Raw genomic sequence first — 144,179 nt, forward strand, 5'->3', positions numbered from 1 at the left:
ATAAATTTCCCTTTAAGAAATGCTTTAGCTGATCTTATAAAATTTAGTTTGTTGGGTTCCATGTGTTCTTGAAAAGAATTGGCATTCTGCTTTTGTTAGGTGGAATGTTATTTATATCAATTAGGTCCAGTTGGTTGACAGTGTTGTTCAAATCTTCTATATCTTTACTAACTTTCTTTCTTCTACAAGTGATTGTGAGTGAGATATTGAAGTCTTCCACAATAGTTGTTGAATGATCTATTTATTATTGAACTTTGTTAGTTTTTCCTTCACATATTTTGGAACTTCATTATCATACATGTATACATTTATCATTGTTATATGTTCCTAATGTATTGACCTTTTTATCATAATGAAATGTCCTTCTTTGTCTCTAGTAATAGTTCTTGTCATAAAGTTTATTTTGTCTGATATTTACATAGCCACTCTGGTTTCCTTATATTTTTTTCCATTTTCTGAGGCACATATTTTTCCATTCTTTTACTTTGAAACTGTTTGTGATTTTAATCTAAAATGTGTCGCTTGTAGACAAAATACAGCAGGATCTTCTTTTTAAAATTCAGTCTGACAATTTCTGGCCTTTGATTAATATTTTTAGTCAATTCCCATTAATGTGATTTTGATATGATTGGATTTCCATCTGCCATTTTGCTGTTCATTTTCTGTGTATCTCATGTCCATTTTTGTTTTTCTTTCCATCCTTTATTGCTTTTTTTGTGTTAAATATTTGCAGCATATGATTTTAATCCCTCTGTTGATTTTTTATCTACATATTTTAAGTTGTTTTCTAAGAGATTGCTCTAGGAATTACTACAACAAGCACATTCTTCTCCAGTTAATACTGACTTAATACCAATAAAATATAACAACTTTGCTCAAATATAGTTCTATTTCCTCCCCTCCTTTTTCCAATATATTACTGGAAAAATGTATTGACACTATATTATTACTATATTATTATCACATATATTACATCTATATGTGTTATAAACTCAACAATATATTATAGTTATTGATTGATATAATTTCATGTTTTTAAAAGAAATTAAGAGTAGAAAATTAAAGAAATCTACTTATGCAGTCTTTTATAGTTACCCACAAATTGATCATCTCCAGAGCTCCTCATATCCTTTCCAGTTACATCTGGTATTATTTCCTTTTAGGCAAAAAGACTTCTTTTAGTAGTTCTTGTGAGGCAGGTCTGCTAGCACCGAATTATCCCAGTCTTTGTTTAATGGGATTTTTCTTTTATGCCTTTATTTTTGAAGAATAATTTTGCTAGATATAGCCATCTCAAATCTATTGTTGAGTCTAGTAAGTTTTTCACTTTGGTTATTGTTCTTTTCAACTACAGAAGTTCCACTTGGTTCTTTTTTGTAGTTTCAATCTCTTTGTTGTTATTTTCCTATTTATTAGGTCACTATCCACGTAGTTTCCTTTAATTCTCTAAACAAGGTTTCCTTTAATTCTTTGGACACAATTATAACAGCTGCAAAGTATTTTTCTACAAACTCCAGTATCTAGGCCCATTCAGAGTTGGTTTGTATTGACTGTGTTCTCTGGAGTATAAGGTCACACTTTCCTGTTTCTTCACCTGTCTCATAATTTTTGTTGAAAATTGGACATTTTAGATAATGTGCTACAATTGGGCACTGTAGCAACTCGGAATCCTAGTTTTTATCCTGAGTCCATATATCATTTCTACTTTTCTGGAATTGTCTGTTATGTATATTGTTAGATATATAGATATAGATGATGTAGATAAAATTTATTGCCACATACTTGGAGAACCCAAAATTTCTTTTGGAATATTAAAATTCAAAAGAGCATAAGAGAGTAAAAATTCTCATATTTTGAAATAAAGTGTTTCCTTATTTTTTAAAAGGCACTTTTAAAAAGAAGATTGTAAGATAACATGATATAGCTATACAAAAGAAACAATCAACAGCATAAAAAAAAGAATTATGAATCTTCTGTGTGTACTGATTTGGAAAGACATATAAGATAAACTTTTAATTTTAAAAAACCAAGGTATAGAATGGTGTGTATGGTATGCTACCATTTGTATATGTGCTGCCATTTGCTTGTATGTACCTAAATTGCCTCTGGAAGACAATTTGATTATTGGAAGGAGAAATGGATGGCTAAGGAAAGGGAGTGGGAAGAAGAATTTTTACTCTCTTATACTCTTTAGAATTCTAATATTTGAAAAGAAATTTTGGATAGCCTTCTAACTTACAATAATGAACATTTAATAAGTACTCATCATGTGCAGGCACGTAGTAACTCGTTGAGTCCTCACAGTAATTCTAAGACGTAAGTACTATTTTAAGCACCATTTTACAAATGAGGAAACTGAGACAGAGACCCCCACAAAACTGGATGCCCAAGATCCCAAAGCCCATAAGTGGTAGAAATGGTTTCTGGAGCCAAGACTCTTAAGATCCCATGTGATATGTGGCACCGTCCACAGCTTCCTCTCCTTCCTGTGCCACTCTGAACACAGAAAAGTCACTCATTAGTGTACATAGCCTGTCTCACAAGACTGTAAATTCTGTGAGAGAAGGGCTTTTCATTTTTCATATGACTCATATAATAGATGGTCATTAAATATTTTTGAGCAAAAGGATTGATCCTCCTTGGGGTATTTTTTTTTTCACTGTGGTGTAAACATCTGTATTTCCTCATCACCCTAAAAAAGGTATAAAACACATTTCAAAAGATTTGAGACATTGTAGAATGATTTAAGAGTCAAGAAGTTTCAGACAAAAATGTTCTGATCTCTTTATTAATCTCCAGAAGTTGTCTGACAACCTCTTGCTTCTGTCTCTGAGCACACAGCCTTCTCAAAGGTGTGTCACTGGAAAACAGAGCTTGTGTGTTAGTAGCTTATGTGTATGCAACTTGTGCTCAGGCACATTTGTGCACAATGTAGGGTTAAAAACCATGCAGTCCTCTGGCTCCCACCCTCTTGCCCTCGCTGTACTCTCAAGGCTTCTCAACCACCTGCGCCCGTCTCCCTTCCCTGCTGCCTGCCCTAGTTAGAGTCTAAAAGTCAGAGAGATTATTCACTGAAACACAGTGAACCCTTAGTCACTGATTCTAAGAGATGCATTTTCCCATGTAAACATCTCTGAAATCAAATGCCTTATGTAGCCAGTCATAAGAAAGCTTTGTGTCATTGTTTAATTGTAGTTTTTTTTACCTTGATGATCCATGCAGCTTCTTGCAATAGTTGGTATGTTAGATTTGGTAAAATACAGTTGGCAAAAGGACAGGCATTAAAATGTTCAAGAACTGAGAACTGATGCTCAATTCAATTTAGATTCTACACTTGGGTTTCTGGATATTCCAGTCACTTAACTAATAATAATGATTAAAAACAGTACCCGTATAGCTCTTGTTATATGCCACACACTGAACAGACTACCTCTCCTAGTTACAAAAACCAGGAAAGATAATTTTCTCTGTTTACAGAAAGGAGAAACTGAGGGTTACGGAGATCAAGTAATCAGGCATTGCTTATGTGCTTCTTCTCCAGCCGGATATGTGGTCCATCTGCCCTTCTCCTTATTTGAAAACACTTTCCTGGAGCTAAAGGGTATACATGGATTTCTCCCAAAGTCCTCCCACCAGTGGCCTTCCTTCCTCAACTGGAGTCACATATTATTACAACAAACAGTGATTAGTTAACCAGCTGTCTTGAGGTTACCAGCATGAGAGCTGAATCTGAGGACACACATAACTACAGCTGTGTGCTTTGCACAAATCATTATAAAATACGGTGTGGGCAGCATCTTCAGGGGAAGTGGAAGGCAGCTGGCTGGTGCAAAATCATGTCAGAGCATGAGAAGGAATAAGGAAGAAGCAGACAGATAGCTGCAGAGCCGCACCTGGCTGAAGAAGGATTCTAACTTAAGTGAGTGGGTGAACCATTGGCCAGTTGCCTATAAAATGCTGCACAGGCAGTTCCCCTCAGCAGGTGCCCATATCTTGGAAACAGGTCGTCTAAAATAATGACATTAAATATTCTTCTTATGTTTATGAAATTTATTTTTCATGTTCAATACATTTGGCTTGTTACTTTCATACACTGTAGAGAAAAGTATAATATTTCTGGAAAGCAATTTGGCAATGTATTTAAAGAGAGCCTAAAATTGTTTTCATTCCCTGTGACCAAGAAATTTCGATTTCTAGGAATTTATACTGGGGAAATCATGGGAGAGACATACAACTAATTCAGTACTAGAATGTTTATTGCAGTATTGTTAAAATAGTCCCAAATAAGAAACCAATGGAAAGGCCCAAATAAAAAAGAAAAACTTAAGTTACTTATGGTACTCACTTAAAATGAAATACTTGCAGCCATTAAAAAAGTAATTTTAAGGTGACTTAGTCTTACATGGAAAAATGTTCAGGACATAAGATTGGGTGAAAATAGAAAGTTGTAAACATGCATGACATGATCCAATATTGTTGAGTTTATTAATTTATGTGTAAAGAAAAAGTCTGCAAAGAAGTACAATAAAATATTAATATTAGCTATATCCAGATTTGTTTCTATATACTTTTCAGAACTTTCCAACAAATTTTATAGTGAAAATGTATTACTTTTACATTCAGAGGAGAAAAAAAGATGTCTAAAAAAATTGTCCACTTGATTTTGTTGATAATGTGGCAGTAACTTTCTTATCTTCGGGGAGGATGTTAGCGCTTCTCGTTTAGTAGGTTTAGAGAAACCATTTCTATGATTAAAAAGAGAATTTCCCAGTGCATTTACTGCAGAAAGCAAACATTACTTACTAAACAGACTGGGGTCGTGAGGGTTAAAGCATATCTAATCTCTGCAGATCCACTCTGTTCTCCCTGACGGTAGCGTACTAGGATCTTAGGACACAGTCTCCTAGACAATGAGAAATGAGCATTATTTGGTCTGTTTTACAGATAAGAAAAACTTCCGTACAGAGAATTACTTTTTTCCCCTGCTCTGGACTTATTAGCTCAATAAAATCAGTAAACTTACTTAGTTTCTGGTCCACTGTGTTGACCTTGTTGCTTGTAGGCTATTCAGAGAGTAGAATCCCCAAAATAATACAAGACTTTAATGTTTGTTCCAGAAAACATTATTTTCAGAGATTAGTAACACAATAAGTTAACGGAAGCTGTTTTTCTTGTCTGGTCACAGACTCTCACATTGAAAGGGAATGTATGCTTTATGGTTTCATATTGTCCTTATGGAAGCGATACAGTTTATCTTGCTCATAGAATATTTTTCAGGGAATATTGTCCTATGAACCCTACAGGAACTATGAATGAATGAAATGTATTTACCAAAAGATACCTAGGAAATTACAGCAAAGGGACCAGTGATGAGCACTGAATATGTTTAAAAATAAAATTGAGACTAAAACAATTGTGAGAAAAAAGTAACAGGTCAGAATGTAAATGTTTTGAGTCTTGAGAAGCTAGAAAGGATACAACTCATTGGGGAGAGATTAACAGGGGTGGAGAATAGAAAAGATTTGTTGATTGCCTCATCTACACTAGCTGGGAGTCAAAAATATCCCTTAAAGCTGACAAATCAAGTAACAGAAGTATAAGCATATATATATCCATACAAACGTGTAAACACCAAGAAAGAGCACACTCTTAAATTGGGTGGTCAAGAAGAAAGGTATACAAGAGGAAGAGAAACATTTTAATGTTATTTAATGTTATTTAATGTAGGGAACACTGGATAATATCTAAAGTAATAGATCATTAAAGGTATTACATAAAATTATAATTATAAATGACCATCTGTGCAAAAATACAAATCTTCCTCCCTAAATATCAGGAAAAACTAAGCCCCCCAAAATGCAAAGAACTAAAATTCATCGAGCTGTATACTTAGAGCCGCAAAATTTATGTTATGTACATTGTGTCTCTACGAAGCTATTAAAAATACAAAGAAAAGTGCCACATAATAAAAAGCCTTTTTTAACTGTGAAACATAAAATAATATGGCAGAACTAAAATCAAACATCTGTAAATTAGATTAATTCACCTATTAAATAAAAGAGTTTCAGATTGGCTCACAAAACAAATCCCAACTGTTTGCTACTTGTAAGAGACACATCTAAAACAAAGTGATTTAGAAAGATTGATAACAAAAGAATGAGCGAAGTTTTTTTCTTAATTCCAGCTTCTTTTAAATGACCCTCATCTATCACAACTCAGCACTAAGGAGGTCTGCTAGAATAGTAACTAATGTTTGATGGTAATTTGCAGAGCACTTTCATATATACCGTGTTTCCCCGAAAATAAGACCTAGCTGGACCATCAGCTCTAATGTGTCTTTTGGAGCAAAAATTAATATAAGACCCAGTCGTATTTTACAGTAATACAAGACCCGGTCTTATCTAACATAAGACCGGGTCTTATATTAATTTTTGCTCCAAAAGACGCATTAGAGCTGATGGTCCAGCTAGGATCGGGGAAACAGGGTACTATCTCAATTAAACCTCTGTCACTTGATGAGACAAGGTATTTTATTGCTCTTTTACAGATAGTGAACCCATCCCAAAAAAACTGAAGGTGACTTACTCAAGCTCACGTAACTGGATTAAGCTGGAATCAGCCCTAGGATTTCAGGTCTACTCACCTTGTGCCATTCCTTTGACACTGTGTTATACTAATGCAAATAATTATTTCTCTTTATAATAAAAATTGCTTCCATTTTTTGAGCGCTTCCTTGTTCTATGGGACTCCTAGGACTGGATATTTTATATATTATGCCCTTAATCCCCACAATGCCACCACGAGTTAAGTATCATTATCTGCATTTTTCCATTTGTGGCTAGAAAGGTTAAGTAACCTGCCGAGTTATACACAAAATAAGCAACTAAATTGAGATCTCAAATCAAGTATCCCTGATTCCAGAGTTTGAGGGCTTTTTAGTGTGTAACTAATAGTAATGTTAGAAAAGGTTGGGAGTGGGAGGATATAAAAGAACTTAAACTGAACCATCAATCCTTAAACCTTTTTTATACTCTGTGAAGGCAAATTAAACCTGAGCTGGCTTTATGGGCATACGACCTGTGCAGTCACCCAGGGTTATGAGCTCGGAATGACCCTGTACTTCATTTAATGCTCTGCTGTCACCATCTTGAAATTTTTAATAATTTTATCTTTGCATTTGTGTTTTGCTAGTGGACACAGGAGAATGAGCACTAGCAGTGCAGATATAGTCACGTGCTTCAATTGCTGCCATTCCATGCTGCCCCATTGGCATATAAGTATAGCTTTCACGATGGCCCGTGAGATTCCAGTGGACCTATGATGTGTGGAAGTTCAGCAAGATCCAGAGTGAGTACAAGGTAAAGAGTTATGTTTGTGACTAAATAAGCAGGGGCACTGACAGCCCGGAGAGGCCACACTTTCCGTTCCAACCAGAATTTGCTTCCAATGCAGAGAGAAGGCAGATGTTCTAAGAAACACAACCAAGGAACTCTCCTATCCTTTCTGATATTTGTATTCTTATTCCCTGTGTTAACCATGACTTATACTGAAAATGATGACATAGGAGGAAAAAGGAAGATAGGACAACTCATAATTCCTTTTCCTTTCAGACCGTCTTACTCATCAGTAAGCCCAAGTCTGCGTGTGTTGGTAGAATGTGTGGGTAGCAAGAAGTGAAATAAAAACAGTAAGTTAGTTTCATGTGGTGTTTCCACTGTTCTAATGAAAACAAAGTACATATGCGTGTATGAGCTATGAAGTATGAATGAGGTAATTTTTTTGATTTTGCATATGAGTTAAATGTCCTTATACTTGCATTTGAAACTGGCATCACATAATAAGAAGATAAAGAGTAAAATTTCATGCTAATAATTTAATTTTTTTCTTTATTTAAAATGACATTAAACAGCTAATAAAGAGTATGACAAGTCAAAAGAGAAACTGTGGAGGAAAGAAAAAGCTATATGTTCCAGTACCTTTAATGGCTTTTTTTCCTGCTTTTTGAACACAGAGCACCAGACACAAATCCACAAATTATGTAGCTGGCATTGAATAAACACACACACACACACACACACACACACACACACACAAACATGAGTTTTTGACGAACAACTGTCCAGTTTATATTTACATTGTAAATATTCATGGATCTGAAACTTGCAGTGACATCTCCAACTTCAAAGAAAGACTAATCCCCAGTGCTCAGCAATTCAATTCAATTTCACAATCATAGAATTTTGCGCCTAATTTTTTTTTCCTTGCCACTGATTGATTCTGAGACCATATCCGTGATGCCAAATGTGGCAACCTCTGGCCTGTTTCACTAAGGTAGAACATACATCTCAGTTGCTGTATGTTCTACCAATGACCTTGCCCAAAGGAAGTGAGGGTCGCAGAGGCTGCCCAGCAACAGTAAAAAAAATAGATGAGTACGTGTGGTAGGTTGACTAATGACCTCCCAATGATAAGTCCTAATCCCTGGACCTTGTAAATGTTAATTATATGGGAAAAGGGTCCTTGCGGGTGTGATTAAGTTAAAATGGGCCTGGTTTACCAGGGTAAGCCCTAAATGCAATCACATGTAGTCTTATAAAAAGGAGGCAGAGGGAGATTTGAGCACACACAGAAGAGGAGAAGAGGCAGAGATTGGATTGATATGGTCACAGGCCTAGGGATGCTGGCAGCCACCAGAGTTAGAAGAAGGAAGGAAAGATTCTGCCCTAGGATATCCAGGAGTGTGGGCCTGCTGACACTTTGACTTTAGACTTCTGGTCTCCAGAACTGTGAGAGAATACATTTCAGTTGTTTTAAGCCACCAAGTTTTGGCAATTAACTTATCCTTAACAAAGAAAAACAAACAAAAGGAAGAAGGAGAGGAAAGAAGGAAGGAAGAGGGGAGGAAAGGAGGAAGGAAGGGAGGGAGGAAGGAAAAACAAAGCCTTGCTGTTAAGGTAGAAAATTTAGTTTGTAATAATAGTTTCTCACATACAGAAGAGTTAAAGGAAATTATTTAAAGGCCTAAGGAGACTGAGAAAGTCAATTCGCGATAATCTTGTCTACGCTCTTCCTGCCCACAAAGTCCATGACCATGTGTACTTTGCAAACCAAAACGCAACTTTAGGTAGTCATATTACGCTATCCTTGATAACTTGTTGTGACAAAGAAAAGCTTCAAGTCATTCATTCAAGCACGTTATTTCGGAAGCATGGTATTTTGAAAGGACATAGTTTTCATAAAGAACATGTTTTCATAAATGTATTTTTAAAATAATTTTGTGATTATGGGACTTATATATTCATTACAGAGAAAGGTGTGTCCTGACCCTTGTAACAAAATAACACCACCACTCACATTACTCATTTACAACCTTGTTTCTGTGAAACTTGCTTTCTTCTATGTATGCAGTTTCCTCCCTGCCTAGTCCGTAGATTTGTACCTTTGGGAAGTTGATTCATCCTGCAATTGTGAGTGCTTTGTACCCTTGTTAGGTTCATACCATTCTCCCTGTGTTTTCTTCTTTCAAGAAATGAATGTACATAATACAGTCTGAGCAGATATTAGAAAACAATACTGAGGATAGCAGTCTTTATAGGTCCTTGTAGAATTTACTATGAATAATTGATTTTTTATCATTTAAAACATTAAGAAAACAAAAAAACCTACAGTCTTAAGATAATCTGATTATATAAAAGTTATGTTGGTATTTAGAATGATATGCTTGCCAGTTAGTTCTCTCTTCCCTCCTTTCCCCCTACCTCCTACCTCCCCTCCACAGGAAGATATGCAAATGGCTATTAGGCACATGTAAACGTGCTCAATATTATTAGTCATTAGAAAAATGCAAACTAAGTGATGTGGTATAAAAATACCTGAATTTTCCCAATCTATGCTATCCATGGCATTTGGAGAGATGATATGTCTTTGTTAATTCTAGAAAATAAAATTGAACATTTGTATCTGAGTAAACCAGATGCAAAAAGTATATATTTATTCACAGTAAATTCCCAAGACTCCATCTCCCATGTTAATTTAAATGTATAATAGTGGACTAGCGCAGGTCATTAGATAGATGCACTTTGACAAATTCTGGTTTTCTGTAATCAAACCTGAAGTGAATAAATGGGGCATTTGGGTCTATATGTCTTATCTCAGGTGATAAGTAAGCGGTAATGTTATTGGCATGTAAACAAATCATGCACGAGATATTACCAATTTCATGCCTGGCGGTTTGGGGTAATTCCTGAAAGCAACAACTAATGAGTTTAAATACAAAAAAACAAAACAAAATAAACCAAAAAAACGGAGAGAAAGAGAGAAAGCAGTGAGCGAGCACTGGGGAAATTAAAAAGATCTCTGCTTCCTTTTTTAGTTTTGATATGTCCTAGGGATTTTATGTTGATTAATTGGAATAAGTTTTCCCAAAATACATATTTCTAACATTTTCTGAAGCAGTGACATTCCAGAAAAGCTACTAGAATCTACTGCTAGTCTAGATCAACATACACAGTTCCTCATATTGCTATTGTATGGTCCTCTTTTTAGTTCCTTCCAAGTGCCTAAGGAAGGTAAACTTTATTTGAGAATGACAACTATGTTATTTGGTCTCTCAACATATGGAGGTGAAGAATTATTTGATGGACTTTATTTTCCCTCATAAAAGGTGATATGTTTTTGGGGTGGACGATTAGCAAAGTTGGTTAGAGCGCGGTGCTCATAACACCAAGGTTGCTGGTTCGATCCCCACATGGGCCACTGTGAGCTGCGCCCTCCTTAAAAAAAAAAAAAAAAAAAAAAAAAAAAGTGATATGTTTTTATAATAAAAAATAATTTGATTTTTTTTCTTTCTTAATTTGAAGGAAGATAGTGGTGTGCCCCTCAGGTGATGACAGAGATTAGACTACACAGCCCCCCCAGATCAGTTCCCACCCCATTTCCTGCCTTTGTTGGTCTACCTGAAAAGCCTCAGGTTTGGGTTATATGACTTCGTCTCCTCCCTGTGTTTCTATAACTTTTCGTTCAGAGGCTGGTAAACCAGGCCATGTTGCAAGGATGAAAGAGGAAGCCACGGAGAAACTCTGACTTGGGCTACACCTCAGCCACTCCACCCAATGTCATGGGCAAGCCAGTCTGGTGTGTAGGAATTGGCTCATGTGGTATAATTTTCTAAATGCTGGGAAGAAACTTGCTTCTAAAAATGTCTTCCCTTCTTTCAGTTTCACAGCTAAAGTTTCCTTTGTTTCCTTTAAATAGGTGGCTTTTCCCCCCTCTGTTAAAATGCAGATATTCCATGAAAAAGTAACACTTTGAGGCTTATTAGGCATTTATTTCTTAGCGTAGGTAAGTTACCAGTTTTCTTTCTGAGAGTAGATTTTGATGGAAAGAAAAAACATGAAGACCTTGATAGCTACAGAACTGGAGACATCTGTGGAAGGAAATAATTCAGAAAAAGCAGGTTATTCACAGGGAATCAACATTTCATAGATTATCCTAAAATAGACCTTTTGTTCAAAGTATAATGATCTATCCATTCTCTATCCCTTTTCATCTGTAAATCTAGGACACTGCCTTTTCCACCCCCACAGCCACCTTCTCCCTACACCTTCCACTCCTCTAACTGTCCCCGCCCCTCATCCACCTGGTAAGGACATGACCTCGCAGTAAATCTGCCCACACTGATGACCACACTCTCATTACAACTTAGGAAAGCTGGAGGTGCCCACTTGGCTCTAAAGAACACAGGTTGAAGAAATATTTCAAATGCTTCCACTAACATTAAAATATATTCAACGTATTTAAATTTTATGTAAATACATTAAAACATATGTAAAGATATGTGAAAATACAAAAATAAGTAACATCACTTCATACCCCCTAGGATAACTATGATCAGAAAGATAGATAATAACAAATGCTGATGAGGATGTGGAGAAATTAGAACCCTCATACACTGGTGGTAGGGATGTAAAATGGTGCAGCTATTTTGGAAAACAGTCTGGCAATTCCTCAAATGATTGAATATAGAGTTACCATATGACCCAGCAATTTTGCTGCAAGGTATATACAAAAAACAAATAAGAATATATGTCTACACAAAAATTTGTGCACAAATTTTCATAGCAGCAAAAAATTCATAATTGCAAAGAAAGTGGACAAAACCTAAATGTCTGTCAGATGATGAGTGGATAAACAAAATGCAGCATCCCAATACAGTACAATGTGATACTAGTCAGCAATAAAAAGGCAGGACATTCTGACGCATGCTACAAAATGGACGAATCTTGAGGACATTATGTGCAGTGAAAGAAGCCACCCACAAAGGACCACATATTGTATGGTTCTATTTATATGAAATGTCAAGAATCGACAAATCTATGGAGACAAAAGGCAGAGGAGCGGTTGCCTAGGACTGTGGGAAGAGAATGACTGCTAATGGGCATGGGGTGTCTTTACAATCATGATGAAATTGTTCTGAAGTTGATTGTGGTGATGGCTACACAACTTTGAAAACTATTGAATTGTACACTTTAAATGGATGAATTGTATGGTATGTAAATTATATCTCAATAAAGCTTATTACAAAAAGAGAAGAGTAACATGACCACAGAGGCCGGAATCTCTCCATACACAATATTGAGGCATTCGCAAACTATTTAATTCTCTGAGTTCAGTCAACTCAGAGATGATGGATCCTGACCCCATCTTCTCCCCCACGATACCCGAGGATTCCAGAGAATCTCACCAATCCAGGTGGCATCTAACCCACGGGCCTGTGAACCACCCCCACTCCAACCTACTTCCAAATACCATGGATTGCTGATTTTATGATTGTTGTTGAAGTTCAACTTGCAAGATTTTTATTAAAGAAAACAATATCTTATTGAGAGTGAGTACATCTTATAAACTATATACACATATATGTTTTTATTGTGGTAAGAGATTGCTCCAGGTCATTATAAGAATTAGTCTGTAGGATACACAACAAATAACTATTGATCATTTTACTAAGTGCTGTACTTAGTTGCCGGGACAGATGGGAAACAGACAACATCAACACATGTAATAATGATTCAGATCATAAACAACTACCTTCCAACAATGACAATACTCTCTCTCCCCCACAATCAACCTAATACCACAGCCAGCTTTTACTGTGTAACCTGTGTGAAGAAAATAAGCCCAGTTTTAGAGGGCAAATCTCTCTTTGACAAGAAAGGAAAAGAAACGCCAGTGAGGGAAGGTCAGTTGCCCCGAGGTCACAGGGGGTGACGCGATTGAGCCAGTAACTCTCTCGAATCGACCACTGTGAGGCTCTTGAAATCATGTGCTTGTATCACTCCCTGTCCAATGGAAGAGGCTCAGGAAACATTCTGTGTTGTTGTCGTTGGCTTTTCCTTCTAATTAACATCACGCATCGTAAGTCCCCCTCCTAACCCTGCACTAGGACGTTGCTGAAAGCTGGCGTTTCCCATGCTCCTCTCCACCCCCTCTCCAGGCTCTGCCCTCACCACCAAGGCACCACACCCTGAATTGTGGGTCTGTCATTCCCTTACTTCAATTAAGAGTTTGTTCAGATATAAATATACACAGCTAATGTCATTTGGGGATGTCCTAAAGAGAGGCGTGGTAAAGAAGAGGAAATTGTCTTTTGTATTCCTGTGCAGTCGCCATATCACTCAACAAGCAGCTTCTGTAGAGGAATTCTCAGGAGCCATGTGTAAGTCCCTCGAGTCCAGCAGAAGTGGCATGGGCTGTGAAACCAGACCAGTATCTTTGAATGAATTTGAGCTGGTTGCTGATTCTCTTCTGGAACCCGTTTTCCAAATGACCTTTAGTACATCTTTATACTTCAAATTCTTCCTTCCCCCATTCCAGGTCATCCTGTAGAATCTCTCACTCTTCTCAAATAGAGGGGTATGGGACCCACTTTTGTTGTTTATTGCCAACATCCACCCCTTAACCATCAGCATCTCCACTGCGGTTCTAGTTGCTTTATAGAAAAACATCTGCTTAATTTTCCTCTGAGACCCGCAGGTCTTTATAACCAAGCAATCTGAGAGAGAGAGCTGGAGAAAATGATACTCTACTATTACACAAGTTCACAAGCCACCTTTCAAGGTAGCATTCTTACTGAAATAAACTACTATGAAACCTCTGCACGATCACTGTGGGAAAGAGAAAATAATGACGGGTCTGGGTTGGAATGACTAGATGCAATCGTTTTGTGCTGATCTCATCGTTACCACTAGCATTCACTTCTCCCCCAGTCGTATCTATGAGGACAGTCCCCTGAGGCCAACCAACAGTTCCATTTATCCAGGACCAGCTTGCGAGTTCTGCACATTCAAGTTCCACACATCGTGGCACTTTGGGGAAGTGTAGTAGGGTTCACTGGTGCCCCCCCATATGTACCCCTGGAACCTGTGAATATGACCTTATTTGGAAAAGGGGTCTTTGCAGATGGAATTAAGTTTAGGATCTTGAGATGAGATCCTCCTGGATTAAGGTGGGCCTAAAGCCAATGACAAGCACATTCTAAGAGAAGAAAAGGACAGAAGACACAGAGGAGAAGGCGACATGAAGGGACAGAGGAGAAGGGACAGAAGACAGAAAGAAATTGGGGTGATGTTACCACAAGCCAAGAACTCTTGGCCACCAGAAGCTGGAAGAGGCAGGAAGGATTTTCCCTGGAGCCTTCCGAGGGAGCATGGCTCTGCCAACACCTTGATTTCAGATTTCTGGCCTCTAGAACTGTGAGAGAAAACATTTCTGTAGAGTGTTCCAGCCGCTTCAGGAAGCCAACACATGGAGGGCTGAGGAGAAGGGGAAGTTAAATAGAGACTGACTCAGTGTTACTCTCTCGCTCTTTTTTTTTTTTTTTTGAGACTAGTTTTTTATTTTTTTACTGAGGAGGGGGAAAAAGTTTAATGTTTTTGTTGTACAAGGAATAGTGTTAGGTCTCTCTTGAGACAGGGTGGAGGATTTGAAAGCCCCCAAGTCCAAGTTATTTTCTTATATACGCCGCATGCCAAGGAGCATCTGCTGAGAAATGTGTGGGCTCCAAGTCCAGACCATCCTGAGAATTCTAGTGTCTCCTAGGTATTGGCTGATGCACTCGGATCAGCAGAGCTCGTCTCTTCTACTCCCTCGGGTTTTGTTCTTCATTTTTGCTCCTCCATCTCGAGTAACTGGCCCTTTCCTATTATGCTTAAAAGATGACAAAGAACATGAGTGTAGGGCTATTTGCCCAATACCTGTCCCTAGCACAGTAGTTTACTCTTGGACGTGATAAATAAATAATGGCTGAATGAAGAATTAAATAAACATGTGGAAGAAATAGCTTTTGCCTTACGACTACTGAAAGTGGGCTGCAGCCCCCTGGAGAGTTTCTGATTCTTTACATCTGGGATGGGGGCCTGAGAATTTTCTTTGACACAAGTTCCCAGGTGATACTGATTTGCTGTTCTGGGGACCCCACTTGGAGAACCACTGGCTGTAAAAAAATACTAACAATATAAACAGAACCACTTTAAAATGGAGCGGGAGCTGCCATCCCAGAGGAACTGCCTTCCTTACACATCTTGTGCCTCAAACTTTTGGAATGTCAAAACAGGGCAAAATAACCTTTGGACTGGGCCTAAAGCAACGTTGTGTCCCAAAGAACTGTTTGCAAAGATAACAAGAAAGTAGTTATTATAACTACTGGACTGCAAATTAAAAACATTGTTTGGCATTAGCATTGCTGTGTTAGCTCACAGCACCAATAGAAATGCCTTCCTTCTATTGATGTAATGATCCCCTTCCCTTTCCCATCAATACACCTTGCCTTTGTCTCCTAATCAGAACACTATTTGGGCTTCTCCCTCAATCAGTACTTCCCCAATAGCTATTCTTTGATGTCAAATAAATGCTGTTGCCCCTTACTTTGAAAGGCCTCTTATTTTCAGGTTAACATGGCCCAGAACAAGAGTGCCCAGGATTCCAAGCTTCATGAGCTCAACAACAGAAATACTACCCTATAGAGAGAACTTTGATCAAAAGGAACCACCACAAGCTTCTCCTTTCTACTCCTGGCTTATCTGAGGGCAGGATAACAACTAAGAAGCATGCTTTCAATCCTTCTGGAGCAAGTTTTCTTTCCTTCAGTCAATGCTGCATTTTTCTTGATGCATGTATATATATATAATATATATATTATATATATATAATGCATGCAGCCTTTTTACTTGCAGCCCCCATGCTTTTACGTAACATCACTTGCTCCCCTGTGTGTATCAACTGAGCCATTACCTGAAGAAAGCCAGAGGAGGGCAGAGCACACCACAGTCTTCCAGTCAGGCTAGGGGAATTGCTAAGACTCAAAAGTTAATAGAGACAGATGAATAGACACCCCAAATGTGGGGTGTGCATACAGTGAGCTATCATTCAGCCTTTAAAAGGAACGAAATTCTGACACCTGCTACAACATGGATGGACCTTGAAGACATTATGCAAAGTGAAAGAAGCCAGACACAAAAGGACAAATGCTTTTTGATTCCAGCTATATAAGGTACCTAGAGTAATCAAATTCACAGAGACAGAGAGTGGAAGAGTAGTGGTCAGGGGCCAGGGTAAGGGGAATGGAGAGCTAGTGTTTAATAGGTTCAGAGTGTGTTTGGAAGGATGAAAAGGTTCTGGTCGTGGACGGTGGTGGTGGTTGTATAACACCATGAATGTACTTATGGCACTTAATGTTAATGTGGTAACTTTTCTGTATATTTTACCACGGTTTTGTTTTGTTTTGTTTTTAAGGCAATAGAAACTCACATTCATTTCCCTTTTTAATGTTCCTCTCAGTGTTTGCAGAACCCAAACCCCTTCTCAAGTCAGACAAGGAAACAGAAAAAACGATCTGGAGATAATCGCTGTTATTATTATTGTTGTTGTTGTTGTTGTTAATTTTAAAGGAAGGATGGGTAGAATCCTCCAGAAATGCTGTAGTGTGGGTCCACACTCCAGGTGAAACTACACACACACGGACAGGCGCACACCCGTGAAACTGCGCAATGCCCTTCCCACTTTGGCCTCCCCACGCAGACGTGCTTTTGTCAGCGCAGTGGTTTCCCAAGTGGGGTCCCTGGAGCAGCAGCAGCAACACCCCCTTAGAACTTGTTAGAAATGAAATTCTCAGGCCCCACCCTCGACCTACCAAGTCAGCAAACCCGGGGCAGGCCAGGCACCTGCGTTTTAACAAGCCCTCCCCCGTGGCTCAGGTGCGCGCTCACGTTGGGTCATCCGTGACCCCCGCGTCACGCTGCCACCTGCGGCTGTGCGTCTTGCCCCGCGCTAAGGGCCTGGGGCGGAACAGCGGAGCCCCGGGGCTGGCCACGCACAGGTGTCCCTCTGCAGGGCTCAAGGGGCGCTAACCTCTGCTCCCCGCGGTCCCACCGCCTCCCAGGGTGGGGCCGGGCCGCCCCGCCTGCACACCTCCAGCTGCACAGGTGGCTGGGCAGGGCCGGCAAACAAAAGCATAGGAGCAACAACACCTTGAAAGAAAAAAGTCCTCCCGCCTGGGCTCCTAGCTCTCCAGTCGCAGGCAGCCCTCGAAGCCGCCGACATGGGTAGGCTCGCGTAGCTGGGCTGGGGCGGAGTTTCCGCGGAGCTGGGACGCCGCAAAGGGAGCTCGAGGGATCCCGCCGGGGGCGACGCAGGTCCCCGCTGTGGCCGGCGGCTCGCGGGCCCGCGCTCAGAGCCGGGAGGGCTGGCACCGCGGGCGGGGGCCTGGGCGCGCGGCAGGGACACGTCGCCGCGGCGGGAAGCTACGGGGGGGTCAGTGGAGCCGGGGCTCGCTGGTCTCTGCGCTCCCTGGACGCCGAGGTGGACGGTCCTGAAGCGCCGCGACTCAGCGGTTGCAAGAATGAAGGCGATAACTGTGGCCGGCCCACTTGTTGGCAGCCCTCGGTCCTCGGGTTCCCAGCCTGTGGAGTGGGAGTGGGCTGGAGGCTGGCATGGGTCGTCGCGTGATGGCAGGGGCCAGCGGGACCTGCGTGGTCTGTGGGCGCTGAGCGGCTGCCTTTGCACTTCCCTGGCGGCGGGCTGGTGACGTGACCCCAGAGCTCCGGAGGGAGCCCCGCCTGGCCCAAGAGGAGCTGGGGCTAGCCGGTGGTGGCCTTTCTTGTCGTTCCATCTCAAGAGTGGCTGATTCTCTGTAGGCATGGGGTGTCCGCAGAACATCTAGAAAACGACTGAATCCTGCCTGCTTCAGAATAACTCGGCAGGGAATGCACTGGACGAGACCAGAGATCCGCCCAGCCTTCTCCCTTAGAGATGGGGAGGCGGGTCAAGTGCTTCCCCCTAAGTTACGCCATGGAGGGGCCCAGGCAGGCGCGGTGTGGCCGCATGATTGAGAGAACCGGGTCTGACTTGGGCTTATCTGCACTTACGTTCTTGTTCTTACCACTTGCTACTTCCTCAGCTGTTAGACTGAAATGTCAGTGCAGACCTCAGTGGTTGTGTTAGGTGTGTAAGAGCACAACAGCTGGTGTGCCGCCCTCCAGTTAGCTCCCACGGCCTCCGTGTTATGGTTCTGAAGGAGCACTGGGACTTCTAGTGGGGGCTGGCTGTGCTTGTTCCAGAAGGATGCTATATGATTTTAATGTGTCACAAAATAGTCTTTTTTAATTGTTTTATTTTTCATCATTTGAAAATGTAGAAACCACTCTTAACTTGAGAGCTATACAAAAATAGGTGCTGGGCAGGAGTTAGCCTATGCTCCAATTTGCCGACTCCCGCTTTTAAAGTACAAGTGTGCTGATCAGAGTTGGGAATGGAGAGAAGGCCGGTTTCCCAAGGGCTGCCTTCTGTAGTTAGGTCTCAGAAAGGCTGAGAACCTCTCAAGTGACCCAGGCCTTTGTGGAGCTAAGGATGGTTTGACTGAAGATTTTGAATATTCCATCTCTTTCCTCTCACCCCTCCCTACTCCCTTACCCAGAGCTTAGCAAAAGTCTACGCTAAAGTAGTTGCTCTCACAAATTACTTTGGTCTTGAAAAACTATAGGTCCTGCTTTGTCATTTGCCACATACATGACTTCAAAAATTAAGTGTGAAGAGGCTTCAGGTTCTTCAAGTCAGCCTCCTGCCTGAGCATAGAATGATGGACTTAGCCTTAAAGGTGTGGCAAGCAGGGGCATTTAGAAGTCCTTCTGCATTCCCTCCCCTTTCTCAGAGCTCTGGGGAAACCCCGGGAAGTCCCAGGGAAACTGGTACTCCTGCTACAGGCTGTTAAGTATACAGCTAGAAGCTGAAGTTGCTCCACACCAAAGAAGGCCTTGGGCTTCTGACCCTTGGGAGAACCTTCTTCGACAGCAAGAAGAGAAAACCTCTGACATTGGGTTCTTTCAGGCTGACAGTAATCGAAGTATGTGGGTTTTCAGCCTTTCGCGTGCCCCAGGATTACCTGCGTGAGGGCTTATTCTAACTGGTTGCCGGTTGCTGGGCCCTATCCTTACAGTCTCTGCTTCAGTAAGTCTGGGGCAGGCCTCAAGGATTAGCATTTACACAAGTTCCCAGGTTGAGCTGCTGCTGCTGCCACTTCTGGTCGCAGGATCACACTGGGAGAACCACTGCTTAAATGACTCTAAATGCAAGGCTCTCTCTTTCTTAACGCTTGCCCTGTCCAAATGTGCCCCCAAATGAGATCATGGCTAGAATCTGGTCATGGCTTGTCCATAACGATCACGTTTTGGGTAAATTTGTAGCTAAAATTTGAAAGTTATGTTCCGCTCTACAGCTAAGAAATAAAAGCGGAACATAACAGAAGCAATGAATCGTTGTGATCAGCTAAGGATGATGGGGCAAGCCTAAATCACTCATTTATGCAGGTATTTACCTACCACATGAGAGTATAAAATAGTCCCTGCCTTAAAGAAACTCATATCGTCAGGGACAGGAACACAAGTCCATAAACAGCAGTTTTCTACACTGAGTTACAGTTGAGGTGAAGAAAGTTCTATGAGACCAGTGAAAGCAGCAGCTAATACTGGCCTGTCAAAGTTGGAGGCCATCTTAATGTGAAATTTTTGTCTAGTCCTTCATACCTCTAGAAAATATCCTGAATGGAATTATTCTGTTTTTCATTTACTTGGCTTTTTTGATTAATAAGTTTCCTGCTGCCCTTTGAGTGACTAAAGAACAGCAAACAGATTGAGGGATTAGTCAATTGGCTAGTTGAGCTACCAGGAAAGTTCACTAGTGAGAGGGACAGCTGTCTGTTCTCCAGAGTGGAGCTGCTAATGACAGTGGGGTTGAATGGAAGCATGGGACTGGTTGCTACCTCTCAGGATAGCTCTCAGACACAACTGCATCTTGATTTCATTCCTGGCAGGAGACCAAGTGGGTAGGTGTCCCAGGTGAGCTGATAGTAAAAACAAGGGAGGAATCTAAGGAACATTCCATGTTCCTCTGTGATGATGATGAAAGAATGAGAGTAGCATTATCAGCAGATGAGTGAGAACCATTGACTCACAGACTGGTGTTGCAGCATGAAGAACCAGGGAATCACTGTTTTGTAACTTTGTCCCTTGGTTTCAGAGGCCAGAAATATATTACTGAGAAACTAGATGACAAAGTTGTCTTATGGGGTTCATGGAACAGAGCTGTGTCAGATGGGCCAGATCATGCTTCTGTTTGCTGCCGCGATTGGGTCCCAGTGTAGCTGTCAGCCATAGACAGTAAAGAGCTAAAGGGCAATCTCAGTAGTTGGAAAGTACCATGGCCAAGGGGAAGGGATAGGATCTTCCACAGATACCCCTAAAATAGGAGGAAGATTTAGTTCCTCCAGATGGGAAACTAGCCAAGGCCTCCCGCTGGGAAAGGAGCTTCTCATTGGGTTAGGGTTTAGAGTCATCAGTTACTGTGATCAGTAACTGTCATCAGTTAATGTGAAACTGAGCACATGCCCATAAGAAAATTTGGTTTAAGGATCAGACTTAAGACTGGAAAATTCACAAAATGTACTCACCAAGAGGACTTATTGAATCCTCTCAAGCTAAGCATTTAAAACTTCTACAATCTGCCTCAAGTGGCAAGATTTGATTATAAAATCTATTAGGACATATCACGAGGTACATTTGAGATGTTCTTGGAGGAATAAACCTTTTCTCCATTTAGTCAAAGCACATAAGCTTGCATGGTATACTTGTCTCCTGTGGCTGATGTAACGGAAGTACCACGAATTGAGTGGTTTAAAATAACAGCAATGTAACAGCAATGTCTCCCAGTTCTGAGGTTGGTAGTCCAAAATCCAGGTATTGGCAGGGCCATGCTCTCTCTGAAGGCTCCAGGGGAGAATCTGTTCCATGCCCTTAGCTTCTAGTGATGCCACCAATCCTTGGCATTCCTTGGCTCATAGACATATCACTCTAATCTCTGTCTCCATGGTCACATAGCTGTCTTCTCGCTTCGCATCGTCTCCCCTCTGTGCATGTCTTATCTTCACATGCTGTCTTCCTATAAGGACACCAGGCATATTGGATTAAGGACTCACCCTCCTCCAGTATGACCTCCTCTTAACTCATGGCTGCAATGACCCCATTTCAAATAAGGCTACCTTCTGATAGTCTGAAAAGGAAATGAGGCTTTGGGGGGACACACTCTTCAACCCAGCATACAATAGCAATAGAAAATGTTCTTTCTGAATTATGTACATCACTTATATTTGACTTTAGGTAGAAAATATTCTTAGTGTGTACACGTGATTACATGGTGGCCTACTTCCTCACCTGAGGTGCCACCTTTCATGACTAGTGTCTCCCCCCAGCAAGGCAATTCTAAACACCAATCCATTTAATAAAAGAAATGGTATATAGAAAATGCCCACCCACCCCCGTATAAAAGTAGGTGAATTAGAAATGCTCACGGTGATGTCACAGACTCAGGTAACTTACCTCAAATTAATTCTAAAATGATGTCCATATTCCATTGATATTGTACTATGGATCTGTGGATACAGTTTCCAGGCAACATTTAGCTATGAATAATATTTAACTTTTCTTTTTTTAATAGCTGTTTCTTCTATGCATGCTCATTTTAAAATTACAAGACTGGAAGAAATAAATCAGTCACCTAACACCTCTAGGGAGAGTTGTTAGGCAATATCTAATAAAATTTAAAATATGCATAATATTTTACGAGCATTCTACTTTTAGAAATTCTTTAGAGATAGTGTCATGATAGGAATGAGGCATGAGCAATCTAAACATCAACTAGGAGAGAAATGTGCATTGTGTACATAGCTTTGCTGCCTGATTTCACACTTACCACGATCATAAAGCAAATTTTCTAGTCATAATTTAACTTCTAAGAGTAAAAAATTGTTGTGTGTAAAATTTAGGGTCTCTAACTTGATTTCCTTCAAAACAAACTTCCCAAAGGGCCAGGAAACTGGTTCATTTTGATTTAACGAAACTTGCATGTTTTGGCATTGTTTTCGCCTATGACAATGTGTGACATTGCAAGGGCTGATGTCAGTAGGCTTGTTAGTGTTGCCTGTTGGATGTGTGCAATTCACTGTGATGGGAGGGTGTTGTCCAGGAGGCTGACAGCTGCTTCTCTTCGGGTCCTTTCTTCTTATTTCCTTTTTTGGAGCCTGCTCTGAGGATGGGTCTGTCTTCTCTTTAAGCTGAGACTATAGTGGGTTATTCATTGTCAGCAGTAATAGCATTTAAGGTAAGCCTAAATCAAAGTTCAGAATAAAGGGTGTTCATCTAGAATAAAAGAATGTCCAGGTATAGATAAAGGACATGTCCTGGAAAGCAAGCGTTGTCTTCCTAACAGCCAGTAAGATCATCTCGCCTGAGCGACTGCTCCCTTCCTACACACGAGGCAGACCTTAGGCCTGTGCCTGGATCTGTTTTGCATAACATCTTGCTCCATATTAACTGGGGTGCACCTTCTTGCCTGGCTGTCCTTTCCCTGCAATTAAGGAATACACGATCTTGGAGCATGTCCAAAGGTGGTTGCACCCTGTTGCCCGTAGAGATCATTTCTTTCTGAAGGAGAACAGGCATGGCGGTCAGTGATGAAGAGCGCTAGTTACGGAAACGATGATAAAAGTCAGAGGTTATTTATAAAACCATCAGAGGTGGCTAATATGGGCCTCTTAAGCCTATAATTGTAGACAATTGTGTAGAAGTCTTTTTAAAAGGTAAGAGAATATCTGTAACCTACAGCAACAGGTTATGTATTACAATGCTCTCAAACTGCTATGGGTTTAATTGTGTCCCCTTCAAATTCATATGCTGAAGTCCTAACCCTGGTACCTGAGAATGTGACCTTGTTTGGAAATACAGTCATTGTAGATGTAACTAGCTCAGATGAGGTCATACGGGAGTAGATGGGCCCCTAATCCGATATGACTGGTGCCCTTACGAAAAGGGGAAATTTGGACACGGACATGCACAGGGAGAAGACTGTGTGAAGACGAAGGCAGAGATCAGGGCAATGCTCCTACAAGTCAAAGAACACCAAAGATGGCCAGTAAAACCACCAGAAGTTAGGGAAGAGGCCTGGAATATATTCCCCCTCGCAGCCCGCAGAAGGAACCAGTTCTGCCCACATCTTGACCTAGGATTTCCAGCCCCTAGAACTGTGAGGCAATAGATTTTCATTGTCTGAAGCCACTCCATTTGTGGTGCCTTGTAGGGCAGCCCCAGCAGACTAGTGCACTGACCAAGGGCTGGCTCCCTCAGTCCTGACCAGTGGACGCCCCCGCTGAGGGAGGAGGTGATTTAAAGAAAGGTGGTGGCGTGGCTATTAGACACACACCAGACCAGGCAAGGACGAGGCCTGGCTGGTGGATGGCTAACGATACGAGGCAATTTATTACTCACACACACGGCGAAGAAAGACTAGCCAGAGGTGCCAGCTTCCTGTGGTCCCTGTTCCCAAACAAAAAGGGCAACACCGAAACAGCAGGGGCTGATGACAGCAACATGCGCTGTGAGAGACCCCACTGCTGAGGAGCCAATGCCAGACTGTAGCTCAGTGGTTTCATATCCTGTATCTCTCTTCTCAGGGGCCTGGACAGAAGGCCCCATTGATCCGTGGGGCTCACACCTTTGCCCGCATGGCCGGTGTGGATAGGAACAAGTGCTCCAGGGCTGAGCGGTTCCCTGCAATGGCATCATACCCAAGTCACTGAATAAAACTGGTTTTATGAACCAGATATACTGGGTTCCCTGTATTTCTAAAGTAGCCTCATGCTATTAGAATTTAGTTGATGTTCTGAGTTCTCAACGGACTGGTAAGTCATTTACTTTCAGCAGTGATGCAGGAAGACTACCAGTGCCTTGATTATGAAGCGGCGTTATGAAGACCACACCCTAGTGTGTTCTGTGTTTATGTAGCTATTTGTCAACGTGTCAAAGGAAAAATAGGTTCTCTTAGCGGGGAAGACGGTGGTTGTGGAAAAACAGACTTTTTTTTTTTTAATTAAAGGTGTGCAGGGCCACTGCTCAGGTGCGCTGGCTGGACCCTGCATGAAGTCCTCAGCAGGAGGCCCCTGGGGGCTGGAATGCAGCCCATGCTCCACAGCCAAGCAATGCATCCACCCAGGGACACCTTTTCTTATTGGCGCCAATCCACTCTCCCTTCATCAAGCCATTGCCTCCTGAGGCAGCGTCCGGTCTGAAAGAGACCCAATTTTCTAATGCCTAAAAAAGCGCCATATGGACTAGCAGGGACCCTGAGGGTGGGAAATGCGGCAAAACATTCACGTAAGGAAAGAAACAAGTCAGGCAAGAAACAGCCTCAAACAGAACTACTCCAGAAGCAAGGGCTTAGGATTACAGGCATAGAATTTGCTCTAAAGCTAATCTGACTAGTATAATCACTACTGCAGTAAAAGAAAAGCACTTTTCACTTCTTGATCAAAGTTGATCAATTTTGGGGGGGAAATAATCAAACCAAGTGTGCAACACCGGGTGCTCGAGTCCTTCCTCTTCCCCCACGCATCCCGTTCCCTCGCCTCAGATCAACTGGCTATGCCCGATGTATATCCCACTAGGTCCTTTTTGAAGTGGCGCACACCATTCATTGTCTCGATAAACAGAAAAATGATGTGTGAGGCCCTGTAACATTTTTCAGAGGTCAGAACAACCTGCTCTGTCAGGGGCAGTTGTAAAGAAGCTAAAGAGACCTAAGTGGGGAAGAGAGTATTTGGGAGGCCGAGGGGGGAGGTGAGGTGCTAAATGCCCCAGTGGTGCAGGGAGCTACGAAGAGCCTGGCATGTCATGTGCCCACACTCCACGTGGAGTGGAGGAGGATGGGAATACGATCCCGAAGGGCTTTGAACGCTATGCTGAGCCGCAGGTCTGACCTTACAGGTTGCAGAGAGCCAGCAAAGATTGAGAGCAATCCTGAAATGTTCTATGTGGGAAACTCAGGTTGATAGGACGGACAGGGGGCGGGGAAGGTAAGACAAGGCATCTGCTTGTCACAGTCATCCTGGTGAACAATAGACAGAGCTCAGAACAGGAAGGAAGAGCAGAGGCCAGAATCACATCAGAGGAGCTGGTCGCCTGGATGGAGCTGCCACTTAGCATGCACACCTTTGCACAGGCCTTTCCTTGATGCTCCCTAGCGTCACTCTGGAGCAGTGAGTCGCTCTCAAACTGTAGCATGTCAGCATTGCCCGGAGGACGTGGTCACATGCAGACAGCCAGGCTCCACCTTCAGAATTTCTGATTCGGTCGTTCTGGGCTAGACCTGAGAGTTTGCATTTCTGATATGTTTCCAGGTGCTGCTGCTGGTGGTGCAGGGACCACATCTCAAGAACCACTGCCCGGAGAGATTAAAAATGATCCTTAAACCCCTATAGCTACCCACATGTCACACACGGTAGTGCTACCCACTGGAAAAGCAGCTTGATTGAAAGTCAGTGCTTGCCACGGTGGCTTGTTTTGAGAAGACGGACTTTTCTCTTTCCTGATTTCCGTGGCCTAAGTTCCCAGCGTGGCATCATAAGGACCTTCTGCTTTTGGTCAGTGTGAGCAGCCCTGGAGGGACGCCTCTTTCTGTGAGAGCCAGCTTCTCACTCCTGCCAGGGCTCGTCACAGCAGATTCTTGTCCATATTTTCATTTTAAGTCAGGCCATTCCAAACATCCATCCGTACTACCCAGCTGTCTTCATGGGGTGCAGTGAATAACAAACCTCTTTTTACGGATGTGGATTCATTCTTACCAGTTGCAAAGAAGGTGTTAGCCTCTCTAGATGAAGGAATGGAGGTCTAGTGGTGAAATACTTTGAACAAAGCCACATGGCTAGGAATAATGTCTCCAAGCTGTGGTTCGGCCTCCTCGTTCCAAGTCCCATGTCCTTCCCCATACTAGATGCAGGGGCAGTATTGAGAGAGTTCTCCCCTTGACTCAGAAACCACTTCGGCTAAGAATGAGGCTGAGGGGGTTCTAGCAGAGGCCATTGCGTTCCCTGGGGTCTCACGTGACCTACCTGTGAGGCATGTGCACGGACTAAAAGAACCACGATCAACTTAACACGTTTTAATTCTGGCATAGGAAGCCATTTTCAGACCACCTCCGGCCCTGTAGCAACCCCGGAAGGTAGCATCCCCAATGGGTGGAGATGGGCAGTGAAGGCTCAGTAGCCTGCAGAAGGGAACAGGGCAAATACAGATTCTGCCAAATTGCATCAAAAAAGCAAGTACCAGGTATGGACTTAGGAGTCCTCAGGTAGAAAATGTAGCTTAGAAAAAATTATAAAACGGGTGTTTTGCTGTCAAATAAAATATGCTAGGAAATTTTATCTATGTAAATAATGATAAAAATCTATGTTTACATAGCTTGAGGCAAACCCATATACTAGTTCCTACTGCTTCTGTAACAAATTACCACAAACTTAGTGACTTAAAATGTCACAAATTTATTCTCTTTAGTTCTGGAGGTCAGAAATGAAATGGGTGTCCCTGGGCTAATATCAAGGTGTCAGCAAGGCTGGGTTCCTTCCAGAGGCTCTAAGGGAGAATCCATTTCCTTGTCTTTTTAGCTTCCAGAAGCCACCACATTCTTTGGCTCACGGTGGCCTTCCAGCAATTGCCACCAAGCCAATCTCCTCCTTTGACTCTTTTAAGGACTATCGTGATTACACTGGGGCCACCCAGATAATCCAGCGTGAGCATCCCATCTCAAGGTCGTTACCTGAATCACACCTGCCAAGTCCCTATGCCTTGGAAGGTAACATAGCCTCGAGTTCCGGGGATTCGGACATGGACCTCATCTTTGGGGGACCCTGTTCTGCTACCACACCATACAACTTCAGCAATATCATCTCTAACACATCACGCAACACATAAATTATTCGCTCAATTTCATTCTTGATGAAGATAGGGAACAATTTTCTCTCTGCCTGAAGGTGAGAGCTCCTCTCTCAGACTTCAGCCAAATGCCCCATTCCTTCCCTTTCCAAGTCCAAATTTTAGAAATGCACTCTTTACACCCATCATGTTGCTGAGGGAGTTCTTCATTTCTAGGTGACAAAACATTCAAGGTAGGGTTTCCATCCCTAAATGTTTCAAAATATGGAATGTGCTTTGTTAACATTCACCTTCATGGAGAGATTACGTAAAGTAATGGGAAGTAATAGTGCCTTTTGTTTTTCTGCTGTCCCCCCAAGTCAGTAATCATGGACGTTTATAATGTATACTTACCAAATTCTTTAGCCAAAAGAAAACAAAAGCACTGCTAGGCTTAGGATAATGAGAAGAACCAGCATTGATTCAGCGATTGCTACGTGCTTCGTACTAACTAAGCTAAGTTCCTGGCAAGGCTCATTCTAAGATGTTTTACTCCGATCAGTAGTTAAATCCAAGCGACCCATGAATGGTGCTAGAAAAATCAGACCAGTCCCGTGTGCTGATGAGATTTACCAAGGATGGACATAGTGTGCCAAAGGAAACAGACTCTTGTGGCAGTTGAAATCTGAGTTCAGACTTAAGGCTCAACATAAACACTACTTCTGCATTTGAGCTTTCTAAGATAGCAATCCTGTTGACAAAGGTGTATTAAGATAAGAAATGCTGACTGCAATATTACATCCAGTAAATAGCTCTGAATTCTGTAGTGGAAGAGTTTAGCAACCTCTGCCCTGCAACAATAAAAGTCGTTCTTTGGAATGCACACCTGTCAGAAAATAAAAAGCTTCCTGACTGATGACTGGGTACGAAATCTCAGATTTTCTCTTCATTGCGCTTAGAAATTTCATTTTCCATAATGTAGTTCTGGGTGTGATGGTTATTGTAACAAGACCTAAGTTCTCTGAGTGTTTTGGTCATCTTTTTGTAACCCTATTTATGTTTAAAGTAAGCAAAACCTTTGCCATTATTATTTATCAAATAATTGGTATTAAATAATATTTAGCAAAAAGAATTACAGGTGCTACCCTGGCCAGGCAAAGTGTTTCCCTGCAAACCAAAATTCTGAGAAACGTGAAAGGTATGATTGCAGTGAAGTTCCAGGCTATCTCTGTTGAATTTGTGTGTTTGTGCCTCCCTCCTGCTTTTTTATAGAAGGTCCATTGCAAAGACCACTGAGCCCTTGTGTGGGTGTCACTCCTTGTTTTGTCCGGTCTTTGGGAAACAATGGCAAAACCACATTATCTGAAGTCTAGGTAGGCAGAAAATTGTAAGGTCCTGCCATGTCCTCAAGATGATGGAACACCACTACAATGAAAAGGGGCTTTGAATGCTGCCAACAGGTTTTTAAAAAGCACATATCCTTTTATATCCCTAGAAAGTGGTACTATTCCCAATCTGGTGATGAAACATGGCAGCGTGTAGAGTCTGGTGATGAAGCCTGGCTTATGGGGTATATCAGTCCTGATCTCATCAGGAAACAGATGGCATATTCAAAATAGAAGCATTTCTTCACAAAAAGACCAATTAGAAAAGGGTGGGAGACTAGGAACCATAAATGATAGATCAGGTACCCAGAATCATGGCCTTCCAGGTACCACCTGTAGCAAGTGGTACAAAACAGTGTTCAAAACCTGGAAGGAGAGAGTCACGTGGAAAGCGCCATCTTCAGAGAAGCAGTGTCTGTCTCTTGAGGACAAAGCAGTCTGAAGTGACCTTTGAGAAGGAGCCAGGAAAAGGTATCCCTGACCCTCTGATCTCTTGGTAGGGCTCCCCATTGGCCAAATCATGTGGGGAACTGGGTAGATATGGGGACACTGATGAAATCTGTGTAGGTCGGCCTCAGAAGGGGGTTGGTGGGCCTGGAGTGGCAGAGCCAGTATCTGGACATGGTACTTGGAGACTGATACGACTGGTTCTTTGAATACATAGTCACTCAACAAAAATTTCATTTTTACTCTGTGAAAAGCTTCATGCGAGGTGCTGAGGATTCTGAGGTCGCAGCATTTCCCATTGAATGATGCGTCAGGCCCTGGGCTCGGGCTTCTCCCTTGAAACTCTTACAGCAATCCTGTAAGGTGGGTGGAGTTATCTTCATCTGATAGGCAGGCAGTCCTAAGGGAAGATGGACTTGCCCAAGGTCACATGTCTGATCCCATGTCTACATTCTTCACGTGTTCTGCCCTAAAGCAGCCCATTCCCACAAGGAAGTTTACCTGGGGAGAAAACCAGTCTTTCCGTGTTGAGGAATCTCCTTTCGGAACTTCAATAGGCAGGAAGAGTTGGGAATCAAAGCCTTGTGAGACCAGGATAGTTTATTTCCCACCTTAGGACAAGGACAAATAGCATCGCTCTCCTGAAGTGAGCAAAAGACCAGCCGGTGGGAGGTGGTGGGTCCATGCTGAGCTAGGAAAGTGCAGGTCCCCACCCCCAGCACAGCACACCCAGAATCAGGAAGTGAGGCCGCCCAGGACCAGCCCATCAAAGCCTGGAAGACCACGTGGGTCTGGGCCAAGAACAGAGCTCCTCAGGCAGAGTTGCAGTTTTGTTTATTGTGGGATGATGGCCCTAGACTTGCACATAATGAAAATACAAGGTGGTAGATTCGAGAGGAAGGGCCCCAAATGAGGAAGCGTGTGAGAGTTCGAGGTGGGGTGTGGTGGTGAAGATTTCAGCATGTCTGGCTTCTGTCCTCAGTTCCTGGTCTGGACTGGCACAGAAGGGCCTCTCTGGGGTTTGGGGTCAAGGAAGTGATAAAACTGACTTATGCAGACCAGTCAGGCAACTCCACGGAAGGACCTACCTGGGGTTCTCAAAGTGTGGCCCCTGGACAAGCAGCGTTAACATAACACTGTGGAACTTGTTAGAAATGCAAACTCCAGCCCCCCCCACCCCCACCCAAGACCTACTGAGTTGGCATCTCTTGGTGTGGAGTCCAGCAATCTGTTCTCATAAGTCCTCGGAGTGACGCTGAGAACCAGTTAGAGAACCACTGCTGTGGGGCCACTAATGTATCACAGATGCAGAGGCTGCTCGGGGACCCTGACAACAAAGACACCTCTAAGATGTGGTCCTAGGGGGCTGCTCAGGGGAGGGAGTTGATTCTCCATGGAAAGGGGCCTCGCATGTGACAGATGCTGATACATCCTGGACAATCTGTTGGTGTAGGAAGCAGGACAAGGACGTGTTAAGACTTGAGACAAGACAATGGGTCAACTGTTGTCAAAATTCAAGGGGGATAGAAGAGCCCGGGCTGAGCAGCAGGCACTAAGATTTAGTCAGTGGCGCCTGGTTTGTACCAACTCACTTGGAATCTCACCCTTTTTCTTCTTGCTCTTCTAATTTGTTCTTCTGGCAATAGGCCCTGCTGTGTGGTAAGTGGAAAAGACGTTGGAAATGCGGAGATGGGCAGTACGAGATTCTTCCACCAAAATGGAGGCAAAACTATAAACTTGTATTGCACTGTGGTAACATAGGAGGTCAGAGAAGGCTTCATGACGGGCAGGAGCCTTGAATCCTTGCTGGCAAAGGATTTGCTGCCTTATGCAGGAAGGGCTTTGGGTAGGCACACACTCAGGGAACAGATGGTTGGGTATCATGGGAGCCCTGCTATGCATGGGGAAGAGGTAAAAAGGAGGGCCCAGGGAAAGGAATGGGGGCTGAATCCTCACTGTGTGTTAGGTACCCTTAAGCGTTTTAGATGTCCATTATTTAATCCTCACCAAATCCCTGACTTTGTGAGATAGTAAAGAACATGTTAAAAGTTCGGCTTTTATTGTTTTGGGTTTATATACCACATATCAGTGAAATCATAGGGTTCTCTGCTTTTTCTGTCTGACTTATTTCACTTAGCATTATACTCTCAAGATCCATCCATGTTGTCACAAATGCTCCTATATCATCTTTCCTTAACGCCGAATACTATTCCATTGTGTATATATATAGCACAACTTCTTTATCCATTCATCTATCGAAGGACATTTTGGTTGGTTCCATGTCTTGGCCACCGTAAACAAAGCTGCAATGAACATTGGAGTACACGTGTCTCTATAGAGAAATGCTTTCAGATTTTTTGGGTAGATACCCAGGAGAGCGATTGCTGGGTCATATGGTAATTCTATTCGTAATTTCTTGAGGAACCTCCACACTGCCTTCCATAAAAACAACAAAAGAACAAGACAAACAAATGAGAAAGAAAAACTCATAGACACAGACAATAATTAGTGGTTACCAGAGGGTAAGGGGGTGGGGGGTGGGTGATGAGGGTAAGGGGGATCAAATATATGGTGATGGAAGGAGAACTGACTCTGGGTGGTGAACACACAATGGGATTTATAGATGATGTAATACAGAATTGTACACCTGAAATCTATGTAAATTTACTAACAATTGTCACCCCAATAAATTTAATTAAAAAAAAAAAAAGTTCGGCTTTTAACCGGTGGGCGATGGTTAGCTTTTGAAGTGTTTTAAGGAGGAAAGGGTTTTGGCACCTTTCCCTGAGCCTCTGGTTCTCAATTCTGATGCATGTGAGAATTGGCCAGAGCTAATTTAAAGAAAATGCAGCCTCAGGCCCCACTCTAGATAAGAGGCATGGGCCTGGGGCTGGGATTGTGAGAGGGCTGGAGCTGTCTGGACACTATATCTGACTGCCAGGCAAAGTGAGAGGGGCTGAGTTCAGACTCAGGAAAAAGTATTTTAATTGCCTGACTTTAATTGTGGCATTTTGTTTTTCTTTCAGGGATGTCCCAAACACGGGTGAGTGCTGTTTTCTCTTCTCCACATTGCTTCCTCTTACAAACGTTACGGTCCGTTGTGCTCTGAAATGTTCACAGTTGTGCTTCATTCACGTCACAAACGTGTGTCATGCAGCTAACATGAACGAGGGGACAATCCTGAGTTTCTGCGTGACACCCCTTGCCTTTAGGAAATGCGGTGTATAGTCCTTCTCGGACGAACAATAAAACTAGATGCTGTGTTTCATTGTTGTCTCTCTGTGGAGTATGAGGGAATAAAAGTTTTTAAATTCTGGTGTCCACTTCTGGATAGTCACTGAGAAGCTGCTAAATGGGTGGGGGCTGCTTCATGCGGGTCGCGCTCGCTTGTGCACATGGCCCATGAGTAGCTTGTCTCACCCCGGCTGTTTCTCTCTGTCAGAGTTGCTTTGGTTACCCCCTAAGCATCTTCTTCATCGTGGTCAACGAGTTCTGCGAAAGATTCTCCTACTATGGAATGAGAGGTAACGATTTTCGACACCCCTCCGCCTTGCGTGAAGAGCATGACTTCCGCAGACACTCCTAACTGTGTGTCCTCTCTCCTTCCCCCTGCCCTCTGTGGACAGCACTGCTGATTCTGTACTTCACACAGTTCTTCAAATGGGACGACAATCTGTCTACTGCCATCTACCACACGTTTATTGCTCTGTGCTACCTGACACCAATTCTCGGCGCTCTCATTGCCGACTCCTGGCTGGGAAAGTTCAAGTGAGTAGTCGCAACGTTCTGGTTCACAATCAAGCCGAAAAGCAATTCTTAGCTTTGTGGTTTGGCGTGGTGGACTCTGGGAACCAAGAATCAGGAACATCAAACTCTGAGGAGAGCATGCTACACCCTGTTTCTGCTCCTCCTTGGATCCCCAGAGCCTGGCACAGTGCCTGGCATTTAGCAGTGAATGACAGCAGCACTGGTAGGTTTTTCTCCCCGCCTCCAAACAGTGATACCATCTTTGTTTCATCTTGAAGTGGTAGCAGGGATACTGTGGATCATTAATGACGTTAAGGCTGGGAGAACAGAGAAGCTCCCACTGCTTGATGGGCGGAGAGGACACGTGGCTCTCAGCCAGTCAGTCCTTCAGGAAGAGCTCCACATGTGCACTCAGTAGGGGGTTATCAGGAAGTTCCTAGGACTTACTAAGCAAGAAAGTGGAGGCTCTTCCAGGCCCAAGGCATGATGTAGGCAAAAGCAGGAAAATTGAGTATCTCAAAATAATTCAAAACAATACAAAAATAACCAATGGTACACTCCTGGCTAAATGTTACCAGGCACAAGATAAGTAGCTCTCATTTTTTATAGATATGAGTACTGATTTCGGGAGTGAGATAAAATAAAACATTGCGTCTTTCAAATTGTTCAAAGATAAAATGGACCTTCCCCCTTCCCCTGGCTGCTCCAGCCAAAACTTTGTTCCGCGTTTGCAAGCTGGGCAACAAATTCTTCAGCTGGTTGCCTTTCTAAGAGTTACTTGTTTGACTCAAGTTTAAGAAGCAAGTATATTCATGACTGGGCTCTTGAAAGTTTGAAGCAGAGGGCTTTTTTTTTGTGATGGTGTAGGAAGTAGATTATAGAATTAACTTGGATTTTCTTCAAACACAGGACAATTGTGTCACTATCCATTGTCTACACAATTGGACAGGCAATCACTGCAGTAAGCTCAATTAAGGAACTGTCAGAAGTCAACCACAATGAGCTCTCAGACTCCGACAACAGTGGAACCCCTAACAACGTTGCTGTACATGTGTGAGTTAATGTTAACTGCTGCCCTTCCCCTATCCTCCCACTGCGTGCTTATTTGGTCCTCTAATTTTTGATGTTTCCCTGAACTTCTCTGTAAGTGTAAGGAGGCCTTTCCTCCCTCATCAGCAGTATAGAGAAAGCCATTTCATTGACTAAGAGTTGGGTCTTCAGTATGGCATCATCCTAACAGTGTCTGAAGCCATTGCTCACTTGTCCGGGGTGCATCTCACACTGAGGCATGGTCAGCACATGGAAGACCTGTGTGAATCTTGAGCTTCTCTCGAGGCACATAACTCCCCTAGACCTTGATCCTTAACTGTGCTCTGTTTCCTGAAAACTCTGTACCTTTAGTCTTCTGTCTTGTACTGGACTCTTACTGATTTTTCAGTAATCCAGTTTCATAAATATTTGTTCAAGCTCTATGTTCTGAGTCCTTGATGGAAAGTGTTATTGACGAATGCTCCTCTGTGAGATTAATTTCCCTTTACTGCAGTCTGGTCTACTAGACAAGTTACAAAGATTTGCTGTTTCCTGTTTTGTGCTTCAGTTCCTTGATCTCTGAGTCAGCCTCTAATGGATTAAGAAAACATCATTGAAATTCAAATTGGTATCTGCAGTCCCTGCTATGCGTTTCTGATTTGTTCATCAATCAGATTGCTGTTCAGACAAGGTTCCTTGAGGAAACACCCTTGGTGCCCACAGGGAATCGTGTTGATGGAGCGGAGTGGTTATAAGCACGGTTTGGCAGTTGAGACTTTCATTATCTGATTCCCAGCTCTCCCAGAGGGTAGCTGTGAGACCTGGGGCAACAAATCTTCTCTGTGCCTCAGTTTTCTAATCTACACTGTCAGTTAAGAAGGATGTGGACTTTGAAGCCAGGCTGTGTGGGTTCACATTCTGGCTGTGCCCCTTACTAGTTGTGTGATCTTAAGCAAGTTTCTTAACCTCTGTGCCTATGTTTCCTCATTTGTAATAGTACCTACCTCACATAGGACTGTTTTACATCCAGATAGAACACCTAGAATGTTGCCTGGAACGTGATAAATACTCAAGAAAGCTTAGTTACTCACTTTATTTCATGGAGTTAGCGTTAGAATATACCTACAATTCTCACAAGAGTGCATGTCATATAACATACAATTAGCCATGGGTTTTTTGTCGTTTGGTTGGTTTTTTGTTTTGTTTGACAGCACTTAATACAAATTAAGAAGCAAACAATGAAAGAGGTGCTTCCGCCAGCAAATCCAGGAAGATGACCGTGATTTTTTAAAGAATTCTTTCTATGTGCAGTATCTTCCTTGACTTTATCTGTTTCATAAAATATGTTTTAGCATTTTAAAGCAATGTTAGCAACCAAGAAGACATGGAATAAATATTTAGAAAACCTAAAATTTGTAGTACCTACTATAAATCAACAAAACTACCAAACAAGGGTAAATTCTGTGAATGATTTTTTTTTTTCAATTAGGAAGCAAAACACTTATAAATAACTTGGAAAATACAAAAGTCAATAAAAATAAATGACCTTTAATGCCTTCTAATTATTATAAATAATCTTTTTACTATTGTAAAAGATTATAATAATAAATAGTTTGCGATACTTCTGTCCAGTCTTCTGTACTTTGTAAACAAGTTAAAATCATACTAAATAACCTGAGATCCCACTTTGCAATTAAATCATTAGTGTTTTCTAATGTATTTTAATGATGATTATGTGTCTATTATGATTGTACCAAAGACAATGCTTAAACATTTTCCTTACCCATTCTTTTGCTGAAAATGATAAGGCTGCAAAAGAACTTCATGTAAAAACCCCTGTTCAGTATTCAAGCTAGTGCTTTAAATTTTCTAGCTTGTAAATTATTAGATCATGGTATAAACTTGAAGGTCCATGCGATCAAGTTTCATTCACCTGTCAAGTCCATTCACCTGCATTGCTCTGCATTATTTCCTCATGTAGCTTGAGTTCCTTCCCTGTGTTTATCACTGCGCCTGGTTCTCTGAGGGAAATTAGGAAAAATGAGGTTCCTGCTTTATTATCATTATTATTAGTTTCAGGTGTACAAAACAATGTGATAGTTAGACATTTACACCCCTCACACAGTGATAACCCCCTCCCCTCTGACATCGGTGTTACAACAAATAGCTGTTACAATTCCATTCACTCTGTTTCCTATGCTGTACTCCCCATCCTGTGACCATATACATATTAGATTATAGCTGACGTTCAATATTATTCCGCTTCAGGTGTCCGCTTTTAAGGATACCACATTTCGGCAATAACCCCCCATCTTTCCCTAGGGCGCTGTGCATGATCGGCCTGCTCCTGATAGCACTGGGTACTGGAGGAATCAAGCCCTGTGTGTCTGCATTTGGTGGAGATCAGTTTGAGGAGAACCAGGTAAGAGCAGGTGTCTTCACAGAAATCACATAAATGAACTATAAACCTCCAGGAATCAAATTCCACTGACACAAAGTCTGTTCTCCACTGGATTCTTTTCAGTAGACTTGAAAGTGAGGTTCTGACCAAAACTAAGTTAGAAATAAGGTCAGATCATCAGCTACGTTTGATCAGTTGATATGTAACCAAAGTCATCGTACTTTAACTTTATCCTTTTTATTATAGGAAGCACAAAGAAACCGATTTTTTTCCATCTTTTATTTGGCCATTAATGCTGGAAGTTTGCTTTCTACTGTCATCACTCCCATTCTCAGAGGTAAAAAAAAAAATAAAATAAAATAAAATAAATAAATAAATAAATAAATAAAATAAAAAATACCTGAAGGGGACTTTATTTTTATTTTCTTTATTGTGGAGAGAAAGTCAGGTGAAAAATTTAAGTCCTTGTTTTGTTTGTTTTGTCCCTCTAGTCTCTCATTATATAATGCTTCAGCTACTGGATACACACTAGAGCACAGATTGAAATCCAGAATATGAGCTTCTTTTCTGCAAGTTTTATCTCCTTTTCTAATCTTACTTGAATCCTTTATCCCAATGACCACCGAAGAATCTATAACATCCTTAGTATAACGATCAATTTTTCTGAATTATTACCAATGCAAAGTCCTTATTCATGGTAAGAGATAAGACAAGAGAGGCTGTGGAAACCACACATTTTTGCCTTCGAGCTTTGCTCCTCGGTGATGTTCAGTGAATTAGGAAGAATTTAATGGGCAAGGTTTTATTCTTTGCTTTCTAATCATTTCAGCTATTTCTAAAAGAACTGCCTAAGAAAAAGGATGAGGCAGCAACTATCAACAGCACTCAGATTTTTGTGCTTGCTAATGAGCCATTGAGAGTTTGTGAATTTCCCACGTGGAAGGGAATATTTGGGGGCAAATTAGACCAAAACAAGACCAGGATGTGCACACTGAATCAGATTAAATTATGAAATAAAACATTTTGTGGGGATTTATGTATTTCCGCATTGACTAGTAGTTTGAAGATGACACTTAAACTGCATTCCAACTTGTGTAAAAATTTAATAGCTTTTATTCTTACCTTATGTTCCCTCACCTCCCCACTGACTAGAATGTCTACTGTGCTTGTTTGAATTCGAGAATGTGTTAAAGTATAGCTTTTTTTAAGGTAAAAAATCATGACTCTCATACAAATATGAAATGAGCATGTGAAAAGATTTTATGTAACTATTAATTAATGAGGGAACTGGAAAGCTACTACAGTTAGTTCAGATAAGGATTTGACTAACAAAGATTTACTTATATTCTTTACACGGTGGGGAATTTATTTTGCATTGCCGTGAACAGGGATCATTTGTATGGCTATGAACTGAAAACATGGCATGACTATCAGTGAACTCCTTTCTCTACAGAATTGTGAAATAGCTAGTCAAAGACAAAGTCAAAATCCCTTTAGGATCAGATTCCTGCAATCTCCATCATTCCATTGAAAGGATTTCCAGAATTCCCTACTGCCCCTTCCAAAGTCTTAATTTTTTTTCCACACCAATCCTAGGATGTCAGAGCTACTACACATCCTCAGACAGAGGTCGGCAAACTGTGACCTATGGCCCACATCCAGAAATGTGGACAAGACCACCGTACATGTATTGCCTATGGCTGCTTTCACCCTACAAAAGCAGGATTGAGTGTTGGGACAGAGACTGAATCGTCTACAAAGCCTAAAATATTTACTAGCTACCTCTTCACAGAATCTAATTGTTTTCTAATTGGCATGAATTCTTGATTTTCCAAGGCACTTTTGATTTTATTTACTGAGTATCCAGGTTGTTTTTATCTCCCCAACTAAGAAAATCCACAGAACATAAGAACTGATATTGGCTCGGCCAGTAGCAGACAGATATGTAAAGGCTAAGATTGTAATCTGTCTCCATCTCCTGCTCTTTCTATTCCAAAGCTGCTTTGCTCAGCGAACAATGACATCACTAAGGCAAATGGATAAATCTAAAACATTAAGTGAAAACAATGTGTAAGAACCAGCTAAGGATTTTTTAAAACGGGAACTATTTGAGCGTTACGAATGCCATAATGAATTTTAATCTTGCCATTTCTCCCCAGTTCAAGAATGTGGAATTCATGGTAAACAAGCTTGTTACCCACTGGCCTTTGGAGTTCCAGCTGTTCTTATGGCTGTAGCTCTAAGTAAGTAGAAATCAATTGAATTAATACAATCCTATGATCAGATCAGGCCCTCCCTTTAATTATTGAGATTAACTTTTACAAGTTTATGTCACAAATTGTAATAATAAGTAGTATGAAGATTGTCATCCCATGTTAAACATGCTCTGAGAATTCAAAGAAAGTGTATTTGGCATATTGTTGCAGATGGAATAGGATCAACAAAGGGTTTACAGGAAAAGGAATCAACTGAGCTGGACATTTCAATATTTGATACTACTTAGGCAGATTAAGGTGAAGGTCACAGGTTTTGCTAGACAATGTGAACCTGTGCCTAAAAGCTTTCTTCTTATCAACATGCGCTCATCTACAACTTGAAGACATGGCAACCTGGTCCAATTGTTGTTTAAATACTTCCAATGAACATCTAGATTTCCATCGTGTATCATCTCAAAATGTTTCTGCTAGAATATCTTCCCTCTAGGATGAGTATGTGTGTATAGCAGATGCATTCATTGGCACATTAGTTCTTGGCACTGGCTTTTTAGGAAGTGTGAAGAGATTGCTCCACGGGATAGCCTAGCTTGAAAGATGGTAGGTGTCCTCATTTCCTAGGACTGCCATAACACAACACCACGGACTGAGTGGCTTAATCAACAGAAAATTATATATTGTCTCACAGTTCTGGAGGCTGGAAGTCCAAGATTAGCGTGTCAGAAGGACCATGCTTCCACGAGAGCACTGGGAAGAGTCTCTTCTGTGCCTCTCTCCTTCCTTCTTCCTGGGTTTGTGGCAGCATAATGCCAATTTGACCTTGCAGGGCATTTCCTCTGTGTATACTTCTGTGTCCAAATGTCCCCTTTTTATAAGGACACCAGTCATATTGGAGTGGGGCCACCCTAATGACCTTATCTTACCTTGACAGTCTGCTAGGATGGCATTTCCCAAGAAGTCACATTCTGAGGTATGGGGATAAGGAATTCAGCATCTTTGGGGCAGGGAGTGGGCAGCATCATTCAGCTTATATCAGTAGCCCAATTACCATCCCAAGCCTTCATTGCCGCTTCTCTTGCTCCAATGAGGTACCAGTCGGCACTGTACCTTTTACCGTCTTTTGCTCATGTTGGAGCAATTTAGCTTTTTCCTTATGTTTATGCAAGAGCTCAGCATTCTCCCCTTTGTGTATACACATTTTCTTCCATAATTGTTTAACTACTGCCACACACTCCCTTAAAAGGCTCATACATGCCTTCTCCTCTCTAATCCTGGGTAAGGAGATGGAGATAGAGAGGATTTTAGAAACCGGTGTTTTAGGCTGGACACTGTTAAGTTGGCATTAGGTAAGGTGTCATTTAGTCTGTACAAGTCATGCTTACATCAAAGATGATGATTTCTCTTATGGAGGAATTCAGAACAGGCCAAATCCTGTGCATCGACACCATCTCTAGAAATTTCTGTCTACAACAATCTTATGCTTGAATTAGGTTTCAATTAATCTGAGGCTTAAAGATTAAAATATTAAAATATTATGGCAAAAATATGTAAACTTAATCAATTGGGCCCTCTACCATCCATGTCTGGATTGAAAAAGATTGGCGTTGGGTGAGGATACAAGGAAACTTCTCTTTCTTCGACTATAAAGAGCATCTATAATATAGGTGCAGACTTAGAGATATACTTGAGAATTGGTACCTGTCAAAATCTCAGGCCCTCTTAATTGAGAGGAAAAAGTAGAATTCAAACAATCCATTGGTATTTTAAAATTATTGAATTCTAGTGCTGGATAATCAGAAATCTTAGTATAGGGATTGTGTTTTTAGAGCATCTTCCAGAAATACTTTATTTCCTAAGTTATTTTCACAAGGTATCTTTTCTAAGAAGGTTCATCGAAGAAGAATTGCCTCATTGTAAAAGTGCTTTTACTTTTGTATCACTGTAGCTGCAGATGCAAATAATTGTAACTGTGTTTCTGTACCATGACCACAGAATAAATTGTCACATGATTAAGTAAAAGTCTCAACAAATTAGCTCCTGTGTTTTTCTGAAAATTCAAAAAAGAAGAACTTTCTCTTGTCGGTGCAACTAGAAAAATAAAGCCAGTTTTTGTCTTTATAGAGTAACACATTAATCTATTATATGAAAGCACTTACTCCTTTCTTCTCCCTTTATATAGGGATAGAACTAGTGCTTAAATAGCTACCCTGTCTTTGTGCTACGTTCTGGGAAGTAGATAGCATTAGGCTTCATTTTTTTAACATGCGAGAACACAAACGTAACATTACTCAGAAGCTTCTGTGATCATTAGAATCAAAAGATCTTTCTAAACTGGGAAGTAGGTAGGTAAACCCATTCTGTGAGTGATTCCAGTATTTCTGAAACAAGGTTGTAACTCAGATAAAAGCACATCACGTAGGTCACAGGTAGTTCTGACAACGCCTTGTCAACACATCTTTTTTTTGCCCTATCCAGTTGTATTTGTCATTGGCAGTAGAATGTACAAGAAGGTCCAGCCCCAGGGTAACGTCATGGCTAAAGTCGTCAAGTGCATTGGTGTAAGTATTTCAGTAACTCTCTCCGATTGACATTTAGTCACCCCAGAACCTTCCAGCTCCTTCAAATTAAAATCCAATGAAATGTTGACTTTCCTTTAAGCATTTTAATTGGCGTTCTTTACTATTTTGATAAATTGAAGTTTCTTAGAAAACTCACCTAATGGAAAAAGACACAAACAGAACTCAAAAAGGGAGGGATGGAAATGGCTCTTGCACTTACTAAAGAAGATCAATGGTTAAAGAAAATCAAATCAAAGTGATTCTTCACCTATCAAAATGGCAGACAGTGTCTGATGTTTGTCAGGTAGCAGTGAGACAAACATGAAGAAGTGAGGTACTGCACATCAAGAGTCTGAAGTGTACAAAGTGTCAGTAATCCTACTTTCAGGAATCAACGCTAAAAAACTAACTTTTAAAAATGGACACAAATTTGCATTCATACGTTATCAATGTAATACTTACAACAGCAAATATTTAAGTCTACCAAGTTGCTGAAAATAGGACAGTGCCCACCTTTCAGTAGTGTATCTACGCCATATTATGTAGCCATCATAAGTCTTGTTTTCAAAGACTATTTGACGATAGGAAGATGCAGAATATGGTTTATTCCATGCACATCGACATGACATATGTACCTACAGGCACATTTTAAAGTCAGGAGATAAATGTCACATGTAGGAATCTTTAAATAATGGAGTCAAATAACTTTATTCCCCTATTCACTCCCCATTTTTTTAGTGAATATATACATTGTATAATGTATATAGTATACAATATACAGGGGGAAATGTGTCACTTATTTATAAAAAAATAATAATGTGTGTGGATAATCTTTTGGATGTAACGGCAGCCTTAAGATAACTTTAGTTCACTTACTTTCCCTTTGCCTGTCTTTATTGCATTAAATTATATATGTGCACTTTACCTTGTGAAATAAACATGCTCTCTCAGGATCAAAAAAGTTATCTTCCCTTGCAGCTGTTTTCTTTTCCTCCTGCACTTTCCTCTAACATTAATTAGACCGATTCCCACCACAAAATTTTTTCCAAGCTAGGTAAGGATCTTACCAATGATCCCTCCAAGTCCTTCCTTCCCAAGTGATTGACAACTTTTGGAGTACAAATACCAAAAGAACTACTTTAAGTAATTCAGAGTCATGAGAATTGTATCTCCCAGTATCCTAAAATCAGCCCGTAGCTTTGAGTTATTCCTTTTCAGCAGAGGCATGGCCCCACCAGCAACACCATTGCCTTCCTCTCTGTTACATCATTACAAATGCACTTTGCTTTTCCTGAAGGCCTCTTACTAACAAGGACTCTTACAAGTACCTAATTTTATGATGGGTGGGCCAGTAAACTTTTCTAATCAGTGCTACCATATTTGAAAATATGCTTATATAACCTTTGTTTTCTTATAGAACCATTTCTGCATAGTGGGTTCTCACTCTCCTTTTGTGGCGATAATACATTTATTATAGACCTTTGCTATCTAATATGGTAACCACTAGCCACGTGTGGCTGTTTAACATTTGAAATGTGGCAAGTGCAACTGGGGAACAGAATTTTAAATTAGAGTTCACTTCAATTAGTTAAATTATATAATATCTTGTACATGTAGTTCTATGTAGTAGGTTCTCTTAAATATAAAAACCAATACTCCACTGAGTTATTGGAAAACTTTAAAGTATGTTTGGAACAACTTCAGGTCTGTAAACCTAGTTTTCAAACATAAATTTTATGAAATGTAAATGCAGATCAAATATACCTGATAAAAATGTAGTAAATTGACATGTGCTGTAAGTGTAAAATATACCCTGGATTTCAAAGACTTGGTATGAAAAAAGAATGTAAATTTTTGAGATTACTTTTTTAAATATTGATTACATATTAAGATCAGATTTGGGGTTTGTTGGGTTAAATAAAATATATTTTAAACAAATTGCACCTGTTTTCCTTTTGGTTTTTAATACGGTGACCAGAAAACGGAAATTGCAAATGTGTCCCCTGTTATGTCTATTGAATGCTCCACTCTGGAAGATCTGGAGAGTAAAGCAGTAATAATGTGATTTTGTTTACCCCAACTCGCACACTCCTAGTTACTAAGAGATTAGAAATAAGTGTACGTTATGCCTTTTAGCATCATCATTATACTACTAGTGTATACTATTTTATATTTTGCTTCCCTCACAAGTTTTCCATTAAAAGGAGTTTAATTGAAATGTGTTTCCCTGATGAAGTAATCAGTTGTTTTGACATTTGCTTTTTCTTTCTCCCTTCAGTTTGCCATCAAAAACAGGTTTAGGCATCGGAGTAAAGAATATCCCAAAAGGGAGCATTGGCTGGACTGGGCCAAGGAGAAGTATGATGTAAGTGGTCATCATTGCTGCAATGGCCCCAGGGTCTCCTCTAGAAAGGAACGTCCACGGCTGCAATTCATTATTAAGGCTTCATGGACAAGATTATCAGTTTAAGATTATCCTTAACCTTTATTGGCATGTTAACTAAGACTCTGGCAGAATGCTTTTTGATATGGAGAAGAACTTGATAAACAATGGATATCCTTTATATGAAAACAATATTACCTTTTCATAGATTTTTCATTTGGTATAGCCTGCCAATTATTGTATATAATTGTGATCACATAACTTTAGTTTGCATATAGAAGACTTAAGTGGTGGTGGTGATGGAATTTGCATTTAGTGGAATTTACACTTAAATTCGGATAATTTACCTCTTAAACAGACGTTTTCACTCTTGTCTTAAATAGCTTTGGAAATTTTGGTTTTCTTAAGAAACGTGGGGTAGAGTTCTTTGGAACCCTTAATCACCACCCAGCTTCTTCAGATGCAAATATATTTACACTTAAACTAACATTGTAATAGCTGTGAGTGACACAAGTCATGTCTGATTTGTGCCTCCCCCCACCCCCCAACTACAGGAGCGGCTTATCTCTCAAATTAAGATGGTTACCAGGGTGATGTTCCTGTACATTCCACTGCCAATGTTCTGGGCCTTGTTTGATCAGCAGGTAATGGGAAACTATGTTTTTGTACATCTTCATTTAGCAAACATTTGGGGGGCACTACCATGTACCAAGCCACAGTTAGTATCTAGCTCCTCAAAGTGTTCTCTTCCAGTTTCTTTTTTATTCATTTATATGATCATTGTTAGATTACATTAACTTTCTTTTAAAAAAAACAAAAACCAACAACCCTAGATAGTTCTATCCACATTTCTGTTGCAAAACAATGAAGAAATTAGGTGTGGTCAAGTAAAGGAGACAGGAAAGATTTGATCAAAATGTCCAGGACTCTTGCGGATCAAAAGTGGTAATGAAGAGATTTTCTACTGATACCTCATGGTAAAAAGATGTGTTGTCTTTTATGGGATCCACAGAATATTTAAACCGAGAGGAACTTGATATCTTCCAATCTAAAATGGAATTTTTGGTCTAGAAGTACCATCCAGGGATGGTGAATGACTCCCCTGAAGTCATTCTTAGAGCAGGGAACGAGAACCCCAATCATTGCCATGTCACCCTGTGCTCTTTCTTTTTCCCACAGCTATAAGATGTATGCCCAGGAATTTTTCAATACAGGTTTAGACAACTCAATGCAAGATGCTCAGTAGCCAAAGAAATAAGATACTGTTTCTTTTAGAAACTGGAGTTTTAAAAACATTTATAAACGTCCATGATTTTGTTGTGCAGGAAGGATTATTATAAGGGTAAACCTTTTTTTGGAAAAAAGTTGCATGTACATGCATTAATCTCCCTATAAGTAAGTATGTAATTTAGACCAGCATCTTAAGGACCAGAGAGGCAGTTTTGCATGTGGAATAGGAACCTTAACATTGGAGTTGGATTTGCACTAGAAATATCCTCATCACCTTTTAACTGTATGACTTCTGACATGGTAATAACCCACGGCAAGGCTGTGAGGATCAAAAATAGAGAACATATATAAAGTAATCAGGTACTGGTATATATTAAGAACTCAAACAACAGCATATTTCCTGACTTTCTATAGTGTCCTCCTGGTGAAGTTGATAGATTATGTTGAAACATTTACATCTTTAGTCCTCCATCGAAGTAATCATATGTACTTGTACAGTCCTGAGTCATCTTTTCCTATAAAATAGGTTGAATGTAACAAGGCTGTCCAGGCTTAAATCCTCACCTCTCTTCATGGAATCACATTTTAGGACAGTCTAGGCTGTCAAAAATGGCTCTTAGCAATACTAATGTTCTTGAAACTATGATACTAGTAACTACTGACTATTCTCAGTGTGAAACTGCTTTGCACCTTGCAGGTGATGTCATTCTTCCCAACAAGCCTCAGAAATGCCTTTTTGTCTTTCTTAAGGATAGTTTTATCTAAGAGCCATGCTTCGTAGATTCTTTGGGAGGGATGGGAGTACCACATATTGTGTTAACTTAGAGAGCAGAAGTGCAGGTTGTTTCTTCTTACCCAGTATTACAATGGAGATGGGAGACGAACTTGATGTTGAAAAAAAATGTTAAATCCTGTAACATTTCAGACCTCATTCCTAATTTGAAAAAAACACTCAACTTGTAAAACTCAACTTGACTTGTTAAATGTTTAAAACCCATGTTCCCGAATGATGCAATGAACTTACTCATTTTGTAAGGGCTCAAGATGGACACTGCAAGCAACAACGATGAATGGGAAAATTGTAAGTTTGAGACATTAAGATATTTTACCTCCCTTGGTTACTATTCCTTTGTTTTAGTCCCTTTGCCCCTTTTCTTCTTCCCTGTCATGACATCCCCCCCAAACCCCAGTATGTCTTCTCTGGGAACTTACCAATGAGACTTTTGTCCCCCTGTTTGTTTTAGGGAATTATTGAAATTCAGCCGGATCAGATGCAGGTAAGAGAAAATATTTAAGTTGCTTTTAGAGATCAAAGTCACCTTTGAGACAATAACAGTTCATCTCCACTCCATCTGCAGACTGTGAACGCCATCTTGATCGTCATCATGGTCCCTATCGTTGATGCTGTGGTGTATCCTCTGATTGCAAAATGTGGTTTCAATTTCACGTAGGTGACCCGCGGGTTGGGGTTGGGGTTGGGGTGAGGTTCCAACAGGTCTAGGGCTTTGCAAGTGCGCTGCCCTCCCTCAGCTTCCAGGCCTCGTGAAAACAATGTCTGTCTCCCCTCCCACGACACCACCTATATAGATGGGGCTTTTAAAGAACTGTATTTGAATTAAATGTCTGAGTGCCGATGTTTCTGAAAACTTGCCTTTAAAGAAGTGCTATTAATGGCAGCCTGAAAATGCGTCTAATTAAGGCTCTCTGATAGATGTTGAAGGTTGTTCGGAACAGGCTCTCATAAGATATGTCCCTTTGGCATGTAGAGTATTTTGAGCTGAAGGCCAACAAGACCCTGCGGACTCACGAGAAATGTCTGTCCCTCCTTTAACTACCTAAAAGAATCTAAATTGGGCCTTGAGCTGAAGGCAATTCAGATCCTGTGGGCTCAGGAGAAACTTCTGCCCTTTCCTTAACTATCTAGAAGAATCCAAATTGGGGGCCTTGAGCTGAAGGCAGTTGAGCTCACGAGACAAAAGCTCACGAGACACTTTTACCTCTCCCTCAAAGAATTGAAATTTGGGGCCTGGCCCATAATAAGTTATCACCAGAAATAACTTTTTATGACCTATCCATATGGCAAAGCAAACATCTAAATTACTGAACAGCTGCTCTTATCATTCTGCGAACTGCCCTCCTCCCTGTTAAGCCCCCAGGCATCTTACCTCATTGGTTGGCTCAGGATACCATATATCCCCCACTTTCCCTTTCTGTCTCTGAACCTCTAATGATTGTGGGGATCCTATACATATTTATGTAATTAAATTTGGTTACTTTCTCTTGTTAATCTATCTCATGTCAATTTAATAGACCAGCAAAAAGAACCTAGAAGGGTAGAGGAACATACCGTTCTCTCCCATAATGTAGATGACTGAAATGTTAGCTAGAATCCAAAGTATCGCTCAAAGTATAGTTTCTAGAAATTAAATGTAAACATGCAAATAAGAAGCTGTATTACATTTATCCTCCCCAGCCTTGGTCATGAATAAGAGATGAAGAGATGCTTTCAATCTCATGTGTCTTGGGGGTGGGGGAAGTTAGTTTTGTTTGGGGGGAGCAGGGAGAGGAGTGCTTCCTTTGGAGGCTTATTATTAGCTTGTTTGTATGAGGCTGAGAGTCTCTTGCTTGTCTCATCAGCTCCTTGAAGAAGATGACAGTTGGAATGTTCCTGGCTTCCATGGCTTTTGTGGTGGCTGCAGTCGTGCAGGTGGAAATTGATGTGAGTTGCACTCTGATTCTCCAGTGGCCATTCCTGGTGGCTCAGGTGGGGTGTTCGGAAGTCTTCTTTCTCTAGGACCAAGAAGATTAGGGCAGGACAGGGTCTTTGCTGATAAACTAAGGCCTGAAGCTATGGACAATGTACCATAGGAGCAAAACAGTCCCTTTCTGACAACGTGCACTGTGGGGTCTTACCACTGCAAAGGACGCAGCCAGGAATAGGATCAAAAGAGTGCACTTAATTAGGAGAAAAACCAGATGGCAGTTACATCAGGAGCTTCCATTTATAATGCAGTTTTTATAATGGGAGAGAAATTTATGAAACTTGTTCTTTTGCATAAACTCCTAAAAGATCTAGTTAAAAGAAGTTCAGCACTCACAAATTATTTCAAAAATGTGTAAATTGTCTTTTTGATGACAGTCTTCCCTTTTGTATTCTAATGTTTCTAATAATGGTTAATTCCTATGCTAATTCACATGTCTATTGGACCCAAAATTGGGCTAAACTAGACTCCTAAAGTCCTTATTCTGAGATCAGGTCCTAGAAACAGGGCATTATGTAGTATGTAAGATAAGAGGTAAAAGGTCTCTGTCTCTCTTTGTCTCTCTCTCTCTCTCTCTCCCTTCTTCCCACCTTCTCTTTTTTAATTTCCATTTTTTAATTTTGAAGTAAAAATTTTTGGTAAAATATACATAGTATGAAATGTACCGTCTGCACTATTTCTAAGCGCACAGTTTAGTCGTGTTAAGTACATTCACATTGTTGTGCACTCAGTCTTCAGAATGCTTTTCATCTTCCCAAATTGAAACCCTATGTCCATTCAACAACTCCCCATTCCTCCTTCCTCCAGCCCCTGCTAACCGCCATCCTACTTTCTGTCTTTATGCATTTGACTGCTCTAGATACCACATTAAGTGGAATCATACTGTGTGTGTCCTTTTGTGACTGACTTATTTCACTTACTATAGTGTCCTCAAGGGTCGTCCATGTTGTAGCATGTGTCAGAATTCCCTTTCTTTTTAAGGCTGAATAATATTCCGTTGTTATGAGTATAGCACATTTTGTTTATCCATTCATCTGTTGACGTACACTTGGGTCATCTCACCTCTTGGCTTTTGTGAATAATGCTACAATGAGCGTGGGTGTACTCACTTTCTCTTGAGCATAGCTAGTTTTGTGGAAAACGAATTGTGGAGCTAAAATAGAAATAGATTGCTTGCGTGACACTGGGATTTGAGAGAGGGCCTTGTAAAGGGAAAAGGCAGAAACCCTGAGCAAAGATGTAGAGGCGGGAGGGCATGCAGCATTTGGGAAAGGATATTTGGAGCACCCTCTCCAGGGCTAAGGTCTGGGCTTCCAGATTTACAGGGGAGACATCCTGGGAGAGTCGATCTCAGGTGCCACGGTAAAATAAGCATTCATTTAGGCTATGGTTACTCTGACCCCCTTTGGGTGTTAGACTTTATAATCTGGCATCCCTTGACCTGGAGGTAGGTAGATCCAAGGTAAGACCAAGAGCAGCCTCTTTCTGGTTACTTCTATGTTCTGCACAAACATCCTTTTCTGTGGGTGCCATGAAGTAAGTGATTGGAGGCTTTGTGGGAGGTGTTTGGTATGACTCAGCCAGCACAACTTTCCATGGCTGTGGGGAAAATGACTCTCATGCCATGGCTGGATTATCTTCAATGCAAACTGAAGACCTCACTGCCAATTATCTTTTATTTTTCTCAGAAAACTCTTCCAGTCTTCCCCAAAGGAAACGAAGTCCAAATTAAAGTACTGAATATAGGAAATGATAGAATGACTATATCTTTTCCCGAAAAGATGGTGACACTTGACCAAATATCTGGAGTAAGTAGGAGATGCAATTTTTTTTTCATCTTCTGACCTGAGTTGTAATAGGATTTATAGAAGCTGATAGTTTTGGTCCTTGTATGAATTCCAAGATAACCCAGTGATAAAATGTCTCAGTATCTTGATCTCCTTTTGGCTTCACTCTAGACCAGTGCACATCAAACTTTAATGTGCACATGAATTGCCTGGGTAGTTTATTAAAGTGAAGACTCTTGATCAGTAGGTCTGAAACGCTGCGTTTTTAACACGCTCTTGGGTGATGATACTGCTGGTGCATTGAACCACACTTTAAATAGCAAGATCTGGGTCAGCGGTTCTCTCCTTGGGGCAGTTTTGCCCCACTAAGAGACATTGGGACAATCTCTGGAGATGTTTTTCATTGTGACAACTGGGAGTGTGCTATTGGCATCTCCTATGTAGAAGCCAGGGATGCTGACAAACAACTCCCCACAACAAAGAATTATCTGACCCCAAATGTCAATAGAGGTGAGGTTGGAAAAACCCTAATGTGGATAGTCATTGGTCTGGATTAGAGATTCTCAACCTTGAGTCCATATTGGAATCACCTGGAGAACTTTGAAAATCCTGATACCTGGGTCCCAACCCCACAGATTTTTTTTTCAATTAATTACCAATTTATTTTATTTTTTTTTATTTAGTTAGTTTCAGGTGCACAAAACAATGTAATAGTTAGACATTTACACCCCTCACAAAGTGATAACCTCCCTCCATCTGACATCATATACAGTTGTCAATTCCATTGACTCTGTTCCCTATGCTGTACTCCACATTCTGTGTGTGTATATATATATTAAATTATAGTTGACATTCAATATCAACCACACAGATTTTGATTGAACTGGTCTCTTTCCTGTTTAGACACTGTTGAGAACCACTACCTTAGATCTTGCCAAACTAATAACCTTGAAAAACAAGAAAGTTTGACTCTTGATGCTTGGGACAGCCCAGTATTGATTATCTCCAGGGCTGTTGCTTTTCCCCGAAACTGTTCTTTGCCCAGTGATAGAAATTATTTCCATAGCATTCATCTTCATAAAACAAAACAGAAGTAAAATGCTGGGTGGAAAGTATAATTCCTATGGTAATACTAAACAACTTCATGAGAGAGTCCACAGGGCGGGTGGAGAGCTGAGATAAACCAGTGCCAGCTCCCCAAGGCATTTTTTGATGTGTATGAACTTGCACTGGGAATGTCAAATAACATGCCACGACAGTGTTTAATTACAGAGTTCAGAAGAAGACTCCATGGTATTAACATGACTCCTTTTCCCCCATTATAGACAGATGAATTTTTCAGTTTTGACGTGGACAAACTGACAAGTATAAACATTTCTTCTACTGGATCCCCGTTAGTCAATCCAGTAACGCATAAGTTTGAGCCGGGCCATCGCCATACCCTTCTAGTGTGGGCTCCCAACAATTACCGAGTGGTAAGTAACTATACACCGATAGCTGTTTGTGATGATGGAGACATGGTGTTTTAGTGGTGTAACTTTGTTTTACCCCTATGTCGTATTACTTTAGATGATCCTTGATTTCTTCCTTCTTCAAGGACACAAGTCATTTGACTTCCAATAAAAATTTGATGGGTGGATTAATTTTATTTTTACTCTTACTTAAGTATTTAATATTAGGGTTAATATTAAAAAGAACTTTTGAGCATAGGGTGTGTGTGTGTGTGTGTGTGTGTGTGTGTGTACACAACTGACACAGAATGCATATGTGCATTCTCAGTGACTTTTTGAGATAAATTTTAGACTATATCTTTAATTGTATTTTTAAATGTTTTCACTTAGTAATTGGAAAATGAGAGTGGTTTCTGAAAAAAATATATAGTGAACGTATCCAATAAAGCAATACACATACATATAAAATATTTCATGCCAAAATATAGGTGTTTAGATATGCCATTCAGCATGTAAAGAAGCTGTGAAGGTATACTTGAACTAAATAAAGGAGTTGTGGTATTTGTAAAGTAAATTTAAGTGAGCTTCTGTAGAACTGCAATATAGAATTAAGATTTCTGAGTCATGTGTTTAATTAGGGAGCTGTTGAATGGCTTGTTCTAAATTCTTGGAGAGCGGTGTTCTGTGGAACCACTGGAAAGCAGGCATCAAAAATTGTAAAGGCTCACGTTAACTTAAAAAAAAAAACAAGGCTGAAGCATTGAGCCCAGCAAATGTAATCATTATGCCCTTAGTTCCTAGGATAAATGCCAACATCATTCTGCTTCTCAAAGGATGAAATGATAATCTAAACATATTCTAAAGGATTAGATTTGAAAATGTTTTCTATCTCAGGTAAAGGATGGCCTTAACCAGAAGCCAAAAAAAGGACAAAATGGAATCAGGTATGTATATTTCTTTAAAAATAAAGTTATATCAGCTTCTTATGTAAGTATGCATACCCATAGTAAAGTCCAGCTATAACAAGAATATAAAATAAGAGTATCGAGTTTATCCCAAGAAGCTAAGGCTGGTTCAATATTCAAAAAATCAATCAGCATAATCCATTATCTGAAACTAAAGAGTAAAATCTATATCATCATATCAATGATGCAGGAAAAGCATTTGATAAATTCAGTACCCATTTATGAGGAAAACTCTCAATAAACTAGTGATCGAAGGGAACTTTCTTACTCTGAAAAGGGACAGCAGAGAAAACTCAAGCTTCCTTTATACTTAATGTTGAAATTTGAGGTGGTCTCCCCATAAGATTAGGAACAAGGTAAGATTGTCTATTCTCTATACTTCTATTCAACATCCTTCCAGATGCCAGTGCAGTGAGACCAGGAAAAGAAGCAAAAATATCTAGATTGAAAAGGACGAAATAAAACTATGCCTGTTCACAGGTGACATAATTAACTGCATAGAATGTCCCAGGGACTTTACAAAAAAGCTGATAGAATCAAGTGAGTTTAGAAAGGGTACGAGACACAAGGTCAACAATAAAACAAACAACGTATTTCTATACACTAGGAATGAATAATTGAAAACTGAAACTTTAAATAGCATTTACAATAGCTCCCAAAAAAGATGAAATTACTAGTTATAAGTCTAATAAAACATACACAGGATTTGCGAGTTGAAACTACAAAAGGCTTATGAAAGAAATCAATAAAGAGCTAAATAAAGGGAGAGATATTCTGGGTTCATTAATTGGAGAACTTAACATGGTAAAGATGTGAATTCTTCCCAAATTGATCTATGGGTTTAGTGCAATTCTTATCAAAATCATAGCATTAGTATTATTTTGTTTATGTTTTTCCAGTTTTATTAAGTTATAATTGACAAATTAAGTTGTATCTATTTCAAGTGTACAATATGATGGTTTAATATATATATATACACATTGTGAGGTATTTACCACAATCAAATTAACACATCCATATTCTGTTACCTTTTTTGTGATAAGAATGTTTAAGATCTAATCTCTTAGCAGATTTCAACTATACAATACAGTATTATTAACTATAGTCACCATGTTGTATACTAGGTCCTTAGAATTTATTCATCTTAGCACGGAAAGTTTACATCCTTTGATCAACATCTCGCCATTTCCCTTCCACCCGACCCCCCCAGTCCATGACAACCACTCTATTTCTATGAGTTCAACTATTTTTTTTTAGATTCCACATTGATACCATATGGTACCTGTCTTTCTCTGTCCGGCTTATTTCACTTAGCATAATGCCCTCTAGCCATATTGTCACAATGGCAGGATTACTTTCTTTTTTGTGGCTGAATAATATTCCATTGTACACTATATACATATATAGTGGATATATATGGTAAAAAAAATGTCATATATGTGTTCAAAAATATTGATAACTTAGATTTCATCCAAACTAAAAACTAAAAACGTTTGTTCTGTAAATCTCATTGTTAAGTGAATGAAAGGATAAGCTACATACTGGTAGAAAATATTTACAAATCACATATCTTACAAAGAATTTGTATCCAGAATATATAATTACTCTCAAAACTCAATAATTAGAAAATAACCCAGTTTAAAAAAAAATAGAGCAAAAGATTTTAATGGACATTTCACTGAAGAAGACATACAAATGGCAACTAAAGACATGAAAAGAGGTTCAACCCCATTGGCCATTAAGGAAATATAAATTAAAACCACGGTGAGTTTCCTGAACACACCTGTTGAATGGCTATAATATTTTTTTTATTTGACAATACCAAATAGATTAGAGTTCACCCTAATGAACTTATTTTATCTCTTAAAAGACCCTATCTCCAAATACAATCACATTCTGAAGTATTGAGGGTTTGGATTTCAACATGTAAATTTGGGGGGTGAGGACACAATTCAGTCCATAACGTCTTCTTTTGTGTCTTCTGGATTGTTCTTCTCTCCCACACACATGCACATAACACAACTGCCCTAGCAGATCTGGAAGGAAATACTCTGATAATGGTCACCTGGCCCTTTTCTGATCTTTGTAGTTTTGTCTGAGCTGGAAGTGCCTCTGGGATTTCCTTTGTGCCTCAGATTATTCTTTTGTGACTCAGAATTCATTGTTTTGGTTTCTTTGGAAACAGACAGCTTAAATTGTGGTATCCTTTCTTGTTCTGACACTGTTAAAGCTTCATTTTTTTTTTTATTGTTTTGTTGAGATCTTGGAAAAGAAGTACCCATGAATTCAGCAACAGTACCCCACCAACCCACCCATGTGAAGTAAAAGATACACTAGAAACGTTTTTCTTTTATTTTCTGTTTGGATGATCTATCCATAGCTGTCAATGATGTATTTAAGTCCCCTAGTATAATTGTATTTTGGTCAATTTCTCCCTTTAGTTCTGTTAGTAGTTGTTTGGTATATTTCAGTGCTCCCTGATTGGGGCATAAATATTGATGACTGTTATGTCTTCTTGTTGTATATTCCCCTTTACAATTATGAAATGTCCATCCTTGTCTCTCGTTATCTTTTTCACCCTGAAGTCTGTTTCATCTGATATCATTATGGCTACACCTGATTTTCTCTGGGTACCATTTGCTTGGAGTGTCAATTTCCACCCTTTCACTTTGAGTCTATGCTTGTCCTTGTAACTGAGATGTGTCTCTTGGAGACATCATATAGTTGGGTTTAGTTTTTTGATCCAATCTGCTACTCTATGCCTTTTTATTGGTGAGTTCAGTCCATTTACATTTAGGGTGATTATTGATACGTGAGGATTTCCTGTCGTTCTATCTTTAGTTTTCTGGTAAGGCTGTGTCTCCATTCTTTCTTTGCCTTTTTGTTGTTGTCTATTATTTCTGTGTGGTGGTATTCTATGATGTTTCCCTCTGTTTCTTCTTTTATTACAGTATATATTTCAGTTCTGGATTTTTTTTGAGTGGTTACCCTTAAGTTTATGTAAAAGAAAGTTTGATATTTAGAGTATTCCATTTTCTTCAGCACCCTTACTTTCTCCATTCCCATATTCCAGTTCAGGGCTTTACTCTCCTCCTTGTTATGATGATACAAATTGTCCCTGTTGATGGTGGTCGAATAGCCTCCTTTAGTATTTCTTGTAGTGCAGGTCGTGTATAGAAAATTCCCTCAGCTTCTGTATGTCTGGAAAGGTCTTTATTCCTCCTTCATATCTAAAGGATATCTTTGCTGGATATATTATTCTTGGCTCATAATGTCTCTCTTTCAATAGTTTGAATATTTGGTTCCATTCCCTCCTGGCTTGTAGAGTTTCTGCTGAAAAATCTGATGATAATCTAATGGGCTTTCCTTTGTAGGTTACCGTCTTCTTTTCCCTGGCTCCCTTGAGGATTCTTTCTTTGTCGTTGATTTTAGACAACTTCAATACAATGTGCCTTGGAGAAGGCCTGTTGGGATTGAGGTAATTAGGTGTTCTATTTGCTTCTTGGATTCGATGATCCAGTTCTTTCCACAAGTTTGGGAAGTTCTCATCAACAATTTGTTTGAATATACTCTCTGTTCCCTTCTGTATTTTTTCTCTTTCTGGTATGCCCACTATTCTTATATTGCTCTTTCTGGTGGAGTCAGAAAGTTCTTGTAGAGTTCTTTCATTTCTTTTAAGTCTCAAGTCTCTTTCTTCTTCCATCGGTGTCATTTCTAGGTTTCTATCTTCGATGTCACTGATTCTTTCCTCCATCTGGTCAACTCTACTACCTAATCTGGCTATTTCATTCTTAATTTCTTCTATTGAGTTCTTAATCTCCAGAAATTCCATTTGGTTCTTTTTTAAAATTTCAATCTCTTTCATAAAATGCTCATGTTGTTCTTTGATTGCGTTTCTGAGTTCATTAAATTGCCTTTGTGTTTTCTTACATCTCGTTGAGTTTTTTCAGAACTGCAATCTTGAATTCTCTGTCATTTAAGTCACATATTTCCATATCTTTAAGTTCCTTTTCTGGAGACTTTTCACTTTCTTTCTGAGCTGTCTTGTTTCCTTGGTTATTCATGGCAATTACTGATTTATTATTTCTCTTCCTAGACATCTACAGGAGTGGCTTCTGCAACAGATTGTTAGGAAGACGTCTTTCTTTTGTTTTCCAGTACTTGTTGATAGAATGTTATTTTCTCTCCGACTGCAGCCTTTTTATTCCTCTCTCACACAGTAGTGCTATGTTTTCTCTGCACTATTCCAGCTCCTCACACAATGGGGGGATTCCCTGGGAGATGGGCTTCTCCTCTGTTAACAGTTCGCCTGGATCATAGGGTGCCGCGTCCCTGTGGGGATGCGGAGAGCTTCTGAAGTTCCAAAGCTCTTCCTGCACCAGATTCAGAGTCCTTATGTTTCAGCAGTTCTGTTTACTCCTGTAGGGATCCGCCCAGTTGGTGGGGCCAGGGGTGGGGCGAGTTGTGAGAGGTGGCCCAGAGCAATGGTGGCAACCACCACCACCACAGCCGGTCCGCTTCCACAGCTCCCTCCCCTTTGCCGGAACTAGTTGGGCTGCGAATCTGTGTCTGCGGTCCACAGTTCTCAGAACAGCAAATATTCTGTTCTTTTGATCTGACACTGCTACTGTTCCGCTTCTAGCACCGGGCAGGTGGCGGCGGGGGGAGCTCTGGGAGGGTAGGGAGGGGGCGGCTAGTCTCAGTGCCTAAGGCTTCCATTCTCCGCTCGGCAGTGAGGGCTTAAACCACCGTTTTCAGCCTTCTTCCCTCAGTCTTTTCTCCAAGGTCTCTGCCTGAGGATTGGGTTCAGCCGTGTTATATGCTGCCCCCTCAGCCCTGTGGGCCGTAAGCGGATCCCTAGCAGTCCGAGTCCTTCCCTCTCCCGCAGCTGCGGTAGTTCCGGGATGCAGCGAGCTCGGAGCACTGAGCAAGTCTGCGTCCTGCACCCACACGGCTCCGTCTCCGCACTTCTCCCTTCTCTCCTCCCCTGCTCACACGATTCTCCCACCTTTAGGTGAATTCAGTGGTGGGCCTCTTCGTCTTGCCTGTCTGCTGTGCAGGGAGTCCTTTGTGGAGTTATTGTTGTTCGATTAGTTGTAAATTCCAGGGAGGCTTTACCAAGGCTCATCTCATGCCGCAATTTTGATGACGTCTCCCAACTTTTTTCTTTTAATTGCAACATCAAATCCTTAAAAGATCCAAGGCTTTATTATTTCAGTAATGTCCAGGAGACAACCCGTTAAAAAAAGACAGGTTCTGAACAACTAGTCAGAAACTAACTGATAAATAGAACAACTTCAAGAATTTCAGGAAGTCAGATTTATGAGTAATATATGAATTAAAGAAAGTACACAGAATTTTAGGCAAAATGGTATCCTTTTAATTATGTGGTATCAGTAATTTGGAAGACTTAAGTAAATTACCTTAAATAGACTCTTTTAAATAAGGTGGCAGTACTTCAATCAAAAATTGATCAAGAATTTTTTTTTTCAAAGTGGTGAAAGAGCAGTTTATTAGAAGAGAAAGTAAACTCTGAAAAGTTAGGAGCTGGCCCAAGCAAAAGCGTGCCTCAAAAGACTCAAAAGGCCTTGATCAAGAATTTGATATTAATCTTTCTCATGCATTTTTAACATTATATATTGTTACATACATGTGTATCTATAAATAATTTTGAGCATGTTTTTAAACAATATGTTATTGTCCTGTGTATATGTCATTTTACAATAATATAAATAATAATATAAAATATTATTTTAACATTTAGCCATATTGATATATACACCCCTTACTCGTGCACTTAAACCACCTTATAATATTCCATTGCATGCATATATCACTATTTATTTATCCATTTCTCTATTCAAGGAAACTTAGGTTATTCTCATTTTTTCCAAACAATGCTACAATCCACATTCATATATGTTTCTTTTTCCACATGTGAGACATTTCTCTAGGACAGTGGTCTTTAGACTTTTTATCACATTCAATAAAAACATTTTGGGCATGCACCCATTATAAATATGGTATCCTTTATAAATTACATATAAACTATTGTACCAAATTAATATGTTCATGATAAGTAACACAAAAAAGAAATATAAAAAGGGTGAGAAAAGCAAAAAACAATTTTACTAAACAGTAAAAAACAGTAAAACAATTTTAAAAAACAGTAAAAAATATATTTTACTGAATATATTTATTCATTATGGGTATAGAAATCATTAGTGTAGATAATGTGATTGTATGCTTCATGAGTTTATTAAAAAAAAAAATCTCAATTTAAGATTTGAAAAAAGCTATGCAGAGGCCTGGTTGTAAATTCAGTTTATTTCAATCCTGGTTTTCATGACTGTGATACTGATAATGATACTTTAAGGAGGAAGTGATGGTGAAGCATAATTGGTCATAAGTAAATTCAAAAAGAAACCTTCATTCAAAAAATTGTGAAGGTTTTAACAAATGCTGCTGGAACAACTGGAAATCCACATGCAAAAGACTAAAGTTAGACCTTCTCTACCTGGTACCATACACAAAACTTAATGGATCATAGACGTACTATAACAAAAACAATAGAATTTGTAGAAAAATAATAGGAGTAAATCTTTGAGACGTTGGGTTAGGCAATGGTTTCTTAGATATGAGACCAAAAGCGCAAGCAGCAAAAGAAAATAATAGTAACTTTGGCTTCATCAAAACTGAAAACTTTTGTGCTACAAGTGACATCATCAGGAAAGTGAAAAGACAGCTCACTGAATGAGAGGAAATACTTGTAAATCACATATCTGATAAGAGATTTACATTCTGAATATATAAAGAATTCTTACAAATCAACAATAAAAGGACAGATAACCCATTTTTTTTAAAGGGGCAAAGTATTTCTATTGACATTTTTCCAAAGAAAATACACAAATGACCAAAAAGCACAAGAAAGGGTCCTCAATATCATTAGTCATTAGGGATGACTATGACCTAATACAAATCAAAACCACAACGAGATACTACTTCACACTCACTAGGCTCTAATTTTAAAACAAACAGACAATAACAAGTGTTGGTGAGGTTATGGATAAATTAGAATCCTTATAAACTGCTGGTGGAAATGTAAAATCATGCAGCCACTTTAAAAAACTATTCCTCAAAATGGTAAACATAGAGTTACCATATGATCCAGCAATTTCACTCCTAGGTATATACCCAAAAGATATGAAAACATGTATCTACCCAAAAACTTGTAGATGAATGTTCATGGCAGCATTATTCAAAATAGACAAAATGTGGAAACAACTCAAATGCTCATCAATTGATAAACAAAGTAGGGTCTATCCATACAATGGAATATTATTCAGCCATAAAAAGGAATGAAGTGCCTACTGATATATGCTATTACATGAATGCACCTTAAAAACATGATGCTACGTGAAAGAAGCCAGACATGAAAGACCCTGTACTGTAGGGTTCCATTTACATGAAATGCCGGGCAAATCCACAGAGACAGAGAGCAGCTTCATGGTTTCCAAGGACTGGGGGCCCGGGGCACGGAGAGTCACTGCTAATGGGTATTGAGTTTCTCTTTGGAGGGATGAGAATTAGATTATTGTGATGGTTGCACAACCCTGTGGGCATACTAAAGCCACTGAATTGTACACTTTAAATGGATGAATTTGGTGGTACATGAATTTATCTCACAAAGCCGTTTTTTAAAAAAAAATTAGAAGGAACGACTCTCAGCCCCTTGGTTATTCTTTAAAGAACTGGTCCCATCTTGTCGTTTTCTCAGCTGGTTCCCATTCTCCATATCTCATTCCACAATCACTTTGTAGCCTTAGCTCTCAGACCTCCTAAGAGGCCTGTGCTAACTTGAGCCTTGATGGGACTCCAGGACTGTGCCTGATCAAAACCATTAGAGCACAGTAGACCTTGGATCTCTGCTCTCCTCACCCTTCAAAGCAGAGTGTGTTTGCTGCTTATGCTTCACTGTTTTCTATGTGTGCCTCTGATATATGTGATGTCGCATTGTTTCATATTATTTTCATTCTTTTTGGTATCTTGTACCAGTCTGAGACATATGTCAGGCAGGTCATAGTACTCTAATCTTAGCGTGGAATTTATTCAAAATCTTATATAGTTAGGACCCAGGCCCAAGGGTTTACTTCCTACCCACTGTTTCTTTGAATGGTTCATCTCAATCGTTGATAAAAGTAGCTTTTGTAATTTGGAGCCTAATTCTACCTATTGGGCTCCTGTCGACTCATATCTGGTTCAGTTTTCTATATTAATCACCTATCATACTACACCAAGTCGAATGCCTAAGGATGTCAGGACCTGAGTTGAATTCACTGAAGTGTTCTCCCAGTCCCTAGAATCTGACCAATATTACTTGTTGCCACAATGTTAACTTGTCTACATATTTTAGGGATGTAGAAGTTAAATTATTCTTTACTGTTCTTGGTGTACACTATTATTTCTTTCCATTCTCTAAATTGGATAGTCTGCTGTAAACCTTCAGTCACCTATCTGGTAGGAAAAATCAACTAGTCTTATTTTGGGCAGCACCCTTCTCCTCCCTGGGGTAGCATAAGAGTGTCAAGGTCTTCTCTAGCCAGGAACACTCAAAGAAGGGATCTCTAATCATCTGCCCACACAGCTCAGCTAGTTCCACATGAAGCTTGGGCACAGGGCCCTTTGTAGAGACTGAAATCGTGGGAATGTGCTCCCGTCTTATTGGGTGTTCCATTTCTAGCTGTATTCCAACGGGGTGCCAGTCCCTGTCACTTGCAGGCACAGGTTCTACTCTCTGAGCAGGGTTTCCCAGACTGTTTCTGATTGCTGGACTGGCCCACTTCTTCCTCTCCATCTTTTGGAGCCCCTCCTTGCCTCAGACTCCTCTTTAGAGGTAAGGAAAATAAATGGGCTTCCCTTAACAACTCCCCAAAATAAACCCCGGTTGGAAGCTGTCTTTTGGATTCTCAACAACTTCTGCTTTGGGTCCTTCACCACTATAGCTCTAAAGCTTCTGAAGCAAAGAACACAAAGGCATGGCTGTCTTCTTGAAGGGATAGGGATCATCACCTATTTCAGTCCATACTTGATATCCAAAACATCATTGAAATTCAAGTTCCTAGTTACAAAGTACTTAGAACAGTTCCTGGCATTTAATTGTGTTTAAAAAAACCAAAAAATTATTTTAGATATGTTCTCATGAGTGAGTAAGCAAGGGCATAATTGCTTACTTTCTGCTTTTACTCTAAAAATATTCTGTGAACATCTTAAATTCCTTCTGATAGGGAGCATAGACCAATTTCAGGTGTATATAACTGTGACCTCAAACAAATCATTCCATAGTCCAGTCACAAAGTACATGTTTTTCTGTTTCAGATTTGTAAATGCTTTGTACGAGAGCTTCAACGTCACAGTGGATGATAAAATTTATGCAAATGTCACCAATTACAATGCCAGCGAATATCAGTTTTTACCTTCGGGCTCGTAAGTACCTATACTAGACCCTTTGTTCCAAATTTCAAGGATTTCAAGTCTTTTTCCTTAAACAATACATTGAAGCATTTAATACCAAGAATGTTAACCTGTATTATTCTTTTTTTCACAGAAAATACTTCACACTAATCTCAGCAGAGATTCCAGAAAGGTGTAATAAATCTTTTGAATCAGACTTTGGATTCGGTAGTGCATATACCTATGTAATCAGTAGGAAGGAGGTCAGTAACTCATTCCATTATATCAGAAGTTCTACTCCAACTTTCTTGATCGGAGTCCTCACACACACTTAGGATGTAGTAATGATTTGACTAGAGTAGTATTAGCATCTGTATTTTAAATGGGCTTAGAATTCACCACCAGTTCTTTAATTTACCATTGACTTAAGTTCACCATTAGATGAAAATTGAACGGGCTGATTTACTCTTACTAAAAGTTCATGTTGACCTGTATCTGACACTTGTAGTTTAAAGAGATGGCGATATTTTAAACAAACCTGACTAACAATCTACTCTCTGATTGAAGAGGAAAACACTAGTGAACATATTTTCAACTCCCACAAGGGCCATCTCATCACAAGTATAAAAAGCAGTGTTGTGTACTTACCTTGCAAATGTGTACTTGACACAACCCTAGAAGTCCAAACTCAAGTTGCCTGTTTGAGCAACTTTTCTTTTAGAAACAATCTTGATTTTAATTTTTGGCCTTATTGGTTTAGGATGACTGCCCTGAACCGAAGATATTTGAAGATATTTCACCCAACACGATTAACATGGCTCTGCAAATCCCACAGTATTTCCTCATGACCTGTGGCGAAGTGGTTTTCTCTGTTACAGGATTGGAGTTCTCATATTCCCAGGTTTCGTGTTCATTGTTTTTACCACCCTTTCCCTATACCCCTGCCTTTCAAAATGCTGCTGGGACTTCATGTACGTCTGGGGTGGTCATATATTTAGAGTTTAAAGTAATTCTAGAAAGCATTATGGCATTTTCCACCAATCAAGGTTTTTGAGATCACCAAGTCTTGTCTTTATTGACTAAGAATATTACTATTTAGCTTTGTGAGTGCTAATATCATATGTGTTTGTATTCCCACAGTCATATACAGAGGTGTGTAGTCCTAAGTAGGAAAAACTGTATGAATGACTGTTACCAGGGTCACAATAGCCAGTAGACTCCGCTTTCTGAAGCCACCAAATGGTATCAACAGTGCTCATTTCCAAGTCTTTGTCCCCGTTATCTTGAAAGCTCAGTTGAGGTCTCTCTGTAGCTCCCAGTAAACACACTGATAAAGGCCTCGCTTTCAAAAGGTAAAAGAATATGTGTGTGTGTGTGTTTGTGTGTGTGTGTGTGTGTGTGATTGCTTTGTGTATATTATGTCAATGAGGCAAATTTTGCAGATACATGACTTAGAGCTTAATTTATGAATGATTTAATTAAAACTACAGTTATAGTTTTTGTATGCCCACATTATCTAGTACCTCCAATTTTTGCAGAAAAGGTTGTAAGTATGAACCGGATAATCCCTTTCTGTGGTGACCTCACACTGTAATAAAGGAGGTGACTATAACTAACACAGGTGACAGGAGTTTGAAGAGGGGTTTTGGTGACCTGGTAGGGAAGCTCACAGAAGAGCGAGCTCACAGCTCAGAGAGCAGCCTCCGCATGGAGGGAAGATGGTATCGTGCTGGATGGCTTTGCTTGGAAACTCCTCTGTAGAAATAGAGTCTGTTCATCTGTAGATTTGTCCATGTAGGATGGCAGCTTTGCAAGTATGTGAAGAATGTAAAACAAGGGCTCCTTGTATGTTCTTGCAACTTGAGCATTTGGGGTATCTTGCTGTCCAAGCGATTATCCCTGTGACATCTAAACTAGCCTGACTTTTCATGTACATTTTTAGGGTAGACTGCTTAAGGAAAGACATCCGTGAGTTGTATTCGCCTGCTAAGGCTGAGATCTAGATTGGGACTCTCTTTGCGTTGCTTCCTCAGGCGCCTTCCAACATGAAGTCAGTGCTTCAAGCGGGATGGCTGTTGACAGTGGCAGTTGGCAACATCATCGTGCTCATCGTGGCAGGAGCAGGCCAGTTCAGTGAACAGGTACGGGAGGAAAAGGAGATCGTCTTACTCGTTAGTGGTCAGCATGATGACCCTCCCCAGCCATCTACATATACATGGTCATCTCAGCGAGTAGCTGCATAAAACTGCCAGACCAGCCAAACAGGGCAGCTACCAAAGGTCTTATGGTCCAGTATTTGCTGATTCTTCCTATTTCTACTGGGTGTTTTACATTTGGGAGCAGACAACCCAAATAACCGGGTTGGGTTAATATCCACATCCCGTAATATGGCTTACCAGCAAAGAAACGATCTCTCCTAGCCTCCGTGAATGCAACTTAATGGCCCCAAACCACACATGTTAGCCAGAAGTTGTCATACCGGTAATACCTAAAGTTAAAGTCATTCTAAAGGTTGTTGTAATTTTTCCAGTTAAAATAAAGTAGGGGCTTTTTATGATACTTAAACTCTCTCCTTCAGCACTTGAGTATATCTACCTTATAAGGGAGTCGTTACCCCATCTCATCAATTTCATCACTTCCCCTCCGGGGTCCCTTCAGGGCATGTACTAATGCTCTGTGCTCATGACCTCAAGGGACTGCGAAGGGATAACATAGGGGCCCAGCACAATCTTTTTCTTTCAAGACCACTGCCTGGTGTTTTCCTGGTACCCATGCTTGCAGGGACCAGCTACATGCCTTAAGACTTGGGTTTTTCAGAAATGTTCTCTCATCTTCCCAAAGTCTTGTGTTTCTGCATTCCAGTGCTATTAGAAAAATGTTATCTTTATACTTGAGCATTCGAGAAAAGCTGGCCCTTCTGTATTTGTTGTGGCCATAACTGACCATTCTATATCTAGGGCAGGAACCTAGCAATTTTCTATAACAATTTATTTTCAAAGCACCTTCCAACTGGACACAGCAAGAAAACACACGTGATAGATCTACTATTATAACCAGTATTGTTTTTGTTTCTTTCTTGCTCCAACTTCAATTCCTTCAAAGTGGGCCGAGTACGTTCTGTTTGCTGCGTTGCTGCTGGTTGTCTGCATTGTCTTTGCCATCATGGCGCGATTCTATACCTATATCAATCCAGCAGAGATTGAAGCTCAGTTTGATAACGATGAGAAGAAGAAGAACACGGAAAACCCATATTGCAAATCGGATTCCGTCTCACAGACACAGATGTGAATGTCAGCAAGCAAGTGGAGGATGGACTGGGCCCAGGACATGCCCTGACTTCTGTCCCCAGGGGGCAGGACACTGTTGGATGGCCCCCAATGGGAAAGACTCCAGAATTGTGAACCACACCAAGAAAATGATTTTCTAAGCAACTATCAATGGTGGCTTAGGAGCAACTTAAAACGCTGAAAGAAATCTTTTTTTTTTAAGAGAAGTCTTATTTAAAGTGTGCATGCATGCACACACACACATACATACACACACACTTTTACAACACTGAGAGCATACCCTGTGTTTAACTCCTTTCCAACCACACAAATGAAGTTATTTTGGACTAACACTTTTTGAAAGGTTGACAAAGTTCCATATTGTTTGTCTTCTAACACTGTGAAAACAATGTTAAACAAGGCAGGAGACAATGTGAAAGTGCATTATAGGCTTTCAGATGGCATATAATAAGTACCAGCTAGTATTAGCTAATAACTTTACTTTTGTTTTTTGTTTTGTTTTCCCAGTCCCTACCTCTTTTTAAATTATGTATAAACTCAAAAGACCACTCTGGTAAAAGCCAGTAATGATTTTTGGAGTTTTCATAATATGAAATAAATCCCCATTCTTAAGAATAAGTGTCTGTGTGTCTTTGAGTAAGGTGAGAAAGCCTTAACATGTTTCCTGGTTATTAAATCTGTGCACACTTACTAAAATTTCATCAGAAGTTGATAAAAGCATGAAGAAAACAAACCCCTACATATAATAAATTCTAGGAACGTGAAATATCAAGGTTTGTTTCTTTCTGGTCCTATTTTCCCCAGGTGCAGTATATATATCTACACTTCTTTTTTATTGCTAGGATCTTTCTGTGTGTGTATTTATATACCATCTCAAAATGTTTTTCTTAATGCTCACGAGCATTTTTCTGCTTGAATGAAAATTCTTCCAAAGCATTACAAACACTTAATGCCTAATTCATCCTATATTTATCATTTAACCATTCCCAGAACGAATCTACTTTGGTACTCCTATAAAAACAAGCAACTGTTATTACACAAACTTGTGCACAACTCTGAATATTGGAGCCAGTTTCTGGATTAGGAGAAAGGGCCCATGTTGGACCTCTAAGATGCTTCATGCACAAGCTCCTCAGTGAAAGGGAGGATTCAAAGTCCAAAGTGAGAAACGTAAATGTGATGATCAAACCTTGCCGAAGACCTTCTCCACTGTCAGGATCAAGTGCTCATTTCTTCACTGGGGCTTCTGAGGCGTTTTTTCTCTGGACATACTTTTTTCTCTCTGTTCACTCTGATCCAACCCACATTGAGTTTTTCTAGTTCTTGGAATGCATCAAGTTCTCACTTTCAGGTCAAAAGCAAAAGAAAAATCAGGTCCTGAGACATTTATTCTCTACCCATTGCTCACCCACCCCATCCACCTGGCTCAGTCTTCGTCATTTTCAGGATTCAGGCCACTTCCTCCAAGAGTTTCCCTGTCCCCATCCGCCCACATTAGGCTGTTTCTCCTCAGCTCTCTCCCGTCACACATCCCTCCGTGTCTCCTAACTATGAAGCTTTCCCTTGACTGAAAGCTCTGTGTGTACCCTGTTCTACGTCCAGTCTCCAGGACCTGGTAGTCCTCTATGTGTCAAATAAATGTTTTCAACCTCTTGGGCTATGAGGAGTGAGATGGAAGAGGCAAAGAACTGAAATTCGATAAGGTTTGAATGAGCCTAATTAATAAACTCTAGTGTGAACGACTAGCTATATAATTTCACCTCTGATCATTTCTACCTTCTAACTTCTACCTTCTGCCTTTGATGGGGGAAATCAATAATTACAGTGATGAGCACTCAGTTTTCATTACCCGCCTTTGTGAATAACTGAAAGAGAACTAATCTTAAATCCTCAAAAGATATTCTAGGGCCGGCCCGGTTGCCCAGGTGGTTAGAGCTCCATGCTTCTAACTCCGAAGGCTGCCAGTTCGATTCCCACATGGGCCAGTGGGCTCTCAACCACAAGGTTGCCGGTTCAATTACTGCAAGGGATGGTGGGCTCCGCCCCCTGCAACTAGCAATGGCAACTGGACCTGGAGCTGAGCTGCGCCCTCCACAACTAAGATTGAAAGGACAACAACTTGACTTGAAAAAAAATCCTGGAAGTATACACTATTCTCCAATAAAGTCTTGTTCCCCTTCCCCAATAAAATCTTTAAAAAAAAAAAAAAAGATATTCTAGTCTTACTTCCTCTTACAGCCTCTGGGTAACTTTGGGCCACTCTGAACTTTTTAGATCTCATTTTCTTCTCCTACAAAACAGAGAATGCTAGACATTTTGAGGTCTTAAAAATTCTTTGTTTGATGGCGTCTGGCACACAACAGACTTCCAAATATTTGAATGAAAGCCCACCCCTCTATGGACTCTGATGTTAACACTAGATTTCTCTGCATATGGTCAGAAAGGACTCCTACATCATTTTCATTGGCCTTTAAATGATGTGATGAGGGTGCAGAGGAGAACTGGGGCACTTTGCTCATCAGTGTTAAATATTCAGAGCCATCTTCCCTCTGGCTATTATTTGACCACTTCTTCCAAACATAATCAAGACTGATGGGTGCCAACATGGGTGTTCTAGATGTGAGACATTAGACAATCACAATTGTCATGGGGCAGGGGTGACAGAAAGGATGCATGTGACCAGATCAACAACCTCTGGTCTTCTGCCCTTTCCTTGGCCCCCATTTTTTTGTGTATTACGCCTTTCTCTAAGTTCTGGACTGATCGGTATGTAACCAAAATAGTACTCTGACATTAAAGACTGGCTGACTATTAAAGTACAATTCAGCATGGGTTGGGGATAATGGAAATGCTTTCTTTGGAAATAGCAGGACTTCATCGCTTATACCAAAAAGCCAGAATATTTTGAGAAGTGTTTGTTTATAATGTATATATGAATCTTTGTCATATCAAACTATGTTTGTTTTGTTTCCACATTTATATATATATATATACATACTATATATATAAATATATATAAATATATATATATGTGTGTGTGTGTACATATATATATATATATATATATATATATATAGTAGATGTCCTTTATTTCTTTCAGGGTAGTTAAATATTTATTTTACAATCTACCATAGACTTTGTAAAATTATTTTATTAAATGTGTGTTCAAGTTTGATTTTTATTGTATTGATCATTGTAGCCATAGATTTTGTCATGTATTCTGGAAATTTTTTGAAGCCTCATTTTTTTATGACAAACAATAGTAGTTAACATTTATTGGACACTGCATATGTGCAGACAGCATGTTAAGCACTCTATTGCATGAAGTTTACAAACGTGTAATCCTTGCAACAGCCCTATGATATAGATTACTATCATTATTCCCATTCCACAGAGGAGTGTATTTCCCTCAACAGCTTCCATTTTATAAAGAGCTCCTAAAATGTTCTATGTCCCCCATTACCACAGGAAAGAGACAGGAGGGAAGTACAGGCCGTCTGTCACAAAACTCTGTTTCACAGGTTTCCCCAGCTCTGCAGTTGCCAGCCACAGATGCCAAGAGCCTTTCCCTAAGCTGTACTTTTGGACAGAGATGACATTCTCTGCTGCCCCCTGCTGTTCAACCTGGATTTTGGTCTTCGTAAGACCAACCTCCAGAGACTAAACTTCAGTTAAGTCATGAGTCTTAACTTGGGGTCCTTGGTTTGATTTACAAACCTGGAAAGAATAGTTAATACAGGCATACCTCGGAGGTATTGTGAGTTTGGTTTCAGGCCACTGCAATAAAGCATGTGTTACAATAAAGCAAGTTGTAATCTTTTTGCTGGTGGAAGGTCTTACCTTCAATTTGTAAAAACTGCAACATCTATGAAGCACAATAAAATAAGGTATGCCTGTATGTCTCACCCAGCTACTAAAAGTCACAACCCATGTGTTTTCAATAAGAATTAAGGACCTACAGCAGGCATCCCAGGAGGGAGTAAGCCCTCATGATGGAATTAGTGCCCTTGAAAGAAGAGGAAAGGAGAGCGCCCCTCTCCCCTCAGTGAGAAGGGCATCAGTCTACAAGCCAGGAAGAGAACTCTCACCAGAAACCAACACTGATGACATCTTGACCTTGGACATTTAGCCTCCAGAACTGTAAGAAAATTAATTTATGTTGTGTTGTTTAAGCCCTCCAGTGTGTGGTATATTGTTATGGCAGCCCGAGCTGACAAAAACAGGTACCAACAGTCCCCATTTGTCAGGGACTGAGTGAATTCCCTGGGTAGTCCTGGGCAAACCAGGACCTATTGGTCAGCCTAATTTATGAACTGATGTCGGTAAAGTGCATGGCATGGAGCAAGTGCTCTATAAGTGCTAGCAATTTTTACCTCATTCCTTCAACAACTATTTAGTAACATGTTCTGTGCTAAATGTGGTTTAATATAGTGGGGTACGAAATAGATAAAGCCCGCCCTCATGGAGTTCACAAGTATCTATTAAGTGTCCAGACCAAATCATCAGGGTCTAGTTGTGTGACTGGTTAATAATAGGGGCTGTGGCAGAATGGGAGGACAAAGTTCAGGCACAGCTGGGCTCTGGGGAGGTGGCCCTCAGGCGCTTCTCTCAGCTGTCCCTCCGGCAGAAGCCACCAAACGAGGCAGTCACCTCGGTTGTTTCATGTTTCTGAAATATGGAAGCCCAAGAAGCTGGGTCGCGCCAGGGCTTGGTCAAATGACCACCGCTGGTTTGCGAAAATGGCTCTAGGCAAGCTCAGTAGCGCCGGATTTGCCTTTTGACTAAGCGAGGTCGTTGCAAACTGTATGGAAGTTCCCCATCTTGGCCACAAGATGGCAGAAGAGAACACGCTTGGGGAAATGTGCCAATCAAAGGCTTTTGTAAATGTTAGAATGATCTTATTGGGAAGTGTTCATGAATACACATCAGAAGGCCTCATCGGATACTGAGTATTTATATAAGTTTCTTTCTTGCGACTGGCATTTGTGGACTTTTATTCTCTCTGGGACGCAGATACAAATTCCAGCAGGGGTCGCTGTTCCTCAGTATGCCATAAGGCAACATGTGACGGCAACTGGCTTTTTGTGCGTTGGGACAGAAACATTTATCAAGTACTTGCTCCATACCAGGGTTTGCTTTATTTTACATCTACCCTCATCCACTCTTTATTCGTTCAAAAACACTTAGTAAGCTTCTACTGTTTCCCAGGCATCGATGTATCCCTGATGAACCGGTAAATATATAATACCGGGTGTTGATGCTGTGTGCTTCAGGTGCTGTCAAGCAAAAATAAACGGAGTGAGAGGACAGAGTAGTGCAGGCTGGTGTTTTAGATGGGCTGTCCAACGAGGGCTTCTCTGAGGAGATGACATTTGAGCAGAGACCTGAATGGAGTAAGGGAGCAAGACAGGCAAATGCCTAGGGGAATAACATTCCAGAAGGGATTCTAAGAATGGCAAATTCCCCGACAGGAGAATTTGGTTGGTGTGTTTGAGAATGGCAAAGAGGCTCCTGTGTCTGGAATGTGGTGAGCAAGGGACAAGGGACAGGTGACTCAGATTGATCGTACAAAGCCTGTGGGTCATGATGGGGACCTTGGATTTTGTCCTACGTGTGTTGGGAAGCTGTCAGTACAGTGGTTCTCACTGCTAGCTGCTCATTAGAATCATCTGAGGAGCTCTAAATCCAACCCCTGGGCCCCACCCTAAATGACTGAAATGAGAACCCCAGGGTGGCAACCTGGATGTGCTGGTTTTTCCTAAAGGCTCCCAGGAATTCTAATACTCAACAAAGGTTCAAAAGCACAGAATTCAATATCGTGTGTGAAAGCACAATTAACACTTGATGCAAACACCGTGATTAATGATAACATGTGCCTTTTCTAGAATGGCAACATTAGCTCTAGTTAAGTGCATGGAAATGAGGAGAGCTATTTAAAACTCTGAACTTTAAGTTGGAACTTCTGTCTCCCATCAATCTAAATAAATCTTTACTGGGGAAAATGCAGTTCCTAAAGCATCATGAGTCACAAGAAGCTATGATGACTGGTATAATGAGCATGGTAGTATAGCTAAAATACAGGCATGTTTTCATTCTTGCATATTTTTCAGAATACAAAGCTTAGGTAGGAACTTCTCCAAGGCGAGCTTTGGGCTTCTGCCGTAATGTTGTTAATAACCAGTGTAATGGGAAGCTGGTGGTAACATCTCCGTAAACTGCATAATGCCTCTCACATCCTGGGCCTTTTCCTCCTGGGCCTTCGCTCTTTTGTTCTGTCTACAACGTCATGTGACCTGCTGAAGGAATCTATGGAAATAAGAATGTTTATTTAATTGAGCAAATATGTTGACTTTGATCTGGGAAAAAAATGTTTTGGGGGTCTCCTAAGGAGGCTTCGATGGTGCCTGGGACCCCTGGCACAGAAATGTGTGATTTTTAGATCATTTTCTCAAGCAAGGTATGCCAGCCAAAGCCACTGTGCCTTTCCTTTGACATATTAGCACCTCCGCACAAAGGAACTTTGAATATTACATATATACATGCCCTGCTTGGGCCACATTTTGTTACAAAATAAAGCATGATGAGATTCCCTCGTGGCCCAAATCAAGCTCCCATCTCTGCTATCATGCGGGGTCCCTGGTCCCGCTCCCCATACAAGAATGCAGGATATGGTGAAGCCAAAAAGGAATACCAACAGAGCCATGGGTAGGAGAGTCAAACCACTATATTCTCGCTGGTGGCTGGGTTGGAGACACAGGAAACAGGAGCCACACAATCTGCAGCCTGCCGCCCGCTTCTCTGCCAACCAACCGACCAACCCCTTACTAACTGCAATCTGCGCTTGCTAGCTCAGCCACGGCAGTTATATCAGTGGCCAATGGCAGACTGGTTACAGCTGAGGGCCAACTAGTCACAGTTGATGGCCATCTACTACCCAAGCCAGCACCTTTCCACATGAGGCCGAGAGCCTGGCAACTGCTCTCTGGGGCTCTGTCCCTACATCTGCCCTGGAAGGGTACCAAAAGGTTAGAACATTCCCTCCATTTCCTGGAACTCCATCTAGTGTTCGCTGAATCCTGCAAGCACCATTCTTTGACCATCTTCTTTTCTCACCCCCAACCTCCCCAGTCACTGCTCCAGCAACATGAGCCCCAGGCCCAGGAAGCCTTTAGGTGTAGATGTTGATATTTATGTTTCCCACATTCAGGCTGAAGGTTAAAATTCATGTGGATAAACGTCAAATTATCAGTTGGGTCAGGCACTAAATTGAAGTGCATTATGAAGCTTTTTGACTGGTCTGTGAAATTTCTATCTCCTTGCAGTTAAAAAAATATATATATATATCAAAGCATGGTGGACCTAAATAATGCGATGTGGGCAGCAGAAATAGGAAACAGTGCTCTGCTGGCCCTTCTTTGTTCTCAGAGCACCCAGTGAGGTGCCCAAAGCATAGTACGTGGCAGTGCTATAGGCTCTCAGATCACAGTCCCTTAGCGTGGCAAGATTGTGTGCAGAGTGGCTGGTCACCTGCTACCTCGAGTTTATTGCTACAAGAGGGAGGTGAGGTACCTACTCAGCTTCTCCTTAGAGGTTTGGGGTCGTGAAATCTCTCCACACTGATCTGAATCAAATGTTTGTCCAAACCCAGTCCATCATTTTGAATACTCTACACTAAATAGTGTATATTTTTATCCAATCAAGCCGTGCATAGGCTAAAAAGGCAAAGATCTCCACAAGACTTGTTTTGAAAAAGAACAGCCCTCCATTTTCCCTGCTCCACCCAATTCCCTCTCCCGAGGGAACACTTTGAATTATTTCATCTGATTGTTTCTCTAAATAGCATTCTTATATAACTTCCTACTCTAGAGGATGAGAAACCCTGGAGAGAACAGCGACGACGCTGTGGTCCTCGGAGGCGTGCAGCGAACCCATGGCAACCTGCAAGAGAATGAAGACTGACCCTCCCTCTCCTCCTGCTTCCATTGGCTGAACCCAACTAGAAGCCAAAACGAGGCGCCTGTTGTAGTTCCAATAGACCATCCTCCTGGGGCAGAGAGCAGAGTTGAGATGAGGGGGGATTGGACCTAGAAGGGCCTATGGAAACTATATCTGGAAAAAAAGCAGGGAATGTGGTTTCAGCTGCAACCTTCTGGGAGAGCCAGTCAATAGAGTGGATACTTTTTCTCAGAGATAAGGTGCCTAAGAGAGAGAACCAATTAACGTCACAATATGGACCCTGGCCACATCACTGTGCCTACTTATGCAGAACTCTTCAGATTACAGCAGTTTCTGATAAGCTAAAGTGCCAGAAGACTAGGAGGAGGGATACTGAGGGGAATAAAGGATTAAAAGAAGCACTCTCTTCAGGTCTGACTTTGATATTTAGAGCCTTTCTCCTGCTCATCTCCATAATTCCTCATAAAGCATATTTCTTCCGGAGAAATATGTTGATCAGATTTTCTTATGCCTGCTAACCAGCTGATGTTAACTAGCTTCTTGGTTTCTTCAGTTAGAATGGATCTTAAGGAGCCATAAGAATTGGGGGCAGTGGGAAGGGGTGTGTTTGGACTTGGAGACCATGCCTCAAATCCCACCTGGCTGTTCCACACAGTCTACGCAGGCTTTGCCTGAGTTTTGTTTCTGCCTCTGTAAAAGGTTGCTATGCTGCGTGACTTGTTCTTAACAACTCGGGACTTCCTTTGCATTTTAGATTTAGGCTTTAAATAAATAAATAAATAAATAAATAAACAAACAAACAAACAAACAAGCCAGCATATGATCATGGAAATCATTCAGATATTTTATTATGGTGTAAAAGGCAGGACTTTTAATATCCAAATGAAATAATGAGAATAGAAAAATATGCCTTAGAATAAAGCAAACAACCAAATTCCAGTTAAAAACTCTTAAGATTGCTATGCCTTCTATCAATTTTCATCTTTGGAACCAACCTTTCTAAGGATGAAGGCCTCAGAATCATCATAATAGTTCTGATACAGACAAAACCAGCCATTGCTATCCTTTTCCTGAATCAGCAGGGCTTTCATTCTCATTAGACTATAAAAAAGATGAAGTAGTGGTCTCCGTGAGGAATGCAAAATATTTTTCAATTAAAAGATACAGTTGAGGGAGAGGATTTTGTTTATAGATGATCACAAACACATTAGTCAAATTAATAAGTCTATGTTGGATAAGTGTCCAATAAATCATATTTCCATATTTTAAAAATCCTTCCAAGCTTCCTTGCCTTACAGATTTGCGTACATTAAAATGGTTAGAGCTGGGATACCTGACCAAATGAAATGAAAGATCACTGTTACAAAATAGAGGTAATTATAGTAATGACAATTGCTGCCAATTACTGAGCTTTTACCATGCCCGACCCACATACGTCAACTCATTTCATCTTCACGACAACCCTGAGGGGTATGCTTTGTTATTACCCATTTTACAGATGAAGCCCAGGTTCTATTAAGTGACAAGCCATGTTTGGGCCACTATGCTTTTCACACTTGATTTTAGCCAAAAGGCCGAGAAGCGATTCACTATGCTTTTCATCCTAAGGTTTAAAAGGGTTTCTCCCAATTTATTTAAAACAAAAGCCAAGACTTGAGCTTAAGAAGAGCTGTTGTGCAAGTGTAAATTGATAAGACCTGGATTATAATATTGACCATGAGAATAAAAAAGAGGAATATGTCACAATGAAATTATAGATTCTCCCTGAATTGATCTGCGAAATGAACACACTCCACATAAAAACACAAGTTTTTGTTTGTTTGATTGACTTTGGGAACTAGACCAACTAATTCTCAGGTTTAGATAGACAAATGCATATGCAAGAATACCCGAGAGACTCTAAATAAGAAGAGCATTGAGGAAGGAGTACCCTACAAGATTAAGTCAAGAACTGGGAAGGGTCAGAGATTTTACCCTTCTCGCAAGCTAACAAGTTATCCTGACATAACTGGTACATGATGCTGGTAGAGGTACAAGCTACCGGGTACAACCAAAGTGTCAGCATTATCAACCTTTCTCCGTGTGGGTTCCCCAAGCCCTAATTCCCACAGGTGACAAGAAGAGGGCCAGGTTGGTTGCATGAAGGGGGAGTTTAGGTAGCCCACATCTTCCATCATCTTTGCTTCTAGGAGACACTGTCTCTTCCGAGGCTGTTCGTGATACACATATCCTTGAAAGATAGATAGCCCAGAAAAAGGCATCTTAGTTCAGACGATGTACAAAAATGCAAGAAACTCAAAGATAATTGTCTCCCAACAAATAACACAACATATTATACAACCTCTACAATTAACACAAGGAACACAGGTCAGGAAAAGACAAACAAATGGAATGGAATATAAAGATCAAAATAGACTCAAATTCTATGAGAATTAGAATTTGATAAATGCACCATATCAAATCATTGGGGAAAACATGGACTTTTCAATGAATGGTGTTAGGAAGATAAAGTAGTTATCTGGGAAAAAATTAAGTTGGCTCCATATGGCATAATATATTCAGAATAAGTTCCAAATGAAGCAAAGATTTAAATACTTAAAAAAAACTATAGAATTGTATGCATCAAAGTAATAATTATATATACTGTACTGCTAAGAAATAATTGGAGAACTTAGCTTTCTCAGCAATTTTCTAATTTTTAATTTAAAACATTTTAAAACTCAATTACAGTTAACATTCAATATATTATCTCAGGTGTACAACATAGTGGTGAGGCATTTATATGACTTACAAAATGATCCCCCCACTAAGTCTAGTACCATCTGAAACCATACATAGTTATTACAATATTATTAACTATATTCCCTGTGCTGTACTTTATATCCCCATGACTATTTTGTAACCACCAATTTGTGCTTCTTAATCCTTTCACCTTTTTCATCCAGCCCCCCAACCCCCTTCCCATCTGGTGACCATCATTTGTTCTCTGTATCTATGAGTTTTTTTCTGATTTGTTTATTTTGCTTTTTAGAGTCCACAAAAAGTGAAATCATATGGTATTTCTTTCTCTGTCTGACTTATTTCATTTAGCATAATACCGTCTGGGTCCATCCATATTGTCACAAATGATAAGACTTCGTTTTTATGGCAGAGTAATACGTATTCATATATATGTATGATATATATATGTATATATATATATATATCATACATATATTCCTATATATATGATTCCTATATTCATATATATATATATATTCATATATATATATCACAATTTCTTTATCCAGTCATCTGTTGACAGACACATAGGTCGCTTCTGTATCTTGGCTATTGTGAATAATTCTGCAATAAACATAGGGGTGTATTTATCTTTCTGAATTAGTGTTTTAGATTTCTTCAGATAAATACCCAGAAGAGGGATTGCTGGGTCATATGATAGTTCTATTTTTAATTGTTTGAGTAACCTCCATACTGTTTTCCACAGTGGCTGCACTGATTTACCTTCCTACCAATAGTGTGTGAGAGTTCCCTTTCCTTCACATCTTTGCCAGCCTTTGTTATTTGTTCATTAATTGATGATAGCCATTCTGACAGGTATGAAGTGATATCTCACTGTGGTTTTAATATGCATTTCTCTGATGGTTAGTGACATTGAGTATGTTTTCATATGTCTATTGGCCATCTGTATGTTCTCTTTAGAGAAATGTCTATTCATTTCTCTTGCTAATTGAATTGTGTGTGTGTGTGTGTATGTGTGTGTGTAACTGGTCCTGGTTAAAGAAAATAAAGAGACGTGACAACTAAATACAAAGTGCAATCCTGGAGATTAGATCCTAGATCAGAAAAAAAAAAATTCTAATAACGGGTATTACTGGACAATTGGTTTGATAATAGAATGGCATTATTATGAAATCTCCTGACTTTGATTAATTGTACTTAGGTAAGAGAATATCTTTGTTATTAAGAGAGAGAGAAGAAAGAATGAGAGCAAGAAAACAAGTAAAAATGGCTAAAATTGGTGAAATCAGGTGAAAGCTATATGGTGTTCATTGTACTATTTTTGTAAATTTTCTTATGTCTGAGGTTTTTTTTAGACTAAAAAGTTTAAATTAAAAATGTAATCACTGGAAAATTTTAAATCAAATATTTAAAAACCTGCTTTGGAAAGGCAGACATAGGATTTCCAATTTATTTAATTATATGGCAAGTTTTCGTATCTACTCCACTGTCCTAGACATATAATCAAGGTGATACCGTGTTTCCCTGAAAATAAGACCTAGCTGGACAATCATCTCTAATACATCTTTTGGAGCAAAAATTAATATAAGACCTGGTCTTATTTTACTATATTTTACTATATACCAGGTCTATAATATAATATAATATAATATAATATAATATAATATAATATAAGGCCAGGTCTTATATTAATTTTTGCTCCAAAAGATGCATTATAGCTGATTGTCCGGCTAGGTCTTATTTTCGGGGAAATAGGGTATAAGATATTGTAGAGTGAGCATCCCGGTTTCAGATACTCCCTCTCATAAGAGAGCTGTACTTTCACTTTAATAAACATCTTTACTCCTCTAAAAAAAAGATATTGTAGCAATAAGCTGTCCACTTACCCTCCCCCAGTTATCTGATATGAGTCTTCCTGGGATCCTCAGCCCCTATTTACTGACATAAACAGTATCAATTCAAGGCCAGGTATTAGGTGGCTTGGTATAAGAGCTATTTTTATTTTTTAGTGCTTAACCCTGTGATGTTTTTCTTCCTTTACCTGTTGATTTCAAATATTTCTTGAATCCCAGTTTATTTTATCTTAAAGCTCTGATCAAGCATATTTCTATACTTATAATATGGCAGCTGTGCCATTGTTACGGGGTTTCAGCACATGCCAAGTCAGGAACAGAACCAGTACATCCTAGAGAGTTGGGGTTCAGCTCAGGAAGGTCATGCAATGGAGATGCAGGTTTAGGCTCTGGAAGATGGCAAACTCTTGTCATCTAAGCAATTGCACTTGGCAATATGCAATAGGGGTGTAGCCACAAGCTCAGGGTTTCAAGGACAGGCTTTGGGTCCCTTTAAGACCTAGAGGACAAGGGAAGATCCCAGTCCTGGAGGAACTGGAACCAAGGCCTTCGGACAAAAGAACTTTGAGCAGGAGTGGAGACAAGATGAGAGAGCAGCTGCTAAATTGCTTGTACCAAGTAGGGCATTGATCTAAAAAAAAAAAACGCAGATGTCCCTTCCTTGAGAAGGAAGTGGGGGATCAGTGTAGGATGAGCTCCATGTGATCAAAAGCTCTTGAACTCACATCTTCAGCTATTTTAGTTACCCTTTGACCTTTGCTTTCATTGTTTTTCACTCCTCCCCTCCCCCCTCACACACACACACTGAATTCCCCATAGACCAGTCATTTAAGAACTGGTCTGCTTAAGTAAGGGTGTCCTCTGGGACTACAGATGCATTGATGGCTTCTTTTGGCTGAATAAGAATGGCTGAGTGTTAAAATCAATGTATCTGGTTGATGATGAAGCCAAATATCAAAGACTGAATTCATGAAAGACCAAAGTCATGGGCTACAAAAATAAATCTGAAATACCATCAGGAATTTGTATTATTGCAATGTTATTGTGACCGAGTGAAAGATTCTGTCTCTCTGACTCCATCTTGTTGGAGCCTGCACTGTTCCCATGGCCTTATGGCTAATGGCTCCTGCTTTCTCTTGCACAAAGACATGCTAATCAGCAGAGGAATTCTGCTTTCAGCTGAGGTTTTACAAAACCAGCCCCTCCCATGTTCCCTGCCCTTGAAGATGGATTTGAGGAGCCAGTAGGTCTCCCATCTTCTCACTTGGCACCTTCTCCATCAGTAAACCTTTCCTTGCTCCAAACTCTGAGTTTGTGAGTTCTGGCCTTTCAAAACCTTGGGCACATGGACTCTGAACAGGTAACATTATTATTAAAATTTTTGGACGGCAATTATTAAAACTTGGCATTTCAATGTAGAGACAAGAATTTTTCTTGTGGTCATGAAACCACATTTTTACAATATTAGTGTCAATATAAGAACATCAAAACCTGTAGAGAATTTTTATAAAAATGTATTTGAGCCAAACAGAGGATATGCTTAGAAGCAAGATCTCAACAGACTGAGAAAAAAATGCTTCCAAGAATGACAGTTTGCAGCCTCTTTTATGCCTTTGGAATTAAACGTAAGAAGATTACATGAAGGTGGGAGAAAGCAAGGTGGGATTGTATTACAAGAGTTAACAAGATTATGTGCTCTTTTGAGGATGGTTACTTTAAAAAGGCTTTTCAAAGATGTGTTAACCTAGATGCACAGAAACAATGGATAGGGCTTGCTTAAGGCAAAGATAAACCTTTTACTAAAGAAGTTATATGCCGCTCACTTATATGTGGAATCTAAATAAAAGAATAAGTGAATGAACTAATCAGAAACAGTTTTGGAGACATAGAGGAAAAACTGAGGGTTGTTAGATGGGCGGGGGGGGGGAATAAGGGGGAAGGTGAGGGTATTAGAAAACAGTCCCTAAGCACAAGATGGCCGCGGGATTTTGAAAATTAATTTGGGGAACGTAATCACTAATGTTGTAAAGATTTTGTAGGGTATCTGATGGACACGTGTCCCATTAGGGAGACCCCCTCAGGGATGATGTAGATGCCTGATCACTGCACTGTACGCCTGAAGCTGAAGCTGAACAATAATGAATGCCAACTATAAAAAAAAAAAAGCAGACCGATGGTTAAAATATTATGGTTAACCTTTCTTAAAGGGCAAAAATGCAAAATGTTCACTTATAATTTTTAGTTCACAGGGTTGTCTAAAATAGATTATTCCAAAATTAAACTTTCATCTTTTGACATGTGATTTACATATTAATAAATAATATAGAACACCGGAAAAAAAGTTATATGCCCGGACTGTGACTACCCAGCATGACCTGCCCAGTGAGGAATTGATGATCGCATCACCCTGTGAGGTTACTTTTCATAGAACCCTTTTTTGTCCACATTACTTGCCCTTTCTACTGAACTCAGTGGGGGATCAAGAATTTTTTTGGTTAGCTTTGCCATGGCAAGGTGCTGATGGTAATGTAGTCACCAGATTACTAAGCTTCCCTTCCTCTCTAGTGCCAAGTGACAAAGGTAAAGCCTTGTCTATTCCTGAATTTACAGATTCATCAGTAGCAACAGTGCAAATTCACTGAAGCCATCCTGCAAACTAAGACCTGTTCAGTGCTTTAAGAACAAGTTTTCTTATAAGTATTCAAGTATAAAAATAAATGTGAACAGCTTCCTTAAATTACTGGTATCACTGCACTGATTAGAGTTGACGGTCACCCACGTGCCCAAGGTTTGATACCTGAAAAGAGAAAATTGGCTCTTTGACGTTACAGGTGTGTGCTTGGCTGCAGAGCTGAAACACAGTTTGGCCAAATGCCATAGCCAAAGTGAAATATCCTTGCAGCTGTTGACAAAAAACCATCCAGCCTGAGAAAAAGTCAAGTAAGAATTTATTTGAACCAAACTGACAACAGTTGCCTAGAAGCAAAATCTCAACGGATGGAGAAAATGCTCCAGAGAATGGCAGTTTTACCTCTTATTTTATACGTGAGAATAAAACGAGGAGAACTAAGAAGGGTTACATGAAATCTGTTGGTGATAGATTACAGAGGCGAGTGAAAGCAAAGTGGGGAAATCTCTGAGACTGGATAAAAAGCAAAACAGTGAGATACGTATTTCTTTTACATTGGTGGGTACAAGATAGTTAACATTTACAGCACATAGAGATGGTGTGTGGGGAACAAGATAACAATCTGTTCTGATGCCTGCGGCTGTGCCTTCCAGTGGTCTGGAAAATTACTCTGACTTTTCAAAGGCATGTTATCTTAGATGCACAGACAATAGACAATTTCAAAGGTAAAGACTGATCTTTGTCAAGGAAGTTACAGGCCTAGGAGTTAACTACCCATCATGACCTGCTTTTAGTTAGGAATTTTTATGTTCAGACCACCCTGTGTGGTTACTTTAATCTCTGGGTTTGTAAGTGCCTCCTTGCGGGCCTCCCCTGAGCTTGCCAAGTTTAGTATGTGGCTTCTTTTTCATCCACACAGACTTTTCCTCTACCAGGTATTTTTTGAATCCCGGTCTTTCTACTGAACATTTTTGGGAAAATGAGATACAACGGCATTCAGACACATGCCAGGTGGCTCCTGAGAGCCCTGGGTACTGCCAGGCTCACTTCTTTGGGGATAGATGGCTCAGACACTACAGCTCCACGTAGTTGTTCTTCTCTCATATTTATTCTTCATGCAAAGGCAGAATCTGTCCTGTGTCCACACCATCAGAGCGATGCCCAACACAAAGTTGACCATCGATCCATCTTTGCTAATGGAGCGAATGAGTGAACCAGTGAGTGGAGAGCCAGTAGATTGTAGCAATGTTGACATTTTATATAAGACCAGTAGTTGTCTGCCTTGAGGACATCGGGTTATGACCTGTCTGGAGGCAAAGGGTTTGACCTTATGATTTGAAATCTTTTTCAACCTCTGATAGCTTTGCTAGAAACCCACGATAGGTGTCTGGGGCCCTAGGGAATGTTTCAGAAGGAGCAGGATACCCACTCCACCAAGAAGCAGTGGGAAGGACAGGGGCGGCATTTCCAAAGACGGCTAGGTTAGAAAAAGACTCCTTGGAGGGAAGGGAAGAAAACATGTGTGTTCGTAAGGATTGTGATATTCAGGCAGGTCCCTGTTCTCTTTTGCTTCACGGCTGCAGCCCCAGCTTTGGCGCAGGGCTTCTTAAATTGCTTGTTGAATGGCTCTAACTCACCACCTGACTTGTTTTTTACTCTTATTTTCCATTATAGAAACCTTATCTTGTGCGTCAAGATAAGAGATAAAAATGTGAGAGTTGAGGGAGGTGGGGCCAGGGAGGAGGTTAAGTCTGCCTGGGTCGAAGCAAACAGGAACATAAGCCCTTATAAACCCCCCTTTGCCTGAGAGTGCTTCTCTAGCCTGGAATGCGGAGCCCTCTCCCCTCACTGTAAGCTGCAGGGGGGCAGAGGGAAGATAGAAACTCATCTGAAAGGGGAAACTGTTCCTATCGCACTGAGTGTCCATGCTAGGCTCAAGGGCTGCAGGCTCCAGCTGAGTCCCTTTAAACCACCCAGAGTTCCTGAGTCCTGAATCAGGAGGGCCTTTCTAAGGGCAACTATAAATTAAAAATAAGAGGTTTAATTCTCCCAGGTGAAAGGAAGGAGGAAAAAACTTCCCCCACCTCTCCCTTTTCCTTCAGAATTTCTTTCTCCATCCTTTTCAAATGTACTTAAATCTTTTTAGTGGCCACATAAGTCACTTTCCAGTCTTACAATTCAGGATTGTTTCCTCTAGAACCTAGTAACCATCTCTTTGCAATGTAATCATCAAGGAAGGTAACACCCTATTTCCCTGTTTCCTGGGAGGAGATGGCCTAAATTTTCACCTGACTCCACCTTGAGAAACCTACCTAATGTAATCTATTTACCCACGTAGCAAGGCAGGAGAGCAAGATTGCTTTCTATCCTTGCAATCCCTTCAGCAAGTTGCCTGTGATGCTCGTACATTCTGCTTCAATGCTTGTTCTGTAAGACAATTGTTTTCTTTCTCTTCTTCCTTTATGGAGAGATTTTCAGGGGTAAAAGTAGATTTTGGTTTAATTATATCCCCCACCCTGTACAGCACCAGGGACATGAATTCCATGTCAAGGACGAGTGGGGAGACATGGAATCCTCTCTGTTGACCCAACAAAGGTCCAGACCCAGCCCTCTGCGGCTTCTTTCCCAGGTACCTAGCCACCGATTTTTTTACCCGTGGGATTTGAATCTGTGGGATTCAATCTATGGAACAGAATTTTGTAAGTGAGGGCTGTTGATGGTCCACATGTTTTGATTCCAACCCCATCCTGAGAGGCCAGGTGGATGGTGTGACTCCTGTGAATTTCGTCACCTCAAAATGGCATCATATTCCTGGCTCACTCATTTTGCTGCCTGCTCTTGGCTGTGGCTGTCCTCTCACTCAGCAAGCCAATGAAATTGAAGAGGCCCTCCCATTGCACAGGACAAGAATTACCTGCCCCAAGATATTCCTTTCCTCTATCACTGGGGATCTTTCTGATTCACACCTCAGACCTTTCATGAATGGGAGCTGCATGAGCTTCATCAGGCATCTTCTTTAGAGATGCAGAATCACCCAGGAAGGCTCTGTGGGCACACTCACTCCTTAATCTCTTGGCTTTTTGCAAATGTCCACCAAGATCTCATGCTTCGAGGAGGAGCTTAGGAAGGAGAAGGTGAGGACTGGAGAAAGGTGTATATGAAAAAAAATATTTTAGAGCTGGGCATTTAAGTGGAAGGCACCATGGGGGAGAAGTATGTGAGGACATTTATGGGCCATGTATTATGAGATGGTTTAGATGGGAATGACAGCCATTTTCATCAGGACCTTTGGGTTTAGAAATAGGGGCCTGCCCTACCCCACTCTACTCTTCACCTTGATATTGGTAGTCCCAATCCTGTCATCCTTTTTGAGGGGACACCTGGGGCAATAAAATGAGAGGAAACTAAATATACAAATGGGCAGTGGCCAGACCATATATAACAATATAGTAGTTGCAGCACCCAGCTCAGGAAACCAGACCACTATCTATACCAGACTTGTAGGAAGTCAAAGCACTATCTCTAACAACCAGTCCAGAAAACTAAACAGTAACCCCTCTAACAGTTGGCCAAAAATGGCCAGGACTTGATTAGGAAATGACTCGACAGCTTCTTTCATTTTTGTCCTCACTTCCAACTTAGGACCAGTCAGAGAAAGTCAAATATACTCCCCTAACCAATCATAGAGGACACTGTGGTTCTAGTTCGTCACCTCCAGCTTCCCCAGGCCAACAGCCTCCAATCAGGGCACACCTGGAGCCTTCTGCTTTTCCTTTATAAAGCTCTCCCACTTCCATGCTTGCCTTTGAGTTTCACCCAAACGCAAGTGGTGGTGACTGCCTCCCTTGCTACAAAAAGCTCTGAATAAGTAGCCTCTGCTTTTCTCATTAGGTTGGTCTTTGTTTATTTCCACAAAGGTAAAACCAGCTCCTCTTGTCTCAGAAGAGAGAATCCTCCTTCCATGATCAGGATTGGGTTGGGTACACGATGAGGCAATGTCCTCCGCTCCTGCTAAAGTAAGTCGGTGGTAATGTGTCCAGGAGGCAGGGATGCTTTCCAGAACTGGGCACAGAGTTTATGGTCACCACAGCAGAGGCTTGTGAAAGATGCCATGCCATTTGCCGGCTTGTAGTATGAAAGCCCTCTTCCTTCCAGAATACTCACATTGCTCTACTGATGGTCTTGCCACCTCATTCCAGCCTGGCCTCCCCATGGGGGACTAGTCTGAGGTGGTTTGCACATGTTCTGAAAGCATCTGCCCCACATGGACACCCCAGTTACTGATGCCTCAGATCCATGGGCATCATTTTGGAGTTTCACAGGAAATAACTCTGGCCCGTCCATCTCCTTTGGAAAGCAAACCAAAGTCCCCAGTGGTCGTCACCCCAGCAGAGCTGTAGGCAGTGTGGCAAGTGGCAACATGGGCTGGAAGCAGGAAGAACAGTATGAAGGACGCTGACAGAATTAGGAGGATTCTGCTTGGCAGCCCCTTGGGGTAGATTGCTGGCTGCTGAGAGCGATGATCAGGTACAAAACCCAGGCACCCTCTTCTTTCCCACCCCAACCACCACCTTTAGACAAAGACTGGGTCAGGTTCCCAATCGATATAGGGAATCGGACTTCATAGAATAGAGTTTCGTGTACTTTCTCCAGCTCTTCCTTCAAGAAATGGAATAACTTTCCATGAAAATATTCAGAGATGTCCTGTGCCTCCATCCTTTATGCTCAAGCCTCAGGGGAATGACTCCTATTTCACTAAAGCTGCGTCTCCCATATTTTGAGACAATGTTAACTCAGCCATGTGGGCTGTTCTGGGATTATAGAGCAGCACACGTGACCAGGCCCCTAAGCGTCTGTGCCCACTAGAGACTAGATTGGACACTAAATGTCCTTGCTCACTCAGGGATTCTTCTTTTGTGTGTTTTGTTACTGTCCACAAAACCCCTGTAGGCCTTACAGAATGAGGCATTGGGGTGAAATGAATGGACAGAGCAGACACTAACAAGCATCTATGAGGCTGAAACCATGGGTAACGGGGATGTTTACATTTGATCTTGTCATCAAAATGGAGCCAAAATGGATGTTGAGCTGTCCCAGTTGGATGACGACAGCAGTAATGTTTGCTTGGTCTGAGAATGTTCTCAAAATGGTGAAAGCACTGAATTTCACTTTATGAATTAAAAAAAAAAAAGCTTTCAAAAAGCCCTCAGAGCAGACATGTTGAGCATTATCAAACCCCCCTGTCTCTCCCATTATGTTCCAGGCGCTTTTAGTATAATTACTATGTTGAAGGCCATTATCAGCACTGGGACACTTTCTCAGCCTTTCTCATTTTTAACTGTCAGGCAATCGCACTAGAAATTTTTTCACTTCCTGTTCCACTTTTGTGCTGACTCATCTTAATACTTTTTATCACTGACCCTTATTTTAATGAACACAGTTTGCAGGGGAATTTAAGCTCCATTAAGAAGAAAACGTGTGAAAGACAAAACTAAACCGTGCTTACCAACAGAGAACACTAAGCATTCAGATCCTGGTGTTCTGTTCCTTAGAGGCAGTCAGGAAAGGAAACAGCCTTCTCTGACCTGGATACCAGTGCATTTTGGAGCACACAAGTTGGCCTAATGATATTAAGATGCTCCCATAAAAACAATTTACCCACTGTTTGACCAATGGATGGGCAGTTAGCTGAAAAGGGTCTTTTTTTTATAATGAGGCAGTGTGCAGCTTTTTTCATAATAAAAAAATTAAAACTCTAGGCCATATTCTTTTCTCATTTGAAGCAGTATGTCCTCATTTGGTCTGGAAATGTCGAAGAGAGCCTGAATGATTAATGGAGGAGCTTAGCATAGGCTCGGGGCTCTGCCAGTGCTTCACTGTTACGACAGGAAAACAGTTTACTGTTCCTGGCCTCAGCTTTGCCATCTCACTTGCTCTTAATCATATTGCAGAAGAATATAATGCAATTTCAAAATGAATAAAGGTGACGCTTCTGGGGTTGGGACAGAGCCAACAGATGCAAAGCAGTGGTCGACTCTAGACCAGATCGAGAGTGACCTGAGTGCTAATGGCCTACAGTGTGCAAAAGCCATCGACATCAGACATTTTCTACCAAAATGGTTTCTCGGGGTCAATTTCTTGCCTCACTAAGCATCCTACAAAAAAATTATTTTTAGGTTTCCCATGGCAACAAGCGCACGTCCATCGCACAGCTATTTTCACATGGCTTAGCCAAGATGACTCCCAGGATTCCGAATCCCTCTGCCTCAGCCCCACTCAGGAGGACAGCACAGCTGTAGTCATCTGTCTCTCCATTCTGCTCTACTCATTCCCCCATGAGCACAGGGCAACATGTCTCATTCTGCTGCCTTTGCAGCCCGCGTGTAAGCCTGTGGAATAGCAGGTCCTGCCCGAGGGCCAGTCACGGTGGTAGCAACCCCACTCACCAGCGTCACCATCCCAAAGTATGCTGTCCGTGGACTTTGTTGTTGTCTTTAACACTTTCTCAGCATTCACGCCTCGCATTTCTCCATGGGGTTTGAGATTCACTACTGACAGGTAAGACTTGAACATCACAGTCCAGCCGTGGGTATCACTTGACCCAGTAAGCAGGAGTTCCTACACTCCTGTCCACTCCTGAGCCTCGGTCTGCCCAGTATCACTGTCCCCGACACCTCCTCATGGGCCTCAATCCTCAATGCGACCAAAGGGAGGAGGAGTCCCTGGGCCGGGCCAGGCCAAGGCAGGTGTGAGGTTGTCTCAGAGTCGCCATTGCAATCCCCAAGAGGCAGCCTCACAAAATCCAGGTGTCTCTCTAGTCCGGTGGTTCTCAGTGTGCGACTCCTGGACCTGCAGTGTCAGCAGCATCTGAGAACTAGTTCGAAATGCATAGCTGTACTCAATCAGACACTCTGGGCACGGCGCCCAGAAATGTGTGCAAGGCCTGCAGCTGATGCACAGGGGATTTCAAGGAAGGCTTTGCTGATATGCTGTGCCCTTCGCACATCTCTTCGCGATTCGGACAGTCACCAGGAGGCTGCACAGGCCTCCGCTGGCCCACTGGGCTGGCCGGCCCTGACCATAACCCTGGCATTTCTGGACTCGATCAGTAAGTCATCCAGATACTCAAACACAACAGTCAAAGATTTCCTGAAACAAGACCCTCCCAGAGACAAAGGAAATATAAAACAAGCTGCACTGCATCACCACCACTTCCAAGCCGCCCAACCTGGCTGGAGGCCATGGCGCTCCTCTGCTCCAGGAAACAGACCGTGTTGTAGTGGCCCGAAAGGACCACACAGGAAACCAGTGTAGACTGTAGCTGAGCAAAGGTAATCCAGGAAATCCAGCACTGGAGTAAGACACTGATTTGGAATGTTATGTTTCCAATGATCACTGAAAAGGAACACATAACTTCGTCTTTTAAAAAGAGAGCGCTCCACGACTCTGCAAGAGCGCTCCATCTTCAAAGATGTAGGTTAGAAAATTCCACTCTCAACAATTAAGTCTTTCACATTTATCGATTTATGTACCAGGCTTTGTGCTAGGGGTTTCTTGGTTGATCCTCAGAACAACTGTGTGTGAAAAATATGTGTTGATGTAGAAATGTCAGGCAGTGCAAAGAATTGTGCCTGGAGTCCGAGCACTTGGCTCTGGGTCTCTGTTCTGCCACTAACCACAAACTAACTGTGAAATACGGGATAAACAGTACTGGATTCCTGGGCTTTTTGTGGTGGATAAATGAGAAAATGTTTAATAGGTGCTCAAAAAGTAAGTTTTGGTTATTCCCATTTTATACATAAGGGACGAAAAGCTTGGGGAGGCGAATCAGAGGTTTTCGTCACTGGTTGCACATTAGAATCACCTACAAGGAAGGCTTTTTAAAAACCTAGTAATCTGCAAGTACGGTGGCTTAAAAGAACCCAGTGGGTGAAATGAGTTGCCCGCCAGCCAGCAGGTGGCAGGGCTGGGACTTGAGCCCAGGTCTACTGATGCTGAAACCCAAGCTCTAGTTGAAGAGTCAGTTCCTGGAGTGTCAAGTGCAGGTGACACCTCCTAGTCACACGGCAGATGTAGTACGAGGATGCTGGCCTCTACTGGTCTTCCCTGTGACAGTACTTACTTGTCCCGGCAGGGACGGTGTTTTCCCTACAGATTCAATTTAGAGTCTATCTCAGGCGGTGCTGAGCTCCGCAAGAGTGCCTCTTGGGGAATAGAGCAGATAACGTGTGAAGTCACAGAGAGGATCTAAAGGTTTCTTTCTGATTAAAGGGATTATTCTGCCATTAAAAAAAAAAAAAGAATACTGCCTCCTAACCTCACATAGAGCTGTGTGTGTTACAAAGCATGTTCATGCTTATTTCCTAGCTCTGCTACTTCCTAGCTGAGTGTCTTGGGGCAAGTTATTTGACCTCTCTCACTTTCTTCATCTAAAAATTTGGGATGATAATAGTATCTATTCCAAAGTGTTTCTGTGATGATTGGATGAGAGAATGTGTGTAAAGCACCAAGAACTGGGACTGGTGTATGGAAAGTGTGCAATGATGTCAGCAATTACTAAATACAGACTTCACAACAACTTGAGACTTGGGGGTGGCCAGTTAATTCAGTTGGTTAGAGCGTGGTGCTAATAACACCAAGGTTGCGGTGGGTTCGATCCCCGCATGGGCCACTGTGAGCTGCGCCCTCCTTAAAAAGCAAACAAAAATACCTGAGGATCAATATCTTACCCCAAGTTAATGGCTAGTGATGCAGAAATGATGTCACACCCAGGTTTCCGAAGTCTAGGTCTAGAGGTCCTCTCCTGTACCTCTATCAGGTGGGTCCTGTCTTCGCAATCTCTCACCTGGGCTCTTTAGGGCTGCCTGTGTCCCTGTCTCTAGGTCCTTCTCCATCCAATTCCTCCTTCCTCCTTTTTGTTTACATATATATTTTAAAATTTATCTTGTTTTTATTTTTATTTATCTTATTTTTCATTGTAAAAGTAAAATACTTCACTTTCATTGTCAAGGTAAAATAGCCGTAGTGAAAATCATGAAGTAAGAAAAATCCATCAATAATCCCACTGCATCTGACACAACTCCTTGCTGCACAGTTATGTTCCAAGCACATCATTGTTTCCATCATGGATCGCGTTCTTTAGAGTCCATGAGAACCACCAGGAAAACTTGATTAAAGTTCAGATTCTTGGGGTCTAGATGTTCCCATTGAGCAGAACTGGCACGGCAGACCTAGATACTTCTGGTAGCATTGTCTTTCAGAAATATCCTTGTGGCATCATGCACATTCCTACCCTATTTCACTGACATGTTTCATCATAAGCACCTGTTCTGGTTGCTACACAATCTTCACAACTATAATTTGGCATCTACAGGGCTTCCATGGGTCTTAAGATTCACTTCTGGCAAGTATGGGTGGTACTTTCCTAGCTGACACAGCTCGGAATCTTTCGGTGGTTGTGCTGATCTCAGATAAAGGGTGTAGGAACAAGACATTCAGTCAAGGGGTTGCAGTCGTTTACCTCTGGTGGAATCTTAACATTGAAACCATTGAAACTGTCCAGGCAGATCCGGGTATGATGAAGCCAAGTAGGGATCCAGAGTGGAGAGCAGACCCAGAAAATGAGCAGCCTCAATCCCACAGTCTGAGCTGGGCAAAGTCAAAGTCTGGGGCAGAAGATCTAAGACTGCAGAAATTCCAGAAGCTGGAGGAAGGCCTAAACCACTAGGAGAGGGACTAGAGTGAGCATGTGCCCAGGACTCAGGATGTGAGGAAGAAATGCCTTGCTCAGCCCTGAGAGAGAGAGAGAGTGCCTTGCTTGCTTCACCTGGTCCCCACATTGGCCTTGAAAACTGTTCAAGAGATTCTGCTGAGTTTTATGCTAGAAAAACCTTTTATGCCCACTGACCTACTCAGGTTCATCCATCTGTCCCTCTCCTCTGGATTTAAAAGGCCCTCCCTTTTCCTTACCACTTATTGTCCTGGTTAATTAATGAGATTATGTCCTCAGCTGGCCTGGTGGGAAGACAAAATCCTTCCATGGGAGAGGGAGAGCCAAATAACCCAGAGTTTCAGAGACCTTATTGTCTATTTTCCCTCCATCAGTGTTGTCGACCACTAAAGATCGAAAAGGACCTCCGCTTCAGCAAGCGTGACTCCGCTGTGCAAATCAGTGCACAGAGATCCACTCATGCTGAAAACCATTTTCAATACCTTGTTACCGACAGACTCCCCCGAAAGCAAGATGGTCCCTCACTGTGTTGCCATGGAGGCCACCAAAGGCCTCCAGCTCTGTTTCCAGGTCCTATAATTCAGACTCACTCAAGGGTGAATGGATAGGATCAACAAAACCAAAGTGCTCATTTATTTACAATAAAAGCAGTCACGTCTTCATTCTAGCTAATCAACAGAAAAACGTAATCTTGGAAAAAGACATTGAGGTCAGAGTTGCACAATAAATACAAAATTAAAGTAAAAGAAGCCAGAGGCTGTAAGAAATACTTTCCCCAAGCCATGGTTAGGTAATAAGCTCCTGTTCTTCACTATCGAAACACGGACATTATTTCATTCTGTCCATGAACCTTCTTCCTCTCTGATCCCAGGGTCTCTGACCAGTTCCTTTCTCTTCATCTTTCCCTTTTTGCTGCTGCAAACCAACTCTCAGAACTAAACTCATGAACTGTTGCTCCATCCTCATCCTTGGGGTGGAGTTTGTGCCGGTTTTCGCTGCACTTCCTCATTATGACTTCATTGTTTTATGATCATTTCTGATAGCTTCTCTGCTGAGGCCAATTTCCCCTTCACCTCGTATTTGGCTTCCTTGCCTACATGCTTTCGTGTGCCTTTGAGTTCACATAGTCCAGAAAAAAGAGGTTTGGAAGTGTCAGGGATATGCTGCCAAACTTGAGAAACGAGTTTTGCAGGAAGCTTGTTGTGGTGCTAAACAGGCTTTACAGAAAGAGCAAAATTGGCAGGAAGAAGCTTTGAGGTAGGAGCATATGTCCCGGGCCCCACTCTCGGGCAAGGTCCAACGGCCTGTGTCCACAGGTGCGCAGACTCCAGTGAGGTCAGTCTTCACCCAGACAAGGCTTCCTGGCACCAGATTTGCAGGAACTGGCTGTGACCTACTTTCTGTGCCCTTTGCAAATGACAGCCTGCCACAGGGACTGGGCCAGGAGCCCCCACCCTAGCTTCACTTCTCTTATCTCTACAGGAAGATTTCTCCACCTCTACACTGGTGACATTTGGGGACGGATGGTTGTGTGGTGTGGAGGACTGTCCTGCAGGATGCTCGGCAGTATCCCTGGCCTCCACTCACTGGAGAGCAGACCCCTTCCTCCTTCATGACAAACAAAATGCCTCCAGACATTGATCAATATTCCGTGAGGTGGGGGTGGAGGCTCAACCACCCCCCAGCTGAGACCTACAGACGTAGAGGTGACCCTGTGCTTTCAGAATCATAAGGCGGAGGTCAGGGCTGGGGGTGTGGGGGGTGGGGAAGCAGCTGCCACCAATTGCCTCTATTTTCAGGCAGGTGCAGAGAGAGAGAGTGAGACTGGTATGAGGGAAGTGTTGGAGTAAGCAGGTGTGTCCTGACACAGGGCTCAGATGGGTCCCTGCCACTCCATCTTAAAAACTTGTTTATGCAGCAGATCATGAAATACGCTCTGTGCAGGAATCTGCCCATCTGTGGATTCTGGCCAATTCCAGACAGCCCCTGAAGTCTACCTACATCTATTATGTTTGCTCACTCGGACTCAAACTAAATAGCATTTTGAAAATATTTTTTGTTAAACGGAAAAAGACATTACTTTTTTCAGTCCTCAAAGTAAAGTTCTCAAAGCCTGAATTCACCACCAGCACCTTCGGAAGTGTTATTATTGTTGTTGATGTTGGCATTTCATAAACAACCTTAAGGCTAATCAAAAAGAAAAGAAAAATCTGATTAGGGCCTTATTCTTAGGACCTCGTTAAACCTTAATTACCTCCTTAAAAAAAAAGAAAAGAAAAATTCTACTCTAACACCACCTCCCAAATCCAACAGTTTTCATTTTCCTTCTCGTTCTTACCCATACAAAATACATCTTTTTCTGACATATTAAACTCTTGAGTATAGACCCCACTTCAAATTCTCAACACCACCTTCTAATGAATACTTGTGGGACGTGCATACATGGGTTGTTCTTGCAGTGTCTGAAGATGTTTTGAAAGAAAATGTGGACCAATGTACATACATTTTCAACAATTAACTCAGCTATGACATAATACTTAGTACAGGGCATCTTAGGAAGGTCATTTCAGTCTCGATTATCCAGATTTGTCCACATCACTCTACTTAATGATAGGACTTTAAACAAGAAGCGACCTTAGGAATCATCCAGATTTCTCACTTTACAGATAAGTTAACTGTCACCCAGATATGTTGACTGTTCTGCCAAGACAACATGAAGTATAAATGACAGGGCTGGAAAGAGATGGCAGGCCTCCAGATTTCCTGACCGCAGCTAATGGCTTTTCACCACACCCCCTTCCTTATTGCATGCCCGTAAAAGCTTACCGAGGGAAGGACAAGTCAGAATGAAACAGTGATATTATAAGGAAGCTTGCACACAGCTGATTTCCACAAAGGGTTTGAATTCAGTTTCCCACACTGCAAGGATTAAGGTTCTGGGTCTGTGACATTTAGCGGAAATTACCCAAGACAAAAGTTAGAAAACGGGGGTTTAATCTGGTCCCTACCATTTATGAGTGCTAAAACCATAGCTGAATCACTTACCTTCTTTGAGCCTTGGTTTCTTAATTTAACAAATGTTGATAAGTCCTACCAAGTATGTATTAAGAATCTAAAAAGCATCCTGGACTTTGAACCAATAATCCTCCCACTTCAGGAATTTTATTTAAGAAAAATTCTGGCATGTGGAAATAGTATTATGTACAAAAATCTATCACCCCTTTGCTTGTAACTACTACAGAGGGTGCCAAAAAAAAATGTATACACATTTTAAGAAAGAAAAAAACTATTAAAATTATAATACTCAATATATACAATAACAAAAGATGAATACAAGTCTTGTGTATACATTTGTTTGGTACCCGCAGTATTTGTTGAGCCTGCTGTGTATGAGTGCTGCCATGCTAGCTGATTTATATAACTGTCTCTAATCTTCATAAGAAATCAGGGAGAGGGCTATTGCAGTGTTTATTATACAAATGAGAAAACTGACGGCCACAGAGGAGAAATGCCTGCCCCAAGTCATGCAGAAAAGTGGTAAGAGCAGGAGTCAAACTCATATCTGCCTCTCTTACAGTCCATTGTCTTTCCACTATGCCTCTATGCCTTGTTATTTTTTTGTAATGGCAAATATTTGGAAACAACCTAAATAGACAATGACAGTGATTGATTTAAAAGTTATAGAATGGAACATTTTCAACCACTAAAATGCTGTGTTTTTTTTAAAAGTTTTTAATCACTTTTAATAAAGAGCTTAACAGAGAGGCACCAGGGTAGAGGGAAGGGATCTCCATGGCTAGCACCTGGACCGGGTTGAGAGTAGATGGGCATGGATGAAGGAAGGTGGCAGCAGGAATGGGTATTAGCTGCCCTTGTATATATGGTAAGGCCAGTGGGTCAAAGAACAGGATAAGCAAAAAGCCAATGAGAACTGAGTATAAACTTGTGTGAGAAGATGTATTGTTACAATTTAGGTTTGACTGCTGTAGCAGAAAACTTCTATTTAACAAGATGGAAGTATAATTTTCTTGCAGAGAAATCCAGGCACATTGTCTGGAACTGGATTCCCAGTATCAGAGACCCAGTTTCCTTCTATTTTATAGCTCTACATTCTCAGCACGGCTTCCATCTCATAGTTCAAGATGACTGTTCTATTTCCCACATTCCAGTCAAGAAGAGGCATGAAAGGGGAAGAAAAGGAAACACCCTTTCCTTTTAGGGCCACAATCCGGAAGATATACGCATCAGTTTTACACACACCCTATTGGCTAGACTTTAGTCACAATTCAACATCCAGTGCAATGGTGTCTGGGAAATGTAGTCTTTAGCAGAGTCACTATATGCTCAACTGATGATCCCATTTATTTGAAATTAGGAGAGAACCTATGTTGAGGGACAATTAGTACAGAAGGCTAAAGGAAGGCAAACAAGACAAGAGTCATTATCCTGTTACCATCTATAGAGATTGTCAGAGAGATGTTAACCACGAAAACACAATAAAACATCCAAAAATTCGTTTTACACTGCTCTAACATTCCACGGAGTCTCCTTATTGCACCTGCTTCAACATTCCCCTATCACCATCTCCTTAAGACACACTGACTAAAATCCTACCTTACCCCTCTAGGCATTTTAGAGTCATATATATGTTCTTGTTGGATGGGGCACTGTGCTGAAACTGGTCTGGAGATGGTAGTCGTTTTCATTATATTAGGTGTAAGAACCATGAGAGAAGATTGCATATGAAGTTGAATCACAGCTTTGATTCTTAAGTGCAAAGGAAAAAAAGTTTAGGGGAAAAATACACACTACTATGTGAGTGCCTGTTTTTTGGTATTAGGATTATAATTTTTTCACTTTTTAAATTAAATTTATTGGAGAGACAATGGTTAGTAAAATTACATAGGTTTCAAGTGTACATTTCTGTAATACATCACCTATATATTGCATTGTGTGTTCACTACCCAGACTCATCTCTCCTTCCATCACCATATGTTAGATCCCCTTTTCTACCACCCCCACCCCCTTACCCTCTGGTAACCACTAAACTGTTGTCTGTGTTTATGAGTTTTTGTTTCTTTGTTTTGTTCCTTTGTTGCTTTCAGTTTTATATCCTACATATGAGTGAAGTCACATGGTTCTTGACTTTTTCTGTCTGATTTATTTTTCTTAGCATAATCTCAAGATCCATCCATGTTGTCACAAATGGCATTATTTTGTCTTTTCTTATGGCTGAGTAGTATTCCATTGTGTATATATACCACCTCTTTTTTTAACCCAATCATCTGTTAAAGGACACTGGTTTCCATGTTGCAAGACATGTTTCCATGTCTTGGCCACCATAAATAATGCTGCAATGAACATCGAGGTATACATATCATTACAGATAAATGTTTTCAGATTTTTGGGGGTATACACCCAGGAGAGGGATTGCTGGGTCATATGGTAATTCTATTCTTAATTTTTTGAGGAACATCCATGCTGTTTTCCATAGTGCTATACCAATTTACATTCCCACCAACAGTGTATGAGGGTTCCTTTTTCTCCACAGCCTCTCCAACACTTGTTATTATTTGTCTTGCTGATAATAGCCATTCTAACAGGTATTAGGTGATACTTCATTGTGGTCTTGATTTGCGTTTTCCTAATAGCTGGAATAGTGAAGTTGAGCATTTTTTCATATATCTGTTGACTGTTTCTATATCTTTTGGGGAGAAGTGTGTTCTGGTTCTCTGCCCATTTTTTAATTGGATTGTTTGTTTTCTTGTTGTTGAATTGTAGGAGTTCTTTATATATTTTGGATATTAGCCCCCTTACTGGAGGCATTGTTTGCAAATATCTTCTCCCATTCAGTTGGTTGCCTCTTTATTTTTTCAATAGTTTCTTTTGCTGTGCAGAAGCACTTTAGTTTGACATAGTCTCATTCATTTATTTTTGCTTTTACTTCCCTTGCCTTTGACGTCAAATTCATAACATCCTCTTTGAACCCAAGGTCCGTAAGTTTAGTACCTATGCTTTCTTCTATGCAGTTTATTATTTCAGGTCTATGTTTAAGTCTGTGATCCATTTTGAGTTAATTTTGGTACATGGTGACAGATAGCAACCTAGTTTCATACTTTTGCATTTGGCTTTCCAATTTTCCCAGCACCTTTTATTAAGAGGTTTCTTTTCTCCAGTGTATATTTTTTGGCTCTTTTGTTGAAAATTGTCCATATATATGTGGGTTTATTTCTGGGTTTTCAATTCTATTCCATTGGTCTGTGTGTGTTTTTCTGCCAGTACTATGCTGTTTTGATTATTGTCACTGTATAGTATAAATTGAAGTCAGGGAGTGTGATATTTCCAGCATTGTTCTTTTTTCTTAGGATTGTTGTGGCTATTTGAGATCTTTCATACAAAGATGATGATTTTTTTGTTCTCTTTCTTGAAAAGATGTCACTGGAATTTTGACGGGGATTGTATTACATCTGTATGTTGCTTTGGGTAATATGACCATTTTAATATGTTGATTCTTCCAATCCATCAACACAGAATATCTTTCCATTTTTTGGTGTCTTTCAATTTCTTTTAAGAATGTCTTATAGTTTTCAGTATATAGGTCCTTCACATCCTTTGATAAGTTTATTCCTAGGTATTTTATTCTTTTTGTTACAATTGCAAAAGGAATTGTCTTTTTCATTTTTTCAAAATTTTATTGTTAGCATATAAGAAGAATACAATGGATTTTTTGTAGATTGATTTTGTATCTATCAACTTTACTGTATTCATTCATTGTTTCTAACAGTTTTTTTTGTGGAGTCTTTAGGGTTTCCAAGTCCAGTTTATGAAGCAACTCTTACATTGATCCCAGTATTTGATAAAGATGACACGAAGAAAGAAAACCATAGACCAATTTCACTTATGAATGATAATGTAAAAATCTTAAATAAAACATTAGCAAACAGAATCCGAAAGCTCATTAAAAGTAATGCATCATGTGGTTGGATTTTGGTGCCAGTTGTGTCTTAATCTACCTATTAGTTACCACACTCCCTAAATGAAAACATACTGAATTTTTTAAACTATGTTAAATATATAGGAATGTGTATAAATCATAACTGTACTGGTTGATAAATTTTCACCAACTGAACATATCCATGTAGTAGCATTCATGCCAAGAAACCACATTATCAGAATCCCAGAAGCCCTCTCATGCCCTTTTCACTCTTACCCCCCTCAAGGGTATCTACTATCCTGATTTCTAGCACCTTCGGTCAGTTTCGGTTATTTTTTAACTTTATCTAAATGGGTTCATACACATGTATTCTTTTTTGTCTAGCTGCTTTTACTTGATATTACGTTTGTGAGATTCATCCATATTAGTGTATGTAGTTAAAGTTGATTCATTCTCAATGAATAGAGTTTTGTATACAACAATGTAAATATACCATAATTTCAAGGTCCATTCTACTCTTAATGGAGAGTTGGATAGCTTCTTCCAATTTGGGACTATTCCAATAGTGCTGCTCTGAATATTTTTATACATATCTTATGCCAAACATACGTATGCATTTATCTTGGACATCTACCTAAGACTATAATTGGTGGATCACGGGGTATGCATGGTAACATTTGGTAGATATTACAGGCTTTTCAAAGTGATTGTGCCAATTTACAGTCCCAACAGCAGTGGATAAAAGTTCTGGTTATTCCATATCCTGACTAATCCTCAGTCTATTTTTGTCTTTTTCCATGTTAGCCATTTGTTGAGTATGTAATTGTCACGTAAGAGCTTTAATTTGCATTCCTGATGTCTAATAAGAATGAGAATCTTGTCATATATTTATTGGTCATTGTTGAAATCATACATAAAGTTGCCAGGCCACTTGAATTTTATCTCATTTTGCATCAGTAAACAGACCCATGTATTAAAATTGAGCACGGATACCTTTTGTTTCCTTGGTAATGTGACAGTTAAATAGCTCTCACCCGATAGTCCAATCTCAAGAGTAGTTGTGATTAGAGTTCACCAATAAAAAATTAATTTCAAAATAACTCAAGTTCTTGTATTACAATTCTCAGACATCATGGAAATCAATATATAGAGTACAATAATGCCTCTTTAAATATCTTTTTCACTTTTATCTAGGCCTCATAGCTTTCCTAGCATCTTTTTCCCAAACAGCATTAAAAAGGAGAGGTATAAAATAATTTTCAGTGGAAAAGTCTTTTCCGTCATTACTTAAAATCCAAAATTCATACAAGATTGATACATGCAACCTCAAAAAATATAACAAACGAAAGCCACAAGAGCTTCTGCGTCTTCTTTAACATCCTACTGGAAGTCCCAGCCAGTGAAACAAGGCAAGGCATAGAAATAAAGAGCACATCCATTGGAAAGGGATCCAAATAGTTTCTTTGCACAGATGAGATGATTGTCTGTATAGATAACCACAAGGAAGCAACACAAAGCCTTCTAGATATAATAAGTGAGTTTAACAGGTTGTAGAATACAAAGTTAACATAAGAATCAATCACATTTCTACATATTAGCAATAAAACAGGTACTGAAATTTAAATATATATGAAATTTATAATAACTTACCCAAAATGAAATGATTAGGTGTAAATCTACAAAATATTTAGAAGATCTGTATGCTGAAAACTACAAAATGTTAATGCTGAAAGCAATGAAACAATACCTAAATTAATGGAAAATTCATGATGACGAGTTCTGGAAACAGAGTGGAGATGATTGTGTAACAATGTGAATATACTTAATGCTACTTAATTGTACACTTAAAAATAGTTGAAATGGTAAATTTTATATTAGGTATATTTTAACCACAATAAGAAGCAATAATAGTAAAAGGGAAAAAAAAGATGAAGTCATACTGAAGTAGGGTGGGTCCTTAATCCAATGTGTCTGGTGACCTTAAAAGAAGAGAAGAGACACAGAAGGGAGAAGGCCATGTGAAGATTCAGAGAGACACATTAGGGAGAAATAATTTAGAAGATGGAGACAGGCATTGGAGTATTGCCACTGCAAGCCAAAGGACACCCCGGGATTTATGGCAGCCATGAGGTGAGGAAGAGGGAAGGAAGGAGCTCCCCTAGAGTCTTCAGAGAGAACATGGCCCTAGAGACACCTTGACTTAGGATTCTAGCCTCCAGAACTGGGAAAGAATAAATTTCTGTTGTTTTCAGCCACTCAACTTGTGACACTTGGTTTCATCAGGTCTAGGAAACTACATATTTCAAGCAGTTAAATCTGAAAAAAGAGGCCTTTGATTAGGGAGCTTGGGGAAGGCGCAGGAAGGGAAGTTCTCATGGGGACACTCAGAAAACAGCTTTCCATCGTTTCATTTTAAAAGGTCAGCTCCATTTAAATTTTGTCTGAGGAAATCCCATTGTCTCTTTAGGGATATATATATATATATAACAAACCTTACCTGTAGGGTATTTCCTTCTACTTTATACAAGTTTTAAGTGTTTCAAAAGGATAATATTTGCATGACGGAATACTATATTTTAGATGTTTAATATAGGAGAAGGTATGAAATATATTAAGTCTGAAGGAAAGGTTACAAAGCAACCTGATTCAAAACTTGAAAATATGTGTATACCAGAGCATTACAGCGGCTACTATTTTCTTATGGATTTACTTGCATGTTACTTTAGTAATCAGAAAGAATAATTAACTTTATAATAAAAGTCCTAAGTGTCTAAATCAGAAGTAATTCAGTTGATAGGTTAAAGTTAGCCTCTTGAGAGCTGGCTCTTACAAACTCTCAGCCAGAGGTCCAATCCACGAGCATGCTGCTGGCCACGGACCTGAGCCCATCAAAGATGGCTGATCTCCCAGGCTCCCACTCAGTGACCTGGACAGAAGACTCTGTGCAGAATGTATCTTGTGTTCTCAATAGAAACAACTAATGTATTGACAAAAAAATCTATTAATCAATATTACTTTTCGCCAAGTTTGCCAGAAGGAACTTGATAACAAATATAAAGAAGTCCCTGGCTTTTAGGAAAGAACCTTAAAGAAAAAAAAATCAACTCTAGGTCAGTAACAAAAATATCTATGTGAGGCAGGCTAAAGTAGAAGAAACACAAACACCAAATAAGGAACATGAGCTTGTTTTTCTCCCCTATAAATACACTTTTGGATAAAAGGGCAAAAGGACACGGATGTTCCATTAAAATAACATTTTTAAAGCTGTTAAGTAAAGTAAAAATTTTGTTCTAGGACAAGAGTGACTCATATATATATATATAAATATATCGTATGTATACATATATTAAATGTATATATTTACTTCATAATAAACATAAAGTATATTTAGCCTTTCAAGTTCTAGAAATAAATACAAAAGCATAAGCATGACCAAAAATAGCGGAGATGAGTGATTTCAAGGTCTAGAAATTCTGCTGGAAGCCGCTTTCCAGTCAAAGCAGAGTCTCTGATAAATTCTAAACTTGCCTTGTTGATAATTTCATCTCCCAGATGCTGACAAATTAGAAATAAATAATTGATAAAAGGAAAAGCATGGGAACTCTGGAGGACAAAGACTTTGCCAGCAGGGAGGGAATGCTGGGTTCCCAAGTAAGGTCTTTAGGGTAACAGGTCAGAAAAGCTGGCTGGTTCAAGCTTACGCCAAAGGTGGAGTGAGTTGAAGATCTGAGAGCAGGCCACAGAACGACAGAGAGGAAAACTCTGGGCTTCACAAGGGACCCAAACCAGGAACTAGCCGTCCCTCAGGCTCAAGGCACTCTCTGATTCTCTGGGCTGCCTGGTTTCCCATTTGGTCTGCATCAGGTTCTTCCAACCATCACAGATTTGGGTGTAAGTGAGATGCCCGTGGGGGCGCGTAATAAGGGCTGTGCAGCGGGGAGCTCAGGGGTGTAAATGAGACCTCAGGGTTGGTTTGGCCTCAAGCAATGGCGCTGGACTTTTGTACTCGCACACTCGATCAGTTGATTACAGCTCGTGGGCAGGGAAGAGGAGGAGCGTAGAGGGACTCAAAACTTCCATGGGTTTCTAGCTCTCCATGTGGATGGGTGGCTCCAGCACCAAAGGGCAGTCCTCAGAAAGTCAATGGCGAGGGCGGTGAGCAACAAGCCTTGCAGGGGCTGGCAATGGGCGCACACAGAGCTAGTAACAGGAACCCAAGAGGATTTGGGCAGGGCAACAACTCTGTCTGCTGTAGTATTACTGCTTCATTCCTTGTGCCTGCTTTGTTCTTCTCTCTCGCACGCTCTAAAAACCAGCTTTCCCTGCCATCTGCATGTATCTGGGCCAGATGTGGCTGCTCCAGGCTCTGCTTTCCACTACTTCCCAAATGCAAGTGCCTGGAAGAGACGGATAGTCTCTGTATCCCTGTCCCGTCTTCCCAGCAGACAGAATCCACTGACTTGGTTTAAACAGGTGTCTCCACCCCAATGCAACCCACTGTGATCATAGAGCCAAGAATGGTCCATAGGTCAATCACTGAAGTGCAAGGTTTTAGTGTGTGTGTGTGTGTGTGTGTGTGTGTGTGTGAGAGAGAGAGAGAGAGAGAGAGAGAGAGAGAGAGAGAGAGAGAGAGAGAGAGAGAGAGAGAGACGTTGGGGTGGAGGGGTGGACAGAGCAATAAGTTCTCAGAAAGAGTCAGGATGGACCTGGCCAACTCTGCATCAGATCCCGTACTCTGAGCTCAGTCAACTCTGTACCCTAGATTTTAGGAAACCAGATACCGAATATATCTGGACTGAAGACATAGGTCTGACTCCAAAGCCAGAGGCTCTAAAAGCTTAGTTGGCTCAAGAGTGATGAGGGCTTAATAAAGCAAAATTCTGAACAAGCAATTACCAGTGAAGATGTTGTTTGAGAAACAAATGGGAAAATATCTAAAATAAGTCAGGTTGTTACATGAGTAACATCAATATAGACAGATTATAAACAATTGTGTACACAAGACAGAAAGATGTATACAGAACCAAGTGAATGAAAGTTATGGAACAAACAAATAGTACCAGGAACTCAAAGCACAAAATATTCAGGAGCTCGAATAAATAGATATATTTGAAATAAAAAGAATAACAAAGAGGTAACTCACTGCTCAAGACTGGGGTATAATGGTAAACGAATAGTGTGAGAATGCAGGCCTCTTCAAGACATATTTGTTAAGTGGAGAAAGCAAGTTCAAAACAGTACAGCCAGAGGGATATTGGTCAATATATAATTGTGCTCATATTTATCCATTTGAAAAGAGAGATCGGAGTGTTGATTTATGGGTAATTTTTCCTTCTTCTGATCTTTTTTTCCTTCCTTTTTATTTTTTTATTTTTTATTGGGGAATATTAGGGAATAGTGTGTTTTTCAAGGACCCATCAGCTACAACTCAAGTCGTTCTCAACCTAGTTGTGGAGGATGTAGCTCTCAGTGGCCCATGAGGAGATGGAACCGGTAACCTTGGTATTATGAGCACGGGCTCTAACCGACTGAGCCAACCGGCCGCCCACTTCCTTTCCTTTTAGAACTATGAACTTCCGTTATTTTAATGAGAATAAAGTTAAACAATGAAAGAAAAAGGAGAGTTCCTTAATTTCAATTTAGTTTTTTTAATAAGAAAATTTTCAAATGGAATGGGGGAGAATAGACATTTTTAAGAGGGTATGAAGTCCTAGACAGAAGAGAAGTTAAGAGAAGATCCAGATGCTTTAAATGACTTAAAGACTCCAGGCCCAAGCGGATTATTCCCTGGAGTCCTGTAAATACTTGGAAGTTATTTCCCTGTAACCACTGCTAGTAAACAAGACAAATTCAGGGCTGCTTCAAAGGATGAAAGATGGATCAGTGAAAAGAAGTTAAGGAGGCAGAAATTGCCTTAAATTAGAGCTGTTCAGGAAAAGGCATCATTTGCCCCAGGAGGCAGCTGTTTCCTGTGCCTGGACACGTGCAAGCAGCAGCTGGGAGATGGCCCCAGGACGAGGGTGTCATGGGTGTCCTATGTGATGGGAGGCTGGACCAGGTCAGGATTCTTGAAGGAGCATTGGTGGACCACAAAGTTTTCCTCATGAAACTAAACTTGATCTAAAAATGATTCTTAAGAATTATTAATGCACAAGACTTCGGTGTCATTTTACAAACAATCCAGGGTTTCTTATACATAATCTATGTGACAAGATGATGTATTGGGGTGTCTTTTCCAATAGTGCCACACCACCCGCATTCCACCAAGCTGGGCAGGACCTTTGTGTTCCCTCACCTCAACCATTAACGCTGTGACTCAGGAATTTGGGGGCTACTATGTCAAAAATAAAATTACTTGAAAGGTTCTTTTCCTCCTGGGTTTTGTTTTCCTAAGACCAGAGCTCATTAGAGAAGTTATGCTCCTTCTTTTGAAGACAAAAGAAGAGGGGAGAGGTGCATCTTAGAGGCAAAGTCAGGACAGCAGGACGGTTTTTCCAGACTTTGGGCTTCGCTCCCCCAGCTGCCCCCAGTGGAAGTGTTGAGATTTAGGAGGGTCTAGGGGGGTTGGACCCTAACTACAACATGGCTCCGGGCCCCAAGGAGGCAGGAGCTTAAAGAGGCCATGGTGGGTTTAGAAAATGGAGATAACAAAGAGGGCGCAAACCCCAGGGGCACACTTGTGTATTCTCAGCACCACAAAGAACTTCTGTTGAAAGTCCGGGAAGAGAAGAGAGAGACCTCAATAATGAGAACGTCATTTTCCATCAGCCTAATAGGCTGGAAGGCTGAAAGTTTCAGGTTATAAAGAAAAGCAAAGAAATCAATTTTTTGTGTGTGTGGCATACCTTGAATTTGTAAACTACACAAATACCTGTTACTCTTACTAAGTGTGCTGTGCTTTCGTTACTAGGGTTAGAAGTGATGAGACTTGGCCCAGGATTCTATGCAGAAGTCTGGCTGGCCGCCTTGGTAACTTGGCAGCGCTTGTGCATGTTTGGATAGCTGGAATGCTTGCAGTTTGGAGTAAGGATGCTATTTATCAAGGCATTAACAGCACTGTCTTGAGTAGGATATGGTCTCCAGGTGCTGCCATTCCTGCTTCATTTATTAATTACTGTTTGTTTATCATCATCATTTTCAATTCAGTTTGTCATGGGTTCCATGACAACAAAACTTCCATCACAATCATTATTTATCTTGACGCTCAAATTGCCCCAGATTTGACCACTGGAAGTTCCTTCAGCTTGATTTCTCTGTTCCTTTGACATCTCCCCATTAGTATTTGAACCACTTTCTTACTTAATGGCACAAGATGTTCTGGGGTCATTTTGTACTTTCCCTGCCCCGGCCCTGGAGTCAGCCATTTCTCCAAAGAGCCCTGGTTCCTTTTAATAGGGGTCTTTAGAAACCAAGGTCTGGGCTATGCGTGTGCTCATTATTCCTGGTGCACCATTGCTTCTAGTCTCTCTCAGCCGACAGAGTTAGGAAATGTGTAAGTGTGTGTGTGTGTGTGTGTGTGCAGGTACACGTGTGGGCATCCACACAGACCACACATACACATATATATGTACGTCTATCTATCTATATAAAACTATGAGTTTGTATGGATACCTCCAGTTCTAAACCAACACCACAGGGCACACTCTCCCCTCTGTCCATATTTATAATTTCCTTCTCCAACAGTAACAAGCCTAGCTCTCATTATCCTAACTATATCTTGTTCAATTGCTCAAGACCTGAGTACACAGAAAGTAATTTCAGGTACTAACTTATACCACCATGAGAGGTAAATCTACCAGCTAGAGTTAAATTACTTTATAGGGATTTTTCTGTTTGTTTTATTTTTTTTAGGTAAAAAACCTAGACTGAAATATACACATCTTAAATGTACAATTCAATGAGTTTTGATGAATGCATAAATCCATGCAATCCATACCCTTATCATGATATGAAACATTTCTATCATTCTGGAAAGATGTCTCATGCTCCTTTGCAGTTAATCTTCATACCCCACCAGAGACAGCTACCATTCTGATTCCAACCTATAGATGAGTTTTGCCTGTTCTATTACTTCATATACCATGTTTCCCCCAAAATAAGACCTAGCTGGACCATCAGCTCTAATGTGTCTTTTGGAGCAAAAATTAATATAAGACCCGGTCTTATTTTAATATAATATAAGACCAGGTCTAATATAATATATAATATAATATAATATAATATAATATAATATAATGTAATATAATACCAGGTTTTATATAAGACCGGGTCTTATATTAATTTTTGCTCCAAAAGACACATTAGAGCTGATGGTCCATCCAGGTCTTATTTTTGGGGAAACATGGTAAGTAGGATCTTCCAGTATGTACGCTTTGGTTTCCAACGTCTTTTGCTTAGCATCGTATCTATAAGAGTTGCCCCTGGCATTGTATGTATCAGGGCTCCATTCTTTTTTATCTATGTATAGGATTTTATTGAACAAATATACCATAATTTGTTTATCCATTCTCCTGTTGATGGACTTTTGGATTGCTTTCAGTTTTGGGCTATTTAAAAGAAAGCTGCTGTGACCATTCTAATTTAAAAAGAGAAATAATAGCAGTTGTATTGGACATTTTCGCTGCCTGCTCCTCCTCTCAGCCCACCTCTCTCTCCGGCCTTGCTTCAGCACCCTGCTTTGAGCAGGTGTGATCTGACAGCGAGCACCTTGCCTCCGCCGTCCCACACATCGGGGACCTCTCCAGGACGCAGTGCAGCACCCAAGCATACAAAAGTGTGAAGCTGGTGGAAAAATGCTCCTCTTTCTATCCATGCAGAGACAATTCTGAGGCATGTTCTACACGGCTCCTCAGAAGGTCCCAGAAGGATTGAACCCCAGTTGCCAATAGTAGTGACCATCATAATGTACCTCATATTGTCTCCCCCTCCTGCCCGCTCCTTGCTCCTGGGATCAGGCCCCAGAAAACAGTCCATGTGCAAGTCCTTGCTCCAGGCCCTGTTTCTGGGGAGAATGCAGCATCAGAGTACAGTTTAGTACGTTGTTTAGAAGCACACAGGCAAATAGAGTTAAAAACTAGAAGTGTTAAAGGACAAGTATATTGCAATTGTTCTTTAACTTAGCGACTTCTCTCTCTCTCTCTCTCTCTCTCCCCCTTCTCTCTCCTCCTCTTTACCTTTCTCCTTCTTCCTCCCCCCCTTCCCCACAACGTTCTCTCTCTCTCTCTCTCTCTCTCTCTCTCTCTCTCTCTCTCTCTCTCCATCTGTAAGATGCATTTCAACTTCAGAAGTGTTGAAATGTAAAAATTTGTGCATTTCTGTGCAAGTATATATAGTTGTCTTGGCATTTACTATCTGCCTGTCTTGCTCTTCAATTTTCACCAAGGAAGAGATGGAGCCTGATGTAAATACTCACAAAAATACAGCAGGAGAGAGGTGTGGGGCAGCGGAGGCAAGCTGCTATCAAGGTATGCCTGCTCAAAGTAGGTTGCTGAAGCAATGGTTGAAGAAAGAAGAGAGCTGAGAAGAGGGGAGAGGCAGCAAAAATGTCCAACACAACTGCTATTTTTTGTCTTTTTAAATAAGAATGGTCATAGCAGCTTTACTTAAAATATTTGTGAAGAAGAGAATGATGAACAGCAAGAAAAAAGAAAGCTGAAGTCAGTTTGGAAAGAAGAACTCTAAGAGATAGATACTTAGTAAAAGACCTGAAGAGGAAAGGAAATCAGATTGAATCCCAGGAGCCTGAATAAATAAGTAAAGACACATGAGTGGAGCAAGGATCAAGAAGTAGCTTATCCAGCAAGAGACGTAAGAAGAGGGTTTCCCCTTGTAGACCTTCCTTCACTGCAGGGAGAAGGAGGACAGTCTAATTGGCTCAGCAGAAAGAAATGCTTTTGCCACTGTCCCCTTCCTAGCATTTCAGAGAAAAAATTTAGGCTCAAAAGTGATTATTTTAATAATCATGCTTCCTAAACTGGCATATAGCAGATTTTCTATAAATCCTTCCAGTATTGCCTCTGTAATCCATGGAGGAAATTCTTTTTCTCAATTTCTGGTGACACCACTTCCTAGATAACATAATTGGATTTCACAAATTAAGGTGATTACTGTGGATTAATAGAACAAAAATTGGATCAAGAATCTCATGCTGATTAAGAAGAAAACCACTTGCAAAGAGAAAGAAATAGGTATTAAGGCATCCATAGATTGTCCCTGATAGATGTCTTGTTTTTGGAAAGTCTTGTTTGCTCCTAGAGGTAAGACCTTGAAAAGGCTATATGGGCTTTGTGTAAAGAACCTGAGAAAGATTGTATATGTGCTGAGTAGTTCAGGAAGATTTCCTCTTAAGAAAGTTAGAGAAAGATTTGCTTTAGAGTTTAGACTGGGTAGAAAAGTAGTCTAGAGTCCTCGTCCCATACAAAGGGCCGACATGAGGACTTCATTTACCAGCATGAAAAATGTCTTCATTGGAGTGTGTGGTAAGTGTAACAGGTAAAGGTTGAGTTGTTTTCGTGGTTGATGTTTTAAGTGGAGTTTTTATTTTCCTACCTCTTCCCAGAAATTATTAGGTTGGTGCAAAAGTAATTGCGGTTTTTGCAATTTATTTTTTTTTTAACCTCTTAAACTGCAATTACTTTTGCACCAACCTAATATACGTAATAGGCATTAGGCTTGTGTGCTAGAGTAACAGACCAGTCAGGGTCCAAAAGGATTTACTGGTTCGGGAACCTCACTGCTACTGATGTCCCAGCAATGGAAACCACTGGAGGCTTTGGAGCAGAGGACTGGCATCTGGCATGACCTGCCTTTAATTTTACTGGATCACTCTGTTGGGAACAGGCTCAAGGAGTCAAGGACAGAAGTGGGAAAATCACCTGGGAGGCCATCGCAGCAATTCAAGGGAGAAGGGACGGTGTCTTGTACCAGGCAGGTATAAGGGAGGTGCTGAGAAGGTGTCAGATTCTTGATATGCTTTTGAAGGGAGAGCCAAATAGATTTGCTGACAGATGAGATATGGATGGCGAGCAAGAGTGAAGGCAGAGATGCCTGTGGGGGTTTGACTTGAGCAGCTGGGCAATTGGCAGGCCGTGTGCTGAGAGGGGAAAGGCAATGAGAGGAGCAGGTTTTGGAGGGGGACCAAGAGTTCAGCTTTGGACAAATTAAGTCTGAGATGTCTATTAGATAGTAAAGTATAGCTGTTTAGTAAGCACTTGGATATGGTCCAGATTCCAGCAAGAACTCTGCTGGTGATATAAATTTGAGAATCATCAGCGCTAAATATTGATCTTACCAAAAATTACAAAACAGCTATAATGGGAAGATGGTGGGAAGAAAAAGTATATGTGTACATGGCAGGGGGAGGAATATAAGAAGTGAAATCTTCGTCTTAGCTATCAGGAAGTCAATGGTTTATAGGTAACTTGGGAAAAATCAAGAAATAACTATATATGTGTCATGAAACAATCATCCCTATTACTGCTCAATATCTATAAAACTTTCTTCCTCATCTTTTTTTGGGGGTATTTTTGATGCACAGTCTCTTTCCCCCCCCTCCCTCCCCCGGCCTGTGGCCTTTCATGTGGCGACACACAATCTCTGCTTCCCTCTCCTCAGACCTAGGAAACCAATAATCTACTTTCTGTCTCTATGGACTTGCCTATTCTGAATGTTATATACAAATGGAATCATACAATATGTTGTCCTCTATAACTGGCTTCTTTCATTTAGCTGTTTTGGATTTTTTTATCCTCCTCCCCCTCTCCCCCAAATTCGGTCCTTTCAAGCCCACCACCAAGCTTCAGGTTCTTCGGTCCCTACTTTGCAGAGAAGACTCACTGTCATCCCTCCTGAAGTTGTCCTTAGGAAATCCTGCTTTTGCTTGTGAGTGCATGGCAAAACACTTCCCTGTAACACCACCAGTGACTGCCATTCCGCACTTTAAATGAATCAGAAAAGTTCTGGAGGAGCCCTCTTCAGTCTTCCGGGAGGTAGCTTGGACTCTGCTCCCAGAAAGCAGGGCTGCCTGGTGACTTCAGCCAACATTCCAGACAATTAAAGTTTATCAGCAGTATCCCTTACCTTACAACAAGTTCTAAGGTATAGTACAGAGAGGGCTTTTGAAGATAATCTACATAGCATTTTTTATTTTGTTTTGGATTTCATAGCCTTATGAAATATTTCTATTCCCCAAATCCTCTTTTATGTTTGAACAAGTGAAAGGGATATTTTTTTAATTGAATTTTACGACACAACAGTACAGCATTTGTTTCTAAAGGTCCGTAGGTTACCCATGACAACAAAAACTTTTCCACAGTCGCATTTGACATGGGAATTGAAACAGGGCTCTGAACCTGTTTTTAACATATTTGGGTAAATCACATGATGTTCTTTCATAAAAGTGTCACTCGTGACTTTAGAATACTGTCCTCCTTATCAAAAAAATAAAACTAGCAAGAGTTTTATTTTCCATACTTATAACATTCAGATTTTAATCCCATTCATTTAATGGGGTTTCTCTCAAGTTTCAGAGCGTAATTTATGGCACATACGTAAAGAAAACCACTTCTTCACTATTTGAGGGCTTTCTATATGCACTTATCATATAAATTAACTACATGAACTGAGAAATAGTCCCATTTGCAAAGCTAACATAGCATTCATTCAAAAAGGACAAAATTAAATAAAACACGAAGTGACTTTTTAAAAATTAAAGCTGTCAAATATTTCTTGTCTTAGAAGAGATCCGATAAAGATGAAAGTTAGAAAAAGGACAACAGTATCTTAAATCATAGCATATAAAAGGCAACTTATATCGAATACACTTTATTCTAAGAGAAACGGAAGGCTATTGAAAGTCTTAGTATCTGAGTGACATAATTTGGTTTGCTGGAGAATGTGGAACAGGTACAAGTAGAAGCTGGGTGATAAGGTGGGGAAATTACAAAATTTCATGTACATGCATATCTCATGGGGGCTTATTAAATGTAGACTTTGATTCAATAGGTCTGGGGTGGTACCTGAGACACTGCATTTCTGACAAACTCACAGGTGAATATGATACCCCTGGTCATGGACCCCACTTGAGTAGCAAGGGTTTAGAGTAGGGCAGGACAGATGGAGGAAGTGGACGGATTTCAGAGCAATGTAGAGGTTAGGATAATAGGACTAGCTGATTAAGCAGGAGAAGGAGATGCAAAGACCAAGGATGAGTCCCATGTTTTTGAATGAGTGCGTTTGTGTGGTCTGCTTAGTTGGTGTTGAGAACACAGAAGTAGAGGCAAGTTTGTAAGGGAAGATCTTGACCTTTGGAAACATCCAAATGCAGATGGCAGGTAGATAGTTGTATATACAAGTCTCAAGCTCAAAAGAGAGGGCCAGAGATATAAACATGGGAGTGACCAGGATAAATAAATAGAATAATGGACCCAAGAGAGCAGAGAGGAGTGAGACGGTGCGGGGGTGTGAGCCTGGAGGGCTCTCAGTATTTAAAGGTTAGTAAAATATGTGTAGATTGAATCCACTGGGGAGACTACGGAGTAGGAACCTAAAAGGTAAGAGGAACACAGGAGAATCTGTGATACAGGTGCCAACAAAAGAGGAGCTTTAAGAAGGTGACACAGTCAACCATGCTTGATGCTGAATAGAAAGATGAAAGACTGCAAATTGCCCATGAGATTACCTGCTTAAGTCACTGGTGAATTTAGTGCAGCTTCTGCAGTGATAGGTATGCACCAGATTGGAGGGATCGGAGAGGGAAGATAAAGTAAGGAGATTGAACACACTTGCAACAAGTTAGTGTGTGGAGGGGAAGAAAGCTGGGGTGGTAGCTGGGGAGTATGTGGTATAAAGGGAAGGTTGTTTTTATATCTTTTAAAGTAGAATAGACATGAGCATGTTAAACACTGATGGGAAAGACTGAAAAAGAGACTTACAAGTAAGATCAAGAAGTGATACAGAACAAGAGATAGCACATGGTCGCTGCACACAGAGGAGGGTGGAGGAAATGGACTTAGATGAGGGAAGGACATGTCCCCTGTGTAACAGGAAAAGGGAATTGGGGCCTATGTCAGTAAGTTTGTAGACATGGAGGTGAGATTGACGTTTCTCACCTGATACCATGTTTTCCTGAAAATAAAAACTAACTGGAAAATAAGCCCTAGAATGATTTTTCAGGATGACATCCCCTGAACATAAGCCCTAATGGGTCTTTTGGAGCAAAACTTAATATAAGACCTAGTCTTATTTGGGGGGAAACACGGTAGCTTCTGTTCTCAGTAAAGCAGGAGAGGAAGTCATCTGTGAAGGGTGATGGGGCAGAGCTGTGAGGACAGTAGAAAGAAAGACCACCTAGTGTAGCAGAGGCGGTCTACAGGGAGTGTTAGAAGCTCATTTCGGACTGGTGATCTTAATAGGTAGCCAGTCTTCCCCACAGTGAGATTTACCCCAGGTGCTCAGCTTCCCAGCTGCAAGAGAGAGACAGTAGACATGTGGTGCATTTAGAGTTAGCAATTTGTCAGGTGAATATGCAAGAAAAGTCCAAAGAGAAATAGAGTTTGCTTTAAACTATTGAAAACAAAGTTCTACAGGATATAGGCCCTGGTACACGATAGGTTCACAAGAATTGTGTTTTTTATCACAGGAGAAGAGAGACAATTCCCAGCCTCTTCCCAGCCCTCTACTGCTCCTTGTCAATCACCATCACCTACACATACAACTCCAACTCTTTGTCCCCCCACAATATTTGTACAGAATGTGGAAGGCACTTTCGGAGGTAGATGTGATATTTATTTTATATAATCAGTCATTTTTCCGTTATTTTATGTTTTCCACTTCATTGTCATCTAGGTGAGGGTGTAAAGTCTCAGAAATTGGGTTCTTTGGTCAGACATTCAGTTTACCATTGGAGTAATGTCATGTGCAACTAATTCTGAGCTTCAACAAATGATGCCATTTAAGAAAAGTAATCAGATGAGCCAGTATATATAATTTGTTATAATCATAATTTTTAAGATTCCTTATTGAGAAAAATCACACTTTCCTAAACATAGATGCACTTAAAGTCTTTTTTTCCCCTCTAAAGTGGTCTATTAATGTTCCTAGTCTGAAAGGATTACATTTGGTTGGCTATCTGAAAATTAAGTTTTTTAGATAGCCAACTGAATGGGAGAAGATTTTTGCAAACAGTGCCTCCGATAAGGGGCTAATATCCAAAATATATAAGGAACTCATGCAACTCAACAACAAAAAAACAAACAACCCAACTGAAAAATGGACAGAGGACCTAAAGAGACATTTCTCCAAAGAGGACATACAAATGACAAATAGACATATGAAAAAGTGCTCAACATCACTAATCATCAGAGAAATGCAAATAAAAACTACAATGAGATATCACCTCACCCCAGTCAGAATGGCTATCATCAACAAGACAAATAGCAACAAGTGTTGGAGAGGCTGTGGATAAAAAGGAACCCTCATACACTGTTGGTGGGAATGCAGATTGGTGCAGCCGTTATGGAAGGCAGTGTGGAGGTTCCTCAAAAAATTACGAATAGAATTACCATATGACCCAGCAATCCCTCTCCTGGGTATCTACCCAAAAAATTTCAAAACATTTATACATAAAGACACGTGTGCTCCAATGTTCACTGCAGCTTTGTTTACGATGGCCAAGACATGCAAACAACCAAAATGTCCTTCAATAGATGAATGGACAAAGAAGTTGTGGTATATATACACAATGGAATACTATTCGGCGGTAAGAAAAGATGGTATAGGAACATTTGTGACACATGGATGGATCTTGAGAGTATAATGCTAAGCGAAATAAGTCAGACAGAAAAAGCAGAGAACCCTATGATTTCACTGATATGTGGTATATAAACCAAAAACAACACAAGAACAAGACAAACAAATGAGAAACAAAAACTCATAGACACAGACAATAGTTTAGTGGTTATGAGAGGGTAAGGGGGGTGGGGGGAAGGAGATGAGGGTAAGGGGGATCAAATATATGGTGATGGAAGGAGAACTGACTCTGGGTGGTGAACACACAGTGGGATTTATAGATGATGTAATACAGAATTGTACACCTGAAATCTATGTAATTTCACTAACAATTGTCACCCCAATATATTAAAAAAAAATAAAAATAAAATCCATACATCATATCAGTAGATACAGGAAAAGCATTTGACAAAATCCAGCATCCATTTCTGATTAAAACTCTCAGAAAAGTGGGAACAGAGGGAACATATCTTAACATAATAAAGGCCATATATGACAAACCTATAGCTAGTATCATACACAATGGGGAGAAGCTAAAAGGACTCTCCTTAACATCAGGAACAAGACAACGATGCCCACTTTCACCACTTTTATTCAACAAGGTAATGGAAGTCCTAGCCATAGCAATCAGATGATAAAAAAGAAATAAAAGGCATTCAAATTGTAAAGGAGGAAGTGAAATTGACATTATTTTAGATTACATGGTATTACATAGAGAGAACCAAAAAGATTCTACCAAAAAACTATTATAACTAATATATAAACTTAGTAAAGTAGCAAAATACAAAATGAATATTTAGAAATCGGTTGCATTTTTATACACGAATAATGAACTATCAGAAAGAGACATTAAGAAAACAATCCCATTTACAATTATATCACAAAAATAAAATACTTAGAAATAAATTTAAGCAAAGAAGTAAAAGTGCTATACTCTGAAAAATATAAAACATTGAGAAGAGAAATGAAAGAGAACACGAATAAGTGGAAACATATACCATGCTCACAAACAGGAAGAATTAATATTGTTTAAAAATCCAGACTATCCAAAGCAATCTATAGATTCAATGCAATCCCTATCAAAAAAAAAAAAAAAGAAGAAAATTAAGTTTTTAAGGAAGAAGGAGATTGCAACATAAAGGTCACATTAGGAATGGCTAGTGACAAAATCAAAAACATGTCTCAGTACAAGGAATTAGGAAGTTGGGCAAATACCATTGCTTCTTAAGGCTGAGTTTTTTCATCTGTAAAGTGAGGAAATTAGAAAATATGACTTAAGAGTCTATAACTGCACTATTTCAGTGTAGTCACTAGCTACATGCGGTTACTTAAATTTAAATTAATTAAAGTATAAATTCCATTTCTTAGTCACACCAGCCACATTGCAATTGTTCTGTAGCTACATGTAGCTTGTGGCTACTCTATCGGGCAGCACAGATACAGAACATTTCCATACCAGAGAAAGTTCTGTTGGATAATTCTGGTCTGTAATTCTAGTACCGGGTTTCCCTGAAAATAAGACCTAACCGGAAAATAAGCCCTAGCATGATTTTTCAGGATGACATCCCCTGAACTTAAGCCCTAATACATCTTTTGGAGCAAAAGTTAATATAAGACCTGGTCTTATTTTCAGGGAAACATGGTATTAATACAATTGCAACAGAGGGAAGCTATTAAGATGCTTACAGAAGTCATCATGTTATAATTTTCACTTAATCACACTGGACAACATTTCTAGAGAATACACCTACCTCTCACCTGGCCCAATGGATCAAGAGTGAACTGAAGCAAGGTGGATGTGTTGCAATGAAATAATCTCCAGGTAATGAAGAGACGATACATTCCAGACCCCTCACACCTTCCTTCTCTCCCTTTCCCACATTTTTTATTGAGGGCCAAGTCCTGAGTCTGCTACTGGCTACTCACACATGATTGAGCCTATCCATTTGATCAGTCAGAAAAATAGATGATAAGACAGTATATTTGGTAAGAAGTGTGATAGAAGGATCCTTGGGGTTCTATGGAAATCTACAGGAGAAATACCTACAATTGAAGAGGCAAAGGAAAGCTTCCCAGGAAGGGAGATACTTGACGTCAGCAATTAAGGATGTGCATGAGTTAAAATGGTTTCCAGGAATGAGTATTATGGTTTGCCGTTAATTATGACCCTACTAAAATGCAGCAATTAAAAAAAAAGAGTAATTCGAACTAAATAGCAAATAGTTGTTTTAAAATTTTTAACATTAGAAACTCTCTGTGGTGTGTAAAATTTGTAAAGTCACCATCAAAATGTGGAGATGGTTCTCTTCATCCGTTCAAGGATTACCAGCCTCTCAGTTCTTTAGCGCTGCCTCCTATGAACAGAATAATGTGTCGATTCAGCTAATATAGTCTCATACCCTCCCCAACTGTACTTCTCAAGACTACTACCATTTCAATAAATGTTGCCTCTCAAATTTCTTAGTTCCTCAGGCCAAAAGCCTTGGAGTTATTTTTGACTCCTCTATTTTTCTTATACTCCACATCTACTCCTTTACCAGATCCTATTGTTTTTGCCTTCAAAATACCTTGAGAATTGTGTGCCTTTTCCCTAGTTACTGTAATACCTTTGTGGTCAAACCACTAACATGTCCTGCCTAGAGAAGAGCAAGAACCTTTTAACAATCTTACTTCCACAGTTGGCCTTTCACCATCAGTTCTCTACTCGGCAGCCAAAGTAACACATTTAAAACTTAAGTCCCATCATATCATGCTTCAGTTCCAAACTCCCCAACAGTTTCCCACTTCACAAAGATAAAGCTAAAGTCTTTACCATGGACCACAAGTCCCTATGTGGTCTGCCCCAAGCTATCTGATCTCTTACCATTCTCTCTTGCCTACTTATACTGTTCCAGTCACACTGACCTTGTTGCTCCTTCTGGGATGGGCCAAACACATTGCCTTTTTCTGGACTGCTCAAGTCTGGAAAGCCCATAGGTCACTCGCCCACTTCATTCAGGTGTTTGCTCCAATGTCCTCAGACACAGAGGCCTTCCTTATCCTATTTAAAATAGCTCACTTTCTATAACCATCCCACCATCGTTCTTTATCCTTACTCTGCTTTGTTTTCTTGCACTTATCACCACTTGATGTTATATTTTGGTTTTTTTTTGTTTGCTTGCTTAGAATATAAACTCCATGCTTATGCTATGTAGTTCATAATTATTAATGAATGAGTGGCACTTATTCTACTTTATCACATTTCATCTAAGTATATGAACTTCATAGACTGAGGTCCTAAAAACATTATTACATTTTATCATTCCCAGCCACTAGCTCACTACCTGGAAGGTAAACTCACTATAAAAGAAGTTTCTTTGATATATCCCCTTATATTGAAGGCTATAGGATCATGGATGCAAAATGAATCTGAAGAGGTATTGTGGTCCACAGCCATGCCGCCAGGGACGACCACATGAAACACTTACTCTCTTTTGAAAGGCTGCTATGGAAGAAGAATCCATTATGTTTGTTGTTGTTTGTTTAACAAGTTTTAGTTCTAGGAGATTCCTTCTTAAGCCAAATATAAATCTCATTTTCTTTTATTCTGTGATCAGAAGAATTATAATAAATAAAAACTGGCCAATATGTCTTTTCTTTTTTTCTCTTTCTCTTTTAGTTCCTTTTTTATTTTATTTATTTATTTATTTATTTTTTGCAAGGAATCCCTGGTCATAGTTGAAAAAACAAAGAAAAAAGAAAAAATTGTCCATAATGCTCAAATATAATCTCTTAATAGCATTTCATGTTTACATGTATGTATTCACATGTATTTTAACATTTTACTGATGTATAACATGTATAGAAAGAAGTACACAAATCATAAACAGCTTGATGAATAACTCAAAATGAATATACCATCGTAACCACTTTGGGCAAGAAACAGACCCCCTCATTCCTACACCTAATCATTATTTCCTTTATCCTTTCCAAATTTAACTCCACTAGATGTCTAACACTATAGTTTTGTCTGTCTGTTTTTTAATTTTTAAATTTTTATTTTTTATTAGGGAAATCCCTGAACAACACAGAGCGTAATAAGAGCTTTGTTTTTTTAAATGAATTTTATTGGGGAATATTGGGGAACAGTGTGTTTCTCCAGGGCCCATCAGCTCCAAGTTGTTGTCCTTCAATCTAGTTGTAAAGGGCACAGCTCAGCTCCAAGTCCAATTGCCATTTTCAATCTTTAGTTGCAGGGGGCACAGCCCACCATCCCATGCGGGAATTGATCCAGCAACCTTGTTGTTGAAAGCACGGGCTCTAACCAACTGAACTATCCGGCACTCCCTCCAAAAGCTCAGTGGCAGCTCTTTGTTTTCAATCTAGTTGTGGAGGGTGCAGCTCACTGGCCCATGTGGGAATCGAACTGGCAACTCTGTTGTTCAGGGCTTGCACTCTAACCAACTGAGCCATCCGGCCGCCCCAGTTTTGTCTGTTTTTAAACTTCATATAAGTGGAACTACACAGTAATCTGTAGGTACAGTATTCTTTTATGTCTGCCTTCTTTTATTCAACATTGTTTTGAGTTTCTGTATGTACATACCAACACACACACTTTTTTTTTGTTTATTAAATCTCTCTTTAGTTGTATCCAACCAGCTCTTAAACCCATCAATTTTTTTTAAATTTTGAATTTTATTTTTGTTTCTAGAATTTTCATTTGATTCTTTTTCATAGTTTCCAGTTTTGTCTGAATTCTCCATCTTGTCATTTAATTTCTTGAATATGTCACATTTATTTTAATGTTCATTCTTATCACTTCAACATCTCCTATGAGTCTGTTTCTGTATTTTGTCTCTTGGCTTTCTGTCAAGTCTTGCTTTCTTGTATGCCTAGATTTATCATGTAAGTTCTATTTCACTATCCTGGGTTATTTTCAATTGAGTGTCATACATTGTTTATGAAAAAAATATAGACATGATTTGAGACTTGAGATGATATCTTTGTCCAGAAAGGACTTATGTTTACTTCTGGCAAAGAACAAGGCTCGGGCAGATTATCTTAATGTAATTTATTGAGCTGATTTAAAGTTAGACTTTATTCCTTGTGATAATCTATTTCTGATTCACCCTTACTCTTAGAATGTAGTGCTTTGTGTTCCCAATCAAAAGCCTGGGTTGTCTGCCAGAATGTGTCTCCCTCAGAGGGCACTGAAATCTAAACTTTGCCCACCTTACCCTGTGAAAGTGTGAAACTTCTGTTTTGCTCTTTTTGCCACTCATTTGTCTCCTTCAAATTAGCGACTGCCTCAAGGACAAAAAGCAGTCCCAAATGTCAGGCTCACCTCTCTTGGCTTCCCTTTCTGCTGGATCTTGGCTCCACAAATTGCCAGTACTCTGATAACTCAAACACATTTTTTTTCTTTCTTTGTTAATTTGTCTATTAATTAATTGGTCTAGTTTTTCTAGTCATTCTTGTTTTTTAAAGTTTATTGGGGTGACAATTGTTAGTAAAGTTACATAGATTTCAGGGGTACAATTCTGTAATACATCATCTATAAATCCCATTGTATGTTCACCACCCAGAGTCAGTTCTCCTTCCATCACCATATATTTGATCCCCTTACCCTCATCTCTCACCTCCCCTTACCCTCTGGTAACCACTAACTATTGTCTGTGTCTATGTAGTCATTCTTAATGGCAGAATTGTTCTGAAGTCAGCCATTGCCAGAAGCAGAATTCTACGTATACTCTATTGAAAAATGTTATATACATACATTCGTATAACTTAATTTTCTTACTTATCTTTGCATCCGTGAATATCTACAATAAGCATGTCAATATTAATTTATACAATAATTTTAAGTTGCTAAATAGAATTTATACCATTCTATGAGTGAATCATATTTTTTGGCCAAACCTTTATAATTGAATATTTTTATTGTTTTTATTTCTTCTGTTATAAACAGTAATATGATATTTATCTTCCTATATACTTGTAAGTACTTGTAATTATTCCCTAAGTGTAATATCTTAATATATATATATTTATATATAATATTAAAAAGTATGAATATTTGAAGATATTTGTTACATTAAGATCACTCTAGGAAAATCATATCAATTTACACTTCCACCAGCAGTGTATATGTGCTAGTCTCCCTATATTTTTAGGCACTTTGTAAACAGAATTTTAATTTTTAAATTTGCCTGTGTCTGACATAAATAAGCAAGTATTTACTATGTGTTTCTTGTGTATCCTCATACCAGGAGCATTCTTGGGATCACAAGAAGAAACTAAACTTGAACCCTGACCTTAAGAAGCTAATGATTCTTCATATATATTCTTCTAGGACTCCCTTCTCATTATTAAGGTCCACTGTTAATGTCCCTGGAAGGCCTGAATCTTCAGGACGGAAATTTGCCTCCTCGTGTTCTCAGCAGTTATATATATTTTGGCGTCTGCCTTTACTTTAAACTATAATGCTGTGTTATGGGTTGGCTTACAGAGTAGTCCAGGATGGCTCCTTGGTCTCCTTCTGGCAACTCTACACATCCATGTGGCTGAAGTCTCTTTTTCTTCCTTCCTGTGCTTCCCTAAACTTGTCCTGTTTGAACTCTATTCAATGGTCTGACCACTCACCCAGCTTACCATAGTCACTCTTCTAGATCAGGGTTCAACAAACTACACCCTAGGTACAGATCGGGTCTGCCAACTGTGTTTTTAGACAAAATGTCCTTGGAAAGCCTCATGCTAAAATGAATGCATACAGTCTGTGGCTGTTTTGCTGACAGAACACTGAAGATCGTACAGTCCACAAAGTCTAAAATATTGACTATTTGGCCCTTTACAGAAAAGTTTGCCAACCCCGATCCTTATAACTCCATAAGGTCCTGAATTTAATATGAAAGATTTTCCCACTGCCACATTAAGTAGCTACACAAAGCAAACCTACAACTCCCCCGTTTCAGGAAGTATAGGGCTCTTGTCTGCTCAGTGTTGTTTTATTTAGGTTATCACACTCCCCCGCTTCCACCAATCTGTCCTCTGACTGGTTCTAATAGGATGATTCTCCCACACCACACTACACACCACACCACACCCCACCCCCTGTGCCCCAGCCAATCACAATCCTCCCTACAACTTTACTAGAGCTATCGGGAAAGATGCTTCCTTTAAATCCAGGCTTTCAAGCTATGAGTGTGATGAGACCTAAGACTGACATAACCATCCTTCTCTCCTATGGAAAGAGCCCGCCTAACAGCTAATGTAAGCAGAGGCCAACGAGACAAAACAACAAGACACATAGAGTCCGGATTACCATCCGAATCCCAAAATCGAGTTGTCAGAAGCTAGTTGCACCTCTTACAATTTTTCTCTTAGAACTTGACTGTGACTTAATTATAAATACTGAATTTCCCAGTTATACAAGATAATAAATTGCTATTTCTCTCTAAGTTAATTTTAATTGGGTTTCTGTCATGTGAACCCAACAGTATCCAGAGGAGTAAAAAAACTGGAACCAGGAATCAAAGATACAAGAGAAAAATTGGGTAGTTGGCAGGTAGGACTGAACGGAAGACAGCAGGAGTCCCTGTATCTGGAGAGCTGGTGGTCCCTGACCTGAATGATCCTTGGTCTGAGCTGGCTGAACTGTTACCAGTTGTGCTTCAGGACCTGGATCATTTGTAGACTTTGGACTCAATAGGTACAGACGATGAAAACTGATGACACCCACATCTAAATACAGAAGCATAGTATTTGTATGGCACACGGGTCTAAACAGAAGAGAATCTTCTCCACCATCGACACTGCCCATGACGTGGATATACTGGTGTGCCACAGCCCAATACCTACAGGCTCTCCATACAAGAAGGCCAGAAGGTGCAATGAAAAAGTTCATATTCAAGGACTCTGACTCACTAGGTTGATGACTTTGGTCTCCTACTCAGTTTTCAAGGGAGTTATATCACCAGAGCAATTTAGTGACTATTGAATCTCTAAACCATGGTTCCCAAACCATGGCCCCAACACGCCCTGAGTACTGCAGAGAATTTACAGTGGAACCATGGGATATTTAAAATCTTTTTAGGAAATAGCGGTACTAAACATCCGTCAGACACCACACTGACAGGTAGTCCCCAGTTTTAACATTCGATTATGCTACATTCTTTTCAATGATGTCATATGTCTGCAAAGCAGGTGCTTATATTTTTGGGAGGTGCTGTGACAAAAAGCACAAATATCAATAAGTAACAGAACTGAAGGTGATGGTGTCCAGTGTGATTCTAAGGTCTGGAAAGGTGTGCAGTTTCCAACAGGAACACATGTCCCCTTAGCAAGTAATTGTGATTACTTACAAATGAAATTAAAATATTTTTTAAATTACAGGATTATTTCTTCGATTTCTACTACGTTATTAAGACAGAAATTCTCAAGCTGTTTTTACCTAGCTTTTTAGTTAATTGGACTGTTAAGTATTTCTTTTGGCTCAGAGATGCTATGAATAAATTACTAATAGGCCAAGGGTGCTGTTAAGGAGAAAGTTTGGAACCTCTACATTAAGGCAATCCCCAGGACCCCAAATCTTCACCAATAGAAGCTGGGCTGGTCAAGTCGTGCAGCCTCCAGAAGGACCAGCCTGCCCCACGCTCCACTCCTGTGTGGCCATGGAGGACAACAGAAAAGGTAGAACCTTTCAAAGGACAGAGCCAAGGGCAGCTCCAGTGGCTGGCTCACGGAACTCCCCCCCCACAACTTTCCAGGAAGGTACCATGTACAGTTGACTTGTGAACAACATGGGTTTGAACTGCATTGTTCCACTTCCATGCAGACTGTTTTCAATAAATGCTGTAGAACGTATTTTCTCTCATCATTTTCTTTTCTACAGCTTACTTTATTATGTGAATACAGTATATAATGTACATAACATACAACATGTTAATCCACTGTTTGTTATTGGCAAAGCTTCCTGTCAATAGCAGGCTATTAGTAGCTAACTTTGTGGGGAGACAAAAGCTACATGTGGATTTCCAACTGTGCGTGGGCTGGCGCCCCTAACCAGTGTTGTTCACGGGTCAACTGTATATGATGGATTCATGGTGATGCCTGCTCACTTCCCTTTCTCCCCCTTTTCAAGTGAGAGTTTTTAAAGTGGTTAATAAAAAATATTCTTTTTCATAATATATTATGCACATTTAGGAAGATAACACTTACCATTTAGATGTAGACTGCTGACCTGTGATAAGCCACATCCAGCCTTGACAAAGAGGAATGCATATTATCCAGAGCCCCTGGATGAGAAAACGGATGACCTAACTAGAAGGTACTTGAGCTTGACTTGCTTTGGGGGAGACAGAAGTCCATGAATGGATACACATGGATTGGCTGTGTTATGTTGGTGGAGGGGGATTACGGAAGAAATTCTACCTACGGAAAAAGAGACCGTGTAAGTGCACAAGTGTATGCATGTGCTGGGCCTTCAAGGGGTGGAATGTTCCAGGACAGTTTCTCCATTGGGAAACTGCCTCTTCCACACTGCATGCTATTGGGGTTGGGCTATTCCCTTCCTGTGTGTTCTTGCCCTCTGGTCACAAGAATGCACACACACACAGATTTGAGTTCCTCCACCAGACGTGGCACATGGACACTGGGAAAGAGAAAGTCGCTCTCTTCTCTCTACGATTACAAGGACCATATTAGACGGACTCTTGACACCACACTAAGAGAATCTATATGGGAATGAAGCTATGCAGAGGCTGGCAGAGGAGAGACATAAAGACAGAATTCTCATTTTATCATTGAACCCACCCTCCTGGATTTAGCCAAGCTTGGATTTCTATCACTGAGCTAAAACTTCCCTTTTGTGCTTACAGAAGTTTGAGCTAGGTTTCTGTCACTTGTTATTCAAAGAGTTCTAACTAATAGAATCATCACCAATACATCTTCTTGGGAAAACAAATAAAACTGGGCTGGAATATCAAGGTAGAGAAAATCAAGAGACTACAAGCTTAGCTTTTCTGCAGGCGAAGCCTTGATGAAAGGGTAGTGTTTAGGTCAGTATTTTCACGAGGGTTCCAAGCATATTTGGTTATGTGCATTCAGGAACCAATGCCTGTAACTCATAGGCACATTTTACCTCTGTGTGGCTATACAATCCTCCTTAAGCAGGTAATTCCCTAGATCTCCTTGAAGTGAAAATTAAAACGATTTTCCACCATTTGTCTTCCTGGTCAGAAAGCAAGGCCAAGGGTTTTTAAGAACTGGTGTAACAGTTCTGTGACTGGAGTACGGATGAAATCACCCCTTCAGGGGATGATTACATTTATGCCCTTTCTGGGTACATCTGAAAGCAAACCCAGCCTCCAGAGGGAGGGAAATCCACACACACACACACAGAGATTGATGAGTCTTTGTTTACTGAATCCTTTATAAGCTGATTGGCAGGGTCAAGTGGCCACTGTTTAGAGGGTGACAAGCTCTGTTAATGGGCTCTTTACCAGGCAAAATGGCACATGAGAGGTTTTTAGTGAGCCTGTTCTGGTCTGCCCTTCTTACCAGCCTAAACTTCTCTAGTGTGAGTCCCTAGAACTGCCACGCTGGGAATGTGCAACTAAAAGCCCCCCGGCCCTTTGGGGACTCAGCCTCCAATCCTGGTAAACGTCCAAGTGCAATGTTACTCAGGGTTGACAGAGGCACTAAAGACAGAACTTATTAAAGCATAACCTTTTGGCTGAAATGAGTATTCATCACTTTTGATGTACCCCCTACAAAATACTCTAAACTCTTTTCTGGAAGGTTTTGTCATGTATTCCAGATGATTTCATATATATATATACACACACATATATTCATATATATATACACACATTTTTTTCCCTTCTTCTGCCTCCCCCCAACCCCGCAACTCCAGTTCAAGCCGTTGTTTCTGAGTCTAGTTGTGTAGGACACAGCTGCCTGTATTATGGTATTATGAGCCTTGCGCTACCCCCAGCTCAGGCAGTCAGTCGTTGGTCGTCTGCCGGCTGCTCATGCTGGCCACCGGCGGCTCCTGGTAGCACAGCAGCCCCCAGCATCCCACAGCAGCCCAGCTCCAGGGAGAACCGTTGTTCACAACTTTAGCTGTAGAGGGCGCAGCTCACTGGCTCATGTGGGAATCGAACCCGTGACCTCCGCGTTAGGAGAACGGCGCTCCACCATCTGAGCCACCGGGCTGACCCTAGAAATATTTTTACAAAGCAAACACCTGCTTCTATTCCCTGCTTCTGCTCTCAGTTGTCCAGCAATTGGAGATTAGTGCTCTGGTTTCTATGTGAGATAAAGTTTAGGGACTACACCCAAGGAAATGTGAAACAATGCCTATTAACAGAAATGTGAAGTGTGTAACAAGGTCCACAGGCCTTCGGAGAGGGAAAAGCAAGCAATTGCTCATGGCCCTGAGCCTGGAGGAACAGGGGGCTGACCAGAAATGCATACATAGTGAAAGGGGTGTGTTACGGACTGAATCGTGTCTCCCTAACCCCACTCCAATTCATATGTTGAAGTCTTAACCCCTCGTATCTGAGCATGTGACTGTATTTGGAGATAGGGTCTTTAAGGAGGTCATTAAGTGAAAATGAAGTCACTTGGGTGAACTCTAGCCAAATATGATGAGTGTCCTTACAAGACGAGAAGATGAGGACACACACACACAGGGAAGATTGTGTGAGGACACAGGAAGAAAACGGTCACCTCCAAGCCAAGGAAAGAGGCCTCAGAAGAAACTTACTCTACTGACACCTTGATCTTGGACTTCTAGTCTCCGGAACTATGAGGAAATACATTTCTGTTATTTAGGCCACCCCACCCATGGTACTTTGTCATGGCAGCCTGAGCAAACAAATGTAGGGTGCAACCAAAAACTGACTTAGAATGATGGTGCTGTGAGCTTGCCCTCTGACCCTCAGTCACAGACTGCAACTACCTTTCACTGTTCCACAATGTAGTTGGATCTTTTCCTAGGGCTTTAGCATACATTTTCTTGACATCATGTCATCCAACTATGTCTAGTCATTGCTGCTTTATACTGATCTTAATAAATCTGTCTTCCTCTTTTGTGTCTTCACCTGCTAAACATGTGTAGAAATTTGTCAAGCCTTCTGTTAGTTACTTATCCAAGCTACTCATATTTCTCTTTAAAGTTCACCATGTAAGTCCCTTTCTTTAATCTGTAAATTTTAATTGCTAATGTGCTACTTGTCTAGCTGTTCTTTATAAAGTGGCATTTGGGGGTGTTTATCTTTTCAACTCAGAAGAAGTGAAGGGACTGATTGTTGAATTCTTGTTTCTGGCTGCATTCTGAGCTCTGCTGAGGCTATGAGCTGGCTTAGGGGAAGTCAATACACAAGGGTTCTATATTTGGAGGGGCTTTATATAGGGGAATGGAAATGTCCTTTGTGGTCCCTAATATGTGTCAGAGCACAATTCACTGCCCAATTCATGTCCTTAGGTCAACACAAAAGACAGAGAGGGCCAGGGCATGAAAATAATTCCTTGGGTTAGTAAGTATCTCCATGGAGACCAGAAAATGCATGATCTTTATAGAGACCCTCAAAATCTCTCCTGAAATTACAGTAGTATATGATCTGTTGGAATTATAAATTGAGGGTGGAGGGAAGTGACAAAAGGGAGAGGATGAAAGGATAATCCTTTTCTTTCCTTAGTGGAAATATACACATTGTGACTCTAAATTTAATCAATTGTGGTACTGTAAAATTCTGAAGTTAAGATTCTGGGAGACCACGTCCTTAGGATAGGATAAGAGGCATCTGAGAACCTCGTATTTATACGCCCAGCACTGAACCAGATGCTGAGATGTGTTTGGCATTCAAAAAATGTGCTAATGTATGAATGGATTCAATGAGCAATTGGGCAGGATCGCATCATGGGCTCAGGCCCTGTCCATCATCTCTGTTCTGTTAAAACAAAGGGAGAAGGCCACTGTCTGGGGAATACTGGGAAATATCTGCCTATGACTGTGCAGAACAGTAACTCCTATTTTGCTTTTCTTTCAAGGACAATGATGCTCAATAGTATAAATATGGTCAAAGGAGGAAATGAAGTTCACTTGTGGTGAGGAGATAAACAGGGTACAGGGAAATAGACCAGCTAAAGAATGCAAGTAATTGTGTCCAGATGTATTATATATCCTACTGTAACATACCTGTTCTTAGCCTTACTAGTCTTTGGAGGTGAAAAGGGATTTGGAATACTTTTGATACGCAGGGTATTGTGGTCCAATGCCCCACTATGGCTTATTTGTTGCAAACTGGCCCACTACAAAACAGGCCCCTGCGTTTTTTGTGTTTCCTATGGTAATGCCTCAGATCAGTGTCCAAACATTTCTGTCCACTTGTCCTATTTCTTCCTTCTTATCCTGCTATCACGTTATAGCTCTGATTGCTGATCCTAAGGAGACCTCTTAGCATGATGGTCTCTACTGGTTGACCACTGACTGAAACAATCATCTTTAATTCCAGAAAAAGCTACTGCTAAATCTTGGTGTATATACTTTCAGGTTTTTCTGTTTACAAATATACACATAAAATTATACATACATGTAAATGATATATATGTTAAATATAACTTCATATACATGAAGTAGCTTGAGATCAGACTATAATATAGTATTTTGTACTCTGCATTTTGTTTCTAACAATACAAAATGACAATATTTTCCATTTTACTAAATGTTGAAATACATCATTTTTTACTGACTACGTGGTACTCACTGTATGAATATACTATCATTTACTTAATATCTATTAGACTTTTAATGTGTTCCCAGTTTTCCCATGATTATAAATATCTCTGAACTGCATTTTTTAAATATCAATTCTTATGCATGTCTTGGTTGTTTCTAAATATTAATAGAATTCCTGGGTTGAAGATTATGAACATTTTTAAGAGTTGTGCTCTTGCTTGTTTTACTGTTCATCTCTTTATGTACCCATTTTTTTTTAGGTACACAAAATTTACAAAAGATGGTGAATCCTAGGTACCAGGATTCATGCTTTTCCTTTCTTTTTTTTTTTTTTTTTGAGGGCGCAGCTCACAATGGCCCATGTGGGGATAGAACCGGCAACCTTGGTGTTATTAGCACCTCGCTCTAACCAACTGAGCTAACCGGCCACCCCCATGCTTTTTTTTCACTTTGCATTTGCCACCTTCTCTTCCCAGTACTTGGGGGCGGCTGGGCTTTACAACTCAGTGAAGTTAGTGTACCAGTGACAACCCTGAAGCTGTCTGAAGGTATCCTGTAGAATCCCAAGGAAAAGCACGTGTATCGCGTATTCCCAAAGGGAAAGCAGGGCGTACATTTTAGCACCCCCCTCCTTGTCTAATCCAGAGCACAAAGGGAACTGAAAGTCTCTCAATACAATGACACCTCAGAGAATAAACACTCCTTACCTCGGTGGAGAACTTTTAGAATTTCCTCCAGTAGTGTGTGAACTCTTGGGGGCTCATTTTTGTATGTCCAACCTCACACAGTGATGGTGTAACATGGCATTCATTCATAGGCATGAATGAGGTGCCAGGATCCCAACAACCTGAGGTACAGCAGATCACTTCAGTGGCTACCACTGTCATTGTAAATAAAATACTTTCTGGAGGCAGCAGACTCGTTCCTTCTTTCTTTCCTCTGTAGTTGGAGACTAAAAGGTGGAGACAGAAGTGGTGCCCGGAGCGGACCGGGGGCTTTTGGAGGCAGCAGAGAGGGAGAGGGCTGGGGTAAGTCTAGACACGGTTTCCTTCTATTGTCTTCCCTTCCTCCTTGCCCCTCCCTCCCCTGCATTTCCCTTCTCATGGTGGACGCTGCAGCCTGGAACCTGAGCCAGGAGATGGTGGGATTGAGCCCCCTCACTTCTTAGCTGAGTTTACAGCGCCTAGTGTTCCAAGCGGGGCTGTTTTCGAAGCAGCAAAAGCACTAAGAATGAACAGCTCTCGGCCTCTCCCCTCGGGGTCCTCCGCGGGTTGGCTGGAAACTTCACCGAGACAGCGAAGAAACTCCGCCCTGGTAGTTGTGAGCTGACCACCGGCCGAGGCCCCGCGGGGCATGCTCCCTCCCGGTCTCCCGGCCCCAGACTCTGCCCTCGGGGAGGCAGCCTGGAGCCCGCGTCCTGGGGGCGGAAGGAGGAGGGCGGGAGGAAGGTGGCAGAGTCAGAGCTGGTGCTCACCGCCCCCTCGCCGTCCAGACCCCCTCAGGACTCCCACCAGGCCCAGGCGGGGGGTGGGGTGGGCACACAGCCCATTCCCGGGTCCCACCCGGTTCCCTCTTTCCCACGCCGGGAGGCCGCTCCGGCTGAGGCCCCCTCCCCGCTTACGGCCGCCAACTGGGGGCAAAGGGCAGCCCGCAGCGACACTCGGGTCCCCGCCCGCCCCGGCAGGCGGCGGCTGCGGCCTAGGGCAGCCGGCGCCCGCGCGCCTCCTCCCCCTCCCGGAAGCGCGGGGCGGGGTCCCCGGCCGGGCCGCGGGGGCGGGCGCGGGGGGCGGGCGCGGGGGCCGGGCCGGGGCGGGGCGCGCTCGGCGCTCGCGGGCTGGGCGGGCTGTGCGCGCCCCCTCCGCCCGACTCCAGGCCTCCGGCTCCAGCCCGGCGGCGGCGGCATCGGCATCGGCAGCCTCAGCCTCAGCCTCAGCAGCAGCAGCAGCAGCAGCAGCAGCAGCAGCGATTCGCGGCGAGGCCCTGCGCCCCTCGCAGCCCCTTCCCGGCGCTGTGCATGGAGACGCCGCCCGCCGCCGGCTGCTGAGCCACCATCCGGCCCGGGACCTGCGGGGGCTGGGGTGGCCTCGGGCTCCGACTCGGGCTTGGCCGGCCGCCCTCGTCGCCCGAGGGCTGCGCTTGGCCCGCGGGCCTCGTCGCCCGCGCGAATCGCCGCGGCCCGGCCGTCCCGTCCCGGGAATTAGCCGTCCTGACCGCCATGGCTCACTCCCCGGTGCAGTCGGGCCTGCCCGGCATGCAGGTGAGCGGGAGCCTGGCCGCCGAGGCGCGGGAGGGATGCGCGGGCCGGGCGGAAGCGGAGAACTTGGCGGTGTAAACATGCCCCCCCCACGCTGCCCCTTCCGGGGTCGCGCCGGCCTCCGCGTCCCGCTCCCAGGGCCCGGGGCGCCCCTGCCGGGCTCGGCGGTCAGCGTTTCGGGGCCGGGGGCGGCGCAGGGACCTGGGGGCCGCGGCCTGCAGGCGGCCCTCTCCGGCTGGGAGTCGCGCCGGTCCGGGAGGGATGTGGGGGTGCCGGCCGTCTCCCTCTCCGCCCCCCTGCGTCCCCAGCGCCTCCGGAGCTGCAGGCCCAGCGCCGGCCCCGGCCCCGGGGGAGAAGTGATGCGGGGAAATGCCCTTGGAGGCCCCGGCGCGGTCTCTGGGCCCCGCTTGCGCGCGGCCGGTGCTGGAGGCCCCTGTCCCCTCCCTGCGAGCGGGCGGTAAAGTTGAGAGGCGGGAGGGGAGCCCCGGGCGCGTCGGGACTAGTCCGGGGCCCTGCCGGGTGGAGGAGCGGGAACAGGGTGGAGGGAGGTGCGACTGCCAGCTCCACTTCCAGCGCGCGTTTCCTTCTGGTGCAGACACAGGGGAAAGTGCGCGCCTGGAAACCGTGCAGAAGGGCTGGCTCCCTGGGACAGCGTGCACTCGAGTGTCCCGAGCCCAGGCTGGCCCGCCCGGTCCTGGGACACTAGGCTTTTACTTTGAGACTTGATTGAATCCAGATGAGTTCTTCCCAGTAAACCGTTCCGTTGATACTTTGTGGCATGTTGGCCTACCATTGACTTTTGTGGGGTGGGGAGAGGTTGAATTTCAAATTACATGAAGGTGTTCAAGTTTTTCTCTATCGGGCACCATTTTTAGCCCTTTGAAAAAGAAAACCACCCTGTTTGGCTAATTTGTAATGTATGTAAGCGCATAAAAGGTGTCAAAATCATTAGGATTAAAAAACCTCACGATGCAGTGAGGGTATGTCACTAAAGTTTTGCTCTCCCAGTTTAGCTAAACGAGTGATCATGAAAAAACAACCCCAGTATCCAGCTGGATTATTTATCCTACAGACAGCCACGGGCTCGTTTGTCTTCTTCCCTCGCCCTTGAGGGCTGAGAGGAACGGGGCTGGAGGACCTGGCCTTTTAAAAGCCGGAATCTGTTCCTCTCTTTCCACGCACACCATTTTTTCTCTCATTAAAACCATAAAAAGAAAACGATTTCATTGTTTAGGTTTGCAATACTGTAATATAGGAACATAAAGTTACCAGAATTTTAGCCTGTTTTTTTTTTTTTTTTTTAAGGAGTAGCAGTTAAAGTTAATACCGTAAGAGAGAGCTTGAAGAAAACTGTCCTTGAATCTCATCCAAAGAGTTTTTAAACTCAACGTGCATTTAAAAGCTGAGCTTTTGCTGACCACTAGGTAAAAATCAGATGTGGTTTCTTGGTATTTCCTAAAGTTCCTGCTTTGGTTTGGTTTGAATTGAGATGCAGGAAGGCAGGGTGAACTGGCTGAAAAATGATTTCTGACCAGCAGAGCAAGAAGGCCTTCTTGTAGTGACAAAAAAAATAAATTAATTAAAAAAAAATACGTCTGCTCAATGCTTCCTTTAGACGGACTTTTATGCTGTTTTAATCAGGTTGCAGTCTAGCACAAATGCCTCCCTGAGAGTTTACCACCGAGGTATTCCGCCTTTGTGGAGAGAGCATCAGTTTAAAAAGGTACTTAAAATCCTCACTAGCTCGTGCCCTGAAGTCAGTATCAGATGGTTACTAGGTACCCTTTTTTGTCCTCGCTTTTCTTTCTTCAACAGTGTGGGCCAAAATTCTTGAATCTTGGGAAAAGAAGGTGAATTTCATTGAATAACTTTGCCTCCCAAATACAGTGCATTCCCTAGGTAGTGTTACAAAGGAACTGTTTTTAGTTTGCTTTTATCAGTATGAAAGCTGATAAATTTTTATTTGTTTGAAACAACCAAATTTTCATCTGTTACAGTTGTAGAGGTGTTGAAGGTGGCTTTTGACAGTCATCTGTATATTTAAGTACATCTATAAACTATAAACTATGATAATTGTTTTTAGTTTGCTATTTGGGAACGAACAACCCCCCCCACCCCCAAGAAAAAAAATAAGCACATTTATTTCCTACTTTGAATTAGCAGCTGCTCCTGCCCAGGGAGGCTTTTCCTCAGTGTTGTTGGGGATTAAATTAAAGACACACCCACCTTGGCCTGTTTTCTAGGATAAAACAGGAGAACTACTAACCCTTCTGTGCTCTGTCCTGATACATCTCACATCCCTCCCTTTTTTCTCTCTTATCTCCTGACCAGGGCTTATAAGGAGCTGGCTTAAAAGTTTTAGGAAGACAGTACAGTGAATTCAGGCAGCCTAGGCAAAGATGCCTACAAAATAAGCCTGAATGAGAGAACATTTTAATGTAAACATAAGTTTTAAGTGTCTTGCAAATCATTTCTATGCCTCTTGATTCTTACTCGTTACCACTTGAGGCATAGTTATTATATGCTATTTTCTAGATGTGGGAATCAACCAAACACTAATTGAACCGACCAAGGTGAGATGGGACAAATTTGTGAATTGAAACCAGGTCTTTCTTGCCTTCAAGACCATACTCACCATGCTGTATTATTAATTTCACAAAAATTAATATTCATTTCATTCCAACTTGGGTTTGGTGAAGAAATGAGAAATAGGAGATTGGTATTTTATTCAGTCAGCAGCCATTGACCATTTCATGTGGCGGGTCCTGGCTGAGGGGTTGATGACTAAATCTGTTTTTAATGTTTAATGAAGGGTGCCAGTGTCCCTTTCTTTTTTACTTCCAACACCCCAGCTCCATATTAGCATAGGGGGGAAAAATAGAAATCGTGAACTGAATGTAGTAATTACAAATAGACATAAAGAAATTAGGTTGATGTGTAGATTTAACCACTCCCTGTACTTTATTGGATATTTGGTGTTCCACTCAATTCAGATTAAAACAAAATAAAGCTTCAGTTGGAGGCAAGAGCACTGATCACGGCATAGTTTTTACAAGTTGTAATTTGAAAAGAATTATATTTTGATTTATAAATTTCTCACAGAATTTTGTCCGTCACTTTTGAATTTTTCTGGACTATGACCCATGTAAGAGATGTATTTTACATCATGACCTGAAACAGAAGTTTGGAAGATAGTCCTGATCCTTAATACTTGTGAAGTACTGTTATGTGATATATTTTTAAGAAAAAGGAGCGGGTTGCAACACTAAATTGATTTCACAGCTGAGTGGTTTGACCCAAGTTTGAGAAGTACTGATTAGCTGTGTCACATGTGTAGTGAGACCTGAGTTAAGTTAGCATGTTTTGACAATGTCATACATTTAAGATATTTTCATATTTGAAAGTACAGACAATTTACAGGAACAGCGAGAAAACTTAAAATTTCTACTGGTTAGCATTATCCTTCCTTTGCACTAGCTGCTTGGAGAAACCCTTGCCTGAGAAGTCCCCTTGTGTGGGGATACAGTACAAGATGGTTAATGGCCAGTTGGGATGCTTTGGGAGCTTTTCTCAAGTGCTCTTGCTTACCCTGATGCAACCTGTGTGCTCTGCAAAATCTGGGAAATGAAGGCAAACAGAAAGACAGTTGCATTTAATTTTGGCTTAAGTGCTCTTGTCCCTTTTTGTCCTCTTTAGTGTCACATTTCCATAGTTTTTTTCCTGTTTCCATGGAAGAGGCCTTCCCATGTTCAGTCTGTTACTATTTGCACCCAGGGTAAAGGCTGGTGTATTACAATGTGTGGACCTTTCGAGTATTTGTGAGAATTAGGTTCTGAAAGCACCTTGAGGGAAATGCTGAGCTGTAGAATGTGGCCTGGTGTCTTAGCACATTGAACTAGATGGGGAGCCTGCATTCAGGCAACATATTTGTCTGCAGAGGTGAGAATCTCCTTTGGGCCTGTCCTCAGGAAGGCCGCAGCCTCTTGAGGGCCAATCCAAATGAAGGACAGAGGGGCACAGAGAGCAGAGGTGTATGGTGTTGAGAGCTGGGGATGAGGGAACTGCATGGGCCCAGGGAAAGGGGGCTTGGTTCCTGGCTGCAGTAGGGCAGGGTTGAGTGTTCTGTACTTCAGGAACCCTGCTTTCTCAGTTGTGGGTGGTAGGTAGGCGAAGGTAGAGGGAGTTGGGTTCTGGGAGTGCTGGGTGCTGGCTTGAAAGGCAGTGGCATTACCGGGGGTGAGGTGAGGTTAACCTCAGGTAGTGAGAGTTCAGCAGGGAAGCCTCAGTGGTTGGAGCTGCTGCTGTCAGCAGGATGGCCAGGGTGGACTTTTTCACAAGGTCGATTTAAACCTTGGTCATTTGAACTGTCAGTGAACATTTTACTCTTTTATTTACTCTGTCCCACCCCCGCCCCCTCTCATTTTGACCCTTTTTGCTGTTTTATACTGAAGAATAAGTAAAGGCACATTTTTGTTACTGTTGCCTGTTTTCTGTTACTGTTTTTTAAAAAAGATACCTATTTCAATAATACTTCATATTCCCTCTTGTCTTATGTCACCAAAACTTAATAGTGTTAAGAACTTATTTGCTTAAAAGTGTATATTTTGGGGGGAAGGTCGTCAGAGATTTTAAAAAATTAAAGTAAAAAAGTATAATGTAGAGGCGTCCAGGATGTTTTGTTTCTCATCCCAGATCTGGGAACGTTCCTGATAGTATTCCACATAGAACCAAGTGAACATCGAGTAGCGATTGATCAGATTCGATTTTTCTAGGCAGCTAATGTAGCACAATCTTCTAACAGAGTAGTTAGGGGTGAGTGGCAATCATCATCACTGCTTTCTTGTTACTTTTTGTAATTTTTGTTCTCATCTTTGAGGTACAGAGCGTAGCTGAGCTGGTTTATTTGATGCAGGTGGACACTGCTTTTCAGTTGAAGAGTATTTTTCTAGGACCTTGGTTCAACATGCAGTGTGAGTAGTCACTGAAGAAATGAGCCCCTTGGTAGTTGTTGCTTCTCCCTAGTGCATTTTTACAGTCATGCTGAAGCCAGAGTCCAGGAGTCTGGTGATCTCTTGAGAAACATGCTACTTCACTCTCTATTTGGGTGATTTCTCCCAGTGATTCAGAGTTGCCTGCTTGGAAACTTGGTACCTGCAGGAAATGGACCGCACCCAGCCAACCCTCTTGTGGCTTTTTTTCTGCTTTAGCTGAGCACGGTTATCATTAATGGAATCTTGTGGCAGGAAGGAGTTTGTGCAGGAAGTAGAAGTTGCACTGTTATCCCTCTTTTGCTGCTTCGAGTCAACCGCTGTCATTGGGCCAGTCATTTCCCATAATGCATGTTTTTGCATTGCAATGTATTTAAAAACTCATAGTGCCAAATATTTTGGGAAAAAGAAAAACATGCCTATTGCAACACCTGGCTCCTGAGAGTGACTATGGAATTTCCTAATCCTAAAAAAACGTTCCCTGGTTTCCAAGGTTGAGATTAGAGAAAAATAAAACAAGATGTACCTTTGTTTGCAACAAAGTATAAAACATCTCAAGTTGTGGGTTACAAAGGCAGTCTATTTAGAGACCTATCATTATATTCTCATGAGGGTTCTTGGTCAGCAAAAGGAACCTTGTGTGGTCAGCACCCTATTGGTATCTGAATAAATTGTGGCAACATTTCAAGTTTTATGTTAATACCAAATATGTAGCTGGTGTTTATCATCCTATTATTTTCAATCTCTGTGTTTTTTAAAAAAGATTTTATGCCCTAAAATTTGAAAGACCATAGAGACCCAAGTCCTTTTTAAAAATTTTAATTATTTAGGATTTTTGTTTAGTTTTTATTAAAGAAATTATGCATATGTTTTAAAGAGTCAGATGGCTTCTTGTAAGGTTTGGAGAGATGGCAGTTACTTGCCTCTTGCCTCCATTTCTTCCTCAAAGGCAGTCCCTTTGATCTAAGTTGATTGTTGTCTTTACTCCTTTGTTTATAAAGAACATTTAAAAATTGCTGCTACTTTCTCCCCCTCATTTCTGGCATTATCTATGAAGATGAGGATTTTTCTTGTTGCCTCCTTCACTCACATCCCTCCCTCTCCCTAGTGTTGTTACATTGTAACTTTGGTTAGATCAGTCTGTACATTAATTGACTGTAAATAGTCCTTGTAAACCAGCCACTAGTAAACCAGGATTAACTTTTGAAATTTTTGGGGGGAGTTGTTTTTTGGTAATGTATTTAGTTCAGGCTGCTACAACAAAGTAGCATAGACTGGGTGACTTAAACAATAAACGTTTACGCTAAGAAGCCCAAGATCAAGTTGAGGACAGATTCTGTGGTAATTCCTAGACCGAGTCTCAGTGGCATAAGGGGCAAGGGAGCTCTCTGGGGTCGGTCTCATTTATAAAATCACTGGTCCCAAACCTGAGGGCTCGTGACCTAATCAGTTCCCAAAGGCCCCCCCCCCCAAACCATGGCAATGGGGGTTGTGTCTCAACATAGGAATTTTGGGGGGCACACACATTCAGTCTATAGTAGCATTTACTCAACCCCAAACTCATCCCAGTTGTTGAAACCGTCTCAGAAAGTTCAGGGAGAACTGACAGGCTATTTGTTTCACCTTTCTGCAGAAATCTTCCCATGAGCCTTCCAACCTGCCTGGTGCGCTTCCATGCTTCGTGCCCCTTTGGCTGCTTTTGCCTTTGTCCCCGGGATTCTCTGCTGATCGCTGCTGGGTGGCCTGTTTCCTGTGTCACCCGTCATCCTTTGTTGGTTTACACCCTTGTGTTGGTGGAACATCTCTTCCTGTGAATAGTGTACACGGGAGATAGGTTTTTTTTGAGGCCTTTGGCTATTTGAAAATGTCTTTATTTTCACCTTTCCCCTTGATTGATAGTTTGGCATGGTGTATAGTCATGGGGTAGAAGTTATTTTCTTCCAGAATTTTGAAGGCATTCTTCACTGTGTTTTACCTTTCAGTGTTGCAGTACCGGATTTGGTGTACACAAGCTGTTTTGTTTTTCCTGACCTTAGCAGGATCTGAATTTTCACAGTGACATCTTGGTGTGGGTCTATTTCCATTTTTTTGTGGCAGGTACTTTGTAGGCCCCTTTAATTTGGCAACGCAGGTCTTCTTGATGAATTGTTTCTTGAATTCCCATTCTTCTTTGTTCTCTTGCATAAGCTATTTGGATGTTGGGCTTTCTGCACTGGTCTTCAAATGTTCTTACCCTTAAAGCCTACTTTCCATCTCTGTTTTTTTTTTTACTTGGCTTTCTGGGATTATCTCAGCATTATCCTCCAGCTCTCTAATGAGTATTTCATTTCTGCTTTTGCTTTGTAAATTCTAAGAGCTCTTTTTTGTTCTCTGAATGCTCCTTTATTTTAGTGTTCTTTTCTGGTTGCAGTTGACATACCTGCTCTTATCTCCCTGAGTATGATAGTTGTAGTTACGTTGTGTTTTTTTAATCCTCAATAGATTCTCTTCCTCCACCCCCCCCCTTTTTTGTTGGTTTGGTCTCTGTTTTTGTGGTAGAGGCCACCTTCGGATGTCCAGTAATAGGTCAGAGTGGGGGGCTACCAAGCTGGTTGGAAAGCTGAGTCCTTGAGTGGGGCTTTTTTAACCATGGTGATGTCAGGTGCTTCTACTGGACAGAGCAGTCGAGGAGTGGCTTATGTCAGTTTCTTTTAGCTTTTTATACTTTTTGCCTCCTGGGGGAGCCTTCCCTGGAGCTTTCTGACCCTGGTCCAGCCTGGTGGTTGTCCACACTTGGCACACCCCTCAGGCTGATGCCTGGTTTCTTCTCTGGCCTGAGCCTCATGCCCACCTGAGTGCTGGATGGACGGAAAGGACCGAGTGTGGGCACAGCTTCTTGTGCAGTGTCACTGTGCTCTAGAAACCCTCTGTTTTCCTTTCCACGGAATATGGTTTCAGTTGTTTCCTGGTAGGGGAGCCACAGGGCAGTTGGCCGGCTGCTAGGATGGTGGGCAAGGCAGTCGGGGGTCTGACGGCTTCTTTAGCTCCTCACTGGAGGTGCGCCCTCCCGGAGGCGCCTGAGCCGCCAGGGACTGTGATTGGGGATTTGGCGCTGTCGATGGAGTCCATTCTCTGTGTTCTTCACCTCTCGGTAGCATTTGTTTTCTCCTCCTCCTTGGTCTTTCTTCCCACCACGCACTTTCCAGCTTCTGAGTTTCATTGCTGTTCGTCTTTTCTTCCCTCCTGGTATATGGAGGGTTAGTCTTTTCTTTTTTCTTTTTTAAATTTTCTTTATTTTTGGTTTTAGTGGGATTTCAGGATTGACTAAAATTGACGCTTATGCTCATTGTGATCTCCACCTGGAAGGTCACTGTCCTTCAGTTTATAGATGAATGAACAGAATGAATAGAATTTGAATTCCAAGCTCCGGCAGGACTGCTTGGGGTCTGAGTCTGAGGAAGGACCTGTGAGCCTCTGTTCCCCTCCGCCACTTGATCTTACCTTCTGTTTCTTCTCTGTAAGGAAAGGCAGTATACACATGTGCTTGTTTTTCCACCTCAACTGGTCAGTGCCCTCCACCTCCCTAATTTGAACTGAGAACCTGCTTTTCTCCATTCTGTCTCACTTTCTGGTGCCAACTTCCAATGGGCACAGAACCATTTCAGGGAGCCCTCTTTGGAGAAACGTGCTTAAGTTAATTGATGCTTTGGGGGCGCAGCCCATGATCCAGAATTGAGTGTCTGCTTCTTGGAAGTGGGGTCAGCGTCAGTCCTGGCTGCGTGTGTGCTGCTCGGCACAGGGCTGGGGCTCAGAGCACAGCACACGCTGACCAGCTGGCCGGGTGGGTGCAGGAGCACGTGTGACGGAGCAGCTTTGCGGCGTGTCGGAGGGTTGTGGACTCCGCAGTGGGGAGCGGGCGCAGTGCGGCTCCGTAAACACGGCATTGGTGGGTAGTGACTCGAGGGTGCGGCTGTAAACAGGGAGAGCTGCCCTTTGGGATACTGCCTTAAAATGATTTCCTACTTAAGGGCAAAGGACTTTTTTGGGGTAGACATTTATAGTGAGAAACTGCTAAGTGAAAATGAGAAGTAATCCGAACGTGGGGACTAGGTGTTGGCCAGCGGCTATTTTAGGCACAGTTTTGTAGAACTTGAAAACCATGTTCCGTGTGGTGAATGCCAAGCTGTTAAACTGCTGCCTAACTCCCGATGGACTGCGCACCTGCTGAAGAAAGGATTGTCCGAACTTTCCTTACAATGCACTTTCATTGCACTAAACATTTCTTGAGAGGGAATTTATAAAGGAAAAGATATGCAAGTACAGAGAATTACTCATTTCCTCAGCAGTTCCCACCAGTAGGTGGGTTTCCTTTTTCCTCGTTCACTGTGTTACCTGAAGAGATAAGTGGTAAGGTAAACAGTGCCTTTGGCCGTGCTGTGGTCAAGACAATGAACAGTGGTTGACCTTAGTGGGAGACGTGCAGGGAGGCAACCGAATTGTACTGCATTCCTCTCAAAGGGCCGGGCTGCTTACGCCCCTCGCTAATCCTGCGCCTCTGCCAGGAACGGCTGGGCTGGTCACTAGTTTTACAGGTGACAAAACTGAGGCTTGGGAAACGACCTGGGTCCCTCAGTTAGAAAACAGCCCAGTTGGGATTTCAGCCCTAACTTTTGGTGGAAGCATTTGTGTTCTTTCCTTCTTTACACCAGAATGCCTCCTACCTCGCATTTCAGATTCGACACCCCCCCACCCCTACCCCCCACCCCCCGTTTCCCTAAGGATGAAGTTGTGCCCCCAGCTTCCATGAAACCAGCGTCCAGGTCAGGGCTAGTAACTGATAGTATTTTAGGCACTTTTATTTCCACTTTTTTTTTCCTTTAAAGAAGATTTTGTTCATGTTCCAGTATTATTTTTAATTGGCTTCTTGGCATTTAGGATTGTAGGTATGTGGGGAGGTGACTTGCACTTTAAGATGTTTTCCCTGCCCTTTTATCTCTCTTTTCTCTACTGAGCCTGTAGGCCCTCCCTTAGAGTGGGATTGGAGCCTTTGGCTTCTGTTGATTGCCGCCCAGGTAGTGCCCAGATTGTTTTGAACTGTGAAGCTGTATTAACTGAAAAAGTACCTACCTGTAAATCTAGCACAGTGGTTTTCAAATTTTAGCATTTAATCTCATCACCTGGAGGGCTTGATAAAATGCAGATTGCTGGGCTGTGGGTTTGGGATGGGGTTTGCATTTCTAACAAGTTTTCTGGTGTGTGGCTGCCTCAGGGACCACACTTTAAGAACCACTGCACTAAAGAGTTAAAACTCCTTAAAAATCCCCGTTGCTCTCCACTGTGGAGCGTAGCGATGGCCACTGAAAGGCAGTTCAATGGAAGAATCATGCTTGCGACTTCCGGCTTGTATTTCAGAAGACTGGGAGCCACTGGTCTGACTTTGACGATTGAATAGGCTTTTAGATGTAAGAATTATTAGCGCCTTTACAATGTCAGCATGTATTATAAAACGGTTGGTGAGGGAGCAGAGGAAGATGCCTGCTCCCATGGCTTTTTGACCTTGGAACCTTATTTTTTAAGAAATGCGTCTCTCAGAACTAGCATCCCGTGGTTCTTTGGGGAAACCCTGAGCCAGATCAAGAGCCCTGAACCTGATAGTGTCCCACGACATTGCCAGGAGGCTCTCTCTAGATTTCATCAAGTCACTCCCTGAAGCAGCTCTGGCGGCTTCCTGTGTTTCCTGACCAGATGTAAACTCCAGTTTAAAACTCAGGGCTGTGTTAATCGCCAACTCCCTCTGGTGCAGCTTTCCAGCCACCTCTCCCGTGGGCTCACCTCCCTGTGCTGCTCCTGCCTCTGAGAACCATTGTGGGGTAACCTCTCGTGAGCCTCAGTATTTACGTTACGTCCCTTTTTGTTTCTTAGGTGGATTTTAAGGAAAGACCTTCAAAGAAGGTCTGTACCAAGCAGCCAGCCTGCCCCACATTGCTTAGGGCACCAGCCCCTTGATGATCTGTCTTCTGAGGTTTGGGGTCCAGTTAGGAAATGAATGGGCTCTCGTTGGGCTAACTTGGTTTTCTTTTCTTGTAGTTGTTCTGTTTCACACTGAACTGAAGATACACACATATCTTTGAACTAGGTAGGAAAAATATTCCAGACGAGTAGACCTTTTCATCTTTGGGATGTCAGGTTTTATGCTTTTATGTATTTTATGTATGTAGTTGATTCGATTTTTTTTTTTCCCTCTTCTTCTGCGTCCCCTTTCCCCTCCAGTTCAAGCCGTTGTTTCTCAGTCTAGTGTAGGACACAGCTCCCTGGCTCGTGCTTGTATTATGTGCCTTGCGCTCCCTCCGGGCTGAGGCAGTTGGTTGCCGTCTGTTGGCCACTCACGCTGGCCACCGGCGGCCCGTGGCAGCACTCAGCAGCTCACGCCGACGTCTGGCTGCTCACTGGCAGCTCCAGGGAGAGCTGTTGTTCACAATCTCAGCTGTAGAGGGACAGACATAGCTTGCTGGCCCATGTGGGAATTGAACTGGCGACCTCGGCATTAGGAGCACGGTGCTCCAACCACCTGAGCCACCGGGCCGGCCCGTTGATTCGATTTTTAATTCACAAAATGATCTGTATCAGCAGTCTTTTATTAGAATGTACTATCATTAGCTGGACTTTGATGTTACCAGATTTGCTAATTTGAGATTATTTTTTGAGGGGGCATTGCTTGATTTTTGTTTTAAAGTACATTCTAATTTTTCTGCAGTTTATTGTATGTTTTTTCCTAAATATAAGGGCAAATGGCATATTAGGCAGACTTAGGGGATGGACGAGACAGGTAGTTGTGAGGTTTGGGCTCCTCTTTTCCTTGTTAGTGAAGAATCTGAAGTCTTTAAAAAAACCCAGCTTGTGTCATTCAGAATGCCTTCTTCTGTGTTGTCTTCAAGGAAAAACAAAGCACTTGAAGTGAAAGTGTTTGCATTTCCTGGTCCGAGTCACACAGGCTGCCTGTATTTATCTGTGAGGCAGGCAGGCAGGGATGTGATTGAAACAGGAACACCTAATGGTGATGGTTGTCTCAGGTCCTACTCCCACATGGGCCTGCGGCCACTGGTGCCAGCAGCCCAAGACTGTGACCCTAGGTATTGTGGGATGGAATTTCTCTTTCCTATAGGCATGAAGCAGAGTCAGATTTTAAAGTGATCACATAATTTTAAATTGCTTTGAGTTAAAAGCAGTTTTTCCCAGTGATCTACTGATTCTTTCCTCTTGGATGAATTACTTAAATTTATGTAGAGCCAGTGGTTTCCTGAGAGCAGGCTTTCTCAGCACCCCTGCACCTGATATGTATGTGTATATATATGTTTACTTACATACCTGTGTTCATATAAAAATGTATTTTATTTTTTGCTCCCTTATAATCTGACTTTATCAAGTAAGTAGCCTAAAAGAAGCTTTTACTATATAGCATTCCTAGTCAGAATTAATTTTTCCTCTGTGTTTCCAAAAAGGAACAGAACATTCTGGAACATAATTGGAGTGAAAAGTTACTTAAGATAAAATATTTCAAGCCTTTTTAACATGGTGAAATTCTCGGTGTTTTTATATATGGCCTATTGCATAGATTATTTCTTAATATGTTAGTTATAGCAATCAAATAAGGCTGTTTTTGGAACCCTGTGAAAATGGTTCTTCCTTTCATTCGTCCTTTTTTATCAGAGTAGTGGTAATTGTGTTTGTTTCTGCTGGGGAATTTGTGGTGGTAAGGCCCTTTGAAACTCAGCGGAAAGGCCTTTAGTTGCTTATCTGCTGATGTTCGAGCGCCATTTCCTATCCTGGCCACGTTGTCTGTGTATAGTTTATTAAAAAATGTGAAGTGGGGGGTTGGTGATGGGTACAGAAATGTGAACTTTTTCTCCTCACTGGAAAACCACTCTATGCCCCATTAAATTATTTTTAAAGCAAAGGCATCTGTAATCCCACTACTTGAGTATAGCTGCTTTCTGTTTTGTTCATTTTCCAGTCTTTGTCTATGTACATACGCCTTTTTAAGGAATTGCAGTCATACATTAGGTGTACGTTTATATTTTCCATTCAGCAATGGATCATAAATATTGTCCCCCATTTCCATACGGTTTTCCTAATGAGTATTTTAATGTCTTAGCTGACTTACCCTGGCCTCCTTTAATGGAAGGCGTGCCTCATCCTTAGGAGAGAGAGTTCTAGACAGAACCATGTTCCTGTTTGGTTCTGCTGGTTAGAAAGAATAACCTTGCTGCTTTCTTTTGCCTTTGGAGAAAGAAAAAAATTATTTATCCTTTTCCTCCCCTAATAGTATTATTGGAAAACACTGTTATTGTTATTTAATGAGGTTTGTGTAGTTAATTGCTTTGCTTACACGGATAAGCTGGACCACTTACCCAGTGGTGTTACAAATTCATGCTGGGCTCCTTTCCCCTTGGCCAGTTGTATTGCCAGCAGAGGACACGACATGTGGACCAGGGCCCACAAAGACTGTGTGTGTGTGTGTGTGTGTGTGTGTGTCCGTGTGCGCGCGCACATAAGTGTGAGCATTAACTAAGAACAACAAAACCACTCTCTTTACTGGGCTGCCTCTAGGCTTTGGATGGAGCGAATGGTGGGGCCTGAGGAAGGTGGACAGCAGGAATTCTGTGTGGCTGGGTCATTCTTCTTCACTGGCCTTCAGATATAGGCCAGTGTATGTGATAAATATACTAGTATTAAAATAGCTTTTATATCTTATATGTTTCTTTTCAGTCTTTTCATTTGATGAAAAGTTGTAGATTACATGGAATTCACATCAGGACTGTGGCAGGTGCAAATACTGGGACTTAAAATTACTGCTCTGACCGAATATTCATCCCCAAATAGGACCAGTCTGCTTTCAGCAACTTCCCTGTAGATGCATTTTAAGTGAGAGGGCAGTAGCCGTTGAAATAACACATGCCGTGTGTAGGTGTTTCCTTCCCGCACAAGGCGCACGTAGGAGCGGCAGTGCTGGCAGTCGTGGAGCCGGCGGTGGAGACAGGACGGGATGGGTGGCTGCGCAGAGCAGCGGTGTGTGCTAGCGCTGAGGCTGTGGCCGCGCCACGTCGTCCCGGATGTCCTGCCACGGGCTTTTGGATCACTTTAGATCTTCCCTCCACGGAAGTTATGAAAAACGGCTGATTTTCAGAATTTTGGAGAAGGGACTACGGACCTGTGCTGCTAGCCTTCTACCATACATCTGTACTTTTTAATGAATAGAAACACTTCAGGAGAAATATAAGGCAATGATATGAGAATTTAGTGTTACTGAATTTTGCTAGAACCCATTTGCTTTTTTTCTTTGTTGAAGTTGATTTCTTTAAGATTGTTTTTATTTAACTCTTATAAGAGTGAACACGGAAATGGAAACTTGGTGAATAGAAGTACATTGAAAAAGAGGAAGTGTTATCAGACTGTGTCTAAAGATCTTTGCTATTTTTAGCTGGGAAACTAAGACTTTGTGGCCATTTTACCTTAAGGTATTTTTAAAACATCAATAAGGGATATGTTAATATTTTGATTGTAATTTATTCCCATGATCACCATTGTGACAGTTTGATACAAAAACAAGCAAAATTTTTCGTGTGTCAAATAAAGTTTAAAATACAGGCAGTTCCCAACCGCATTTCAGATTTCATTTGTAGGTTTGTCGGTTAGAAATCCAGTATGTTTTCTTGTAGAAGTGAGTTTATAAATGGTGATTATGTTGTGAACCTAGGTTACAAAAACCTAAGTGAACTATAATGTTAACAGTTAAGTTCTGGTTCTGAAGGCAGGCAGCTGGTTGGTACAAGAGCCTTGGTGGAGCAGGACGAGTTTTCTTGCCGTGTGGCGGGCCTGGCACCGTGCAGTGTTCCCGCGTTCACTGACCTGCTGTGCTGTGCTCGCCTCACTGCTCCCTCCCGCCCCGCCTCCTGCCCCCTTGAATGCCTTCTCCATACCACGGCTCCTAATACCCGCTACTACATCCCCTTTACTAGGTTGCAGTAGTTCCCAATTCAAATTCCTATTCCTTGTTTTAAAATTGATTTTAGCTAGATGTGAGGAAAGCTCAAAATTGGTGTAGAAGCCTTTTGGTTAAGTAAACCCAGCTTTCATTTTAACCCAGATGGATGATGCTGGGGCTCTGACGGGGCTTCTTACCCCGCCTGGTGCGACCTGGAGAGTCATAAGAAAACAAACGAAATCACTGTTAGGGGGTGTGTGGTGTTTTGGGTGATTATGTTAATAAAATATTTTTAAAAAATATTTCTACAACTTAAGCATCGTAAAATCCTAGTTTTGTACAAGAAAGGGATTTTGGAGTTTCATCTAGCTGGTTTATTTTTTGTTAATCAAATCTCTAAGAGGCATGATGTTTTAGATAACTGGGGGTCAGGAGACGAATCATAATTTATAAATGTGGCAGGTTAAATCAGGACTCTTATGTTACGACTGTTTTAGCTAGGTAATTTTAATAATTAAAGTGAAGTAGCCCATTTTAAAGTTTTGTTCTGTAAAGAGCCATGGGCATTAAGTGTCTTTGGGAGTTACCAGGAATAATGGGGATATCTAGTTTTTTTAATAGACTTTATTTTTAAGAGCAGTTTTAGGTTAACGCCAAAGTTGAATAGAAGATAGAGATTTCCGTATTGCCCCTCCCCGCCTGCACCCCATCAATAGCCTGCACCAGATTGTATTTGTTATAACTGATGAACTTGCATTGACACATCAGCACCAACTGAGTCCATAGTTCCCATTGCGGTTCACTCCTGAGGTTGTGTACCCTATAGGTTTTAACAGATGTATGAGGTGTGATCAAGCAATACGGTGAACGTTTAAATAAAAAAAATTGATTACGGTAAAAGACACGTTGCCATTAATCCCCATCAAAATCCTCCCCCTCACTTCTAACACAGTTATCCCATCGTTCTTGCCACTTTCTGAAGCAGTTCTGGAGGTCCTCTTTCGTGAGTGTCTTTAGTTGCGCTGTCGTGGCTGCCTCGACGTCCTGAATCATTTTGACTTTGGGGAAGAGCCAGAAGTCTCACAGTGCCACATCCAGTGAAGAAGGCGGATGAGGATATATCGTAATGCTTTTATTTGGCAGAAATTGCCATACCACAAGCAATGTGTGACACCGAACCTTTCTGTCGTGATCACAAAGTACAGTGAATTCTGCTGCCGAGTGCCATCCAATGGAAAGGCTGGGAT

General features: G+C 41.2%; 2 protein-coding genes across 3 annotated transcripts in view; both read left to right on the top strand.

Annotated features, from left to right (window-relative positions):
- Positions 1–17,335: 17,335 nt before the first annotated feature.
- Positions 17,336–65,142, top strand: SLC15A1 (solute carrier family 15 member 1). The gene is made up of 22 exons (XM_081046266.1): positions 17,336–17,610; positions 32,559–32,640; positions 32,743–32,884; positions 33,773–33,916; positions 36,215–36,314; positions 36,540–36,630; positions 38,453–38,536; positions 40,982–41,064; positions 43,343–43,429; positions 44,002–44,091; positions 45,714–45,758; positions 45,922–45,954; positions 46,036–46,124; positions 47,315–47,396; positions 49,128–49,247; positions 50,552–50,701; positions 51,572–51,621; positions 61,018–61,125; positions 61,247–61,355; positions 61,853–61,993; positions 63,126–63,233; positions 64,195–65,142. Exons 2-22 carry the CDS (start codon positions 32,634–32,636, stop codon positions 64,378–64,380), a joined length of 2,049 nt encoding a protein of 682 aa, XP_080902392.1. The 5' UTR covers positions 17,336–17,610; positions 32,559–32,633; the 3' UTR covers positions 64,381–65,142.
- Positions 65,143–127,530: 62,388 nt separating this feature from the next.
- STK24 (serine/threonine kinase 24) overlaps positions 127,531–144,179 on the top strand; it is a gene marked incomplete at its 5' end in the record, with an annotated part of 106,667 nt that continues 90,018 nt past the window's right edge. Inside the window, one exon of one of the 2 annotated variants that reach the window (XM_081047182.1) lies at positions 127,531–127,986. In XM_081047182.1, coding sequence (XP_080903308.1) covers positions 127,945–127,986 — 42 coding nt within the window. Of the gene's footprint in view, positions 127,987–128,346; positions 128,441–144,179 lie in introns of those variants that run through there. The other variant, XM_081047183.1, reaches the window with a different exon arrangement.

This window comes from Rhinolophus hipposideros (genome assembly GCF_964194185.1).
Source record: "Rhinolophus hipposideros genome assembly, chromosome: 4".
Taxonomy (NCBI): Eukaryota; Metazoa; Chordata; class Mammalia; order Chiroptera; family Rhinolophidae; genus Rhinolophus; species Rhinolophus hipposideros.

Excerpts from the sequence above, each read along its gene's own strand:
- SLC15A1 (XM_081046266.1), top strand. Across the intron at positions 33,917-36,214 it reads AACAACGTTGCTGTACATGT|GGCGCTGTGCATGATCGGCC; the intron begins GTGAGTTAATGT and ends ATCTTTCCCTAG. Across the intron at positions 38,537-40,981 it reads TCTTATGGCTGTAGCTCTAA|TTGTATTTGTCATTGGCAGT; the intron begins GTAAGTAGAAAT and ends TGCCCTATCCAG.